The sequence below is a fragment of the Semicossyphus pulcher genome, unplaced genomic scaffold, assembly GCF_022749685.1.
Source record: "Semicossyphus pulcher isolate SPU_LCO1_2020_fin unplaced genomic scaffold, fSemPul1.0.p SCAF_10, whole genome shotgun sequence".
NCBI lineage: Eukaryota > Metazoa > Chordata > Actinopteri > Labriformes > Labridae > Semicossyphus > Semicossyphus pulcher.
Genome location: NW_027211604.1, coordinates 11,611,123 through 11,753,233, shown reverse-complemented (window position 1 = coordinate 11,753,233; position 142,111 = coordinate 11,611,123). Strand labels below are relative to the sequence as shown.

Sequence of the window (142,111 nt, the reverse complement as noted above, 5' to 3'; positions counted from 1 at the left end):
AACATTGTCTCTATTCTTGCTTTTATCATTTTAGCATCGATTTTAGTGAATTAAATAAACTACCGACACAACAAAGAGAAATCGTATGGCATAAAGTGATTATGTAACATGTTTTTAATGACCTGAATTTAATGTATTTCACAATTAAATTCATATGTCTGTATTCTGTCTTGCTGTTGTTGAGGCCTGGGACATCTGTGTGCGCACCTGTGCCTACACCAATCACACCGTCCTTCCCGAAGCTCTGGAGCGCTGGCCAGTCGACCTGTTTGCTCATCTGCTGCCTCGTCACCTGGAAATTGTCTATGAGATCAACCGCCGCCACCTGGAGGTCAGTGCTGCACACTGCAGCATTTTATTACCTCCATCATGTGCTGCTAATAACTGTACATATGGCCCCTCCTCACTATATAAATAGCACACTTGGTCACTGTTCTCAAAGGTTAAGAGTCAACATACTAAATGCCATAGATTAGCTCTCTTTACTTTTATGTGCCTGTTTGAACAAGTTAAGGATAAGATGCATGATAATGCATTCATTTAATGATCTTAGACAGGGATGTCATTTAAATAGGCATCCTTCACAGTAAATGAAATGAAATAAAAACAGTAAACGAGGACAGCGTTTGCCCCTACAGACACACTAACAGACACACAGTAGAATAAAGCCAACCTATTAACCAAAATACCAGAGCAATTATCTCAAAATCTGATGATCCTCCATTTGTTGCCACAAGGCTCCACAGATCACAGGCCACACACAGATCCATCAGTCAAAAATAAGTTACCGAAGTGAAATGAATAAAAACATTGAGTGATGTGACATGTGAGTATAGGAGACAGATCAGTCATGCCAGAAGTGTAGAAGATAAAACAAAGGGAAAAGGCTGAGGTGGAACCAGAAAGCCCAGCGTGAGAGACAGAGAGACTCCGTGAAAGGCCACTCCTGTACGCTTTTTAGAAGCCCAGCCCCGATGGGCAGGTACGAGCAGACCGCCCTTGTGGTGCCACCCACCAGCTCAAGTCCCAGTATCTGTAAAAGAGGCAGCAGGGACATTGAATGCTGTGATGTAAAAGTCAAACAACAAGATGGTATTCGTTTGCTTTTAAATGCAACTTCTGTCAGAATGAAGTTACGCTGGCCCCTGTTTAATGGGCTGCAGCTTGAGCAGACCTGCATATTAATACACTGAGTTTCATTTATCTATGCGTGTAGTGATTAAAACTGGGCTGCTGCTACTTTTATAATTTTGTTATGGAATTTCTGTGTAGACCAACATTAAAGACGGGGTGTGCTTTTCTAATCCCACACAACTTTTGTCAAATTCAGAGAATATATCCTCAGTAACATATACTCCAGATGTCTTTTCTCTCACTCTGTAAATGTGCGACAGATATGCTTGCAAAGACACGCTGTTGTTGTGAGATAGGAGAGCTTTAAATATCTGTCTGACACTGGTGTGCGGACTCTGGGAAGCCATCATGTTCTCTCTGCATGTCACTTTACAGCAGCAACTGTAGCCACAGCTAGCTCACCAACAACCTAGCTAATGTTAGTAGCTCTTCTTGCTGTGTTTTAGTTGGTTTTAGCTTTGCATAGTATTTGACCATACAACATTTGCAAAGTGTAGAATCATACATCTAAACTTCCACATGTATGATCATAGACATAAGAGAAGATACGATTGAAGAAGATCGATCCTGAAGGAAATTCTAGTGCCAGATTGCTCAAAAGTTACACTACAAAATACGAGTTATATAAAATAACAACTCAAATGTAAGTGAATTATAAAATAGAAAGTGCATAAGGGATAAGAGTCATATTTGCAGTGATAAAAGAGAGTAATAAAAATCTTATATTGCACAAGATGACTGTAAAGATAGCACAAGATATAAAATGGAAATGTAGCTGATAATTATGAAAAGCTATATCGCACAAGATAGTAAAAGTTAAAGTAAGTAACACATGGTTCTAATAAAGAGGGGCCGTATTGCACATGACAACGCACCCTGTAAGTATAAATATAGCGCCTAATATTAAAAACTGTTTTTGCACATGATATCAGAAGTTGTATTTGAGACATCTGTGCACCAGAAGGCAAAAGAAAAATACATATGTTCATGTTCTTTCTGCAGAGAGTTGCAGCTAAGTTTCCTGGTGATTATGACCGTATGCGCCGCATGTCTCTCATTGAGGAGGGCGGACAGAAGAGGATCAACATGGCTCATATGTGCATTGTGGGTTCTCATGCTGTCAACGGCGTGGCCCAGATCCACTCGGACATCCTCAAAGCCACCGTGTACGTCCTTAAACACCAATTAGCCTGTTAAAGTGTATAAATCACAGTTAACAATCCAAATATAGCGACTATAAAGTATGTGTAGCAGTGTCTGTTTCATAAATCAGATACATGTGATGTTTCTGTCTGCAGTTTCAAGGACTTCTACGAAATGGAGCCACATAAATTCCAAAACAAGACCAACGGTATCACTCCCCGCCGCTGGCTGGTTATGTGCAACCCTGGGCTGGCCGAGGTCATCGCCGAGGTCAGCAAACACACAAACACACTTCACACTTATTGAAAGCTGAAAATCCCTTTGACTTTTTTCTCATTTTCTATTAATAGAGAATCGGTGAGGACTTCATCCGTGACCTGGACCAGCTGCGCGGTCTCACCCGGTACGTGGACGACGAGGCTTTCATCCGCGATGTCGCCAAAGTGAAGCAGGTAAAGTCATTAATGATATATTTTATCTCAAATTTGCAGTTAATGTGTCAATTTGGAATGAACATTATCGTGATTACGATAAGACATACTTGTGAAAAGATACTCGAGCTTTACTATAGCTCTGTGCTGCTCGACAGCACAAAGCCCTGAGGAGAGGTGTCAGATATTTGTACAGCAGTCTGCACCCTTTTATGACACACTGTAAAGAGCTGCTGCCTGATTGTGTTCTCAGTATGTACCATTGAACATAAATCCAACATGCAGAGCTGTTTGTTCCTTTGTGATCAATGTTAAAACCTCCACTTACCGCTTTTCCTTCAGCCTCTGCACCTGCAGTCAGCAGCATGTAATCATGTCAAGGAGCCTGTTTCTTTGACACTTGGGACATGCTGTTTTTGTTCTTAATCCTGGGTCTCTTTCTGCTTTTGTAGAATTGTTGAACTTGCTTTATGTAATAACAGAAAATGTGTTGTTGATGTAGGAAAACAAGTTGAAGTTTGCTGTGCACTTGGAGGAGCACTACAAGGTAAAAATCAACCCCAACTCCATGTTTGACATTCAAGTCAAGAGAATCCACGAGTACAAGAGACAGCTGCTCAACTGTCTGCACATCATAACCTACTACAACCGTGAGTATGCCTTTCAAATCTTCTGCTCTAAGTTTTTTAAGGTGCTTTCAGGGCACGGATATAAACATCTCATTCCTTAATCTTCCCAAAGGCATCAAGAAGGAGCCGAACAAGCAGTGGACTCCAAGAACTGTCATGATTGGAGGAAAGGTTTGTAGTTTACCAACATGAAACTCGTCTTTAAAACTCGGTCTCAAAACGTAAAGTCTCTAAGTGCTCTTTTCTCACACAGGCTGCTCCTGGATACCACACCGCTAAGATGATTATCCGTATGATCACAGCTATTGGAGAGGTGGTCAACAATGATCCCGTGGTCGGCGACCGCCTCAAAGTCATCTTCTTGGAGAACTACAGAGTCACACTGGCAGAGAGAGGTAATTACCACACCATTGCCCTAAGCCTGGGCCTATAGTTTTACTCTGTTCTCATATCCTGTTCTTTCCCTCCTCTGCAGATGTCCCTAGTCAGGACTTTTTTATATGCAGCATAAAACACACACACAAAATGCTTATTAGAGTCATCAACCCTCTACTTGTGTCATCTTTCAGCCATCCCTGCAGCCGACCTGTCAGAGCAGATCTCCACAGCCGGCACTGAGGCCTCTGGCACCGGCAACATGAAGTTCATGCTTAACGGCGCTCTAACCATCGGTACCATGGACGGAGCCAATGTGGAGATGGCTGAGGAGGCCGGCGAGGACAACTTCTTCATCTTCGGCATGAGGGTGGATGACGTTGATGCAATGGACAAGAAAGGGTAAGAAAGAAAGAACCCCAATTCTTCTATGTATGTACTTGACAAGAAAGGGTAGGGAGGAATGGACCCCAATGCGTCTATGTGCTGACAAGAAAGGGTAGGGAGGAATGGACCCCAATTCTTCCCTGTACTTGGCAATAAAGGGTAAGGAAAATGAACCCCAATTACTTCTTGTACTTGACAAAAAATGTTAGGAAGAATGAACCCCAATTCATCCACACTTGAAAAAAAAGGGGTATGGAGGAATGAACCCCAATCGTCCCCGTACTTGACGACAAAGGGTAAAGAGGACTGAACCCCAATCGTCCACATATTTGACAACAAAGGGTAAAGAGGAATGAACCCCAGTCGTCCACGTACATAACAAGAAAGGGTAAAGAGGAATGAACCCCAATCGTCCCCGTACTTGACGACAAAGGGTAAAGAGGACTGAACCCCAGTCGTCCACGTACATAACAAGAAAGGGTAAAGAGGAATGAACCCCAATCGTCTCCGTACTTGACGACAAAGGGTAAAGAGGAATGAACCCCAGTCGTCCACTTACATAACAAGAAAGGGTAAAGAGGAGTGAACCCCAATTTGTTGTTTTACTTCACTAGAAAGGGTAAGGAGGAATGAAACCCAATTTGTCCATATACTCAAAAATAATGAGGAATGAACCTTACTTTGTCTGTTGACTTGACGACCAAGGGTTAGGAGGAATTCATCCCAATCAGTCAAAACATTGTATTGACAGCTTCACATTTTCTCCCCTGAACATATTTTGTTCTTTAGTCAATAAAGTTAATCTTTTGATGATTTCTCTTAACCAAATATTTTTCTATTTAAATAAGTTGATACACAACTTTAAGTCACAAAATATTTGTCAGCATGCTCACAAATAATTTGCCCTTGACATAATCACACTGAGGCCCTCCTCTTGGGTAATGTTCAAATCAAATTATGGACTTCCTGAATAATTTTGTAAAATAATACAATAGCTTTTCACTCTCACACAGAGGTTTTGGTAATGATCACATTCAGACCTTTGTGATTAGTCGTCCCATGCTGACGTGTTCCACACTTAAAAGGTGTGTCCTTGGGGAACAGGCTGCTACTTCTGAATAAGCACTGATTACTGCTCTTTCATTAATGGGTTGGTTCCTACAGCAACAGGCGTGTGCTTCTGTTTTTCCTGAATGTGTGTATTATTTATTTTGGGCCCTGCTTAGATACCACGCTGAAGAGTACTACAAACGCCTGCCTGAGCTGAAACAGGCTATTGACCAGATTGCCGGAGGCTTCTTTAGCCCAAAGCAGCCTGACCTGTTTAAAGAAATTGTCAACATGCTGATGCATCATGACAGGTAAAGACACATCTAACATTAGCAGCCTGAGGCGCACGCCTGCATACACACATACAAATAAGAACGTGTATAAACCTGAACTCTGGTGCCCAAGAAGAAAAGAAAAACAACTTACAGTGTTTTGCATGCTCAGGAACATACAGTACTCAACCCACATTAACATATATGTCTGTTGTAGGCGGCTTTTTCCTTGAGTTAATTGCTTTCTCTGATGCACAGATTTAAGGTCTTTGCCGACTTTGAAGACTATATTAAATGCCAAGAGAAAGTCAACGCTCTCTACAAGGTATGTTAATTAAAAGGAAAAGGTTCAATACACTTAAAAGTCTTTTAAGCATTGATCACCATTAATTAAAGTAGACTCAGCGCTAATAATAGTATTAATTTCTAATGTTTTTACTCGCTTGTCAATCATTTTCCAACCAGAACCCCAAGGAATGGACCAAGATGGTGATCTACAACATTGCCGGATGTGGAAAGTTCTCCAGTGATCGCACCATTTCCCAGTATGCTCGTGAGATCTGGGGCATGGAGCCCACACTCGAGAAACTCCCCGCCCCTGATGACAAGTAAAAAACTTTCGGTGAACACGCCAATTGTTCCTCATTTGTCACAACACAAACTCCTCAGGAGCATGGTAGATACTGCGTCCGGTAAAAGCCCCCACAAACCTGCGTCTATAGGGATTAGCTTTAGAAGCTCCCAGCGTGTTACACAAAGTCTTGGACTGCCTAAGTTGACACTTTTCATACCTGCATCTCCACAATATCCAGGTTACAGAGTATTGTAATAAAACTGTTGTTGTCATCAAGGACGCAAGAAAGAAAGGCTATTTACAGAAGCTGCTGTAAAGTCGACTAAAGAGCACTGTGGTGGGCTTTTTGAAGATATTTTTTTATTCACAATATAAACTCTTGTATTTCCACTCAGACCCATTCTGAATAAAATTTGTTTTAAAAAACAGCTCTTGTTTTCCTGATGTTTTGCTCAAAATCCAGTACAGTATTGGCAGTACAGAAATACAACTACCTACAAAGGACGGGAACGCACGATCGTTTTTAGTTCAGCTGCAAAACAAGAATTCAAAAACTATTAGAAAGAAATTCAGCAGAAACTTCAACTGAAAACTGAGATTCATAAATACTTAAACAATGCCGCATGAATAATACATCTTAAAGCACACTACACTTAATCTGCTTCTTTCTTAAATATTCACCAGCATTTTTTGCAAATCAATGTCACTTTTAATTCCCTAATTGCATAACAAACCTCCATTCATACCCATTCCACTGACTCACTAAGGCATGTTAATGAACAGCAGCTATATCTGCCCTAGAAAAGAAATGGGATGTAAGTGTATTTCTAAGGTGAGTCCTTAACCATATTTGGAAGGTCATTTTTGGCCAGTACCGGTTAATGATGATGTCATCAGCGGGGTGGAAAAGCCCAGATTGGGTAACAACATGTCAAAAGTTTAAACCGTAAAACACATTCTTGCACAAAGCCTTAAAGTGTGCTCTGTAATTTCAGGAAACATGACGTCAGGGCAGATACGAACATCTACATGTTTTGGTCCAATGTGTGGGTTGCAGTTCAGAGAAGGAAGGAAGAACTTTTGAGAGCACTTACTGTATTACAAACTAAAGCAAGCATCACTAAAAGCTGCTAAGAGAAGAAGCATTTACTGCTTTGGCAATCTCATTAACACTTACTCTGCTTTCAGATGATTGAGGTGTGTAAAAGTGACACACGATTCCTCTTTGGTGTTGATTTTGCACATTAGTATGCAACACAAGACTTTTCTTAATATCCTACAAGCAAATGAGTTGTGCAGTTTGTTAAAAGGGTTTTTTTTTGGTTGTATTTATGATCAAATTAAGGAAAATTTGTAGAATTTAATCTGCAATCAGACACGGAATAACTCAAGCCTACCTGAGGTGTAGTCTCATACATTTATTTCATGTGAGCTTCATGTACAGAACAATCTAATTGCAGGTTTCTATGAGCCTCAGGGAGAGACAAACTTATCTCTGTATGTCAGTTACAGATTCTGACATCATATCAGCTGAGAAATATTGAGTTAAAAATCCAGAAATATTTGTAAAGGATGACAAATTGTTTTTTAGGATCCAAGTGTGACGCTTTAAATAGAGTACGTAGAGCAGAGGTAAGTGGGGCAATGAAATCCAAAACAAACAAGAGGGATAAGAGTGCTGATAAGGCTGTGGCCCCGCAGCCCCCTGCATGACTACAAATAAAGAGAAGTCAGGAAGTGGGACACTTTACAATTCACTTCTTTGATGACAAAGGGCCTCCCCTAAAATACTGATTTTAAAAATAAAGATAAGTAGCTAGCTCATCCTTCCCTTTCTACAAACTGGATATTTAATAATTCAACAAAATAAAGAAATGTATTATTTCACCAAATACAGAGATATTTTATCTTAAATACACCAAAGATGTTGACTTTTATGTAGCTTTTCTGGAGACTCTAATAAACAAGCTATTAGAAACTCCAGTAAGATAAATAATAACAAATTTATTAGAGATTTAAAGAGGTAGTGCTGCATAAAAACTACAAACTAAAAACACATGTCACAGATATAGAACCATTGTATTATGTATGTTATACAATGTGATGGAGGCTCTGAGAGCATGAATAGAAATGATGTGTCTCTGTGGTGGAATCAAGCGGCATCCGCCAGTGTTAAAGAAAATGAAGCCAATGCGTTTAGTGCAACAAACTGCAGTTCCTCGAGTGTCCACTTGAGGCAGGCTCCAGAAGCCAAGAAATAACATTACGGCAGATGGGAGAATGGGGAAATGAACATGTTTACAGCCTGGTACAAAAAACAGTATCGTTATAAAAAGCTAATTTTGCTATTCAAGATATCTGTACAAGGGTTAATTTTTACATAACTCAGACGTTTTAATAATATCAAGCTTTAAATCATAGGGGGCGGGTCACTTGAGTGACAGGTGGACACTGTAGGCTGTCTGCTAGACGTGAACACAACCACACAGTCAGTGAACTTTACTTCGCTGTGTTTGTGTAGTTGGAGCCTTTGGGGGATTTTTTCATGCACAAATCGGACAAATACTCTACGGCTTACTTTGTGATTCATGGAACTATCTGTCCGTGCAAGAAGATGGTGCCATAGCTTGATTCGTGAGTTAAAGTCCAGTATTATTGTACTGATATATTTGCACTATAGAAATCACTTATATTTTATCAAATGAAACTTTTAGTTAAGTTAATGATTGCAAACACTGAAGAAACAACGGACTGGGAGTGGACTCTGTTGTGTATTTTAATTTCTTACAAGCATCCTAAAGTCTTTGCTCTCTTTGGAAAAAGATGCATCTCATGAGAATAATGTCTAACTTTTGGAAAAAATGAAAAACTGTTCTCGGTGCTGGACGTAAGGTGTCACGGTGTGAAATGTTCACCTGTGTTTGTAACTATTAACAGGACAAGATAACATAGCAAGAGGACTTGTGTAATGTGTAACTGTTGTCAGCGTTTAACTAAGGCTTTATTGTCGCAATAAAAATAAAGAAGATAACTCCGCGGGGTCTGCCTCCGAATTTAACATGTGTAAAGTTCAAACTCCCACCAAACATCCAACAGCTTCAGACAACAGCAAAAGAAACCACAACTCTTCATTGCTTAAATAGCACATTTCTACGCGGCAGAATCTTTGTGAGTCTTTAAATCTTTTGTAGTTTTGGGGACTTGTTTTTCACTTCATGGCTTTGGTGTCATGAAATCTGGTGCAGACAACATAATCAGGTTCAACACTTTGTTAGTTAACACTTCATCACCTTATTAGCAAATGTTAGATACTGAACATCCTGCTAAATCTCCCTGTTTGCATCAATAATATGAACATGTTAGCATGTTGATTTAGCTCCCAGTACCACAGCCTCCCACAACTAAGGCAAAAATACACATGTGGAAACAAGAGGCAATAATTTCTAAAACATAAAGAATTATCTTTTAATGCAGTTATCCTGAGATCAGTCAAATGTTTTATCTCCAGAAAAACGAGCGATGTTATCTCAAGAAGATGAGCAACAAGTTATCACGTATAATCTCTCAGAGATCAGCCAGCCTGCACAGATAGCATCTTTACAAGTACGGCATCTGATTGAAGCTTAAGATGTCAGATCAGGAAGTAACAATTATTGATCAATGCCCCCCCCATAGTCATGACGGGGATCTTGAAGGCTGAAATCTCGTGCGACAAATGAAACTGACATTTTTAATCATCCATAATCATCCTGTGATCTTGAGAACACAATTTATTTTTTATTTTGTCATTTTGAAAAGTCTACCTTTCCTTTCATCAGATAAAAACACAAATAAACATGTAATCACAAAAAAAATGAAAGCAAAATAATTAACATGCAAAGTAAGACGAGAGGATTTAAATTAAAATGCAAGCATGGCCGTTCTTGGCTTCTGTAAAATAGTATCTTAGCACCGGCTAAATATCTGGCCTTGGCTGACAAGCAGCTTCCTTCCTTTCTTTTCTTCTGCTGTCTTCTTCTTCTGCCATAAAGTTCAACCGGCACAATAAAACTGTTTAACAGGAGTTTCCTCTTAATCCATCTCTTACATAATATGAGTCGTGCACATTTCTCAGTACTCAGACTAATTACAAATAAGAGTCTGAATGACGGACACATAAGGATGCCACTTTTTTCAGACCAAGTACAAGTACTAGGGCCGTCCCAAATACATTTTTTTAGGCTTCGAATTCAGCTTCAGCAGCACTTATTCGATATGTATATAAGCTTCCATACGACAACGACAGGGGGAGGGGGGATCTGATTAAATATATTACAGCCTTAGGTCCTGTTAATATACAAGGAGCCTCATTTACCTTCATTAGGCTTTAAAAAAATATATAATAAAAAACTGTGATGCAGACTTGCAGCGCTGAGAGGGGGAGAGCTCGAGCACAGAGGGAGGGAGGGAGGGAGCGGGTGATCACGGACTGAAGCGATATAAAACTTGCTGTCTGATCATGAAGCCCGATGCTCCTCTACAGCTCTGTGTTCATCAGTGAAATATATGAACTACACAGCAGACTGGAGTCTGTTAACAGTGACAGACAGACAGACAGACAGACAGATCTGCGTGATTAAAACACAGATCCACGTTATTAAACGTCTGCGTGCTCCCCGCGCTGCATTATTATAATCTATGATGAACCCCTCCTCTTGACAGTTTCGCAGTGCACAGTTTGCAGTCCGCCCTCCTTTTGTCATCATCGTCTATTTTGAAATATCTCCAAACTGCTGACATGCTCCTACTCCGCCTACCTGCTCAACTAACGGGAGGCTAACACCGAGCCGTAAAGTGGTATCCGGTGCGGTTGTATCGCAAGCTTTATGAGTACGAGTACTTCTGTCGCTAATGCCCTACAAACAACGTGTATTTAATTTCAAGTAAGATTATTGTCGGAGTGTTAAAAGAAGTAAACTAAGAACTGAGGGAAATAATTCCAATGTTAGGGTGATAGCATCGAGTGTGGCTGAGAGGTTAGATATTCATTGATATTCAACAGGTCACTTGGCTTCAAATACTCTTGTTTAAAGAGGTGGGCAGTCTGAAGGGCAATACTGTGCATGACAGGCGGGTAAAAAGCGTGTGCTCATCCTGAATGAAACACTTGCAGTTACAGTTTAGGTTGGAGGCAGTTTAAAACATTAAAAGTTTACCAAAGTGCTTCACAGTGAATAAAAAGCAGGAATAAACACAGTAAAATATATAAAACATAAAAGCATATAAGAACACTTGTAAACTAAACAGACATATAAAACACATAAAAGCACAAGTTCTGTAAGTAGCCTATATTAGCTACTTTGTGTTTAAAGGTTATATGATAAAGAGATTTATGTTTCAGGAAAATTCTGTGTTTAATTGCTACTGAAACAAAGTGTTTACTTTTCTTCCTTCCTGTGCACGTTAATGCTAACATGTGTTTGTAAAATTAAATATGACAACAGATCTCGCTGAGGAAATATTACATTTACTCTTGTGATTATTTATCCACAATTTTAATGCAAGTGAAACAAAGTTATTTATTCGTCTCATTGGGAAATGCAGGTGTGGTGTAACAATTGTGCAGGGTTGGCTTAAGGCCCGATCAGACGGGACGCGTTTTAGCAGCTGGGGGCGGCTTTTTGGTCATTGTTTTCAATGAGAGGCTTTTTGCGCGCTGCTGTTGCTTTGCAGAGCGCCGCGCTTTTTTCCGCTCTGTGCACCTCGCGTTTTTGAGGAAACGCTCCGAGCGCCTCGAGTTGAAAAAACTTCAACTCAAAGCAGAAAAGCGCCCGACGTCATGGGCGTTTTTTCTCATTGTCCAATCGGATGAAAGGAGAGGCGAGCCTTCTGTCAGTTTACAATGTAACAGTTAGGTTAAAGACAGCTAATGAATCGATGGTTGCCTTAACAACAGTAGGGGAAAAAAGCCGCCCCCAGCTGCTAAAACGCGCTGTCTGATCGGGTGTTTACTTCCACAAAAAAGGCGGTGTGGTGCGCCTCGCGTTTTACAGCCTGCAAAGCGCATCCTGTCTGATCGGGCCCTTAGGCTGTGGTGATGGGGCCCAGAATTACTGGGTATTGGTGCATCCCTATTGACACACATCTAACCCCCCTGATTTCTGTGTCCGCTGGCTACTCATTCATAGCGAACTGCTTTAACACACCTATGATGACATCGCACTATTTATTTTGTGGGTACTCTCCGTTCTCTTGTCTCAGTTTACTCAAACCCAGAATGTACAACTATTAGAAATGTCCTTATCTCCTCCCACCTATGAAAACTACTCCTCAACATATTAGGCTGTTGTCTGCTTTGTGTTGCTCTCAGCCATTACCCTCCACTCTGCTGTCACAAAATCTGTGACCCCTGCAAGCGACTTTGACAGAATATATGAAGAAGTTTAGACAAACATATAATCAACAAACAGCTCCACTTTAAAAGGGCTCAAACTTCAAACTTGTACCCTGCACAACAAGCAATTTAAAAGGGACAAATCTTTCCGCAATCACAGCTCGCAGCTGAAAAAACTGAGTTTATTGTTGTGCTTTGGTGCACCTGCAGCTTCATCCACTCTGACATCTCATGCTGATCATTACCCAAGTGCACACATTCCTCACAACTAATCATCAGGACTCACACCAGGCAGAAATGTCTCAGACTTTAACTACATGTACTCTGTAGATGCAAAGCAATATTTTTACTGTTGTTTTTAACAGCATTACAAGAGATTCAGAACTTTTGCTTATCGTTCGGTCACTTATTGACTGCAGATTTAGTCTTAGAGCATGTCAAAGTGCATTCACAGAGTTGAATATTTATAAGCATGCTTTGCAATTTATGTCAAACAATTACTTGTTTCTTCTTTGGTTGCATTGGCTGCATATTTTTTCCATCTTTAATCCAGTTAAATAATCAATGCTGATTCATCAATCATACAGGGAATAATTACAGGAAACATTAAGCCGAACTGATACAGAAAAAGTCAGGTTTTTTTTTTAAATAAAGCCATATTAGTTTGGTTGACCTCACATGTGTACGCACAGGTTCACAAACTCATTCACAGACGAACACACGCAGGGGGGGGAGAAACACACACACACACACACACATGCACCCCATCACCCTGTGCTTCATAAAGGGAGGGAAAGAGCTGAGCTCAGTTGTGCTCTCGCTCTTGATGCTGGAGCTCGCTCACAGTGAAACACTTTAACATGACTTTGTTCCTGCACGGCGAGGACTCAGCATTCTACCTCCGTGTTAAGAGAACGAGCTGCTAATACCTCGAGAGGTTTCTTTGCACTTCTAATAATCCAAAGTTCAGACAAGCCGGAGGAATTTGAGAGCCGATTACTCACTCCGACACACTGCAGCAACAAGGAAACTTTTACTGCTTTTGATTTGTCTTTCTTGAGGACTCTTTGGGACACTTTGCTGGAATTCTACTAGAAGAAGGTGTCGTGTGTTTTTATAAATGTACTACACTTTGAGAATTGGAATTTGAAGATGTTTAATGTTATGAGAGAAGACTAATAGAGAAGGTAAGTCTATCAAATTTGGTATTATTGACATTAAAATGCATCAAACAAATTAGTTCACGCAGCTGATGTTTTGACTTTTTTTTGTTGTTGTTGGAAAATCTAAGTATTCCAAGGGAACATACCAACACCAGGATCTAGTGCACTTAACAGAAGTGACCTTGTGGAGTTCTACTAGCAGAAACTATGGCGTTTGGTGACCTCCTGGAGCAGGTGGGCAGCACAGGACGCTTCCAGATCCTGCACGTGACCCTCCTCAGCATACCCGTCCTGATGTTGGCCAGTCACAACCTGCTGCAGAACTTTGTGGCCGCCGTGCCCATTCACTACTGCAGCGCGCACACTAACCTCTCTCAGTCGCGGTTGAGCCCGGAGCAGACGCTGCTCATCACGGTGCCGCTGGACCCGACGGGGAGGCCGGAGAGGTGTCAGCGTTACATCACTCCACAATGGCACCTCATAGCGGAGAACGGGAGCTCCAGCTCGGGGGAGCAAGGGGACGCTCTGGATGACGGGGCGGGTGTTGACCTGCAGGAGTGCACAGACGGATGGTCCTATAACATGACTGAGAGGACCTCCACCATCATATCTGATGTAGGACTGCTTCTCTTTGTTTTGACATGCTTTTGTGTGTTGGCTCTTCATGTGTTTTAAACTGTATTATGTTCCTCAGTGGCATCTGGTGTGTGATATGCGCTCTTTGAAGCAAATGGGACAAACCGTCTACATGGGAGGTGTACTTGTGGGAGCTTTTGTCTTTGGGAGTCTGTCAGACAGGTAATCTCACACCTACTCGTTTCACATTATTGATTTGTTATCTGTTTCACATGTAGCTTTCCTGCTGCATCTTTTCGCTTATCCTTTAAAGATACAGTATCCTGCAGAAAACTTGCCTCCTCTTCATGCAGTATTGCTCCTTAATCCCGACTTTTTCACGCCAGATAAATTAATCATAGTCTGACCTCTCCGTTTACAAACCCACCTGGCTCCTAGATACGGTCGACGCATCCTCCTGCTCATTTCTAACATGCTGATGGCCGTGTCAGGAACATGCGCTGCTTTCTCCACCTCCTTCTCGCTCTTCTGCCTCTTCCGGTTCGGATGTGGCATGGCTCTGTCCGGCTTGGGGCTCAACACCTTCTCGCTCAGTAAGATATTTATCCGGATAGAGAAAAACAACTGAACTTGACGCAGCCGAGTCTATAAAATGTCTCCTCTTCTGTGATTATTTCATTCAAAGTTGTGGAGTGGATCCCCACTCGTGTGCGGACTGTGGTCGGGACATTAACGGGTTACTGTTACACGCTGGGACAGTTAACCTTTGCGCTCCTAGCTTACTTCATCCGGGACTGGAGGTGGTTAACTCTGGCCGTGTCTTTGCCCTTCTACGTGTTCTTCCTCTTCTCATGGTGAGACGTCTAGGTCAAGCATTCAAACCTAAAAATAAAGATAGGGTTGATTGATGTGGAAAAACATTAGTAGGTTATTGCACCATTAAGAAATCAACTGAACAAGTATTTCCAACAGGTGGTTCCACGAGTCTTCAAGATGGTTAGTCCTGAGTAATAACTCGGAGAAAGCCATCAAGAACCTTAAAAGTGTCGCCAGATTTAACGGACGGCATGAAGAAGGAGAAAAAATTGACATTAAAGTAAGGGAACGTTTATGTTTCTGCAGCATTGACTTCTGCTTCTAACTGTGTATAAAATAAATGGGACCTGACAGAAGTCTCTCTTTATGCATAGATGCTGCAGGAGTCCATGAAGAAAGAGATGTCCTGTTCGCAGGGCTCGTACACCGTCCTGGATTTGTTCCGCACACCCACAATGAGGAACATGACAATCTGCCTCAGTGCTGTCTGGTACACGTGCTGCTCTGCTCGTACAAAAACACAGCAACAGTTAACAGAAAATTAGAAATGTCAATGACAATATCATCTTTGTTTTTATAAACGTAGGTTATCAACCAGCTTTGCCTACTACGGTCTCGCTATGGATCTGCAAAAGTTTGGGGTGGACATCTACTTAATCCAAGTGATCTTCGGAGCGGTCGACATCCCGGCTAAAGTTGTCATAACTGTGTCTATGAGCTTTATCGGACGGCGTCTTTCACAATGCGGTGCTCTCATCGTCGCTGGAGTCACTATTTTGGCCAACCAGCTGGTAGCTTACGGTATGTTCGACATGCACATTGCACACACGTACAGGCTGAATATGACGCTACAGAAACAACAGAGAGATCTGATTCATGTTCCGCTCCTGTGCAGATATGCATACTGTGCGAACCTGCCTGGCTGTGGTGGGCAAAGGTTGCCTTGCTGCCTCCTTCAACTGCTGCTACCTTTACTCTGGAGAGCTGTACCCCACCATCATTCGGTGAGTCTGATTTTCAGCAAACATGCATGTGTTCATTTTGTAGTAGGACTTCATAAAGCAGTTTGATTTTACTTTGAAAATATCAACTTATTTTCTGGATAAAACAGATGTTTCAGCAAACTGCAACCAGCCGACTCACACACTCGTTATTGTCAGAATATGGAATAGAAATAACTGCAGCTTATGTTTAAATATATCCATACTTGGGTTGCTGTTTAAGCTACTTGAACTTAAAGAAATCACTTGTAACATTTGGTCAAATTGCAGTTCAAAAAGTAGGGCTGTGTGGTGGGAATGGTCCGCAGTTCATTGTGAAAAGACAGCAACTAAAGGTCAGAGAGGATTTAGGCAGTTACAGATTAACAGTGTCAAACAGAGTCACCTAGATGACTATGTCCATGAGGATCATCATTAAATGGTAACCACTAGGTTACATATTCTGGTTGTGTAACACAGAGATGTATTTTTGCCTTCAAAACATCACTTCAAACTAACAAGGTATTTGTTACACATGGAAGGATCTTGATTCATGTTAGTGGATTCATTTGGATTATCAGCAGCATCTTATCATAGTCTGACAGACCCTCCACAGCACCTCTGCCTTCACCTCTTATTTTCAAACTCACTTTAGGTTCTTTTAACTTATTTGCAAACACACCACATTCAAGCATCCATACCCATAAAACATTCAGTTAAATAGTAACCATAAGCCCTCTGACCCTTATTGTATGCTCTTCTGTGGACTTGCAGCAGCATGTGAAACAAGCATCTGGAGTCTGGATGTTGAGTATTACGTTTATGTTGTGACTTTCTGTTTAATTCAATGTCCATTTCCTCCATTATCTACCATGACTGTGATATACATACATACACACATACTCAGCAACAGGGTCAGAGGCAGAGCATTTGGGGCTTAGTCCAAATCTAGGGGGGTCATTATGGCAGCTATATACACTCTTTTTTACAAGCCAGTTTACACAGTACAATGCCTCAAGACCTGAATGTCATTTGGATAAAAAATACCCACTTTTTCCAAGGCATTGTCCTCGAACAGTCTCCATCTAAAACTAAAACTATGACACAACCCGTTGATGATTTGCTACTTATTTTTACCTCCGCCACCTAAAAGACCCCAAAACTGTCTGAACAACAACATATGTCATAACACACCAGACTACAGCTGATGTTAACAGTCTTCCACTCCCATGAGTACAAATTGCTTGCTGACACTAAGAAGGTGGCTGAATTATAACATTGGCTTTTTTCTGATTGTACTGTTTTGGTTACCATGTGTGGTTTTTTAAACCTTTAAATATGGCCTGTGGTCCCTCAGGATTATTACATCATTTGATGCCTTTTACTATAATTAAAAAGTCAAAATGAAGCCTCTAAAGCCATTTTTTAAGAGCACCACAGCTACTGATTTGAAGTGTGAGCGACATCTAATATCTGTGCTTTTCTCTCTCAGTCAGAATGGCATGGGCTGGGTGTCCATGATGGCTCGTATAGGAGCGATGGTAGCCCCTATGGTCCTTCTTATGGGGGACTACATGCCCTGGATACCAGGTGTGATATACGGAGGAGCGCCAATTATCAGTGGAGTGGCTGCAATATTTCTCCCAGAAACACTTGGGTCACCGCTTCCTGACACAATACAAGACGTGGAGGACAGGTAAGATAGGGCGTTTATAGGAAGTATGTTGCAGGTGCCAATAAGTTTTTGCCAATAATAACAAATATTATATCTACAGAAAAACGAGATTCAATCATTAAGTATAGGCGTAATTAAAATTCACGCCACTCAATGTCCGACGCAAGCACAACTAATTCCGTAACTTAGGCTACTTTAGTACCTAACAAATGGTTATACCTAGTAACAACAACAACAACAACAACAAACCTTTAAATTAATTAAAGCCAAAAGCTACCGTAACACTGGTAAGAGTTTAATACTTTATGGTAAAGCAGATTAACCTTACCTTGTATGGAAACAGCAATACACAACTCCTGCTAGCTTGCAGCTGCATGCTAGCTGTAGCAAGCGTTGACCCAGCCAAGTAGCTTACTTCTAGCCCAAGACGCTAGCTTACGTTATTTACGCAGCTCGTTCAGACCGTCCTCTTCTTCACCGCCGTCCTCATTATCTTCGAATTATGGCAAGAGAATTTCTCCATCACGTTAGCATTGTCATTGCTGAAATTAGCCGTGTGTGAATTAAGCCATGCGTCATCCGTTTTCCCTCGTTTCTAATCAATGAACACGGTCCATGTCCCGCTGATAAGCACGAATTTTTCGTTTTACTGAATAATTTTGACACTTTGTAACTTCGAGACTGGAAACTGTTGGAGTAATGAATGTTTATATTGTCCCACAAATGCAATGCAATGCAATTACTGGTGATGAAAATATGTTGTTATTTACAATGTGTGAATAAAGTTTTTTTAAATGTCGGACAAGTAGCCAAGGTCAACGATCATCCAAAATCTAAACATATTCATTTAAGCAGTACACAGGATGAATTTACAGAATACTCTTACACGTTTGGAAATGGTCTACCGTCTTGTTTTAAGCAACACCTTCATCCATATTTGCATTTCCTGTTTTAAACAGGGGATCTGGGAGAACCTCCAAAAAGGCAGCAAAGGAAGCAATAATCCTGCAAGACACCCAGTCGAATCTCCTAAAGCAGGCAGCCTGAGGGCATCTCTGCTCTGCTCCTGACGTTTTTACTGACATGTTAATGAAAGTAGAGTGGGTGCTGCTTTTTCACTGGCCTGCTTACTTGTTTGATTTCCGTTAAGAGTGTGTTATTTGTCATGACTGCTGGAAAATAGGAGTTTAAATGTTATGTGTGCACAGGTCAATACAGTGAAATGAATAGCTTTTGTACCGTAGCTGAAGTCTTTCTTTATGTTTTATATTTTTCAAATCTATGTTTTTAAAAAAATGTTTTTTCCTTAATGCCTTCTACAGGTAAAATGCTGTTGTTTTTATAACTTCTTATTACTTTATATACAACCCTGTATTTGTGAACAAAAAAGTATTCATGTATGTCTTTTTCTGCGGTCTGTTGAGCTTAAATAATGGTCATGATTTGTTAGTAAACTGTGCATTTAACTGGACTGATTTAATGTAAACAAGTGTGATTTAAAACCTGCTTTACCAGAGGAATCACGGATTTAAATTTAAATGCAGATAAAACAGCGCCACCCAATGGGAGACAGATGTACAACAGGGTCAGCTGAAAAGTTGGTCAGTCGGGTACTGCCCTGACCTGATCCTGTGCCTGTGCAATAAATCAATCAATGAGTAGGCCAAAATGATGTTCTATTTTTTCCCTTTGAAACATTTTAAAAAAACACAGAGCAAGGCACAAATTAGTTCCTGCTCCATTTAACTTAACTCTTTAGTTTAATGTTTGAATGACCTCTGGTTTTGTGTAGATGTGGTCATATTGACCGTAGGTGTTTAAATATTAAACTTCGACACACAAAGACGGTGTAACTTCTGTCGGGACTTTTAATGGACAAGCTGAATCATGGGTAGACAAATATTGCATTGTCACTGAATACATGTGGGTGAAGTTCAATGATGTTTCTTTGACCTCCGAGAGACAGAGTTTAATAGGAAGGAAAGAGTTTGGAGTAGAGGCTGAATCTGACTTACTTATTAGTGATGGTGTATAAAACCAAATAATAATGCCAAATAATTACACAAATATAGTTCATTTAAAATTTTTGACTTGTGTTTCAACTGATGTTTAATGATTTAACAGTTCTCTAGGGATGGTTACAATTTATTGTTGTCAACATCAAATAGAAGAAAAGCCGAACTGTGGTGGTCTGTCGACTGAACTAAATGTTAAAAAAAAATCCTCATTGTTAATCTTAATATTACTTATAATAAATCTGGAATGCTTCAATTTCAAAGTCAAGTATCACAAAAACGATGAACTTTAAACTAGATTTTGACACTTTTATTCCATATTTGGTACGATGGTGGACATCAGGTCCCATAAACATCACTGTTACTGTATTCCTATATTGTGTGTTTCGATTAAATGAGGAAACATTACCTGATAAAATACAAAACTATTTGCAAAGGATGAACCCCTCTGGTGTGTTAGTTATGAATCTTGCTGTTGTGACACCATCTAGTGGTGAATTCATGCTAATGCATACGCTAAACTCAATCATTGGAATATCCCTTTATGATAAAGATGAAACTTGAAATCATTTGTTCGTTATAAAGATTCCTGTTCTTAAAGTTTGAAGATAGATTAAAATATATGCAATAGGAGTAGTATTTACACCTTCACCAGCGTGCCTGTGTCTTTACAAAGCACAAGTAAAGAGCTCCATCAGCTCATAACACATCTGAATATCAAGATTTGTATTAATTTGAAAAAAATAAATCTTATGACAGTCAGGTTTAATTGTTTTGTAGCTATAGGATAGCCCCATACTATATTACTTTAAACTGTGATGTCATTTTATTCATGTTCGACTCTTACCCAGTGTGTATGTGTGTGTTTTTATGTGCTTGTGTGTCTGGCATTTGTACAAGCTCTCACTTCAGAGAGCAGAAGTACCATTTAAACCAGCTTTTTTTTATCATCTATAAACTCTGAATCACCTTATTAAACGTATATCATAACCAGATTTTATGTGTGCGCTCCTGAGACACACAGTGTATCGTGTGTTATGGCAGCAGAGTCCAACCTTCAGTCGAGATCAGACATATCAAAATGCACAAAGCAAAGCTTCATCCAGAAATAACTACATCGTAAAATGATATGAATAAAGATTTATTTTCTCATATGAACAGGTGGATTCATTTTTCATTTTATTTTACAATCTATGACAATCTCGCATTTTTTTCTTTTTTTCTAGCATATTTCAGGAATGACATGGGGAAAGGTTCTTTTTTATTGCTGAATGTTAAATGAAATACACTTTCACTGACTGGAAAAAGAATTGTCTGCTGCTTTTTTACCATGCACCCATCTAACCGTGACCACAAGGACATGCAGAAGAGAGGTGTTCGAACATTTCAAGCGAGGGTGGGGTCGGGTGTGGTGGTGGTGGTGGCGGTGGTCATAAAAATGAAACAAAAGGGAGTGGCAGGACGTGCCTGGTAGCATCTCAATAGTGTGAGAGGGCTGGCAAAGTGAAGGGAGAATTACATTTAAAGTAGAGAAGCTTCTTTTGCATTTTTTTAAACAGTAGACCCAGAGGCGAGAAACTCAATGAAATACCTGCAAGTGAGGTGTGACCAAAGACCTTTCTCTATAACACCACTGTGCATTTACCATGTAGCAGATATATAAGCAGATCAATCCTTTTTTAGGGGTTTAAAACTGATAATCGTCGGCTAATTCAGCATTCTTTTTAATAAACCAAGAGCGATGAAACATCACCGACTGCCTTCCAACACTTATTTTCTTACATTTTAAATGTTTTCTTTTCCTTCAGTGGAGATACAGGGGGGTAAATTATTTCCTTTCCTTTCAAAGTTATTATCATTTTACGATTTGAATTTGAAATGACGAGATCTGTCAACAAGACAAAGCAGTACACAGTACTATTGGAGGAGACACTATTTGACATAACTTGGAAGTGTACATGTAAAGTGGAGCGCTCTAAACCAAGTGATAACATAAGTCATGGACACAGTCATTCAATGGACGTGAATATGTGAACAAGAAAGGCTGACAGCTTGATAGACGGCTGCATAATGGCTTTAAAAACTAACTCATGTAAATATGCATTTATATCATGATAGTTCATTCTACACTATAGGCATCACATAGTTTTTTTTACACACAACACACTACAGTCACCTCTTAGAAAATGATGTAATCAAACAGCAAAATAGAAAGTTTGCATATTTTTGCATTGTATGATCCTCCGAAGATTCACAGCTATTTCATTTATATTGTTGAGTTTGTTCTGCGCTGCTTCCACTTGGCTTTCCGTCTCTCTGCATGGGAGTGTTCAGGGATCTGCTCTAATGGATGTTAACATGTAGGCCTTCATCGTCTGAGACCTTAAGTCAAGGAAGAGGGTGAACAGGGTTTAAGGGGAGGGGATGTGGGGGGGTGGGGTGGGCATGTGGAAATCCTGAGACGCTGTGTGGCCTTTTTACACCAGCCACAAAAACAGAATGGACACAGAAGGATGATGAGGCATGGGATTGGGGGCCGAGTTGAGTGGAAACAGATGCAATCTTTTTGTTTTGCCATCACCTCTGATGGCAGGGGTCACCCTGTGCCGAGCGGCTCAGTGTTTGTCGGCCTCATAACAGGCGAACATGAGGACAACCTGCTGGGAAATAAAAGGGACCTAATTGGGGCAGGCTGGGAAAAGGGGCAGAATAGCTGTAAACACATCAAGCAATGACCTGCATAACATAGAACCCTACAGCAGCCTTACCTGTGCACCTACACTGAGGCGCACTGTTCTGATAAAGCACTAATCTGTGGACCTCTGAGACGCTCTGTCAGCTCTGCTGAGACACCAGTAGACCCACATGTTTGATGTTACCACAACAAACAATGAAAATCATCTAACATCACAAATACATGCAAGCAAACTGACATGCGCGCACACACACACACACACACACACACACACACACACACACACACACACACACACACAGTCATTTGCACACACACACTCAACCAAACAGTCCGTCCTTCTGTCTCTCTCTCTCGGTAGACATTAGTCAGAGGGCAAAAAGGATCTACACTGTATTCATCAGGCGTTCTATCAGATCCCAAATCATAAACCCTACAGGCGAATCATATTAATGTAAACATACACTTTATGTTGAAGTGGTTTATATTGCGTGACATGGAAGGGGTTATGTTCCAGTGGGGCTAGACTCCTCAAAGAATGCAACTTGGAAAAAAAAGTCAAAACAGGAAACCAGAGAGGAAAAGAAAACAAACGTGTATAAAAAATGAGGCGTCCATATAAGAAAGGCTACAAAAACCTCCACTGGCCCTCTGGCATCGGCATACAGCAAAAGGCACCACAATATTACTCTATTTTTTACGTTGTGAAAAAACTGGCACATCTTTTATGCTGTAAATCAAAATGTACATATAAATAGAGTTTTCCCTATAAAAAAGTCTTTGCTGTTAACTAGTAGACAACTTTTGCTAAAATGAAAATAAATATTTCATTTGTTTAGAATATCTGTCAGTTATATAAAATAAAAATATTTCTTATAGATGCAGGTCTATACTATATTGATTTTTGTTGGTTCATTTTCACTCTTTAATGCGGTGTATTGTCCGGTTTGGAGCGTGAGTGTGTAAGTCTCGTGTGCATGTTTCCATGCCCACTGTGCCGCCCCGATGAGTGAGAAGTCCGACTGTCCGCCGGCCTGTAGATGGTGGAGGGCTCGGCATTCATGTTCTGCATACTGAGGAAGGGCGTGCTCTCACCGTCCTCCTCGGACTCACTATCTGTTAGGCAGCTTCGAGATCCGTATTCCCGAGATGCCTCGTACCCACGTGGGGCCACGTGGCCGTTCAGTCTGGATCTCCGCCAGCGCCGGCTCCCCGTTCCACCGGACCCACTTCTCTTTGGTTGCTCCCGAGAGGAGAGATACTCCTGGGTGGTCTCATAGTCTTCTTCCTCTGCCAGCCGGTAGGGGCTGGAGGGCAGGCTGCCCCTGCTGTCATTTAGATAGGTACGTCGCTGCTGCCGGTAGGGCTCCTGGCACTGGGCATCGTGTAGGGGCACCTGGTAGCGGCGCAGCAGAGGCTGGTCATCCTCCAGCGGGTAGGGGTTGTGGACAGCAGGAGGCAGAGACATGGCATGGCTGGCATTGGGAGATGTGATCTGGAAGGTAGGCACCTGCGATGGTAATGAGTAATGGAAATCCACCGGCGAGAGGCGGGCTGGTGTCGTCAGGGCTGACACATATCTGTAGTAAAGACAGAGAGTGGAAATAGTTTAGTCAAGAAGAGAAATAACCACAAGTGGGAAAGAGGAAGAGCGTTTGGATGTTTCATAGCTATTCTGTTAACTAGATGAACAATGCACCCTGAAATTATCTTTTATAAATAAATATAGCTTCATTTTAAGGTAGGTTGCACTGTAGACTTTTTAGAATCTTGCATCACTTTAATGTACTTGAGAAAAATCTATCTAGTTTAAGTTTGGTGTGTTTTAGTTCCATCAATCTCCTGTAGTGCAGGACTTAACATACTGTAGTTTGTCATTTTGCATTAGTATATTTGATGTCCTGATACTGCTCAAGTCTGATTCACTTCCTTTCATCAGAACTTAAATGGCTCTTAAAAGAAGTTCCTCTCCACTGGAAGCTGTGGTGTCCCACAGGGAACCATTCTGGATCAACTACTTTTCTTACGATCCTTGGGTGCAAGAACAGTTACACATAATGTGTTTGATTCTTAGTTGATTTTCAAGGGTGAATCATTATTGCTATTCCTAAAAATATTGGAGACATTTTAAAGTATCTTTCAACTCCGATTATGACTTGAACTACAATTTAAACCGACATGTTAAAAGAGTAGTTCACAGTTTTTACCAGTTCTTTGAGGATCACCTGGCTGTATCAGAGCTTCTCAAGCTCATTAAGCCAAACCTCAGCTGATAGTCATCAGGCAGGAGCGGGTTTTTTCCCACTGCCCTTCAGTCTATACTGAAGACTGTTGGTGACTAAACCTTCTTCCTCTGCACGCCCAGGCTCTGGACCAACGCGTCCAACAAGTTTGCCCAACCAACCCAGTGTCCTGCTTAATAACAAGTTTTAAAACAAACCCTTTGGCTTTACTTTAACTAAAATATACCCTTTACTTCAAAAGTCTTTATTAAATATTTATACTTTCTTATCTCTACACAGAGCAGTCAGTCATTGAGTAATGTTGTGGTGAGGTCTCCTGAATATTCACCACCCTGAACTGTGATCTACCTAATTCATATTTACTGTGGTTGTTATCTCAGGCAGCTTTGTAAAAACATGCTCCAGCACCATGTGGGTACCATGGCTGCATGTTGATGTCATTGCGGCTGCTAGACAATGACTGCTCTTCCAAAAAGCTTTGAACACATGTCTTTTGAAGTCAATATTAAACTTTAATGACAGGTACATTTTGGATTGTGTTTTATTGACTGACAGGAGTCTCCAACTTGACTACCACGGTTGCTTCTGTTCAATCCCTCTTCAAAATCTCCTTAACCCCCAGTAAGCCATCATCTAGTCCCAGTTTTAATACCATAATCATACACCAACTACACATGCATGTTAATACACTTCAAGAGCAACTTCGAACATACATTTCGCTGACGGTGAATCATTGTGCATCAGAGTTTGGATCGCCTGTGAATGCCTTGAGGAAACAACAGCAGGCGGTGTGAGACATAAGCCTGAGATATTCCCACAACTCTGCTGACTCAGCTGATGCAGACGCTCTCCCCATGATGGAAGAGGCGCCTGTTACCTGAAATGACTCGGAGGGGATGTTGGTTATGCAATCTGCGTCTGCATAACAGCTCAATGGCGACGATGCATTTATGCGTACATGCTTGTTGTATGCTGGCATTGACGATACCCGACAGTTAAAGCACGTTAAAGCCAAGACACATCTTGTTTGGTTAGATTTTGAAAGGTGCTGATCATTTGCTTAAGATGCTATTTATTCAGGTGACAATTTCCACCATTGCATAGCGTTGTCTCGTGATTTATATCATGTTTACGGTTTTGCAGCAGCCAGTGGCGAGTGCAAGAGAAATTTAGAATAATTCAAAATGATTCATGCAATAAAAACCTTAACTCCTTTTTTGGCTCTGATTTAAAACATGACTCAAGCTGGACATGGAGTGATTTGCATAATTAACACCTCAAGTATGCATTTTGCAGAAATAACAGGCCATGCATCACCAAACATGTCTTCTTTCTAGAATGAGTCGTTCTGTTAAAGATATTATCTGGTCCTACATGTACCTTTGGTAGGTCTGAACGTAATGTACCTCAGAACTGTACAGCTAATGGAGTATGTTTGAGCCAAAAGGCAGGCAGGCACCAGTTGGCTTACAAAGATAAATAAAGTATTGTGCCTTTTAACCGCATTTCTTCATGTGTACTTTTTGTTCGAGAAAGGGAAATTCCTGTGACCTTTCAAATAGTTTGACAAACCTGTGCGAGGGTTTAATTAGTTACAATTTTCCGCTCGTCTGAGAATGTGACCACAAATTTGTTTGTGAACAAGTAATCTCAATGAAAGATGTCTGCTTTGTTGCCACCTTTGCTTTGACTTATTATGTCATCCTGTCTTATCCACTGGCTCTATTGTGGTCTCACTGGGTACTTTTTTTCTTACAGCCTACCGCTCATTTTCTGTCAAGCTTGTATTGTACATTATCTTTTGTACCTGTGACCTGATTTGGATTGGCTCATGCCGAGTATAATGTTCCATGAAGGAAGACATTTAGGTTAAGATTCGGAAGACCATAAACTAAAGGGAACGAGGGCCTGCGTATACAGGAAGCTACATGAAAGGGCATTGCTTCATCATGTAATGCAACCTTTACCATGTTTTTTCAAACCATAAACATAGGGTCCTCAATTACAGGGTCAACAAAGACAGACATGTCCTACATAACTGGGCCATCATTCTCTTCCTCAACCAACTGCTTTTATAGGTGTTGATGCTTAAACATACAGCACATCATTTCAGCATATAGGGCCAAATTGTGCTCGCATATCCCACATTTCCTCCCAGCTTAACGCTATTATAGGCTTGTTGAGTGAGGGATACTTAGCTGGGGAAACGTATTGTAATTCAAAACATCAGCACGGAGCAGGGAGGACATTTTGGAATTTGAAGGTGTCACCACAACAAAATCTGGGAGTATTTCTCCGGCAGCTTTAAAAGGAAGTTCAAATCTAGGCCATGTGTGACACTGACTGATACAGGGAGCGTGCTGAAAACATTTTAAAGGAAATGTCCCACATTTTGAAAAGTATCCCGCTTTGCCATCTTGCCCAGAGTTACACAAGAAGATTGATATTTCCGTAACTTCGGTACAGAAATAGTAGCATTCTAAATATAAATCACTTTAGATGTTGAACGGTATCTTTCATCACTGCTGATAAAGAGATATTACTGCGTCTTCCTGCTTTTACTTTGTGCTAAGACAGGTTAAACCGATCCCTTCTATGAAAGTTTAAATATATCTTTTTATGTGTCAGAATGGAAAATAAGTGTTTTTCCCAAAATATCACATTGCTCCTTAAAGAAAGTTAAAGGGAACACTTAAGCCAATCAGAGTTGGCCAGGGAGTAATGTTACTGTACTGAGCTCCCATTGAAATAAGGCCTGTTTTTCACTCTTTCCAACCTTGGCTAATTTCCTCATCATGCCTGCTGTGTGTCAGTTTCCACTCAGTCTCTCAGAGTGCCCTGACCGGCCTCTAGAGCCTGACAGAGAACCAGCAAAAAGAGCAAACTTCTCTAAATGTTCGCCAGTGCCTCGTCAGCCACGCGGGCCTGTTTCCCACCTGTCGCTGTGCGGAGAGTCTCCCAGCGAGTCAAAGGAGTCTCCGTACTGCAGGCCCGGCCGATGGGGGTCAGAGTAACCACAGTGTGCAGCGCGGCGGGCCCGTGCCTCCATGCATGCAGGACTGCTGCATTTACTGGTCCCCACGGACGATGACATCATTCCCGGCGAGTCAGAGAGGATGCTGTCAGAATGTTCCAGGCTCCATGTTCGTTCCTCGTGTCTGACAAATGAAAACCGTGTTAACGCGTACACACCCCAGCACGTCAAGGGATTCAAGCTTTTTTTCTTCCAAAAGTAAAGTTCTGACGTACACATTTTAAAAAAGAAGCTTTTGAACTTCTGTACCTGTTTCCTGAGGCTGTGCATTTAATCAATCATTCGCTTTCTGTGAGTACTGTATTTATATGATATGATAGTGCTGAATGTAAGTACTTTTTGGTGCATGCTTACCTGTGAGTTGATGAATGGGCTCGTGTGGAAGAGTTATGAGATCTGGAAGAGGCATGGCTGGCAGGGAACGATCCCTCCGTCGCAGGCCGTATGACTCGTTCAGTTGCAGGGATGTTCTTTGATATGTACTGTGTTGGAAGACAAATGGATTTGGCAGATGGAACATTGTGAAAAAAAGACACGCTTTGATGATGTTACTAAGCATTAAAACATTTGCTGTAGCTCCATCTGCTAGCATACACTTTAATAATGTTAGGAATTCTTTCAGGAACTCACATCTACCATGGGGATTTCCTCTGGGCCTGGTCCTGGGTGATTGGGTCCATTAGCAAGGTTACGATTGGGATGTTCTGGACACATGTTTTGTCGCAGATGATTGTGCATCTTCTTTCTTTGTTTCCTGTCGAGAAATTATGTTTAGCAATAAGTTTACCTTTTACTTAAACTAGATAATAATTGTACATGTAAACACGGTAGATACAATGAAAAGACACTGTTAAGGCAGCAAATAGAGTAATCTAATATTTCCACCTATGCTACACATTACAGGCACTGATATGTATGTCAACAGCTTGATTATACATTAAACAATCTGAAAGGAAAGGCAACATGTTATGAAGATTTTATCAGCAGGACTTACTTGGTTTTACAGTAGGCAACCACACACACGATGCCCACCACCAACAGAGCCACACAAATACCCGTGATTGTCAGGACTCTTTTCTGGTAGAGTTCCTCTGCCTCTGTCAACATCACACCCACAAATACGCAGACGCACCCACACACACACCACATTCACACAGTGAGGGAAATAAAAAGGAAAAAAAAAAGATTAGTGTCTTGAAGGAGCAGGTTCCCACTTTTTCACTGTACATCTACATTTCTCTCAATTTTTTAATATTTTGGACTAAATCCTGAGCAGTATGAAGCTTCATCTTTCCGTCCCTGATGGCTGCCTTCACAGTCAAACCTCCTCTCACATAATCACATATACAACAGATGCTGTTGCTGCCTGTGCTGCAGTAAGGCAGCGTGGGTGGGTACAGAGGCTCAGCAATAGTTAGACTAATCTATTAAGCAACTGTACTCTCTAAAAATGTAATATATTCAAATTATATATGATGTTATGACAGTTTATGTCTATGATTGATGACCAGTAGAACCTTCAAAGTATGCAGTACAACAAAAGTGCACTTGTGATTTGGCAATGTGCAATGTTTTAAGTCTAAAGGTCCATTACACAGTTTTTATAAATTTTTTATGACCATATTCACACAGCAGCCATTTTCCTCCAACGTCACGCGCATGGTTTGAAACTCAAATGCTGTTAAAATGTCAAACTGCCATGTTTTAGGTTGTTGGTCTATTAAATTTAGGTTATCTGACAAAGTGGAGGGAAATCTGGCCATTTATCAAATTAAACAACACACTTAATAACCCATTAGCTACAAATAGATAACAGCTAATGTTAGCATTCAGCCACTTGCTAGCTTACATTGTTTTTAGTTAGTAAGTGGCTGAAAGCTAATACTACCGTTTGGTAGTGTTAGACAATACAGTAGGAAAGGCATTTTCTTAGCTAATGTAATGTTAGCTAAGAATTTACTTCCTAGCTAACATTACATTAGCTAGGAATTTACTTCCTAGCTAACACACAATGTTAGCTAGCATTAGCTGTTGTCTAACCTAAGCTAACAGGTTATCAAATATGTTGTTTTACCTTGAAATATGGCTAAGTAACACTCAAATTTTACATTTTCAATTATCTTTTCACTCGCGTTTTAATCCGAGGGCATTAAACTGGTAATAATTAAGAGATATCCTCAATTTATACAACCTACAACCTGGAACACAGCAGTGTAACAGCATTTGAGCTTCCCACCGTTAGCATGACATAGAGGAAAATGGCCACAATGTGAATATGATCAGTGATCAACAATCTCCCCTTCTTCATAGAAGTCTTCATCTGCTCAGGCATTTAGTAAGCAAAATTAAGGGATATTTTTTTTACAGTTATTATGAAACAAGTGAATATTGAAATGCAAAATCATTAAATATTAATCTGATGCTTTGTGCTTTTCCAGAGAGGAGCCTGTGTGAGGTTGAGGTAGGCTCTTTGTGTGCCTGATATAAAGGAAGGAGCAAAGAGGTAGTCTCTGATAAATAATGTAATAAAAATAAATCGAATGTGTACGACTCCCTCCATCTCAGCTTTCTTCCTTTCCTACACCAGCAGGCATTTTACATCAGCGTGTCAATTTGTGTCTAGTTTCTGACACAATTAATAAATCATACTCTTAAATGACATTAGCGTTGTATAACAACACAACGTCCAGTACATTAATTGTATGTAATGACATAATGTCTGCTTTTATTCTACACTCTCAACCCCTGCAGCACTTCTCTGGAAAAGAAAGCAGAAAACAAGAGCTAACAATGAAGGCGGATGGAAATAGCAGCAGATAGATGAAAAACATGACTGTAGGTTCTAAATATAGCATAGCATGCTCACATCACAGCATCTACTCCTTGAAGGAAAATTCAAACCAGTTGCACAGATATTATGTTTCAAACTTCAAAGTTACATTTCAGATATACTAAAGACAGGGTGATGCAAGAATCATGGACAAGATCACACATAAATGAAAGAGAAGAGAGGGCATATCAAAGAGAAAGACAGACTAAAGGCATGAGACTAAAAGGATTTAGGATAGATAAGGTCGGAGATTGAAGGAAAACATCTGGTAGCTACAAACATGATACATCATGCTTGTTATAGATGGAACAAAGAGCTAAAAAAAAATCAGTCCAAAAGGAAAATATGCTAACGTGAGTGAGATGGAAAACTCAATTCTACTTTTCCATTGGGGTGCAGGTGATGACATCCAGGTTAATGATGTTTGATGGAGGATCAGTTGCATTGATTGAGGGTTTGCCATCACAATGAGTTATGGTAGGATTGATCAGGCCATTGATTGGTTAATCGAGGGACAATATGATTTACAGTTCACAAAACAGACGGAACGGGAGCAAGTCAAAACGAAGGACATCTATTTAGTAGCTATGCTAGGACTGAGAGTCAAAGTGGATTGTTCCATACCCATAAATTCAATCCCAAGATGCTCTGCGTGTGGCAGAGGGGTGACAGGTGGAAGGAAAACAAAAAGGAACAAAAGAGCAGATTAAGATAAGAGAGTGGCACCTTCGTATATATAGTGGAGCAAACAAAAATAGATATTACAGTAACTGAGACGACACACACGTGTCAGTAATTGTCAGACTGAGACGAGACACCACAACACACGTACAGCATGCACCACACACGACACAAAACTACATTAATATATACCTACAGCTACTTTAATCTATAGTGTTTCTATTTTTTTAATGTTCTTCTAATGTGACAGTTTCGTTCTACCATATGTCTCAACACAATCCAATGTGATACTTGAAAGAGGTTTCAGGTTTGCTAAGTGCTGTTTCATTACATAACCAAGCTAAATCTCCTAATGGGAAAAAGACATATTAAGCGCAAAGCCTCTCATTACTGCTGCATGGGGAAAATATGCGTCATCTGCAGAGATTACCTTTGCTTTAAGTTTTTTTGCTTTCTAAAAATTGCTACACTGTCAGCTCCCCGAACACACCCATCACATGAACAGGCACGTTTTAAAAGGAGTGTGTCTGTACAGTATCGGACCGATCGTGCTGAATCAAAAGAATTATAGCACGACTGTACGTTATATGGCAGAGTGAGGCCGTAGGGAGGCTGCACCAACCAGCTGAGTCCATACCTCTGGCAGCTCGCTTGCTTTACTTGGGTTAAAGAAAGTCCCAGCTGTTCTTATGACAACATGTGATAGCTATAAGCCAAGCCCTTATGGCTGAGGAGCAGAAGCCATCCTCCTTCTCCTCAGTGTCTCCTGGGGATGGGAGGCGCCCCTCCAGGAGGCGGGTTTTTTATGGATGTGTGCGTGCACATGTGCCTGCTCCTTGAGACAAAATTTGATTTATTCTCCTTAATTGTGAGAGGAAAATGCGAAATATGTGAGAGGCCGTTAAAGCTCACTTTAAATCCTCTACATCGATCACGTCTGAATGTGGCTTTCATGAACCTTATTTTTAATGGGAATCTGCACTTTTGAACCTATGAAAGGTTAATAGCTATATGTATGGAGAGGATATTACATCGTATACTTATGCTGAGTGGAGGCTAAAGAAGATGTATGAGTGCATCTCAACATGGCTGTTATTCAGTCGTAATGTTTTAAATCTTATCTCCTTTGAAACCTCTGAAAAAGTCATTATCACATCACAACTTCTCGATTCATCATCTGCTGTACGATTTACGACACATTAGGATCAAAGCCACAACAACTAACGTTAGCACTATCAAACGGTAACAAAGCTAGAGAGTGGTATGCTAATGTTAGCGAAGAGTAGCTGTTCTTTTCATTATCCATTTTCTTATCCATCAGGAAGCTGTGAAATGACAATGATTTGTCAGAATTATGACATAACATCAGCGTTTGAGCCTCCCACCCTGAGCATAACATCAGAGCAACACGGCTGAATATGGCGAATGTATACGCATTTAAATCCGGTAATTAAAGCCTGATCTGCGTTCATGCGGCTGGACGAGAGCTGGAAATAACTGCCGCCCTTGAAGCAGTCGCACAGCTGCCCTGAAGTTAAACAGAAAGAGTCTGTGAGAATAGGAAAAAGAGCTCCCACACATCACGGCCTCCTCTGCCAAAAAAACAAGTAATTTCAGCGTCGTGGATTACGACTTAATGTGAGATGAAATTACTTGTACTTAAGAAGGGGGTTTTCGCATTGTACTCTGAGCCAACGTACAACAAACAGTATGTGGAAGTCAGACTAAAGGGATGAGACTCTGAAGGCAGCACCAGGCGTCTCCAAAAGCATATGCCGTTATTTTTCGAATTGTAATGCTACATTCAATTGCAACCACATGGGCCTGCAAAGACATGATGCTGACAAATATGCAGAAAGATAGCAGGGGATTCTTTGCTTTCATCTGACAGGGATAAAAGGCTTTGTACTTAATGCTATATTATTATTATAAACACTATCTTTAACCCTGTGTATGTTTTCATCAAAGGGCCAAGTCCTCCATGAAATCTCGCATGTTTATGTTTCATTAATGTCACGTCACTCACTCCTTTCAATATCGCTTGTCATTACAAGTAATCAACCGACAGGTATCGCTGAGGTGTCAAACAAAGCAGGCCGCAGCTGACGCACGATTTCAGACCACGTGTGCTGATTTCAAATCGACAAAAAACCTTAAGGGCAACATCTATCACGCCGTAAGCCCTCCACAAACCTTCATCTAATCTTTCTATAATTCTGCAGGTGATGGATGTGTTTTCTGATGTTGAGTGGAGCAGGGGTTGACTTCTCTTACCCCGGGCTAGCAAAGCTGTTTGACACGACACTCTGGTAACGGCGCGTGAACTCTACGCTGAGGACATCTCCTGCGAGAGCACCATTTTGTCGCTCCGTCTGAAGCAGTGTGTGTTTGCAACAATGCTGCGCGTTTGGACTTAACAATGTTTTGTGTTCACCAGAGAGCCGGCTGTAATTGAGGTCTCTGAAAGTGAAAAGGTAGCGCCTCTCTTTCAACACCTTGCCATCTCTCGCAGTAATTTGATGTTCAGCCTGTAAGTACATGTTTACTGTACATGAAGCAAGCACACTTTCATTTTAAATATTTCATGCCTGTGATTAGATCTTTGGCAAATCCCTAATTATCTTTAAATAATAAAGTCAATTATTCAATAATTAAGTAGAGCTAACTGGAATGTTGTCATGTTGGCTCATGTATGACCTAAATATTACACATCTATTAAAGGACGCCACAATTTCCTGCTTATATCTTTATAAAGACGCCCTACAAGTCATAACTTGTTCATGAAATGCATCATTAATGGCATATATTCAATACAAGGCTATAGCTGATTAGATTCATTTAAGTTACAGCCCTGAAGAAACATTACTTCATCAGTACAGCCAGTGCAATGCTAATGCTAATGCTAAAAGTTCCAGCTAAAATGTTGTGTTTTGCAGAGATTTAAGAAGTTGTTTAGCCATCAGACTGTGTTGTTACATGCATCTGACTCTGTGCAAATCGACTTCCACGAAGCATCTAAATCCAGCCGCCTACTTGCAGCTATCACACTTACTATCAGCTCGTATTCTGCGAGTGCACATGCAACACACTGCGAGTTAAAGGGCACACAACATCACATGCAGACAAACACAATAACAGACTCTCTGCTAAACTATGCCAGCTTGTGAATGAGTCATCAGAGGAGGCACAGACACAACTATTAGGTAATAACAGGAAACTAATGCAATCTCTCTCTCTCTCTACACCCAGCATGCACGCGTGACACGAGGACAAGTCTGACAGAGTGACAGAAGAGGAAATTGACATACGGTAGAAACTGGCCATAACGTAGGTTTGACAGCGATCACCAGTAAAGTCATTTGGACACCTGATGGAAAGAAACAAAGCCACAAAAAGAGAGGAGGGAGGAGGAGGGTGGTGGAGGAGTGAGGAAGAGAAAGAGAGAGAGGGCACAGGTGGAGTGAAAAGAGAGTATGCATAGAAGAAGGTGAAGGGGGAGAGAGGGAGGGAGGGAGGGAGGGAGGGAGAGAGACACAGGATTAGAACAACAGCACAACTACAGACAGCCGAAGCAGAGTGTTCCCATGGATGACACCACCGTGTGCAGGGTGAAGTGCACAGCTCATTGCGTGTTGACCTGAAGAGGAGAAAGAAAGAAGAAGAGGACCGGGGGAGGAGGAGGAGGAGGAGGAGGAGGAGGGGAGCAGCAGGAGTCCACAGAGGTAATCCAGGTACAACTGTGTCTCCTGTTCTCAGCTGCTCAAATCAAGCGGACATACTTTTGAAAGGATTGGGCATGTACAACCGCTGCGGCTCGGTCTTTAAGCATCGCTGGCCGGAGTATCCGTCCGGACATCTGGGAAGAAGCAGAGTTATGTTATGAAGAGGAAAAACACAGGAAGTGGGGTGCGCTGTAAATATTACGCTGACCTTTCACAATAAAATGTCAGAGTGGAGACAAAGTCAAAAATAGTGTTAATGAGTTCAATGACACACAAGAAGACATTAGTGATGTCTGTGGACACCTGTTCATAATCCCATTGAATCAGATAAATATAAATTTCTACATCTATTTAAAATAATACAATCCAAAATTATTGTTATTAATAAACACATTTAAATCATAGGGCCAAAAAGCCTCATTAATTCACTGGATCATCTAAATGATAGAAACAATAAAAACACTTTCTAAAAATGACCTACAGTTTACTTCAAGCATAATTAGATCGAATTAAAACTAAAATAATACATAATAATTCAAACAGGTTTAAATGATGATATATAATGGTAATATTTTCCATGAAAAAATACCAACTTACAAAAATAATACATCGATTAGTTTCACAAAAATGAATCAAAGCAGTTGGGTTAATCAAAAAAGAAGAAAATCACTTGTGTACAACACATTTAAGTATTTCTTATTGGTTAATAATTCTCTTTTTTTTGCAGTGGAGGCTTCAGCCCCTCCGACAGCAAAGGTCAGCCCTCTCTCTGACCTCAGTCTGTACTTTGCAGGAGCAGAGAAGCTTTGTAGGTGATCAATAAATCAATCCTAGCAAGCCTGTGCAGCAAAGCTGAAAATGGGCTAATGTGCTTTCCTCTCTCTGTGCCTGTTGGGAGCCTGGTAGCTGTGCTCAAAACCTGCAAATGTGACAGTTTTACAACTGATACCACGAGACAGCGAGGTAAAGTTGTCAAATCAAGAGGAAAAAAATCCAGCAGGTCTTAAAGAATCCCCGAAGATGAAACAACCTGACTGTCTTCACATAGTGTTCTGACATGTAGCTTAATATTTTTGTAACTGAAGACAGACTACTGTATCATCACCATCAAGTGTGCTGGCCCACGCCACATTTCCTCATTATAATCCCATTAGGAGGAGCAGTTGGTCTTTGAGGGGCACCGGCATTCCTCTCGCAGTCACAACTAGACCACCAATCCAACAGGGGTCATCGGTCGTAATTTACTGGTTTCACACAACGCCTCCCAGGAGCACCATAACATTCAGCATTAAATTACTCATCTTGAGTGATGGCGCTTAACTGGGGGATCGCACCACCTAGACCAAGGAGACTTTGCTGACAGATGAAAGAAATAAACTGTCGCTGCGTAATTTAAAAATCAGATGAGCGTGCAGAATATGCAGCGTGGTGCAGCTGCAAACTCCATTATCACGCGTTTATCTTCACTTTAAAACAGGGGGAATAAATCACTGTCATCATTCATTAAAATCGGATCAAAAATAAACATGGAAAAACAATATTACAAATGGGTTTTACAATATGTAATGAGTCATGAAACTAAATATTATAGTAGTCTACATGTAAACAGCAGACTTACATAACCCAGTCCTCCCACAGAGAGGAGGTGAGTGTGTAAAGGTTCATAGTGCTTCTTGCTGATAATTCTGCTTTTATTCTGTTTTACTTAAGAAATAATTCCTTTTAAATGATGACAGCATTAGTATTTCATAAATATGTTTATATGCTAAAATGTACAGTGGCCAACAAGGGCTCAACAAGGGTCTCAATAAACATGTTTAACCAAAATCCCAAGACAGTCTGGCTGCAGGCCTGCACTCTCAGGTACGTTCTGTTGCAGCCTCCACTGTCAGGCCTCCTCCACTGTCAGGCCCAGAAATCGACACCATAAATCGCCAAATAAAATCAAGAAAATACTTCCGGTTATAGCGGCATTTATATATTTCGACTGTTATACTATGATGCTGGTTAACAGCAGTATCTTATTTACACTCGTACTTCTTTAACTGTATTCTGTAAAAACAGGAGATAAGCTGGAGAGAATGATGTAAATTCATACATAAAATAATGCTTGTTTAGTCTGCAGTTGGAGCTTACGGCTCTCTTCCCTTTCTAAAAATAAAATAAAAATACACTTTTCATTCAGAAAAAAACCCAAAGTTCAGCGTTTTACTACAATCAGCTGAATTTAATATAAAAAACAGACCACTGTCAGTGTTTTGTAGGACACAAGAACCTAATATGTCTACTCGTACTGTAAACCTGAGGACCTTTAGAGGAAATAAAGGCCCATCATTATTTGAATTTACATTTTAATTTGAAATATATAAATGACTAAAACGCTAAAACCGAAAGTATCTACACAATTTTATTTTGTAAGTTATTAGGTGCATTTCTTGCCCGTTAAACCAGAAAGGTCTTCCCAATTTTATTTTTCTTGCGTCCATTTCCGGGCCTGACAGTGGAGGTTAGAGATGTTTCGGTCCTGAACGATTCGTTCAAAAAGAGTGAATCTTTTCAGTGAACGGAATGATCCGTTCACTTTCATGCATCAAAGTCGTTCCTTTCGTTCACTTGGCTCCGCTCGCGGCTCCCCACTTCTTGTTTTAGGAAACCAGACTGATTGATGTTAGCACGAGCCAATTGCGTTTCAGAGGAGGGCTGTTTGTATCACATCTAATGTATCAAATCACCATCATTGGTTAGGAGAACGACTGAACGTATCGCTTGACCGATCGTCTCTCTCTCTCTCTGTCTCTCCCTCGCTCTCGTTGACTGAACGAAGACCATTCTCGTTCACTGAACGAAGCGAGCGACCCGATTAGGTGCATCTGTGTATACAGGTCAATTCACAGATGTGTAAACCACTGACAGATGAACACAAACTAAACTATGTTTATTTATTTATTTAGAAATTATAATGTCAGAAGATTTTGTAATGGGCAAGTTGGGCCAAGTAGACCAGTAATGCAATGGGAGCCGTATTTTTCGTGAACGAGTGAGAGTGAGTGAGTTACGGGTAAACCAGAAATGTCACTGAACGACCTGGTGAACGAATGTAATGAACGAATCGTTCAGCTGAACGAGATCCGAAGATCCGGGTCACTGAAGTGAACGAGAGTTGACATCTCTAGTGGAGGTGGCCTGACAGTGGAACAATGGAATCAACCTGAGAGTGCAGGTCTGCAGCCAGACCCCTCTCCGAAATCCAGTTCCACTTAGCGCCCCCTACAGGCCTGGAGCCCTTCCACTGTAAAGACTTGCAGGCTTTTTCTGGTGCACTTGTTTTCTTGTGTTTGACTTTGCAGCAGGTTCCCCATTAATGCATTTTTTTTTTGCATTTTGCAGCATGGTTTTCTCCTTTTATTGTAGTTGTTTCCTACTATTGTACATATTTTATACTTTTCTTTGTTTCTGAATCTGAAGCCTGTTTCTACTTATTAAAATCTTTTAGCCGACTGCAGCATTCGCCCTCGTCAGTGGGTCAGACATTTGTTTCTAATTATTAATGTATTTAAAGTAAGTAATCAAAGATGTTTACGTCTGTGAGTTATTTTCTGTGGGTCATTTATAAACCTCTCCTCTCCCCTAAACAAAGTAGAGACCTCAAAGTGAAGGCGCGGGGCATTAAAGTAGGGCTAGCTGTCTGCAGGACTTGTTTAGCCGGTGAGTAATGTCCACTGAAGCCTGGCCTATATTGAATGAGATGGCTGAGGGGCAGCAAATCCCTGCAGGCCTTCACTGCATTATCCAACTTTTCTGGCCCCGTGCCCCAGCCGTGAGTGAATTAGCTGCAGCAATTGAGTTATTGCTGCCTCCAATTTGTACACAGCGTATTGAACGGCTGTTGCAGTCGTGTCCTCAGTGCTTGTCGAGCATTCTTCCTTCGGCCAACTGGGCACAGACGCCGCGCTAATGTCTCAGCTCTGAATCAAACTGGCCAGAGACTTCTGCTATGATGACATATGGTGGAGCAGAACACGCAACATAATATTAGACGACCATGACAGGAGAGCAATGTGCTGTGTTCTTAATGTACTATTAGATTAGACTGTAGGTTACACGTACTGTTACAGGCTCCTGCAGTGGTGCTATTCTGACTACAACATGATCAGTGCTGCAGCTAACAACTATTTTCATTGTGGACTAACTTGATGATTTGTTCGTGTTTTGGTCAATAAAATGTTCATCACAATTTCCAAAAGCAAACACGATCATATTTTAAGCAGATTGATGGTTTCAGACCAAAATAGATTCTGTTAAAGCTCCTGAGAGGAGTTTTTAGCTGGTTATGAAACGGACTGAAATTAATACTGATGCTTCTGTATGAGCTACAAAACACACATCAGCGACAAAATCGATGATATATTTATAACTGTTTTTAATGCCTGTAACCGCTGCAGGGGGGTAGGTGTCAGAGGAGGCGATTGACTTTGTGCTGCCAAATCAGGCAGGCATTCATTCTATATTTTCCATGTCAAAGATCCACAGCATGGGATATGTTTGAACGTTAAAAAACACTTCTTATACACATGCAGGACAAGATAGGAGGTACCACTTTCACCACGGGGGGCGCCAAAATCAACACACACCAAAAGTTCCTCAAAGGAGCTTTAAATACGATAGAAAACAAAGAAATATTACATTTGGATTTTTTTTACTTTAAAAATGTCTTTTATGAATATTGATTATTAAAAAATGTGTTGATTATTTGTCTGACAATTCATTAATAGTCTAATCTTTGCTTTTATACAAATAAAAATGCGTCCGTGTCGAGAAAAACAAGAAGGAAAACTGTTTATAAGATAAGATAACTCCTCCTTGATCCCTGTGCCAAACCCTGTGTCCTAACCTCGAGTCTTATCCAAACTAAAATGTAAATGTCAAAGCCAAAAAAAGCCAAAAAGGCGGTTGTTTCCCTGATAATGTCAACCTGTTTTCTTCCTGAAAAGCACAGATCCGCGGCTCCTCCGGTACACTTTACACTCAGGTCTTGATCCCCTCAGCCAAATGTAAGCAATGATTCTATTTACCTCACTGGGGGCCTCTGAGAGGCATAAATATTTGCTCTCCACTAAACCAGTGACTCATGACATTTTGAAAAAGGCTTTTAATGTGCAGCTCTCCTGTACACTAAACACGACTTAAAAGGATGAGCACAGCACTGCCTCGCTCCATTATTAGTGTTAAAATATACAACAGGTGGGTAGTTAGGGCGACTGGCAGCTTTTTCCTGTGATGTGAAGCTGCTGCTGCTGCTGAAAGAAAGAAGAGCGGACATCGAGCGCTATCAGGGAAGGAAAACTTGTTAGGATGTGCCTTAAAGGTTGACAACAAAAATACGTTTTTGAGGTGGAACTAAAAAAAAGAAGCGAGAACTCACTTGCAGGAGAGCTGATTTATACCATGTATGAAGTAACAGTCGCCGCCATTCACACAGTAAGCCTTCTCTGTGTCGTTGCATCTTCTGGCGTGGCCTGAGCCTGGAGATAGAGTTGTGGTTACTGTAAAACACAGAAGAATAAAAACACATGAATTAAGGTTAAGATGAATACAGCAGGTGTTCATGTTCTATGTGTCAGTCCTTTCAGGGCCCCGGCAGGATGAATAGATGATGATTTAAGTCTTATTAAAGAGGCCTCATCGCACACAGGGTCTTCATTACATGTGAACTTTGTTGTTATTGTTATCAGGGTGATAGTGTTGCTTCTCAACAGCTCTACTCATGTAATACACTTGTAACTCCAGTTTTCCATCCACAGAGGTAATTGTGTCTTTAAGCAGTGTTGACACTATCTGGAGAAGTTCTACGAGCTAAGATAAATATTTCCCTGACACGGCGTAGGAGTTGTTTACGGCCTGACTCGGGTCCTTGGAACGGCCCAAAATGTCATGTATCTGCACTTAATCCCCCCGACTGAATAGATGTAACATGTTTGGGATGAAGTCTGCTTATCAGGGCGAGCGCGGGGCCGTCTGAAGGAAGACAGGAGGCACGGCGGCAGGATGAGGCTTGAGTAGGGAGGAGCGCGCCCTGCATGTCAGATCCCGACACGTGATTGTAAGTGTGTACCTGCTGTCAGACGCTGTTAGCGCCTCCGCAGAGTGTGACAGTTTGTTGGTGGAGATACAGAAGTTTCCGTTTAAGAGACCTTTACGACCACACTACGTCAGCCTCGGCATCCCGATGCTCCTGTCATGCACAGTGTTGTGACACGAGATTGCTCCAGGATTTTTATCCAGCCGGGACGCTAACTCTGACATATAGTCGGCTGTTTGCCACCAGGACGGGATTTCACAACTCCCATTAGTAAGAGATGAAAAGGCGGCTCTCCTCGTGCTCTGTGTTGTACAGAAGCACACTTCTGGTTTAGCTAAAACAACAGAGCTGAATTCCCCCGCTAGTTAGCATAACAAAGCAAACAGCGGATGACATCAGTCCAAGCTTCACTTGCCAAAATTAGTCAGAACTGAAACTCCAAACACAATATCATAACTGGAACAAGAAGCAGCTGTATCATCACAGTCCTGAAACATTCAAGTGGGTTACTTTCATTTGTGTTCATTTATTTATTTCATTTTTGTCCTCTTTAAAATGTATTTTTGTTATTTATTACTTTTTTTAAATCGAACTTTATTGAACAATATTTCAATATACAAAGATTGCAGATGTGCTGAACGGATATAGAAGCGAACATAAAATGCATAAAACATCAAAAACAAACACATAAACACACAGGTTATTTCCCTTTAAAAAGCCCACAGAGGGTCCAATTTGGCTCAGCGGTTAAATCTCACAGCCCACATACAGAGGCTACAGTCCTCTATGAGGCGGCCCTGGGTTCAACTCCCACCCTCTGCCGCGTGACTTTCCCCGTTTCACACACCGTCCTCTCCCTCTCTCTCAATAAAGGCACACAAGGCCAAAACGCATTCTTAGAAAAAGCTCACTAAACAGTTCCACTGTTTTGTAACTGTGATTATATTTAATGTATCGTTTTAGGTATTCTTCATGTACGTCCTTTAGGGCTGTGACGGTACTGACGGCGGTGAAACACTAGCGCCGCCTTGCGGTTCGCCTCAGCCCGCTGCCGGCGGCCTGGTTGTTTGGTTGTTTTAACTGTTAACGGTTAAACATCACCGACGTGAGTGAACACAGCATGAGTGGTGGAAAAGTTTGTATCCTTACTTGGGGAAATGAAACCTGTTGTGACGGGCTAGTTGCTGTTGTAGCGGCTGAACAAGCATGTAGCAAGACTGCACACGGGCTCGTCGGCATCGATTAGACACGCACGGGGTTGAAACTGCGGTGCTCTGACAGCAAGGTTTCCTTTGCTGATTACTGTGATTTTTAAAATGAGTTTGTTGTTCATAATGTATCGTTGTGTGTGGGAAAGATGAGGAGATTTTAATGGACGCATACCTAGCAGAAGTGATGTCGGTCACCGGGTCCACAAGGTGGATAGTGTCACATAACCGCGGTGTTGCGGTCATTAGGTTACTGTTACAGCGCTAATGTCCTTTCCTTATTTGATCAGCAACACATCATGTTATCTGCCGCCTGTTATCATCACTTAAATGAATATAATGTTTATTTATTTCTCTTCTGAATGTCACTTTTTATTCCATAGTTGTTGGACATTTGAAAGGATGGCGAAATTCCCCTCCTGCCTAAACCAAATGTCTGCCTGCGTTTTGATCCTGAACATGCGACTGCACGTTACAACTGACGTCAAAAAAAAATAAACAGAAGTGGAAAAAAACAGTGGTGATAGGTTACCAGATATCTGACTCTTCCCATCATTGTAACTGTTAGACGGTATTCCTGTGGTTTTCACGCTCCGTCAGACATGAAGGTGTACTATCACGAAAACATCCATCCAAACAACAAACTGGGTCATAAATCTGTTTGATGCGATGAGACGTGCTGATATGAGCCCTGATTTATAACTGACCTTCATTAGTGCACTTTAAAAGGTTTCATATACGCGGGCTTAATCTGTCATGGTGGTTTTCCCTAGAAGTGATTTAACGTTTCCAGCATACCGCGGCGTCAATCTGCTGTCACTTCAAACCTTTTCCGAAACTATTTCCAGGTTTACCAGTTAATCAGAACTACCTCATCGACACACCTGACCTCTCGCTCACAGTGCTGGCGTGTAAAACACCTCGTAAAAAAAGATCAGACAAAGCTGTCAGGAAGAAGGGACCTCAAAACATTGTAAAAGAAACCTCCTACGCTCAAAATAGAAGCCTTGTGCAGTTTCAACCGTAAAAACATGCCAAACAAAAGGCGGCAAAACAGGCTCTATCTGGAGCAGCAGCCTATCCCAGAATGCACTGGTGGGAGGGAGGGAGAGGGAGGGAGGGGAAGGTCCTGGACAGATCATCAGTCCTCTGAATACATACACAGCCACACTCACACACACATAATCTGCAGTCCACCTGGCTTACATGTGGGCGGACTGTGGGTGGAAAACAAACGACCCGGAGAGGAGCCACACAGGGAGGTGGAGAACATGTAAACTTCACACAGAAAGGATCAAGGCGGGTATTTGAACCCTGAGCGTGTCCTGAAAGGTTTATTTGGCTACTGGTCATACCAGATCTGTTTCACTGTACTCACTTTACTCTCCTCATTTTCTTCTGTTATCTTGTACTTTTTATGAATGCGGCTCAGTTAAGAAGATTATTAGCTTATTGTAGATTCTCATGACCTGATGCTTACGCTCATTCAACTCCAAATGCATCCTGATTGATCATGACCTACTTCTGTCAGTTTTCAGGTCACAGGTTCCTCTTCGCACGGCGTTGATCTCCATGTTTACATTTCTCTTATTCATAAGATATCAAGCCTGCAACCGACTGCACTCACATTGCAAAATCTGCGTCAAATGATGTTTATAAGAAGCCAAGTGTTAATCATGTCCCTCTCTATTACTGTAAATAAGCCTTAAATCAATATAAAGCTTCCATGTTGGTCTGCGCAGTAACATAAGGGTAAATATCTACCCTCTAAGAGGAACCTCACAGCTACAGATCCAAACAGCTGCAGCAGAAGTCTTGTTTTGCCATCCAGCTGAACGCTTGCAGGTGGAGAACCCCGCTCACCTCCCCCCATCCCTCCGCCCTCCCACCCTGCAGACAAGGTTCATTTGCCTAAACGACAAACATCACCTGCCTGCACTCAAAAACTTTAAGGAGGAGCAGAAACACATTCCTGTGGATATTTTTTGTACCATCATGAACCGTCAATGCTGTGAAAAAAGGTTAAAATAGTGTCTCACACTCAGTTACTTCAACAAGGTATTGCATGTTGGTTTCAGATTCAGACTGGCCAGGAGCGAGCTAAAGAGTTACAAAACCTCCTCTTGTAACATGCTCTTGATTACATCCTCAGTCCAATGCCAGCTGCACATATCAGTCGGCTTAATCATCATATTAAGGTAGAACTTTAAGGTCACATAGATCAAAGGCGTCTCACAGACATGGAGGAAACCCACATCTTTCAAACGACAGGATCCTTCTCCCACAACTTAGCGACTTTTAACTCGCTGCTGCAACAAGCTTTCGGAAAAAACAATCCATTTGAGAACAATTATTGGCCCGCAGTCATAAACTGACATCCGATCTATGATACTGCACAGCAAGTGTCCCAATTTTAATCTCTTCTCCTCTTTTCCTCCCTCTTTTCCTTTGTGTCCTCCAGTTTCTCCCCCACAGAGAGGAGAGGTTCTGGTTTCTGTACGTCCGGTATAAACTTAGTGTCAGTCCCGAGCTTAAAAATACGTGTTCAACTACTCAGATTATCACGTCAGTTTTAAAGTGTGGCTGGTTCGATTCAAGCAGCTGGAGAACAAAACGAGGGATCTACAGCTAAACCAGTGCACTGAGGGTGTGTAAATCACACATGTGGACCCACTTCAGGTTTTATAATAAACTTGTAAAACCTGACAAAAGTCTGTAAAACCCTGCTGAGCAGCAGTAAAATATCAGGGCAGGACCCCGAGATGCCTCGGACATAATGTTTCTCATCTTCACCTGCACCTTCCACTCACCACTGTATCTGTCGTCGGGAGCGATCCAGATGTGATGCGAACTTTAGAGCATGTGTCAGCGGTAAATCTGACTGTGTTGTCATGAGATGTTACAGCAAGTGCTTACAGCGCTGCCAAATCCATCACACGACAACTTAGTTAATGTGCTTCTCTGTCTCTGAGAAATTATGTTTGTATGGTATAAATTTACATCAGCCAATAAGTTTCAAAAGAATCCAACGCAGACTGAAATAAATCTTATATAGAAATTATGTTTCCCCAAATGTCTGCAGGGGAACTTTGTATGTTCTCACAGAAAGAGCTTCAATGTGGTCTTTATAGCAGGTCATCAGGTACAGTAGGGGGGGGCAGGGAATTACTTAAAGGGAATCTAGGCACATTTTCAAACTTCAATCTGAGGGAAGTATTGTGTGAAATAAGCGTGCAGTTATTGTTGGTGTTCTTTGTGTGTCTGGGGCTCAGCTTGGTGAAGAAAATCTGTTGTTTTCTGCCACCAGCGATGGCGGGATTACCACGGGCTACTTCAGCTATGCTAAAAATGGCTAGTGAACATGGCTTCCCAAAATAAGACTGCAGAGGATGTTATGTATGAGGACACAGTTTTCAGTGTTTTTGCTGATATTTAGCTGCATGGCTAGAGAATTGAAGCGGAGCCAAGCTGAGGCTGAGGCTGCTCGCAGGCAAAGCATCCTGGGACATGTAGGCACTGTTGGCACGGCTTGGCAGGAGACCTCGGTCAGTGAAGCCCACACTGAGGAATGTATTGACTTATTTAACCATCCACACTAACTGACATCGAAATAAAATCCTTTAAAAACAATAAAAACTATTGACTGATACCAAAATTAGCGCGTTGATGTGGTTTTTTCAGACCAGGGAAGACCCGGTAATAGATGCTGATTATCTCTTCTCCCATTGCCAGTGAAGTATACTCCACTCAGTCTCTTTTCTGCCGCGTCACAGTCTGACGTCACAGACACGCCCCAAGACAGGGTTAGTAAACAGTGAAGATGTTACAGTGGTTAGGTCTTTATTGTCATCATTCAGTCTGTTTATCAAACTCGGCGCTGACAAATCTGGAGCAATGTTCGAGCGCTGCTCGCACGGAGACGGGCGGAGATTAGCGTGTCAACACGGGTTTGGTGTTCCCATCAATGCCGATCAGAGCTGAGGCGATGATTTCCCAGGTCTGAATGCTGATTGTAACCTTTCCCACTAAGAAAAAAAGCCGGGTGTTAGTGAGTTTCCTTTGGAGCTGAATGATGTGTTCCTGCAACAGGTACTGCTTTGCTAAACAAATGAACTACATTCTATTGCAAAATCCTTATTTAAAAACAGACTACGTGCGCAACAAGTTGGAAAGGTATTTACTGACTAAACATGTTGAACTAAAATCTTTAGTTGTGAAGAATTGCTTTTACATTCAGTAAACACAGATGCCGCTTCTCTCTTTCTTCCCTCTTGATGTTTCCACATAAAAAGTCTCACCAGCGTCACAACCTCACGAAAAGCCAACAGCAGGACTCGCACTGACCCGCAGAGCTGCCTCTGTCCCCTTAACTCGACTTGTACATGACAAAGCAGAACGCTGGTAGTCGTTATCTCACTTATTAGGAAACCCATACAAGGAGCGGAGCACACGGACCCCGTTGCAGAGATGAAACAGAACTTTGTTTTCTTTCTGAGGTGATCCGGTTCAGCCAACAAAGTGTTTACTCAGGCTGCGACGCGTGTTTACTGCAGATTAAAACTAACGATAAGGGCCGATAATTTATTGACATGGATGGAGATACACATACAAACATCAGAGGAGCATCTCATCACGAGGTGGATGAAGGGACTACAAAAATATATCTTCAAACTAATCTAATCGTGTGGTGCAACTGGTGTTTAATTGCATTCGCTTTAATCAGTCAACTGTTTTCTGAGGAGGATTCAGTGTTCAGAGAAGGAGGGCTATTTATGTTTTCCGTATCTGCGCTTTTGTAATACACTATTTTGTTCAGGCGAGTTCATGTATGTTAATATTGTTGAATCCAAATGTCTTATCTGAGCAGGACTCATTTGCAGCGGTCCACCGAGGCTGCTGCGAGCGCACCACAGCAGGTCTGTCGACAGTTGGTTTAATAACATGTGCAGTGAATGCTGAACGTGTTCATCATTGCCGTGTGGAGCAGCTGTACAGCAGAGGTTTGCATGTGTCTAATAAAAAAAAACATTAGGTTGCCGTGTGTCAGCAGGCTGTTCTCTTTTATCATTGTACCTTCAAAAAGTAATGCACTATAGTTATTATATAACCAGCATAATCAGGAGCTAATTTGGACCCATCCCAGCAATATTAGACAATCAGAGCAACTGAAGAGGGCAGCATGTTGGACGTCAGGTGACGTAGTAGAAAGGCTAATATATTCCAGTTTGGGTGATAGTCAAATCAAACGACGTAGAGACCAGGGTTCAAGTCCCGTGTGAAGCAAAGAGTCACATCATGATCTGATTCCTAAACTTATCCAAGCTTTGTGCCTAAACCCAACCAGACACACCTTAAAGAAGACGCTTAAGGGTTCTCAGAAATCGACGCTACCTTGAAACTGACGATACCTTGTGAGTCTGAATGAGACACGTTGATATTTAATGACCTTCAATGATACAACGTTGTACATTGGAAGGATAATGTAGAAAAAAAGGAGCCTTATAATTCAAACAATATGTTGTATAAAACCAACCGAGTCAAACCTTCTGTCACTTGAACGCTCCTCTGTTCCACCTGCTCCACTTAGTCCTGTCAACCGCAGGATTGTTGTGTTTGAAGTTATAATTAAGGGAAGGACAGCAGCGGGCGGCACTATTAACAAAAATAGCCTTGTCTTATTTTGAAATTTATACTTTTGTTCTTCCCTTTGTGTTCTTTGTCTTTTATTGCTCGTCATCGTCGTCCCGGAGACGGCACTTTTATCTGCATCTATCCCCAGGAGGCCGGGCGCTGATGTGGAGGCTAAAAATGGCCGATAAAAAAGAGAGAGACCTCAGTCTGATCACGGCGATCTGAACGTTTCCTCCTCGTCTTATGTTACAGTCTCTATGAAAAGATTCGGGTCATGGCCGGAATAACATCAAACTTAATTAATTAAGATCTTTACATGTAACGGAGAGAGCATAAACATCACGCAGCCTCGCAGAGGGGACCAGAGTTCAGGTGTATGCGTCAGGCTGACTCTGCCTCTCTGGCAAATTCCCTTAAGAACGCTCGCTCGCTCTGCTAAACAGAGCGGGTTTATCTGCACTTATGTGGCCGGGGTTTGGTTAAGTTTTTTAACCTCAAGTCTCAGCTTTCCTCCGTCCCCTAGCCCAGGGGCTGAATCTGAGTCTGAGTCGTCGAGAGGTTTCCTCTAGGTTAGCGAGGGCCACAGTGTTTAGCCATCAGCCCTCGCCGGTGACTTTGATTAATCCTTCATGGCCCGAGAACTGAAAAGAAAAGCTGGGGGTGCAAGCAGGACCATCTGGAAACCTTCATAAACATGCCTGTCTTTCCACGCTCTCCAAAGGATTCTAGGAAAATCGTAAAAATGAAAAGAGAGGTCCCTATTGCTGTGTTTTTTTTCCTCTTGAGGCACCCTGTGCGTCTGCAGCAAACAGAAAAAGCCCTCACACTGAATCCTTGCCCTGAACGCTCAACTCTGTAACGGAATACACTTTCAAGTGGCCCGTCTTTGCTGCGGAGTTCTACACATGTCCCGCTAATTTATGACAAATGTTGATCATTTACCGCAGCTTGCCTTAATCTCTTTCACTTCTGCGGCGCAAAGGCATCTCAAAACACACAAGACACAATGTGATTCTGTGTTTGGAGGAAGCCAAGGCTGTTATTCAACCGAGTGGTGGATCGCTTCCATCTGGACTCCGTTACAGCTTTGTGCGTTCACTCTTAAAAGCAGTGTTATCTGGATAAAAAAGTATAAATGATGCAGCTGATTTGGGGGGATGTCAGCGAGCGGGAACAGTGTGCAGACCAGGTCCATCTCTGACAGGACGTGTCTGCAGGAAGCAAGGAAGATTAAGGGACAGGAAGTGTAGATTGAACTCCTTTTAGTGGCGAATATGCTTCATAAAAATGTATAGTAAATAAAGCACTAGTGGACAGTGGGGGTCAACAGGTGGCACCACACTTAAATAGGAAGAAAAATCAAAGTAAAAGCCACAAAAGTCTGCGGGCAGGAAAAGTGATAAATGTCTTAAGTACAGACCCTTCAGCAGACACATAAAGAGGGTGGTTTCTCTAATAGCTCTGCCACCCAGACATACTTTTCCACAAGTCAGTTTTATGTACAAGAAAAAAGCCCCCCTCCTCTTCCCTCCCTCCTCCTCACAGGGAATGTCGGACACGTCTCCTGTTACAGCCGGGACCGTGCTCCATCTTTTATCTCGATACCGGGGGGCCAATTCATACTGCATGCATTCTTGCTACACTTGTGCGAAGTGCATTATGTTCCTCTCTGTGGTCGTGGAAAAGGGAGCGTCTAATCTGGATGGAATGAATAAATAAGATAAACAGATAAGGCAACAGTAGAAAGGACAAATTGGTGAGTGTGGTTTGGTACAATGGGAAGTTGTTGACAGCTGCAGGTCTGATGTGGTGAGGAGGATGTGCAGAGGGGGTTAGGATGATGCATGCATGAAAGGAAGAAGTGTGTGTTCTTTTTAAGCTTCTTCTATTGTAGGTATTGAATAGTGGTATTAGAGTATACAGAGAGTGGAGACAAATTACAGCAACAACAAAGAGAGATGGATGTTTGCACCTTGTTTGCAGACATATACAAAGAGGATCTGCTACATGTAAGAACTTTTCTTTCTATAAAAGATTTATACTCTGCCATAGGATTTTTTTTTATTAAACATAATACTTGCTTTCTTTTATCAGATTCAGGAGCACAAGTCCGGACAAATGCGGCAGCAGTGAAAGAAAGAAAGGAAAAAACAAACAAACGGCAGAAAGAGAGATGGATACAGGAGTAATGCAGGGAAGAGGAGGACGGAGAAAAGGAGGTTTGTCGACAGGATCTTAGGTTGGAAAATATTTCTGGTTGCCAAAATCAACAAAAAACAGGCACGCACCTACTTCAACACATGAGCATAGGCACACCCAAGCAATGGCAACATGCAGCATCTGTGCGTCTTCCAGTTCAACACGAGCAGAGAGATTTCATGTTAAATAACCCAAAGAGGAATTAAATTACTATTTACTGTAGGCAGGACGCCCCTAAGATCCCATTATGAATGAAGCTGCACTTAAGGCTTTTCTTCAATAGAAAATTATCCACAATTCAAACAGCTTCAGATTGAAACAGGAATGTTTAGAAATGAACAAAATGGAGCCTGCCAGGAGCATTAATCTACCACCCACTCTTCAGAAACACTGCCACCGCCACAACCAGTGAGTCTTCTTTTATATTCTTGTCTCCTATTACCATTTTTCAGTCACATAGCTGATATGCCTGGTCTTGCCTGCCTCAATCGTCTCAGCGCCGAGGAGAAATCAAAGAGCAGCCCAGTGTGCGATTGCACAACAGTTGCTCATGCGCTGCAGAGAGTCAAAGTGTGCTTAGGAAGGGCAGGGTACGGCACGGGTGCGGGCGCTGGCGGGCACCAGAATGTGTGCAGTTGGCAACAAAGTGACACATGGCGTGTGATTTCCAGGGCACGGTTCCAGACGGGACCGATCCCCGCTCCGTGTTTTCGGAGGCTCTGCGTGACGTTCCTGCTGCTGCTTCCTTGTTTTCAGCCGGAGGATGCCTGTTGCTTTCATTTTCACAACTTTTCGTTACTGCATCTATCTGTCCAAACTTGTGCGTATGACCAATGCAGTTAATGAGATCTGAAGAACACCGGTGCAGAAAGACTTTCAATGCGCCCGGCAATTTTCTCCTGCAGGGATTTATGCACGGGAATAAATCTCACTTGCTTGCCAAAGTTTCTAATCCCTTAATCATTCTGTTAAAAGAGAAAACCCCATATTCCGGGACATGTGCTAATCCACTTTCGAGCCACCCACCCTGATGGCATCTTTTGTCTGGAATCACCTGACAGACAGCAACACTGGTGGTAAAAGTCAGACAGGCAGATTTGTGACCTGAAGGTGACACATTTGAACCTGAGGGCCAGAGGGAATCATCTACAAATATACACGTCCTTGTTCCTCCAGCATCTGCTGCTGAAGCGCCGTTTAGCGAGACCTGTGCTTATTTAAAGTGAGCTAGAATGTGAGACGTCGCTAACTTCTATGTTTCAATCTGGATACAATTTAGGGTTGTTTTTTAAAAAAAAGCAGATTCCAAGGGTTTATAAAGTGTCTGAATGCTTACACTGACCACCACTGAGTTACACTGCGCACATTAGCACTGACAGTGAAAGCAGGGATGTTTGGGTTAATAACAGTCTGCAGTCGTCCCTCCGAGAGATGAGGGAAGTCTGTGTAAATGTGGAAGTTATGCAGTCTCAAAACCCTTGTCTTAAATTGGCTTTGACACAGAATTTGGGATGAAATAACATTAACATAATGCTTCTGTTTGACCTCTACAGTCTGGATGGGAGAGAGCTGTGAGAAAGCAGCTAATTAAACCCAGCAGGAATTAGCGAGCTAATGATTTAAATCATCAAACTCAAACATTTCTGGCAGTGTAATCAGAAGAGGAGTGAAATTTTATTAGAAATTAGTGCCATGATATTTTGCAAAAGTGGAATTTTGTTGAGGGAAAGTAGCGACAAGATAGCACAAAGTTTTAGTTTGAAGATTATGATTATTACTTACTACTATAGCATTTGATGATTTTAAACGTGTTCTGCAGGATCTCCTGAAACCCTTTGCATACATTATAGAGTTTAAAGAGGGGGTAGTCATATATATAATGTTACTATGTTGGATGTCCAGACTAAACGTGGGTGAAGATTCAAATCTGTAGGTGAAAGTATGTTGGAGTAATCCCCAGGCTTCTCAGCTCAGTCTGCAGGCTGCTGCGAACGCCAGGTTTCACACAGTTTTTTCTACACGCTGCACTTGGTGACATCAGCAGGTTTCGCAAAGCGGGTTTGTAGGGGCAGGGTTTCTTAAAGGGACAGAGCTGACTGAGTCGTTTCAGACAGAGGCTGTATGAGGGCCTGCACAGAGCACCAGTGTGAGTTTTTTGTAACTGTAACTTATGCTAAGCTACTGCACAGGTATCACAGAGTGCAGAAGCTTGAAATTAGCATAATACCCTCCCTTTAAAGTTGCTTTAAAGTATTGGCAGCTCGTCCACTTCTACCTACAACCCAGATTCGATTACCGGATTCAAAAGTTTGGAAGCAGCTGGTTTGGAAAAATAAAAGACTTTTTGGTCGGTTTAATGAGCAGTAAAAGCCACCAGGGCAGCAGAGACAAAGAACAGGCCAATTACAGGCACTCAAACTTAATAAATAACCGTGTATTGCTAAAATTTCAAACATATATTAGTTTCAAAAGTTATGTGAGACAGTGATCACTTTAAAAGGACAAAATGCGAGGCCTCCACGTCTCCCCGTTGCCCTTCATCTTCAGCAGCTGGCCCTCCTTCCTGATGAAGGGCAGACTCTGCAGCGAGTACCAGATACAGCGGACGTATACCACAGCTCCATATTTGGCTCTGGCGCTCTCAGCTACAGTAGTGGCCAGCTGCTCGGACTAAAAGGTTTCCCCCTCCGCTGTTCCCCGAAAGCCAGAAAGCACACAGCCTGCTTGTATGTGCGTGCTGCGGGCCTCCTTCACTCGTATACACACACACACACACCACCCACACACACTCGCTGTACGTCCTGAAACAGGCGAAGGAGCACACTGCTGTTTTGACTCTTTTTGTATACGAAAGGATGAGTTCACCGTGAGTGTATCAGTGATTAAAGCGAGGCCCTTTTCCATACACGCTTCACACCTACGCGCTCAGAAGGAAATGGCCACTGACGTTAACCCCACGAAAGGAGTTACTCACCCCGGCAGACATGTTGTGATGAATGCAGCTGCGACAAAAGGAAGCGGCGTGATGGAGTAATGGGAGGTTTAGCAGGAGAGACAGCTGTGGAGGCTAAACTATAGTATTGCGCGCCTGAGCTTTAAGCAAAGGAATGGTAAGTATATGTTCCTCAAAGAAACTTTACAAAGCGCGATGACACGGCGGACCAAATCTGGAAAATGTAAAGTAAAAAGGAGGAACGGGGACTTTTGTTTGATGTGAGTGAACAATAGTTTACTCAGACCTGTTTGCAGCAACTGCAAATTATTACTGACTCAGTGCGAATGAGCTTTCATGAAGCAATGATTCATTTTCAGACCGTAAATCCTCCTCTTTGAAAGTCTCACCAAACCCGTAGCGTTCGCTAATTTAAAACCACAATCCTGCACCGTCACCCAAAGTCGGGGTCACTGCCATTATCATCCGGGAAAGACCACCAGGACAGCTGAGGGAGTGGACGGGGGGGGGGGGAGGCGGCTGAAAGGGAATCTTTTATTATGCTATTAAATGAAGTCTAAGATACGTTTTTTTTTAAGGTCCGGGGAAGAGTTAACAAAGCCGTGCACACAGCAGGAGAAAAAAACCCTCATGTCACCTCCTGCTCACATCACTCAGCTCTTCAAGCGTAACAGCTGCTTCCGTCCACTCACACACATAGCGATATCCTCACTCATTCACACTGAGGGCTTAACTGTCCCGCAGAACGCAGCCAGATCACACAGGATATCCCAACAAGAGCGACGAGTTAGTTCCTTTTCTGCACATATTCGATCAAGGCTGCCGTTTCCACACCATAATGATGCTTTGAGTTTATACCTTTCCCATCTGACAACAATAGGATCCAACAGCTGCCTCCTCTCCTCTCTGACACATTAGCACATGCATGTCAAAGCCGATAACTCATGCCATGCATTTCCCCTGTCATAAAGGGATGAATTACCGACATATTAGGGAGCTGATTTATGTCGTATGTGTCAGCCACCCCGCATTACTTATCTTCCAAAGTGACTTGTTGGAGTTGAAGGACTGCTCGGCAAACTGTGCTCCCATTGTTGTGTGAGAAAGCACACATCTGAAAAATGATTGACTGTGAGATTGGAAAATAGGGTTTATGACAGTGCCTTCTGGGTTGCTCTAAGGTAAACTAACATATAAGTGCAAGCAGACGTAAATATAAGAGTCAAAACACGCGTGCCCAGACGTGGATGCTTACAAAAACATGTTCACCTACATGCCACGGAGGTGTGTCTTTTATTAAAGGTATCAGAAGTGTGCAGAAACTTCTGTATGATCAATATTAAAGCAGAGAGTTGCTTGATATTCATCATAGATTTCCTCCCCTCTGATCTTTTATTCCTTTAGAAGATATTCAAAGCGTATAAGGGTTCAAGTCCTCCTCCGTCCTGTTCTGTATGTATACGCTGAGTCCATCTGCAGCATCACATGATGCCGTGCCCCCTGATGCAGTGCATCCGCTCATCACTTAAACTCTACTTCCATTTACTCCAGAACTTCCCACTTTACCGGATACTGCCCACTAATACTGAAAGGGCTGTAAACAATAAACAAAAACAACACGCATGCAGGCAGGCAGCGTGGGTGAGGTGACGATTCTGTGAGTGAATCGGAAACTAAACATGGCCGTGGGTGAACTTCAAAACACCCTCGAAGCGCTGACGCGCTCCAGCTGTCATGAGGTAAGACGCGGTGATGTCGGGGAGAATAACAAACACTCGTTTAAGTGGAAACAATGTTCACAGGGACTGTGAAAATAATGAATGGAGTGGATTGAGAGGGAGTATTATGCTGTTTCACATTTTAAGACATGTTACAATGTTGGATGTCCAGACTAAACGTGGGTGATGTTTCAAATCTGTAGGTCAAAGTATGTTGGAGTAATCCTCAGGCTTCTCAGCTCAGTCTGCAGGCTGCTGTGAACGCCACAGTTTTTTCTACATGCTGCACTTTGTGACATCAGAAGAAAGCGGGCTTGGAGGGGCGGGGTTTCTTAAAGGGACAGAGCTGACTGAGTCGTTTCAGGCAGAGGCTGTGTGAAGCTACTCCACAGGTATCAGAGTGAAATATGAAGCGTGAAATCAGCATGATGCTCCCCCTTTAAACTGTTGGTTTTCTGCGCTCATTTGTTTTGATCTTAATATTCTTTTTTTTAAGCTAACTTCTGCTTTCTCATACATATACCCACCATATAGCTCAGTCATAACACTTCTTTGTGAATGTGCTAGCAGGCTATAATGTACACAACGCTGGACGAAGAGCCTTGAGATGAAGGAGGCGATCAGAACATGCCAATATCAGGATCAGGATCAGTTCCTAGCATCATTGATTATTTTAAAATGGCACCTAATCAGCAGCAGTCTGGTAATCCATGCTACCAGCCGTTTGTTTCATGCTATGCGAGTCTGTGAAATTTCAACATCCTATTTGCTCCACAGAGCCTAAACTAGATCCTGATTTTGTGCTCAAACCTGCCAACTGACACGACCTGAAAATGCTGGAGCAATCTTAGCGGCCACCTCGGAGGAACGCCTGCCCAGACCCCGGGACTGAGGAGAATGTGGAAAAAAAGTGGGCTTGACTAATAGCACAGCTCTTGATCCACAGAACCTGACAGGCAGCTCTCCTGTGGCCTGTAAATACAGAACGCCAGGCAGATGTGAAGGCCGGTTCCTCTCAGACATGGCCGCCGCTGCCGCTGCTGCTTACACACACACACCGATCAATAGAAGTGGCTGGCGTGCAGATGCTCCACATTCAGGGCCATAACTTACATCCTCTAGCGTCATCTGAGGCGAGCTGATGTTGCGTAGTGAGAGTGAGTAGGTTCTGTTTTTACTACATAGAGTCGTAGAAGGAGCGCAGGAAGTTGTTGTTTATCCGGTTCAAAGAAGCACTTACTGTAACGTTTCACTGACGTAGAAGAGAAATGATGGCTTACTGGAAGAACAGAGCAAAAGCAGTGGGAGTTTTAAGTCTGATGTGTGTGTGTTTGTGTAAGCTCATCTTCTCTGTAACATTAACTAAAAGGCCCGTAAAGGTTACTGAATCATTCTGTACAAACATGAGTCAAAGTGCATCATAACAGCTTTTGGCACTTTTTCTCCTGCGAGTCCCGAAGTATCTTCAGCGAGTGGAAAACACAGGACATGAAACATGATTTGCTCTCTCTGTAGATGTTACTGATAAGTGAATATTAGGCCTCTAAAACTTTATTCTCTACAAGACCTTCACTTAAAATACTGACTGTAAAAACAGACTGGTTTGAATTATCATAAAAATAAAGTAGTTTCTTTTTTACTCAAGATTTAGACACATGAGCTAAAGAACTGAGTTTCATTTGAAATAGTAAAACAGTTATGGACTCTTTGTGGCTCTTTCCTCTGAGGGCATGTACGGTTTGTGCAACACAACTTCAAGAAATGTTTGGTAATGACCAATAGATGTGTTTATCATTTCTTACAAGTGCATAATGTTCTGATTCTTTATCACTTTCAGATGTTTTTCTGTTGTCGGTCTGTTTTTCTGGCACGATTTATAAAGCATCACTGTGGTGCCAGATCACGACCAATCAGAGGCATCCTTTTAAGTATGCTTTGTTTGATGTAAGATGATTAATTAACACTTTTTTTGTTGTTGAATGATGTGTCGTGCATTGTCAGAAGTGGGATGCAACATAGCACCAATACTTCCTTACTGTGCTGAGCGTCCTGGTATCTGTTCTTTACAAGAGGTTCAGTTAGCTTAGCATCGACACAGCTGATGGAAATGTCCATCAGAGGGGCTACTTTAACTTTTATCCTGTGCGCACGTTTGCCAGCTCGGTGAATTGCACATGACGCAGTGACTTCAGCTTCCTGCAGAGGCCTCAGGTCTGTTTTAGCATACATGAGATGTGATGGATGAGACAGCTAGAAAAGTAACCCGTGACCAAGACCATCTCCACTCGAGCACATCACGGAGCTGCCAAGATGTTGTTCTGTCCACTCAGTTGTAAAAGTTATGGGGTCATTGTTAGTTATTTAAGCTGTAGTTTTGTGACAGTTCTGGGACTGTGTTTGACTTCAAGATGGGGAGAGAAAACATGTAAAGCTTTGTGCACATGTGCGCGCGTGTGTTTGTGTGTGTGTGTGGGCCTGCCTGCGTGCATGCATGCGCGAAATTGTTGCTGGTGGGCCCCAGCATGACTGCTGAGGTTGGAGCAATCATATGTTCAGCTGTGATTTCCATCAACACATTCCTGGACGCTCACACACTCTCTCAGCGGAGCTGCGCGCAGCACCCCCCGAGGATGTGACCTGCAGCCTGCAGACACATGGCTGCCTCGCCAGCGCTTATCACAACACAGCAGCCTGCAGGATAATGGGAGGCCTTAATCTGAAGCCACGTGGAGCCCAGCAAACTTTGACGAGTGTCGCTCCTTCACACTGGCCTTATAGAAAACAGTCGATGATATACTACACCGCTCTGCAGAAGGCCAGCAGGTCTTACCATGCCAGACTGATTACAGGGGAGAGGTCAGACCAAATGGACAACAAATGGTCCCTGCTCGTCTGCACTGGGGGGTTGGGCATCAGGCTGAAAACACCAGTTTGGAAAAGGCACCGATTGTTACAGAAACTGCAAAGAGGACATATGATATTCCAGACCACCAGCACACACACACACACACACATACTGTTTCCTGTTATCCATTCTGTCACAATGCCGGAGTTGGCAAAACACAAACAATAAAACACGCAGAAAAAGTCTTGTGGATTCAGGAAAGAAAATTTCTCCTCTGATTGATCGCAGGTTTCAAACCTCCGAACGCAGCCAGAGAGAGCAGGAGAGAGAATTAAATGAGTCTTAAGGCTGAAACATTGATAGCAAGCAACTTAAACATTCAACTCAGCAGAACCTCCGACCATCTGTGCTGAATAATTATACAGTAAACTGGCACTCGATCAGCTGACAGCGTGCGTTTCTCTTCCACTGGTCAAACAAAGAGACATGAGTAAAATCCCCCCACACACAGGGCCAATCCTTCACTGTTATTGGCAAACTGCAAGGCTGGCACCGAGCCACAGTGTACTGCGTGCTTTAAAATGCATGAGGGATTCACTTTGAGTTGAGTTTCACTGGTTATTTTTTACCGCCTGGGGCAACTTGCACACCGTGCTTCAGAGTTACAGGGGTGTCGCATTTGTCTTGCTACACAAATATTGATATGGGTCGACCGGGCTGAGTAATGACCAGCTGCTGTGTGCAGTATCAATAATAAAGGGGTATACTCTTTTTTTTGCTTTTAATGGCAAAAGGCAGCGCTTCCTCCCTTTTTCCAGACTCCTATATGTTAAATTAAGCTCTCACTTTTTATTTAAGGAGTCTTTAAGCAACACGTAAATCATCACACCTCAGGGCTACATGTCAGGCCCTCCTGTGTAATTGATGCTGCGCATATAAGCGCAAAGCACCTATGTTCAAACTCGTTGATAAAATGATCTGATGTGTTTGCTACAGGTGAAATTGCACAAGAGAACTAACGTTTAAAACATTGCAACAAGTACATCTCCCTTACTCTGCTATGTGGAAAGCTAAAACACCCTAAATTAAGGAAAATACACATAAAAATAATCTAAAAAAATAATATCAATCAAAAGCCATGTCCACCCTGCACCAGCATAAACAGAACAACGAGGGGGGGGGTGATCAGGGCCTGGTACAGTGCAGGAGAGTGTGTGAGCTGCCGAGCTTGTGGTGGCCTGTGTTCACCATGTGGTGGAGCTGAGTGATGGCTTCCCAGAGTCTGCCTCCACCACAGCAGGCAGCGGGCAGGCACAGCCATGTGCTACATCCTCTCTGTGTCGCTGTGAGGGGCTTATAACGATGCTCCTGCGCTTGACTTTATCATGCGGGATTGTTAGCTTTCGCTCTCCTGCCCGTACACGTCGCTATGATTGATGATGTTTCTAATGATTGCTGTAGAGGAAGCAGGTTCAAGCTGTGTTAGCATGCTAGCTGTCAGTGCTGCAACACAGGTGGGAGAAAGACGGGTTTAGCACCTGACTGTAGACATCGGATACAGTAGGAAGGACGAGGCTAGCAAGCACTAACTGCATCTAAAATGGGTGTGAAAGTCTCCTCTGCAACACAGCGGGCTCTTGTCTTCCTCCTCTTCATACTTTTCTCTCTCTCTCTCTTACTGTCTGCCTCTCTTTTCCTCAGCTGTACCCCCTTCTCGCTCTCTCTCTCTCCTAATGTCTTTGTCTGCTTCCTGTCATGCATTCCCTCATTTTGTATTTCCCCCCTCCTTTATTCACGCTCTCCTCCTCTTCTTCTTCTTCTTTTGCTCCCTCTGTCCATCTACATCTGCACCCCTCCTCTCGCTCTCCCTCCCGAGAAGACACACACACACATACACAGATAATACTGCGGCTACATGCTGCTTCGGCAACATACTGCAGCAGGCAGGCTTACTCCACTGCAGCCCTTTAACACAATAGAATTTCTCTTATGACCTTAGGATGAAAAGCAGCTCTTCGTCTAAATACACGACATATAATCAGGCACATTTGAAACAGACGCCTTTAAATGCAACCTGTTTCATAGACAGAAGAAGCAGTTATTGCTGCAAACAGTACGTGTCTCTTTCGCCGTTCACAAGCGCACAATCCTGACAGCACCGTGCTTTGTTTGCTAGCATTTCCTTTTATTGACGTATGTAGTTTTGAGTGAAGCCCTCCTCCTCCTCCTCCTCCTCCTCCTCCTCCTCCTCCTGTCTATGGACATACCACCTCCGATTCGCCCCGTCTTGCCTTCTCCCCTGAAGCATGACGGAACTAGGCGTGCTCTTGTAACACAATGGGACTTTTTTATTGAACGGTGAACAAACACACTCGCGCATACACAAAAACAAAAACACACGAGAGACAGACATCTGATGATCACGGCGCACGATACGACGCACAGTGATGCCATTGTTTGAGCATCCAGGAGTGAGTTAAGGAGATGTAAGTGCTGACAGACAGAAATGTGAGGAAGGCACCGGAAAAATGTGTAAGAAAGTGTGCAGAAATATACACATACAGGCACCATATTCTGCAGCAGATGTAGAGATATCATGTTTTCTTTAAGTGAAAGACTCTCTGCCAGATCGTTGCGCCGTCATGTTTTATCCACTGTGGCTACTACTGTTCATTGCTTTGTAATATTAGATTTCCTTTGATATTGTTGCATTAGAAGCTCTTTTGCCTGTTAAGATCATCATATAGAGTTTCATGGGCCACCAGTCACATGTTCCTAAGCCTTCATTAAACACAAACAGGTGCCACCACCAGGGATTCCCCGACCTTTGCGGGCTGCGGAGCATGATTCAACCCATTTTATATAATTGCCATTAACATGATCGTTACGCTGTAATTACTGTTTAACAGATTAATTTTTCATAAATGTTAGCGCCGTACGTCTGGGGGTCGGATTCTTGCATCGCAGACGCTTTAAATATTGCATGCTCATGAGTGAAAAGAAATATATCACTGCACGGGAATAAAGCCAAGTGTCATAACAAGCGTACAGTATAAGTCACACGATCCGGCTATAAAACTCCACTGAAGCTTTTTAGATGTCAGAGAATAGAAAAAGAGAGGCACTGTGCAGCCCCATTTAAATACAAGATGGATGACTTCTTTTCTGCACTATTGTTTCGCTGGAGATCAAACTTGCATGTTGGAACCGCTGAGAATCTCTGTGTTTCCAAACACAATGGGCCCCTTTCTTTATCTGAAAAGAGCTGCGAGTCTAATAATGCAGCTCAGCTTAAGTCTGATAACGGTAAACAATGGCGCTAAAAGGTGGCCTTGACAAATATAAAGAGAGAGAAGGGGGGAGTGAACATGGAGCCTGAAAGTGAGCGCAAGGACAGTGAGAGACGGCTAAACTCCAGTCCCTCAAATTTCCTTAGAAACTTCACCTCTCATGCCTGTGCGGGATGAGATGTTGTCAAGGTCAGAGTATCTCCTCTGTGGAGCACCACAAGGAACCCTCCTCGGCCCAATAATACTTTTAAATCACAGATTCTCCAAAAGCAGATTAAGTATAGTTAAAACAGGCTCTCCAACATCACAGTCCCTTGTCTGCACCGAATCAAAATCTCACGTCATTATTCAGCACTTTCCAGGTAGGACATCCAGGTGAACTCAGGAAACTTCACAGCTTCCTGACTCATGCCAGACAACCCGCCGTGTCGCTCTCTAACAGTGCACGACCAGATAACATCGAGCCCTTTTTGATCTACACAAAGCTACATGGATTCTATCTGCTTCATGGGCTCCTTATATTTTTCATACTGGCTCCATCCACTCAGACAGACAACAAGCTACCCGCAGCAGCCACACATTCACTACCCGCACCGCTTTTGGAACAAACACAAACTCACCACCCCAACAAATGGAAGCAGCTGCTATCAAAAGTCTTTCATCTGCTACAGTACTTTGCAAAACTCAGCGATGCTCGCACACTACTACTGAACAGGCCTGTTAGATTCTATCACACACTCTGAAGACGCTTTTTTTTCTGCCACTTTCATATTCTGAGGAGCTATGTTGTAGATTTTATGCTCTATAGTGACGGTCAAAGGCACCGTGCGGTGTACTTTTGTGGGATTTCTGCACTGCAAACAGGCTGCAAAGAATGGAAAACTGAGAGATCACACTGCACATTTAAATTCCATTCATCTTGGAGTTTAACATGCTGTTCTGCTGATTCATGGGCCACATGTATGTGCAGTTGTTCTTCATTTGTGCTACCTTTGTTACAAGACTGTTTGATCCCTCATTTGCCAAAAGAACAGTCCGAATAAGAACCACAGTGTGCATGCGTGTGCGACTTTTACTTGTTGCTCAGGGGTCGGTACTCACAGCTTTGGACGTTGACAGTGCCGGTGGAGTTGTCTCTTCCCAGCGGGTTCTCCACCACACATGTGTAATTCCCAGAATCCTCCAGTTTTGCTCTGCTGATCTGGACTCTGGAGTGTTTCCTGTGGGAGACAACACTTGCACAGCTGAGTCAGGGGAATGAGGGCCGGGCGGAAGTAGCATGGAAACGCAACAAGTGGAAACATGGGGGAACGGGGAGGCAGACAACAGGGCGAGGAGGAGCAGGAGCAGCAGCAGCATGGCAACAGCTCTGTGCTCTGATAGGGAAACATACTGTCTCATTATAGTCTTAATTTCAAAGCCCCATCTTGTGCCAACATCCTTACATCAGTAGGTTTTACTACTACAATGTCTACTATTCTCCTCAAATTACCCAACATTGTTCAAATCCTCTCTTGAGTCAGTCGCCTTAATTTCATCATTATAAGCCAACGAGAGAGTTCAAACAAGGTCAATTAAATTGAATTTTTAACATGCAAAACAGCTTAATTGTGTGTCTTTCCAATATGAAGTCTATTGGCTTGGAGCTCCATGTGTAGCATGCTGAATAACAGTTTCCTGAAAAGCTGCAGCTGCTGATAATATAAACACTGCCTCCACTCTGAAGTGCCTTCTTCTCTTTTCATGTTGCACTGCTTGTGTTACACGTTTACAGGACACGGGTGACTTGTACTCACTGGCTGTTCCTTATTTTGACTTTTTTGCTTTTCTTCAGCTCGTTGCCATCTTTGAACCACGTGTAGGTGGGGACAGGGTTCCCCGTGGCCTCGCACTTCACTATGAGCTTGCTCCCCTCGTCCACTCTTATTGGATTCTTCATCGGTTTTAACTTTGGAGCCGCAGCTGAAAAAGAGAGGGGGAGAGAAACTCAGTGTTATTAACCACTTTAGATACAAACTTTAATTATAACTTTGGTTTGGTTTATGAGTGTGCGTCTGTGTTTTGGGAGAAACAGAGAGACAAAGAAGGATGGAGAGACAGCAGAGGAGCCAATCATCATCCTCTCCACGGACCGAGCCAACAGCTCTCTCATGTGACCACCAGATGTTGTCACTAGAGACATCATCAGCTTTCATCAGACTAATAAACAGGCAGAAAATCACTCTGGTTTTGCTGCGATGAAAACACCTGAAGCAATATTTAGCAAACATCCAGCAGCTCATGAGGAGAATCTGCAACCGCAAACTCGCAATTAGAGCCAATCCATAAACAAGAGAAGCCGACATCATTTTGGCACGAGCAGGACTCGTTTGTTTTGATGACAATTAAAAATAAACTTTTTTATCGCACAAATGTAAACCTGATATCAGGCTTCCATATTGTGTTGAGCATGTTCATATGTTACACTGTTTATTGCATGTGATGTTTTATGATTATTTCAGAATTTCTTGAACATTTTCTTCCCCACATGAAAAAAAAAAACAGTATTGAAAAGTGAAAAATGATCTTGACGAAATGCGCGCACACATGCACGCACAACACACACTCGCACACACACTTGCCAGCTGACAGCTGCACACATGTTTAGGAGAGGACTCATCCAGGCCAGAGGGAGAGAGAGAAGGGGTGATCAAGGGTCAACCAGGGGCTGTCCACGATGCCCCCCCCTCACTCTCTCCTTCTCTCCATGTGTAACATTTATGATTTCATGCAAATGCTAAGCTAAGCAGTAGTTTCAATTACAGCTGTTTGCGATGCATCACCTCCAGCATGACAGCAGCATGAAGACAAACAAAGCATGACAAGCAAAGTGAAGCGCACATAACGACTTCAATTAAACGTTGAAATGGAGGTGCACCAGATTTATCCCCCCGTCGTCCTCTTTCTGTAGAGACACTGTCCTACTTCACTGACCTGCTAACGGCGACACGTCTGCACGGGCAGAAAAAAACCTTAATGATGCTGCACTTTTCATTTTCTTTGTGGATTTAATCGGACGATTAGGATGGATTCTGGGAAACAATTAGTTTGCGTGTAAAACAGTGTTTTAACACTTTCAATTTGCAGATGATGATGTGATGTGATTTACAATGTTAAAGACACAATTAACCTTTTTAAAACAGTTACAATTATGATTTTTTGCTTTTTTTTTTTAAGGAATCTATGCATGAATTCTGCAGAGGTGATTCACATACAAACAGCTGCCCATTTAAAGCTTTATAAGCCAGGCAGATGTGGATATTAAATAGCTCTGGCTACTGTAACCAAGTTCCTTGCGAGCGTGTACTGTTTGCTCGACCACTTTTGATTCCTTAGAGGAGCCAGAGGTCAAAGGTCTCCCATCCAGCTGTGGATATCTTTGGTACGAGGCAATGGCTGAATAAAAAGATGGACGACGCGTCTCCATCTGCCCTCATTGTAGAGAATTGAAGCCAAAATCCCCCCCCCGCGCGATGGGCGCCGCCATCATGTGCTGGTGACGTCATTTGAAGCCAGAGCTGACCAGTAGAGATTGGCGGGTTGAGCCGCCGTAGCCGCTTCCGCTAACCAAAACACACACTTAACTTACAGAAAAACACAGCAAAGATCCCGCACGTCGGCGTGTTTAACAGCAGAACAGCTTCTTGTGTTGGTCTGAAGCAGACGTTCACAGATGTGTAAACTTCAATGACTGTAGTGATTGTTTTAGTTACGTCTCCTCTCGCCGTTCCTCCTCTACTCTGCTAATCAGGAACAGATTGACTGCAGGAGCTGCATTTGTCAACAGAGCTGTCAATCATCCTTTTTACAGCATCAAGTAACTAATTAAAAGTAAACTTGTCAGAAAAATGAACACATGGACGTAAATCAGCATGATAAGAACTAACTATAATGACAGAAAGCATGTTTGAGAAACATTTATTTGGCGTGTATTTTGATTTTATAGTTTGACTCATGTCCCATCTGTTAACATGGAGGAGGCGGGCTTTATGACCTATACTGCAGCCAGTCAGCAGGGGGCGATAGAGATGATTTGGCTTCACTTTTAGTGAGCTGTCATGTCATCCATCTTTTTATACAGTTTATGTACTGGAGGCATTAAATTACTTCTCAGGTGATGTTCATGAAAATTGAGTAGATAAAGTAAAAGGGCCGAAGACCTGTGACTTTTTTTGTGCTCTTAAAGCAACTCTGAGGAGCTTTTATTTTGTGTCCGTTTTGGGGGCGCCTGTGGACAATCCAGCATGTCTTTTTGCTGATCCTGCCCTGTAATACTTACTGTTAAACTAAGTACTCCTACTAAGAAACTTTGCCGGGGAAAACGTGAACAAAAGCTCCTTCCGTCAATCTGCATAACACCTCATGGAATAAAGCTCTGGCAGCGGTGAAAGGAATTAAAAATAACTTTACAGAAATGTTTTCTTCAACTTCTTGTTGATGTTCTGGTTTATATTTGTGTATAAAGAGAAAAAAGTTCCTCCTTAAAGTGCATGTAAGTAAAGCTGTTTGTGCTTAGCTGCATGATGTTGCCCAATCTAAGAGGAACCAATGACGAGTTTCCAAATGAAAAGGCGAGTCAGACATCAAGCAGGCAGGATTATTTCCATCCACATATATTAATAGAGCGTTGTCAGTCTGACTTTGAGCTGGAATCACAAACAGTGAAATGTCAAATTTAAAATAGCTCACAAACAGCACAGATCAATGGAAAAGCGCAACTATTCTTAGTTCAATAGCAGCTATTTGTTGCTAAATTTATTCTGTCGCTGGAAAGACAGTGGGCTTTTATCTGTGAGCGGCTTCCTGTAGGAAAATGTGAGTGATGATATTCATGGCAGTCGGAAAATAAAGACAAAGATTCTAACACGAGGCAGATGTGTCTTTGTGCTGTGATGCTCGCTAACCCTAATGAGCTTATTCTCACGATGGGTTTTTGTGCTGCGATCGCTCAGGCAGTAAGTTGAAGATTTTTACCGTCCCAAAAGGGTTTGGGACAATAAAAGGCTCATTTATGCAGCGAGGAATAAATGTGGTTTTTCTGAGAGTCATAACATTATATAAGCTCAACATATACTGTGTGTATCGCTATTAAAAATCAGCTCTGAGAGCGGTGTGGGTTTATCGATCGCCTCCAGCGAGTCCACATCCTGAACATGAGACTGCCGATGCTCCAGATGTTCTTCATTAAGCATTGCTGTTATTTAGCAAACGTAATGGACTGTATGGGACTTGATGTTAAATAAAGATTAGACTGTACAATGCCTTATGGTTGACTGATCCCCCTAATTTTTAGATTACACTGGCTAATGGAGAATTAATGACAGTGTATCTGCTGTACTGCAGAGTTTTGGAACTTCATGGCACGATGATTAATCAAGTCACATCTGCACATGTGCCATAATTGATTCAAACATTATGCTGAGTTCTGAAGTGAAAAATGTCAATTGGTAAGAAAATTGGAGAAAAAATGTTTCTATTCTGCCGCTTCTAATGACTTACGAAACTCTAATTTCTGCATATGTGCATGATTTCCAAACACGCTGAGCTCTGCCCCATCAGCCCAGCGCAGCGCCTGAGGAAAGCGCTGTCAGTCAGAGTCAGAGCACTGCAGGACCGGGGTTGCAACATAAAGAAAAATGTCTCATACCTCGCCTGGACACAGGTTTGTCCTTGCCAAGCAAATTAAACAAACTGTGCCCTTGCCTGGAAAAGTTGCAGAAACACAGAGCTGCACTTCTCATCAGCTCAGTGAGCCAGATGTTTGCGGGTCTGCTCCGTCTACAGGATACAGTTCTGATGAAGACATAGTCCATCAGACACTCCAGCATCCAGATACACATGTTTAACATTACACCGCACAGATTAGTCTTCCCGTAAATATTAAGTCATGTGTGTGTTCCAGCTCATTATCTGTGCAGCACAAAATCATCTAACAGAACAAATCCATTAACTCTTTAAGAAATCTTTGTTTTAACCACCATCGCAATCAATGTTTTCCAACAGGAAAATAAAGAGTCATTATCAGTGGGGATAAAATAATTTCTTGGAGACAAATGGTTATCTCATTTTCCGTTCCAGCAGTGGAAAAAGTGTCCGGCAGCGATGATAAACCCTCGCCTCAACAACAGCCTGATTCTCTCCGTTTGAAGCGGAGGGGCAGCTGCAGACATGGACTATAAAAAACAAATTTGAGAATAGAAGCCTAACTGGCGTGTCAACAGCTCATGCCTTGGGTAACAGTTGGAGACCTCGGTCCGGAGAGAGGTTCAAAAACAAGTCGTGATGAATTAACAATGCTTTGCTCCTTTTATTGAGTTAACATTTTCTGTTTTACTTCCAGGAGCTTAGAAAAGGAATCCGAGGCATGCCTTTGTGTTTCCCCTTCTAGACAAAGTATCCCTGATTACTCCGGTGTTATGTCACTTCACTGCACGTTGTCAAAAGACAAATTACATGGTGAGACAGCCAGAGAAATGGGTTCTGCATGTGGGAATGGTCTGCACACTAGTCACTGTAACGCAACATCTGTTCAAAGGGATCATTTCAACAGCCTCCCACCACAACCAAAACACTTTCTCCCAATCATTATCTGCTCCATTGTTTATATATGAGTCAAAAAACCCCACTTCCCTCTCACTTAACACACAGACATGTTACTAATAGTCTGTCTAATAATAACTCATGATTTATGTTTCACTGCTACAGTGAAACATATTAAGAAGTCTCACACGGCACGTTAACCATTTCTACTTTTTGATGAGATGATTCTTTTATTAACGCCAATAAAAAGTGTTATAAAAGGTTTCATGAGCAGAGTTTCAATGCACAAAGTATGGTAACATAGAAGGATGAACACAGTGCATGAGCTTGACTCCATTTGTCTTCATGGATTTTGTTTGGATGCACAATGAATCGCACAAAATCATCAAACCTCCTTCACCATATCAATAGTTTAAAGTTAATGAAGGCAAGAAAGACAAACAAAAGTGATGTCATTTGCAATTTTTGTTCAACTTTTAGTGCTTGTACATAACTTTGTACAGTTGGTACATACATAACCTGTCAGCACAGAGTATATCATGTCTATATATCAGCTTTATATTTATAAAACCTGATCAACCAGTGTCAGACTCGATTAATGATTGCGCAGAAACATGTCCCGTGTACGTGAAATAGCCAGTCGATCCAGGAAGTTGTGATGTTGCACTCCTGCAAATTCAACCAATGGCTGCAACTTTTTCTCCACTTTGCTATCATTTACGTCAATGGTTCTCAACAGGTGGGTTGGGACCCAAAAGTGGGTCGCGGAGCTGTTTTCAGTGGGTGCTTGAAAACAAAACAATAAGTTGTGTTTGCTGCGCTTTTATTTTGAAAAACATGGGTTTCCTTTGAGGTGCGTTCAGTAGTAGTGAAGGTTACTCACACTCCATGTATCCACTGATTGGGTAATCCCAGCTACACTTACATTCTTGAAACCTGATGAGCCCGACAGTAGATGCACTTATGTTGCACTTTTTCAGTTTATTTCTGTTGAAAAAAGGCGGCTAATTAAATGAACTGTAGAGGGAATATGTTCTTCTTATGCACTGCCACCTGGTGGTCATTCTGGTTGACCCTTATGCTGCTGTATTTTGTGATGTTTAGTTCCATCTCAGGTCCAAACTGCACAGATTATAATTAAATAACTTTGACCCAAATAATAAAAAATTGGGTGGCCATTCATCATTAAGGAGGTGGTGGTTGAGAACCACTGATTTACGTCAGCAAACTTACTTCTTTGATATTCAAAATATTGATCCCCTGATGTCTGCAATGTACGTCAGAGGGCATCTTTTAATATTTCTCCTTTGCACACACAGATAGCATTGGAAATGGCTTTTTGACTTTAGAGTGTTTTAATTTTTACACATTTTATTTGGAGATCTGACAGAGAGATCAACCAGAAGCGATGAGCCAAAAGATGGCTTTATTGGAGCGCTTGTCCCAGTCGCTCACAGTGGATGTGTGCGTTGGAACTTTTTTTAAAAAGCTGTCGCAAAATCAGCCATTTTAGGCCAAAACAATCACAGAAAATCCACGCGAAATCCTGGAGGGACTGAAGAGCGGGTGGGTATAACATCTGGATAACAACAAGATAATGTAATTACAGTATAAACATCTTAGCTCACAGGCAGCTCTATGATCACCATGTCCTTTAGGGCTTAAAACAACCAACACATGAAGCTGAATCTAAGTCGTATAAATATAGTCACTTTGTCACAGACCTACGCACAAGGTACCTACAAGTGAGCAAAGTGACATAGTAGAAAGACCTTTAGGGAAGGTGGTCAGGGCGACTGATACACAGAACAATGCAGGACTCGGGAGACCAGAGTAATTTTTTGAGCACACTTAGCCGCTTCATGTTAGCATCTCATACCAACCTAAATGGGAGTCAGTTTTCTCTCTAACGTGTGGTTTAAGCTGTGATAGAGCGCTGGTATTTGGCAACCTGGGATGAGGACAAGTCATCACAGGTGACCAGGTGCTGAACTGAGATCTGCTTCAGTCACCTTTACACAATCTATCGTTTTACTGCAATATTCTTTCATCCCAACACTTACTGAAATAACACTAAAGCATCTCTCGGTCCAAGCTAGAATACTTCAGCGGTTTCTGTTACTTTTCTCTTTTACAATGATTGTGTTGATCAAATTATAAAAGGAAGTGCCTTTCAATCCTTCTATGTAAATGTTAAAACATCGTGCTCAGTTTCCCTGCTTGGAAACTGCTTTCTGTGTTTTCAATGAATGTCCCGACTGTGCTACAAAAAGCTGCATGCAAATACTGCATGAAAATGACTTCTTTCCTTGTAGTTCTCCTCTCAGCTGCAGCTACACGATGAACACATGACAATTTAATCCGAAAAGTTACACAAGTTATCAGGCCAATTGCAAGAACTCACTTACAACTAAGCTCTGAGCGTTTCTAAATGAACCATCAATGAAATGATTAGCTCTATTGTGAAAGGATTGGTAACACTAGCCTGTGTTGGTTTGGTCCTTCTGACGCCTCCATGTAACACTGTGAGCAGACGCCCCCAACACACCAACTCTCACACACTGGATGGTTTCTGGAGACAATGTGTAATACAGACAGGTGAACACTGCGCAGGCTGAAGAGATGTTGGTGGATCAGACCAGGAGTACTGTATCCCACCTCAACAGATGGACTCTAATGGGATGCCCATGTTACCCTGCTCAACATGTCTAAATCAGGAATGGGAAATAAACTCAACACTGCTGTTATTTATGTTAGCCAACTAATTTAGAAAAAAAAGGTGGAAAAACACCTATCCTGTCTTTCTTCCTTATAAGGTAATAGGTGTAATTTCTTGAAAAATATATCCCTTTATGTCTGATGGACTTGTAAAGTAACTAAATATGAGCGACGGCAACAGTGAACGCGGTTTCTTAAGTGCGTAACAAGCACTCACAACATTACAGTGAAGCACTTTGGCAAACCAGCAGCTTCAAGTTACATAATTTCCTTCGTCATAATTTGTCTGGAGACATTTACTTTAAGAACCACCCATGAAAACACTTCTGTTTGCTTACCAATTTGCGGTTTTGGCTAGCCTAGATTCAGACTATCACTGACAGTGAACTTTAAAAAAAAAAGTTTTTGGACAAATTAAAAGCAATTTTTTAGGCTCTTAAATGGTGTGCGAACAGGTCAAGCTAACCCTTTGATCAGCTTCCAGTTCCTCTGGTTGTTGTTTGTACCAGCACACCAAAAAGCAATTTTGAAAGAGCAATTACATGATGCAAGATCACACCTGAATTGGAAGTTTTTTTGAGGCTCCACCAGCTCCTCCTACGACTACTGGTCTCTATTTAGTGGCTGAATAACTTAAGCGGCTCTATTTCCATGATAAAGGCGCGGTAGGTGTTCGTACATGATAAAAAGCATCTGGCACAAAATGAAGGAGCCAAGTCTTCACTTCCGAGGCTTATGATTACCAAACTCACTACGCACGCAAACCCAGGCGCGCAGAGAGGAACTTGTTGTGTTTTGTCTTGACACATGATGGGATGGGAGGTGGAAGTTTATGAATGATAATGTCATCACCAGCAAAAACATATTTATGTAGGTCAGGGTGACTGTACAGGGATTTACAGGGAGATACATTCATGTTGCATTGATGACAGTTTTGATGAACTGCCTGTAGCCTTTTGCCTCCTTCCATTTTTAAGAAAGACAACAAAGTTGCACACTTTATCGCTCCCTCTGGTGTCTTTTCTTTCCAATACGTACCAATGTTTTGGCACAAATATCACAGGGTCTGCAAACATTTTTTCTTCCAAACTCTGCAAATCATGCAACAGTCATTTTCAGCTGCAATACATCTTAAAGGAAAGGAGGAGATCTTAAAGGAAAAACACCCGTGTAACGCTGCAGCAGCAGAAATCCCTAAATCAACACTTTCTGGTCCAAATTTATGAGACGTCATATCCAGTGAAAGGGCAATTATAACTGAGAAGTACCTGCTGCGAGGTAAGCACCATAAATAAAAGTGGAAGACGAAGTTCCCAGGAAACATGAGGCACACCAGACAATGCTGTCTTGTTCCTGTGATGGCGGTGATGCTTGACTGACAATCTGAACAACCTCAACAGAGCGCTTATGGGCTGGATTACATACAATTATAGTTTGTCACACCTCATCTACACGAGCACCTGCATTCACACACTGTTCATTGTATAATGTTTAAAGCACAGTGCAGCGTAGCATTGCATCAAAGAAAAACTTTCAACTAACATTTAAATAAATTCACAATTCAGCTCAGTGCAAATAGCAGCTGCAACTGCAGGTAAATGACAAGTCCTCTACACCTCACCAGGTGCACTGAAAACATCAGCAAACATCTTGCGATCTCAAATTCACACACTTTGTCCATACGCCTACCATTGCCTAATTCAGGCAGACTTTCCGTTCCACTACCTGCATGTTAACATGTAATAAATCCTCTTCACGATATGAAAGAACAACAATGTCCGAGATAGCACGGAAAGCTGAACATAAAAGGTTTTGACAAGATTAGGATTTTGTAACAAGGCAGCTGCTTGGCTCTTTTAGTGATTTGTTGTGATTTAGCCAATTCAGTGCCAAGGCTGACGTCAGCCTCTTCATGTTCCACCAAGACAATTTCTCTCTCAAAACGTTCTTGTTGGGGCACCGTCGCTTCATGCTAGGCTTAGGATCACCACAATCAGTCATTTCTTTGAAAAACAAAAAACCTGAACTGTATTTTTCTTGTACTGCAGGGTTATGATGTTTTAGCCAGACCTTTCTAAGAAGCTAGCACAGCGCTGGAGAAATGCTATGCAAGACTAGCTAACACAAATCTAATCAAAAACCCTTTATATGCATTTCTTTATGAAAAACATTAAAGTTTCTGTCCAAATTCTAGTTGATGGACACAACCTAAACGCTATTGTGCGCAAGCTAACATTTAGTAAATTTCACCCAATTTCTGCAACTGTGCGACCTGGGGCCGGATTCAACATATTCTTAAGATAAAAATTAGGAAGATACGTAAGAAAAAAAATGTTCTTAAGAATGTTCTTAAGTGCAATTCACTATTATTTTCTTAAGAACAGTCTGATTTCGTACGAACTTCTTTGTTTTCTTACTTATGAACTTCTTAGATGACATAAGCTATGTATGTAAATAAACCCTGCCATTATTGACGATAAAGGACCGAAATGTTATTTCAATTTAATAAATAAGCATGGGTGTCAACAATATATTACAAATTATGACAATAAAAATAATAATAATAACAATATTTATCTGTCTGTTGATTCATAGCAGAAAAAAAACACCTTGTATGAACTGTAGTTCATCGATTTAATTAAATAAGTACCTTCAAGTACAGGAAAATATCCAAACATTAGTTACTGACTTTGGTTAAAGGCCCTTTAAATGTTAACTGTCTCATTTGCTAGCTTTACTTTAGTAGATATGAGATACACCATAAACAATAGTGACATGCTAACATGCTACATAAATGTAACTAAATGCTAGCTATTGTGAGGGAACCTAATACAACTGAAATTCAGTGAATTGATTGTTGAAAATATGTTAAATGAATAAATCTAGAGGCTGACCTTTTCACGTCATCTTAGAGTTGTGAAGAAACTTAAGAAGAAATTTAAAAACTCTGCTTTCAAGAATCTCATGTATTCTTAAGTTTTTGCTTGTGAAGAAAAATAAGAAGAAAGTTCGGGAAATAAACATAAGAACTTTATTCAGGAATATTCATTTTTCTTAACTTTTTTCGAGTTACGAAGAAAATCGCGCTTAAGAAGATTTTTTTTCCTAAGCATGCTTTGTGAGTCCGGCCCCTGGTTAGCACACCAGCGAAGCAAGTAAGCTAGCTAAAATGTGTTTGATTCTCTTTTAAAACCAAACACAGACAACAAGCTAGGATAAATGAAGCTAGCATAGCGCTCTGTGGCTGTATATACTTCTCCAGATTTCATAAACATTCAATTAGAACATGGATCAGACATGACTGCACTGCTGGCTGTTCAGACTTGTTTCCACATTTGCTTCTTCTTGCCTCTTGTTTCTCACTTCTTTTGAACATGATTTAGTGATGAACCACATCCTCAATGATGATGTCAGACGCTGATAATTACAAGCCGGCATTAAATTTTTAAAGGGCAAGGTCGGAGAGAGCTAGTGAACAGAGCCTCCTTAGCTTGGCTCTTCTTTTTTTATCTTGGATGACTTTTTTTGACACCTTAAGCCCAGAACACACCTGAAGCAGCGTGTGAAGAAGCACTAGCAGACACAACAAGCATGTCTTCATTTCAGACAACTTTGAAAGCTCCATTTTTTTAATATGTTTTACACATTTTCCCACAGGTTGGCTATTGTGAAAAACATGAGAGATCTTATCTTAATAAGGAAAAGAGGCTACAGTCCACGATGCGGCGGCCATGGGTTCGACTCCCACCCTCGGCCCTCCGCCGCGTGTCATCTCCACTCTCTCTTCCCATGTTTCCAACACTATCCACTGTCCTTTCGCTCTCTCAATAAAGGCATATAGGGCATGGTTTGTCAAGTGCTAATTAATAAAATTCAGCTTAATTTAAAAGATGTATACAATAAATTTGTCATTATTTTAAAGGCAGAGAAAATACACCAAAAAATGTTCACCACGCAGTTCTCGTTCTTTACCAACGATGTCAAATGTCCAGCAGAGTTTAGATGGCTGTCTGTCTTACACGTTTACGGACCTTTAAATAAGGACTTTTAATATCATGTAATTCAACTTTTCATGAGGAGTAAGACGAGCTAATTAACCACAGATACCAAAAACAACCAAAGTAGCATGTGTAGGTAGAAAATAGCCACATCTGAATACCTAGAGGAGCTAAAAAAAAACATATATAAAAGAAATCTCGTAAATGCTAAACACAGTCTGGAGGGTTTATCTGTTGGAAGCTGACAGCAGTGACATCATCAGGTACAAAATGGCTACCCGCATCAAGAGATGCTGTCTGAGATACAGTATCTAATCAAACTTTGAAACACACACAGCAGCTATGTCAATAACCATGGTATTGTCCTTAAAGTATCACTGAATCGGGGGCTGGGTTTCCCCATGACCTGGGGTCAAACTACAGTGACATGCTGCAGCTTGTAGGATCCACCACTGAGCAAGCACATTGCTGCGTTTGAGACTCTGAAATACAAGCGGCTCTCGCACTATTACAATGTCAAAGGAGCACCGAGATAAAACTACAGACAGACTTTATGTTGGATGACTCACCACAGACTCAGAATTAAGATAAAAGCACTGAAGCAACTGTTGAGTTCATAACCCTGTCAGAAAAAAAAAGCGTAGTGTAACCTGACATACAAACATAACTTCTGTGATAAAACTGTAAAGACATTTTTCAAACCTGGGATATGTAACGGAGGATCAGACGAATTAATGTAACCTTAAATGTGCTGTTATTTCCAGTCGTCGGTTCAGTGAGCTCATGATACAACTGTACTTTGGCTCTGTGAGGTCCGGAGCTTGTTTAGCTAACACCAGAGTTTTACTTCAGTTGGTTTACAATCATCATTTGACTTCCCTACACAACTCCATAGTGCTGCCAAAACCAGATGTGCCTCTACACGCTGTCCACATTAGGAGACCAATCCATGTGACAAGCTAGCGGCAAGCTTTGACAAGCCAAGGGGATACTTAGTTTGCCCCACACTTCCGTAATACAGTAACACAAACTTAATCTCACTCTGTTTCTCCCCGAGTATTTCTCCCTCTCACACACACTCATACACAAGTATTCATGTACATACATGTAACACATTACATAGAAAACACCTTTCCTTTGCTTTTACCTTTAGTGGGATCGCCCTCTTTCTCCTTTTGTCCTTTCCTACCCCCCTTCTTTCTCCCTTTCCTATCTTTCTTCTTGGTTTCCGTCATGCTGTCAGCAGAAAGTAATCCTCTCAGGAGAAGACGCAGGAAAAAAAAATACACAGGTAGTCCTACTGGGAAACGTGTGGCAAGTGGACACCACCAGACTCTGAGCCCTGTTAGAGCGTCTCTCCTCCTATATAGACTCACACCAATCAAGTAGACCAAGGAACCACCTACTCACAGCAGGGCAGAGAGAGAGGGAGAGAGAGAGAGGGAGAGGGAGGGAGGGAGGGAGCAGGGTGGAAAATAGGGAGAGAAGAAAGGTAGAGAGAGGCACTGCTCACGACGCTATACTGAAGGAGGGAGGGAGAGTGTAGGGAAGGCATTTCCCATTGCTGTAAGGCAATCAACTTCTCCCTTACTGGATCTATCAGATAAGCAGTGGCTCTTCCAGGCCCTGCAGCCACAACTGAGGACGGAGAGAACCCGAGTCCACCCAAAAGCCTGAAGTTGGCCCATTCAGGCTCCATATTCCTACTTTGAGCCAACTCTTTTCCTTTTACCTCGGGAGCATCTTCTCCTCCGTAATGACCCGTGCAAAAGTGGAGCGAGACCACTTAAGTTGTCCCCTCTGCGCTGCTGACCCCACCCAGATAATTCAGAGACCTGCCCTTGCCAGGTTGGGTCCCCAAACGCTCGCACATCTGGTTCAGATTTTTAGCGAGCACAGATTCTGGGGATATGTGTGCGAAAGAGAGCGATGTGTGAGGTGCAGAATGTCAGATCACAATCTGTGACAGACTGCTTCCAGAGAAATTACACAAATTCATTGCTCGCTGGCTTCCCCTGGCTGCTCCCCTTCCTCACCTCTCCTGTCTGTCAGTCAGCTCAGCGCTACGGACGAGTTTCAGCACGTCTGTGGTTGTATCTCTCTCTCTTTCACTGTCGCTGGTTAGCCAGGTGTCATCAATGTCCACGTAGCAATACGGATTTACAACTATTATCTCTTGAAACCACAGCTTTGTGCGGATGATACCCAACCCAGGCCGTGTGCAAATAACAGAAATCTTTTTTTGATTTTATTTCTAAAAAGGTGAGTGGGCATCTCTGCTTTTCTCTAGTTTTTCAGAATAAAAGCAGAGGAAAATAGGCCAAGGGGAGACACATGAGATAAAGGTAGGTCAGGGCTGAGTTGAAGGCCAGCAGGACAACATGAGAGGCTCCAGAAGTGTCCGGACAAGGACAGAACTTTCTTTATATAACAACCTGCTCCAGACTTGAATACAACAAGAGGATGTTTTACTCAGGTTTGCGTGAAACAATATCTAAAGCAAACACGACTTCAACAACAACGCCGATCTGTTTATCTTTGTCAAACATAACCCAAAGTGTGACTCCAGGATCGCAGTATTATCTTAAGCTGCTATATCACAGTAAGGTTTTCTAATTTCATGCTGACTGAACTCCACTGCCCTGTTAAGCGGCAACAAAATAAAAAAGACGTTGACACAACACAAGAGCCACTCTCAGTGAAACTGAAAAAAAAAGGAGTCTGCAGATGAGTCATCTACGGGGCCCTCCCGGGGTTTGTCTCGGTCCAGCCCTTGGAGGATTCTTGACGTTTCTAGGGAGGAGGCGTCAGCAGCAGCAGCGGGGACTGGAAAGGAAAGGGGGCAGCAGAAGGGTCATGTCTTAACAGGTCAGCGCACTCAATAGCATTAGCCTCATCTGTGGGCAAGGAGGTCAAACTGAGGCCAAGGTTTGACACGCCAATCAGGTCTAATGTAGAGCTTTTCCTTCTCCGGCTCTCTCCTCTCCTCCCTGCGGTTGTTCTCGATGATCTAATCTGTCAGCAGAGGTAACTGAGGACTGGCAGAGGGCTACGTTGTGTCAGAGAGCTGCCCCTATCTCCCCACAACCTCAACACTCACTTCCTTCTCTTCTACCCGACAAGATGAGACTCGTTTCTCGGGCCTGCGTGTCTGTGGGTGGGCATGCTGTTGTGTATGTGTCAGAAAAGTGAGGATTTGTGACGTCAGGACAAAAGAAAGTGACTTACAGGATGATGTCGATTAAGAGCACGCTTTGGGCCTTTCATAACATTTCCCAACCTGCCATTCAAATCCCACAATTGTCTTCAAGCAGGGCCCAAATGAGTGAAATGTAACATCAGCTAACAAACTTTTTGCAAAGTTGCTGAATTGCAGCTGAACTGAGCCGAGCAGTATGGATGCGAAAATGTTTTATGAGTTTTACGACCACTACGTGCCACGAGAGTGTCCCTCTAGGCAGAGTTACATAAAACATGGCTACGCAATAAGTGCACATACATACACAAGAAAAGAGGGAAAGAGAGGGAGTCACGGTACACTACACACTGTAAGAAAATTAGGTTAGATTTTTTTAGTCCACAAAGTTGTGTGATGAGTTTTAAACAAGTTTTTATGAGCTTGGGAAGTACAACTAGATTGTGTAATGAACCCGATTTTTCACACCCAGACACAAATATGGTCATGGACATGTGCATCTAAATCTCTTTTCCTTTTTTTCTAGTCAACTCGAAAGCATCTGCTGTTTTTCAACAGCCGTGGGCCGTCCTTGGATCGGGGTCTGGAGGTGGAGGGGGCACAGTGGGCCAGTGTGGGAGGAGCATGACTTGAAGAGCACATCCAGAAAAAAAAAAGAGGAAAAAAAAAAAAAACGGAGCCAACCCCTAAAAGTTCTGACATGGATCCTTTGTATGCCCCTGCTCATAAATGCTTCACAGGCCCCATCTCTGCCTGCCTCCTAATCCCTCCTCGCTGCCCCCAGAAAAGGAGAGACAGCTCTCTTGTATGATGGAGCTGAGCAGCAGCATACCTGCACATCATCACAGTGATACCGCTCAACAGCTCTCCTGCCCTTTCACAGGCACCAGAGTTTATCTTTTTGGACATAATGGCTTTAAACAGCCATTAGGTTATGTTGTTTACATCGGCCTGCTTTTTTGCCAACAAAGTGCATGCAGGAGTGGGGGGGCTGAGAGTAGCGCATAGTGCCTGCTTTTAACACACTCTTGACTCTCAGAGGTGAGGTGAGGGCAGCGGTGGGGAGGACACAACCTCTTACAGAAACAAGAAAGGAGTAGGGAGGAAAAGAAAGGAGGAAAGCAGGGAAGGTGAGAATACAGAATGATACAATGCCATACCATACCAACGATACAATACCATACCATACCAACGATACAATACCATACCAACGATACAATACCATGCCAACGATACAATACCATACCATACCAAACCAACAATACAATACGATACAATGCCATGCCAACGATACAATACGATACCACACCAACGACACAATACGATATCATACCAACGACACAATACGATACCACACCAACGATACAATACGATACCACACCAACGACACAATACGATACCACACCAACGACACAATATGATACCACACCAACGACACAATGCCATGCCAACAGTACAATACGATACCATACCAACGATACAATACGATATAATGCCATGCCAACGATACAATGCCATACCATACCAAACCAACAATACAATACGATACAATGCCATGCCAACGATACAATACGATACCACACCAACGACACAATACGATATCATACCAACGACACAATACGATACCACATCAACGATATAATACGATACCACACCAACGACACAATGCCATGCCAACAGTACAATACGATACCATACCAACGATACAATACGATATAATGCCATGCCAACGATACAATGCCATACCATACCAAACCAACAATACAATACGATACAATGCCATGCCAACGATACAATACGATACCACACCAACGACACAATACGATACCACACCAACGACACAATACGATACCACACCAACGACACAATACGATATCATACCAACGACACAATACGATACCACATCAACGATATAATACGATACCACACCAACGATACAATACGATACCACACCAACGATACAATACGATACCACATCAACGATACAATACGATACCACACCAACGATACAATACGATACCACACCAACGACACAATACGATACCACATCAACGACACAATGCCATGCCAACAGTACAATACGATACCATACCAACGATACAATACGATATAATGCCATGCCAACGATACAATGCCATGCCAACGATACAATACCATACCATACCAATGATACAATACGATACCACACCAACGACACAATGCCATGCCAACGGTACAATACGATACCATACCAACGATACAATACGATATAATGCCATGCCAACGATACAATACGACACTATACCAACGACACAATGCCATGCCAACGGTACAATACGATACCATTCCAACGATACAATACGATACAATGCCATACCAGTGATACAATACGATACCACACCAACGATACAATACGAATATGATACTATACCAACGATAGAATATGATACTATACCAACGATACAATGCCATACCAATGATAGAATACGATACTATACCAATGATATAATATGATACAATGCCATACCAACGATACAATACCATACCGTATCAACAATACGATATCAAAGATACGACAAAGTAGCAACAAAATCAACCTTGCTGTCCGTTTCGGAAACTTTGAAAAACTGCCATACCGCAGACATCTTGTTTCTTCTCACCTTCTCACGTTTGACGGAAGAGGTGTGGCGCAGGCAGTGCGCACGCACACTCGTGCCAAGTTAATGTCGCAGCATTATGTCAAACATTTTAGGGAGTCATCAAGCATTTAGACATGATTAAAATGTTGTTTTATCAGCGAAAAATATCGGCAGAAAAACATATCTGCCGATGCCGATATGTCATTTAAAAGCCATAACAATAAAATATCATGCATCCCTAAAAAACATAAAATACACTTTACAAGACCAGAAGTTAAAAAGTGCAAGAGAAAGATTTGGGGGTGAAAATAGTGTCCTTTTCATCTGCTGACAGAAAGCAGCCCCACCTGCTGATATTCACCTTTTAACAAGGCATCTGCTCCCTCAGCTGACCATACACCGAGGTGTTGGAGCAACACAGGCAGGCTGCCCGCTTACTCAAAGGAAAACCTGCTCATATCTGTTGTAAGTACAGACCAAGGAGACTGCGTAAAGCACACACTTGTTAGCTGGAATATAAGCTGCTTGAGGCTTCCTTACTGAAATGAATGTGTGTTTATATGCGTGTGTGCAGGTGGCTCTCTGTATGAATTACAGGGAAAGATAGACAGCATGTGATGAGACACTGAATCCCCCTTTAAGGGAGACACGACACAGATCAGCGTCAGTGACATCTGGAGGCCTGAGGAAGGGGCTGTTTTCTCAAGGTCAGACGTGCCAAGGTCAACCCAAATTCCAAATCTGAGTGTTACTAATGCCTCTGCACAGCAACAGCTGAGCTCAGGACGCAGGACGAGGCCAGAAATCACCTTCACTGCCTCGTTTAAACACGGAAAATGAAATAGATTAATTCAAATCAAGCATGGTTGTGTGTTATTCGCAAGATATCAAAGAGAAACATGGAGAAAGACTTTAAGTGTTAAACAAGGAAGTGATCCTGGGTGAATTCAGCCTCTTTGACGTTTCCGCAGCACATAGCTGTCACCATGGCAACCACAGTCTTAAGGGTAGCAACTAGAGTATGTGAGAGAGACGGAGAGAGAGAAAGAGAGAGAGAGAGAGAGAGATGTGGAAGGGCGGAGTGAGGAGGATGAGAGACGGGAGGGAGAGAGAAACAAGAAAGGATGCAAGCGAGAAAAAGTAGGAGGTAATGTGTAAGGAACACAATGGAAGAGCGGGCGAGCGAGGGAGAGAGAGAGAGAGAGAGGCAGGAATAAAAGAAAAGGTAAGACAGGAGAGCAACAGAGCCAAACTGAGAAACAAACACACACACACACACACACACACACACACAGGAGGAGGTATCCAGTGAGCAGCTGCAGCCTGGCCACTGTATCGCTACAGAAGAGAGATGTCCATGAGTAAGCCTGTGCCAAAGCCTGCTGGGAAACACTGCAGCAGCATCTCAGAGAGGCAGAGACGACAAACAGCCGCACTGAGCATGCTCCGATCTCAAGGCCGCTGAGAGAATGAGATTTCAGCTCTTTAGCCTCCCAGTTTGTACAGTTTCTGCAGCTCCATCCCAGCCTCCATCTGTCACCATCATCCCACCACCAGAACATCTCTCTCGGCTTCAGATGCGACTCCACACTTGATCACATGTGTCTGATATCTCCCACTTTACAGCCACGGTGACTCTTATTGTGACAGGTTTGATCGGGGGGTGAGAGGAACAAGAGATGAGCATAGCAACTCATCAGCCAATGGGGCATGATACTGCAATAACAGGCCGGCACACACACTCAAAAACGCACACACACACACGCACAGACGTAGCCCTGTTGCCAGATGTGATCCCTGCGCCTCCAAACTCTTCCTGATCTTCTTCCTTATCTGGACGCCTGCCAGAGCCGCGCTGCAAATGACAGCCATATATTTGTGTCAGACCTACAATTAAGCCGAGGTTGATTTATATTACTTTTGATTCTCTCGCTCAGACAGACAGACACACCCACGCCGAGACTCAATCGTGCGCTTTTTTTTCCGTTTCATGACGAAAAATTGATGCCTCTTCTTGGCACCAGTCATGGTGGGGTGATGAAGTGTGCTATAACGTGTGTGTCTGTGTGTGTGGGGAGAGGGGGAAATGTTTGTGAGGACGTATTGTAGTTAAAAAAGAAGCTGAAGAGGATGTCAAATGCCTCTCAACTTCCACTGAAGTGACAAAATTATTTTCTGCTCTCTGATAACTTTGCTGATATAACTGTATCAAAGCTGACATGCAACATCTTCACTGTCTTCTATCTTTCTTCACAATAACAAAGAGCCTCTCAATAGGACAATAATAATAGCTTATTGCTGTGATACAGAAATAGCACAAATATTTCTAATGACAGATGCTGTCTGAGCATGACTCTGATGATCCTCTTAGACAAAAATCCGCTCTATCTTCTTAAGTCTGCCTGATTGAATCTCTCTGTATTTTTCCTCTTTTTAAACGTATTTATATTTCTGCCTCTCTGTCTGCCTGTCTCTCTCTCCCTGCCTGTCTCCCTCCCTCCCTCCCTCCCCTCCCGTCTCGGGGCGAGATAAAGAGGTTTGTGAGACTGTGAGCAGATTGACTTGAAGATAGAGGCTGGAAGCAGATCTCTTCCACCTCCTCACTCTGCTCTCTCTCACCCAGATGAATAGACAAACAGTCTCCCACATGCTCTCACAGTTTATCAAACACACACCCACATAGAACCAGGTCTTCATGCAAACACATATGTGCGCTCTCACCACGGAGAACAACACACACTCAATCTAAGTGTCCTCGGGCCGACAAAGTATACACTGTCACACTCAAGTACTAACAGACCCCCTCAAACACGCACATACAAACACACAGGTGCATCCACATGTAAATACGAGAAGCACATGGGTCAGTGATGCGCTGTTTTCCACTCAGTGTTTCTAATACAAACCGTCCCCCTGTTTAAAAGCGTACTTTATTTACCAAATGGACTTTTAAGACCTCACATCTGAATCACATCTTAACAGTTGCGTGGTTTCTTCCATTACGCACATGTTTTTCTCTGTAAAAGCAAATGAGTAAACTTTTTTTAGTCATCTGCATGGTGTCATCGCAGATCACTTTGAATGTGAGCAACAAAAGTACATTAAACAAATGGGAACTTTAAAGGTTATCCTTTTTAATGTCTGTACACGCGGAATCAATCACACTGAATCTTTGAGAATCAGCAGACTAACTTTTTTTCCCGCAAAGCATGACTGCAGCTGTAGATAAAAAAAAGAAACAGTGGATTTAAGTAAATCTATGATAATCTCACTTTATTTTAAATTAATCTATGAATTAAATTTTCCAAACTCCAAGCTGCGGAAATGTAAATTCACATGAGAGAAAGCAGGGGACGGTTGTGCTCTTATCAGCAGCGGCCCCCCTTCAAAAACATGCGTGCATCCGCTCTCTGCTTTGCATTCTTCGCATCAAATCAAATTCCTCTTGCGCTCTGCACTTGTCCTTTATCTCCAGAATGTGCTTTTAGAGCAGCACAAACATGTCACAATGAGGACACGGCGAGGAGTTTCACACAGAGTGAAACCAGCCTTCTTGGTCAAATCATTTGCATTTCTTGCTTTTTTCCCTCTCATGGCTGAGCTCGGGCTTATCAGGGGCCTGTCTTATCTCTTTTGTTTGTTTTTCACCAATGTAGGCTTTTCCTGGAAAACAGGCCACTACGCATGTGTGAGCTTAGATCATGCTTTGGCGGCATAAGCTCAGATCAAGGCGGTTTCAAATTGAGTGGTGCTTGATAAGTGGGCGAGAGAGCGGCCTCACACTGAGCTCTGGCAGGGGCAGACGCGGCTGACAGGAAGCCAGGTCTGCGGACGGGTCATCTCGGAGCGACAGGACGACTGCACAGGCCCACAAACCCCTCTGTAACCCGGCAAATCCAACGCCAAGTGCAACAGCGACTGACAGGCCCAGAACTAAGAAGGAGGTTAAGACTAGCTGAAGCTGTAACAGGTCTAAATAGGCAAGCCACTGTTTTATGAGCAGCTTAGCGCTGACGGAGCAGCACCAGAGCTTTAAACTCAAATCTAATAGTTGAGTTTAGGCCAACAGAGAATTAATTGTTGCTAAAAAGAACATGTAGATTTAATATAATGCTAAAACACAGATTTTCTAAGACAGGGCTGCACATTAGGCTTTAAATCAGAAGGGCATTACAGAGTTTTGACAGGGCAAATCTCAGGCTTTGTATTATTTTCATGGTACATTTCGTGTTGTTTTGTAAAGCTGGCTTGCCAACAGTGGTTTTCTGGCTCCTGGCCACTCGCAGTATGATAACTGCCGGCTTGCAAGCCTCATGTCATAGAGACAACAAGGGAATGAAAAGAAACATGCCTAGACAATGCGTAGCAAAAGTACACATCCCAACAGATGTGATGGGGGACAAAGCGGAAACGGGGCCTTACAGGGCTCACACTGCGGGGACTTTCTGTAACGCCGATCTTACCGGCTTTAACAAGTACAACAGATCTCCGAGAGGAATGTTGCTTTCTCATTTAAGGGTAAAACACCCCCGGAGTTAAAGGGGTATCAATATCACAAGGGAGATATATTCGTCTTTTGTCTGTGTTTGCTGCAGTGAGGTGATGGTTAGCGTGCTGGTCTGTGGGCCAGCTGGGACACATCTCGGTTCACCCGTGCACACACACGCATTAATGCACGCACATACTGAAGGCTTGCTTTTTACGCTGCTCGCTATCTTTCAACAACAAGCCGAGCAGGGACCAGACGGAAAGAGGTCCTATTTGTGCAGGAAGATAAATACACTTCTGCACCCAGTCCTGTCCCCTCCAGATTAGAGCAACACAATAATGAGCAGCAGCGCCGGTGGAAGGTCAGAAGAAAGCGAGGGTAAAGGATAGAGTAACAGGCGACTACCAAAACACACCCCCGCATACATACATGCAGGCAGGAGGAACCACACACGGACATGCTAGCTGTTAGCTTTAATTAAGAGGACTTCATGAGTTAGCAATTCTTTGTCCCTTGTTCAGTGTTTTTTGTGTAAACGTAACCACAGGTGTGATATTTGAGATGACCCTGAATATATGAAACATTGAGGGGATTTCTTCACTCTGGGAAAGCTCCACACTTTGCAACTTTGTGGCGTCATGTTTGTGAAAAACATGGAAGCGTCACTGCGGAGGTGTGTGTGCGTCGAGTAGCAGGTCATCTAACGGTGTGACGAAGCCACATTGAAGTGTGTATATATCCAGATACATACAGTAAATACTCAGGAATGTATTTGTGGAGTTGTTTACAAGTTATTCTCCTTTGAGTCAGCTGTGTCATAATCTTTTATCAGCTCCTCCTCTGAGTTACGTGCAGGATGCTAACACTCAATGACGGACCACAGAATTAGGCAATCGCATGTTTTCTCTCATTCCGCTGAAACATAAAACCTGAAGCCTGAAAAGCAGGAGACCCCTTCACTGTTGAGGAAAACATGATTTTTTCCTCTTAGTCCACTTCCAAACACTGCTAACAAGCCATTCCATTCTGTTTAAAGTCTTTTCATGTTAAGACACACATCAATCCCCACCTACAACATACCTGAGGAAACAAACCTTCTCTCAGGATAGGTGCTGTGTGTGTGGGGCGAACATGGCCGGACACGTCCCTTAAACACACCGGGAGGCGCCCAGCGGGAGTGCCGGCAGCCCCTCTTTTCAACACGTCGGCACGCTGCACACAAACACAGTTGCCCTTCCCATGGTCCTTTTGTTCCTGTCGTTTTGTGGGAGTTCCTGTCATGGACACTGTCAGCTCTCTCTGGACATTTATAACCACACTATACTTACTTCAATGTGTGCTACTCTGTCAGGTCTGCGTGGCACTACTCGCGCTTGAAGAGCTGCTCGCATGCAGACAAGCTTCAGACACTAGCCATCTCACATCTGACGCAGGGAAACATGCATATGCTTGCCGACACTGAATTATAGCAAATGTACTTTACAGAAATTCAGACAATTACCCGAAGAATAACACACCCAAGCACTGGCAAGCATCTACACAGACCTGGGAACAAATTTGCTTAAATTGCTTGCATTCCTTATGAAACTCTCCGAGGCAAAACCCAGGCAACTTGATGACTCTATTTTAGGTTTATGTATGTTTTTAAAAAGGTTGCAGGTACTACTTTGAGTGTATGTGGGTAAACATAGTTTTGTAACCGAAGTAGCACGGCAGTCTCAGTTTGCTGTGTGGGAACAACAAACTTTATTACCATAACATGGCCTGAGAAAAAACAAAAAAACGGCCAAACGTCTGTTGCCTCTGCCATCAAAGCATGACGTAACATAACATGCTCGCATCGCCAGATAAAAACCAGAAGAGGGTGAGAAAACTGGTGCATGTAGGAGAGAAGCAGCGGCCCGGGGCTCTGTAAAGTAAATGAATGCCAGAGATTGAGTCTGCAGTGAAAGGTTATCTCCTGCACTGTCCTTCAGTGTCACGCTGCTTCCTGTGAATCTACCTGACACGTCGGTGAGGAGACGCCGCAATGAAAGAAACAACCGGAGCTACAAATGAATAACTGAGGAGCAGGTTTTGTGCACAAATGCTGCAATAAATCACTTCTTCGAGCTGCTTATTCCAATGGCGGTTGCACACGTAGACATGTAGCAAACAGTAAAATACTGCTAAATACAAGCTTACTACTACGACCCCATGCCGATGGAGTGTTAATTAGCTGTTCTATTTCTGCCAGCATCATTGGCACCCTTTGTTGGCACTTTAAAATTAATAAGACATTTTTCTTCCACCTTCCAGTGTGAACTTGCGACATTCATTTGGAAGATCATAAATTCATGATTTCCCAAGCCAAGTGATAGCATTGCTTTTGTGCTGTGACTTAAAACCAAGACATTGTATTTTACCTAATCTGCTCAACTTTTAACCCATGTCCTCCACTGACACTGGCAACAAAACAATGCACCTTTTTCCTTAGATTTTAGGTGACGTTGCACTATAAATAACCCGAAGCTGAGAGGCTGACACTGAAGACCTTAAGCTGTTTACACAAACCTTTGATACCCTGCGATTGAGGATCTCTCTTGTCATCTCCAAACCAGTTTATGGAATTTTATGGAATGTGTTTTCTGCGCTGCTACGCCCACAGCTACAAAGATCTGCAAGTGAAAGAACATGGAAATTTGTGCCCGGCAGCCTCATCCTCCCTCTTTGGACTGAGCAATAGCAGGTTTCTTCTGCAACATGCCAAAACAATGTCGATCTCAGCCGTAATTTGTGTGATCTCGGCGCTCCTGACAACAAGCCTGGTGTTACAGACAATTATACTGTTCATAAAAACTATCCGTCAGCTGTGTATCTAACCCTGGTCGAGTTTGCAGAGGCGCCGAGCTCAAGAAGTGTTAGATAAATATTTTTGCATGACAGAGTTACATGTTTGACATTGAAGGGGGCCAATCAGCTTTATGGGGCTGTTAAAAAATGAGCTTACCTCCGTTTTTTCAGAGTTATGCCTTTTACATGCATTGATCCAGAGTGGGATTACAGGACTAAACAGGGTTAATAATGGAGCTGTCGATAGATGTTAACAAAGCCAAGTGAACTCGAAATGAGGTTAACAGCCCTGAAACTAATTATTGGCAGCCTTTTCCAGCAAAGTAATAGTCAATCTGATGAACACATACAGTAAATGTAGGACACATTTAGGGCTCTATACTACACAATTATTTTTTATTAACAGTGCTAAATGATTGATTTCTGTTTGTGTCTTGTTTTGGTTGCAAAATGACAAACGCAGGGTGAAATACAGTCCAAGCAACAGTGACGTCTTCCTGTACACCTGCAGTGTTTGTAAAGCACAGAACAGCGGCCTCTTATTTCTCGTTTAATGCTGATACCATTTATGACTTTAAAGGGTTAAATTTGTCGACGATCTTTCATGCTGTGTACAGAAAAAAACCTTTTAAATAATTAATTACATGCACCGGCTGCAGCCTGTGAAGGAAGAGTATTGCAGCCCAAGATAGCTGCAAATTACTGAATGATTCAAAAGGCAGGGTAAAGTTAAACTGCCTTCACAAAGCACAAATCGTAAAGAGAAGGCCGATATAAAACTAATTAAACAGTGGTATCATGTGGGAGAAATTAAGAGGCTGAATAATAAAAGTATATGTTGAGTTTTTGTTCTTGTAATTTTGCTTTAAATTTTCTTGTTTTTCCAGGATTTGGCTAAAATGCTACTTTTAAGTTACCATGTGCTAACATCGTTCAATGCTATTGTGATTAAATATATAAAACTATAGAGGCCACCATGTTGGATGAGGTTTCAATCTGTCCGCTGTATTTAAAAGTAACTTATTCTATGTTTTCACTGGTGGCAGCCGCTGATGTTTTCCACAACTGCTCAGAGTTATTACCGTTCATCTTCTTGACCTCAGTCCAACACTGTACGTGATTTCTGCTCCCTGAGGGACACCATTACAGTAAGTTTAGTCAAAGAACACAACCGCTTTCAGCTGACAGCAGTGTTAACAACGCCAGAAAGACGGCCTCCTGTCGGGAAACAAAGTGAAATCCAAATGGCAGTGACTTTCACAGTTGTTGTCCTGTACATAACTCCAGGACTGAGCAGTGACTGTGGGCTTTTCACTGGTTTTTGACACAGCTCCAGCCGCAAGGGCAGGGAGTCGAACAACTGCTGTGACATTCCCAACGGACTCATCCCTTTCAACTTTTCGGTGTTCCTCCTGCTTCCCGATCCTGATCATATACTGCCTCATTGTGGTGAAGGCAACATTGTTCACTGGGTTGAAAAAGTCAGAGTCCTGGTTGTTGGAAAAGCAGAAAAGAAGGGTGTAAACTATGATCGGAGAGGATAAATAAATAATGTTTTTCATGTTTAGATTAAATTATTCTTACTAATCTCAGATTACAGTTAGAATATAGAAGTTTGCTTGTTACAGAATAAAGAGCTGTGTGCTGCTGGGCTGTAACAGTACTCTGTAATAACACGAATGGACACAGTCATTAAAGTTTGATGAAAGAAATTCGAATAATCTATCAACAACTTTGATTATATAGAAAATTTGTAACTTGTGACATCACTGATAATGACATATAGCTACTGGCTTCTTTCCAATTACGGGCCTACTAATCATTACTTATGGCATGTTCTTCATTCAGGCCACACAAATGTAATTGTGGAATCAAATGCAAAGATTTTTATGTCCTTTTAAAACTCTGGTTTCTATGTCACCAGGTGGACATTTAAAACGCAGTGTCAAGTCATCCCCTTAAATCATGCATGCCCATTGCTGCTTTGTGTACCCAGCAGCGACTGAAACAAGTACAACAATGGCGGACAACCACTTCATTTAGTTAGCACTGCTCGGTCTTATTACAATATGTAAAATAACATTAAATACATGAATAATTAAGCCACTATTTAAGTGTTTTTAAGTTACAACAAAAGAAAAAACCTCACTGCGTTTGCAGAGAGTGTTCTTCTCTGGTGAAGTAGACTCTATCGCCTCCTACTGGCCCAACACGTATGTTTGACTGAATGTAATTGTTTTGGCCTTCTCGTGTGGACGCACATATTTTGTTACACAAAGGTCATGTGAACCCTTTTTTTTAATCTGGGGGGAATTATATCCTTATCTGACAACATTAAATTCTGTTCTAAATAGCTTTGCTGTTCACACAAGCAGCTTTCATCACATGTATGATTCAAATCAGAGATTAATGGAGATTATTGGTTGGGACATTATGCATGACTCCAAACCGTAAAACTAATCTGCGTTCACACCACCAGCAGCTGACCCAATCCTGCTTCTCTGTCAGATGGTTGATATCAGACAGCTGCTTACGAGCTGCAGTGTGGCAGCAGTACTGGAGGTAATACAGTACCAGTTTAGATGTGACGTATGTGAAATACATCAATGCATGAAGCCTCAGTTTAAAGATAAAAGTTACAAGCTAAGCAGAGCTAAAAGGTGAAGCAATAAAATATCTACTCATTAATGATGCTAAATATTCATAAAAGCATTTTTCTCTCTTTGCTATCATTATTTTACTTTTGAAAAAATGGTTAAAAAAACCCTTTATCCTGTCTTTGTCTTAGATTTTGCCTGGTTAGATTTTATCAAACAAAATTAAACATGCGAACAATCTGTCCTTTTCTTTACCTAATCTGCTGACTTGCAAATTTTTGCTCGTGACCTCGCCGCTCCTCTAATCCAACGAATTCATCGAAAATGTTACTGAAGCAGTTACATGGAGCATATGATTAACTTGATATCGAATTACAGGCCGAAAAACTGCATGCCACTGCAGACTTGTTTCATAGTCCTTTTGGAGCTGAACTTATAAGCCCATTATTCTCCATGAGCCCGGCAGTAATTCTGTATTACCGCATGGAAATTCATAATCATTCAAAGCATTGCTCTGGTGTGTGTGAAATCAAAGGGCATGCTGAACACACTCAAAACTGTGGAAAATATCTGTCACAGTAGAGTCGTTGAAGCACTCATGTAGAACTAAAGTCATGTTTAAGAACTCATAATGGCTGATTTACTTTAGGCCTGTGGTGCAGCCACATTACAGCAGAATAAAGACATGACAATTACGTAGATTTATCGGCCTAGTGGCTCATCAAACCGAGGCCTTTTTCACCTTGGGTGGATATTTTTGTGACTTTAAAAGGTACATACAGCACAATCCAAGATTAGTGGATTACTGTCAAAATGCAACTTTGTTTGCACCTTCTCATTTTTGTAATTCTTTAAGGAGTGTAATCCTTAAAATCTCCGTGCTCAGAGCTCCCGTTCTTGGAATTCCTTTAGCCCAAAATGAACTTTGGAAAGGAAAAAAAATTCCAGTCAGGTTCAAGGACCTGAAAAGATTTTAATCCTGCTTTAACTTTTTGCTTGATTTAAAAAAATATATATTTAAACAGCATGCTTCTCATTGATCCTTGTCACCCTCCTGTGAACGTGATCTAATTGGTGACCTTATCTGATCCTGAAAACATTTGCCAGACGCCTTCTAGTGTAAGGTACCAAACAAGCTCCTTAGACCTCTCTCGAGCCAGACATTTTGTAAAACTAATTACCTTAATGATGGATGCATTCCATTTAGGTGAGCAAGTGCCCAGATATTGCACATGCCAACTTGCAGCTTACTTGAGCATAAGCTACTGTTACTTGTTACAACAGTGCTTGTCTGTATTAAATATACACATTCAGAAAAGTAATGTCTCTGAGAAAAATCAAGGTGAACATATTACATCAGGTAATGTGGGATGCCAGTGAGCCCTAATTACAAGGCATATTTTAAGCTGTACGTGGACGTAAAAAGCAGGCATCCAACGAGTTAGCAAGTTCTCTGTTTGAGAACTAAATTCCTCTATAATTATCAATCATCCTAACCATTGTAAACACAACAAGACAGAGGTCTGATGACTTGGCTAACAGTCTTTGAGCTGAGTTTCTGATGCAACATTTACACTACTGGTTCACCAGTAGCATCAAGCAGCTGTTCTTTATACAGTATAAAAGGTTCAGTAAAGTAATTGTAACACCACCTGCCCAACACCAAACAGCAGTCAAAGTTAGCAACTAGCTAGCTATGAAAAAAATCACCTAGCAAGCTAATACCCAAATCATTTATTCTTTTAGCTCTTGGTAGAAACCCAAACAAACATACAAGGGGAATGAATATTGACCTACATTTACATGGTGGGCAGAAACACAACTCGAATGCAGTCTGCTGCTCTGCGTTTTAGGCTATGTGTGGTTCTGTGGTTGTATCAGACAAAGGTTTGCTCAAGCAAATCTTAAAGTGAAGAACCAAAAGCAACTGACTTTTCTTTAAATTCTTGAGGGGTTTTTTACCATCAAAAATGCCTTACTACCGAGTGACCCAGATTTAGAACATGTAAGCTATAACAATTCTGTGAGCAAATAATAAGAAAGTTTGTCACATATACTGTAAAAAAAATAATTGACGTAGCCACCATGACATCACCCAGTGTTTTGTAGACCGCTTTTCTTGAAGCCTCAAGTCTTTTGTCGGTCCAAATGTTGGTTTGAGTAAGTGATCATACCTGTTCTGCAGGGTGGCATTGGAGAGGAGTGAGATGTTCGCAAAAGCCAGGTTATCAAAGCTTAACCAGTCTGTGCCACTGACTTATTTATTAGTCGTTGGTTAGACTAAAGAAGCTAGGAGACTGTTTGGATGAAGAAGAGTCATCGCTTGCTTTCAACGGGTAAAGGACATGTTTCTGGGAACTGAAAATACCTGGTCTCCTCATCACTTTAGCCCTCTGTCTCTGCAAGGAAATAACAATCCTGAATCCTAGGTACAAGCCACCACCCATAAACCATAGTAGGACAATAATAAACATAATAAAAATAATAAAACCTACCCACCCTTCAATCAAAGCCATTGCGGCCCTACTTATGCAAAACTATAAGGCTGAATATAACTTACGCATTTAGATTATGTAAAAAAAAAAATCAATGTTTCATTCTGTTGTAAAGTTAAACATTTTAATAAGGGCTGTAATATGGATTAAGTTTCTTTTTAAGCCAACCATTAAGCGGCCACTTGAGGAACTGCAGCACTGTGTTGGCTTAATTTCTAAGCTGCTGCAAAGTGAAGTAGAACCACAGCCTTATCTCCCCAAGCATTAAATAACTATTGTCCCATTATTTATTTAACCATTGGGAACACACCAATACAGATAATGCTACATTGGCTGTCATAAAGAGGGATTGTCAGCCCTTGTTAGGTATTTTACTAATCGCTAACATTTGTTGAACCACAGAGGCTCGGATCAAAATTCACATCACCGGTCCACAACTAGCATCAGGCAGCTGTTACCGAAAACGTAAGTAACGTACGTATGTAAAAAGCACCCAGCAAGCTAACAACTATTTTTAATTGTTATATATCTTTGTAGCTCTTAGTTGTGACCAAAACAAACATACATAAAGAATGAACATTAGACTCATATTCATAAGGTGGCCCAAAACGTAACTCAAATGAATGCTAATGTTGCTCTGCGTCGCACGCTATATATGGCTCTGTATATGTATGGAGGCAATTGTTTGCTAGCATAGACACGTACTTGGTAACGTAGAGTGTTTCTTAACTATGGCCCGCCACCTTCTCGACGGCGAAAGCTAACAACACTCCTGACTCTTCGGTAAAGGCCACTTCACACAAAACAATGTAGGTCGCTGAACGAGCTAGCAAGGCAGGTGCGGTGAGCGCAGACATCGATGCCTGCTAATTAGTGCTAACATAACAAAGGAATAATACTGGAAATTCACTCACCAAAGAAACTGAAGCACGGACTTCTTGAACGTTGGCATTAATGAATCCCCAAAAGGCACCAACAGCAGGAAAACACGGCCAAGAGGTAAAGTTCAGGTGATACTAGCAGACTAGCTAGCGTCACCTACCTGTCAATCAAAGCGTTGGATTTACGCTAGCATAGTCACTCTCAATTAGCCTGTAACTGAGGACACACGTTTGCCTCTGTCAAAGCCCTTTACTACTACTACTACTACTACTACTACTAAGCCATCTGAATTTTAAAACAACTCAAGTAATAGTTTGCTTCTACTGAGACTTTTATATGCCAAAGATGTCACAAGATTATGTCAAACCACATAGCCAAGCTGTGTTTTACAAAATAATATTTCAGTATAGGCCTAAGGACTACACTGAGCTGTAACAGGTTAGTGTGTTATGACATGTGGAGGACAGCTTAAGCTCTGCGGCAGACAGATCCTCTTAACAATAGACACCATGTCTTTACCCTGATTATTGCAGGCATGTATTAACTATACACCAGTAGTAAAAGCTGCAGATAGCTTAACTAATGGACTGTATAGCATCTGCACAGGTCTAAGACTTGTTTACGTGCAAAAAAAAGAAGGACGTCATGAACAAGAAACATCACTTATGCTATCATTTCAAAATTATCACTTAGCAAAATAAGATGCAGATTGTGAATGAAGTCTAGACTGACGCAGCTACAGAGGAGTGCTGAATGTAAAGATAAAAGTAAACACTGAGAAGACTAAAGTTGAAGCGGAACAGGAATTCCTAACCTCTGTGTTAGTCATCTAACCTCAACAGACATGCTTTACAGTGTTTTATAGATTTAATGAATCAACTGACGCTGTGGTGAACTAGATAAAACACTGGCCTACACAATACTACCACAAAACAAACACAGCTGACTATTGAAATCCTTTGGCAAGTTTCAAACACTGAACTTAAGCTGAACCTGTTTTTTCACAGGTGTAGCACCATGTTGTAGCTAATTCTGGACAGAAACAAAGGAAATTTGTATATAAAAAGACTGCAAATACACCTTCATCACATATCTTGTTTGCAGCACCTTTGCTCTGTACACAGGTTAACCATGACCTGAATCACTAAACCCCAACTCTACCGTCACTTCACTGCAGAAATGTGGCTCTTGTAGACAGAGACCCATTTCACTCACTCTGTCATAATGATAGCTTGTACAATGATGTCTTTAGAAATGTGGAGTACAGATCTGAATGATTGTTAGAGAGCGCCTAATGGGAGAGGAAAATGAGGGTCAAATTACCGAAAGTGGCCATGCCCTTTTTCAGAAATCTTATAAATATACATCAAGCTATCTTGTCAGAGTCGAGAGGCCGAGCTTAGATCCTGCAGGGCAGAAAGTCTCCATAAATGACCCAGTGAACATATGAAAACAAGCCACCACAAACAGACACTATAACCTCAGTGGAAACAAATCTATATGCTTCCAACCTGTATAGGTTCTTGTTGATTCATACAGACAAACTCCTGGACAAAGAGCAGAACCCAGTGCGTTTCAACAGCTGTCATTCATGTTCTATGTCGAGCTCTTCTAAGGAACTCGAACAATTCACAGAAAGATGCTCAGGGCAAAATTTCTGCCCGTCTACCACCTCAATGCAGCAGCTGTGACCTGCATACAGTGACAGGTTAGTGATAGAGTGTGCATTCACAACAACATTGTTCCATTAATTCATTTCAGAGGAATAAATGGGGCTTAATGAGCGATAATTAAATGCTCTCAGGAGGGAGAATGATTTGCACGCCTGTCAATAACAAGTATGAAGGCGGTTTTAGCACGATGTGTTACTCCCAGACTCAGATGACCTTTTTTCGTGCGCAAGTGTTGCACCAATTTGTACTGTACTTTTACTGACACAATGCTCCCGACAGTCTGCATACACCCACACACATGCAGAGACAAAATGCAGTTATGTCAGGCTCTTCTGTGACTATAGATAAAAAGCTAAAGGCCTCGACTACTACATTTGTTTCCTTAAACAGGCCTTGATTCAGACTGAGACACAAAACAAAAACAATAGTGTTTTGCTAAATATTAAGAGGTAATAGAGATTTGAAATCGCAGCTCCAAGTCGAGCAATGCAAGACCCTCATTCTAATTGCAAACATATCCGCTCCCATTAAGTCAGATGTAATTTTCTTTTCTGTCACCAAACCTCATACCTTCCATCTCATAGCCTACAGACACATACTCAGCTAGCTAAAAGAGGAGTCAAAACTAGGTCTGTAAAAATGATGTTAAATATGCACATGCCTGGGAAAATATTATGCTAACTCCCCCTAAACCAATGGTGTTTTGTCATTATCAGTGTCATGACTCAAAGCAGCACTTGGCTTCCAGGAAGTACTTGCTGCCATGTTTTAATGCTAAGTAAAGTATCAAAAATGTTGACGTGCCAAATCAGATAGCTTAACACAAGCCTGTGTTTACATGTGTTGGTTGTAATCTGTATCAGAAGAACAGTAATTCTTAGTGTTTTCTTTCTCCTTTGGCAGGAACCCAGCGCTCCCAGCTGACTGAGTCCTGAGTAAAGGGTGCAGGTGGTGAGCGCTGTAGGTAGCCTGTTTATCAGGCAGCCCTTAGGAACCAGAAGACAACAACTGCATCACTTTGAGATCTGTACAGTGTGTACGATCAGTCCCCTGGTTCACACACTGGGGAGCTTGTGTGCCTCTGCACTGGAGGGATTGAAGGCAAGTTTTGGATGTGAGCTAAGTGGCCCTGGATTCAATGTGAGAGCTGAGACAAAGCTAAAGCAGTTTAAAGTCCAAGGCCCAGACATAATAGCCCATAATGTAGATGCACTGATGCGCTGTTATGGCACTTAAAATGAGGGAAAGAGGCAGTCAACAGAACATTTTGGATCTTGAGTCCCACATGAACGAAGAGGGGAGTACAAAGGCACGAGAGGTTGTCAAGAGACTGACTGTTTATCTGTCTGTGTGATGCTGAAAATGGAGCGATAGGGGAGGAGGCAAAGTCACAAAAGAAACAATGAAGAGATTAAACACTCTGAGTAAGAAGCTCTTTGATTACAATGGCCCACATGAGCAACAACATCAGCCATGTTGTGGGTACTTTGAACTACATAAAAGAGATCAACAGAGGCCCGATGAGCGGGCGTGGCAACTCTCTCAGGTAACGGCCGTGCCAGTCTGATCGCGTCACCGACCGGCTTTGCTAAGTGGCGGAAGAATCTACGGGGGGATGTTTTGGCTGTTCGAGGTACTCAAGAGGTAATAAGGTCCATTTTGTGTCACCTCTCTAATGGGATGATGAGTTTAAAAGCCAGAGTGAGAGTGGCAAAATCAAGAGCAGAGGGGAGCATTTGTGTCCCATGAGTAGAGGCTAAGAGGATTTAAGACGGCGGCAGTACAGGGCACACTTCATGTTCTAGGCCACAACACTTGAGTGGGAGCAGAAATGTGTGCAGCATGTGATAGTAGTAAAGAGATTTTTTTATTACATGTGTTGCATTTGCTGTAATCGGATCAAAACATGCAAAGAATGAAAAAGAAGAAGAGCTGTGTTGCAGGCTGACCAGCATGGGACTTCAGTTGCAGACAAAAGTAAAGCGCTGAGGTGTTTAAGATCCAGTTACAGACACCGACACTGCTGTATAATTAAAGTAGAGACTCGTTTTACCCTGTTGAAGAGCAAGGAAGACACTCACTGTGACATTTGAACTCACACAGATCTGGTGACAGAACGCCCCATGAATTGTGTCACTGAACAATGTGCAGTTTTTAAACTAAAAGGTGTGTCTGCACACATTCATGAATGGGATTTGTGCAGCTTACTGCATTAAAACCAGTGCAACTGTAGGCTGTATTGTTCTTTATAGATCACTTTTAAAGCCTAAACATATTGATTTTGATATGAGATGTTCTGACAACAAGCTATGTGGGCCTTTGTCCGCTGAAACAATATAAACACACTTAAATATCAGAGGTAATAATTGAAAAATGACTAAATAAAGCCTTTAAAAATCTTCCTCATGTGTTCCTTTAATCCCTTACTATGGGCAACATCTGCTGGGCAAAGTCTAATCCTGAACTATTTGTGCATGAATCTTAACAAACAGTCTATTCCATGTTTCCACTTCAGCTCACAGAGCTAGCTCTCTGCCTGCACTAAAGATGCATTTGTGCAGGACTAGTAATACAATAGGCTGTGCCACAATGTGAGGTATTAAAGCATTAAAGCAGGACGTGAGCCTAAGTAGAGCCGAGGAGCCAATTTGCTTAGGGCAGCGTGATTTCCCCCACGTGATCCCGCTGATACAGGCCGCTGTCCCTGGTCCTGAAACTGAACCGGCTCCATGAAATACATGTGCTTGATTATCATAAAGGAAGCCACGACACATTTTGGCCAACAGACACTTGCATACGAAGCTAAGGAAGTAAAAGATGCATTAATAAGGTGTCTAAAAGTGTAATGCGGGTTTGCAGGATGCAGATAGTTGGATTCACACAAACTGCAATTCCTCATAAGCAACAGTGCGAGGCGCATGTCTGATGCAGTTGAGGGGAAAGAGAATGGGAGAGAGAAAGAGAGTTTGATTGATCATGTGGGCTATGGGAGCCTGCGAGAGTTGTCGAAAATTGCTGCATAGACGCCCCTCAGGCACCTATCTGGTTACCCAGTGACTCCAAACATTGCTGTGGCCAGAATAACCACAAATCAGCAGAGTACCTGTTACCGAAAAGCGCTAAAGCAGCTGGGCAGCTAACACACCGTTCATTCTTCCGGGTTGCACTTCACCGGTAATCCACAATACATTCACTTACCGCAGTCCTCACACAAGATCTTCCCAACATCCTTTTTAAGGTTCTTTACACTCGTGTCCAGAGGCGCAAACGATGCCTTGAAAACCAAGGGCTCGTCAGTGGGGTCCATGAAAAAAATGTACTTGTGGTTCTTCTTCACTTTGGTGCACGGAGCCTCGGATCCAAATTCCCCCACGGTGACGAGCTGTTCTCGCTCCAGACCCCCGCTGTTCTGGGGCCAAACATCCAGCACTTTGACATTCACACGGTACGGCTCCGCGGAGACGTTCACAGGCGTAGACTGCACCTTGCCCTCGATCACCACGGCGGATTTGAAAACCTGGTCCTGCAGGGAATTCAAATTCGGGGAGTAGCAGGCGAATGAGACCCCGATGACCAGCATGGATAAATGCACTGAATCAAGCCTCATGCCGCCTGCTTTGGCTCGGTGGTCGCTGGTCGCGTTGCGGCAGGGCTCTCTCGGCTGCGGGGCGATGGCGATGGAGCTGGGTTGAATGAAGAGACAGCGAGTAGGCTCCAGTAGCACGGCAGCGCGGCAGACCTTGCATAAGTGTCCATGCCATCGGGATCCGCTGCTTTTTCGAGTGATTTCCAACGGGTAAACAGCTGGGTTTCCAATCCAGTCACTGCTTTCCGCTAGTAATAAGGCATTGGAGACAGGCTAAGCAAGGAATTAGCGGATTCTCCCTCCAGAAGATGCCCCCCTAAGCTGCCATAGTGTAGCCTTAACTGCAAGACGACGCCACTCTTATCTTTGCCCAAAAATTGCAGTGGTGGGGCACCGCTATGATGCTTTTCTGTATCATCTGCAGCGGAGGGAAAAGACGCAAAATGCTGCAGTGAAGCACAAGTTTGGTAGTCCGCTCGCAAAAACATAAGCCACGTTTCATTCCCCAAAATAAAGCATTATTTGTGGTCAGCAGCTATAACGCTAATACGGCGCCTTCCTCCGCGGCTCTCTCTCCGCCTCCCCCACTAGCCACAGACGGAGAGGAAATAACGCCGATTGCCAAGGGGCTCCGTCAACAAAAAACGCAGGATTGGAGCAATAAGATACAGGCAACCGATGGACCAAAGGGTCGATCTCCTCGCTCCCAAAACCCAGTTACTGTACGTCAATCACTCCATGGTGTTTCAGCAGCGGTGATCTCACGTTATAATGAAACAAACCAAATCCTAAATCCATGACTGTCCCCTCCTTAGAAACGCATCTTACTGTAGCCAAGGCATCACTCCAACAAATGAAATGTGATCACATTAAAAAATGCAGCCGCATATAGTCCGGTGGGCCTGTAAAAATCATATGGCTGCGATGACTAAGGCTGCGAAAGCATCACAGATTCTTCAACAGACTGTTTTGAATGAGTTTTGCGTCTCATCCCATTAAGTCATGCCCTGCATTCAGGTCACATTCGCTGCTCTGCCTCTGAAAAAACTGATGTTAAAGCACCGCATTAAATCCATACTGATAAATCAGCTGCAATATCTGGGTACAAAGCAGATCAAACTATTTTAATCACTTTAAAAGCAGAAAAAACATTTAAAGTATGCATCTATGATTTTAGAGCTAGAATTGTACGTGTAAATGTTTTCTAAAAGATTGCTCTTTGACAGAATTATTCCAAACTAGCAACCATAGTTCAAAGGGAATATTAAAACTGCTGGTTGCCTTCACTGGCAGTGTTTTAGATCAAGTTATTATGGTTATTTGGTTTGGTTTAGCCTCAACGCCAAATAGAATGCGGTTACAGGATGTTATAGGCTTTAACAGTATTCACAAAGAGCGACATCTGCTGACCACAGTGTGTCTATGAACAATTTGACACACATTTGCTGTACATGCTGCTGTAAATCAAATAGCAAGTATGTTTTTATATTAAAATCCGGTCAGAAATTAAATATGGTGTGGGCTAAAATAATCGCTTTTTGTCAGTGGGCTGTACAGTTTATGGCACTACTTTTTCCATAGAATTACGCCAAGACAAGGAGTCAAAGAGTCTCAGAGAAAACACAAATGTGTACTGAAAGTGTAGACAGCAATACGCCTACACATTCCCTTATGTTTCCATTTGTGCGCATGCTCTAGAGACCTGAAATGGACCTCGCTGCTCTCCGTGGTGCTGAAACTTTACGAGGCCTATAAATTAGGACTATAGAGTGCTGGCGTAACACACAGGCAACAAATTATGTATCACTGTGTGACCTGAAGCCCCCTTTCCTGTAACAAAGACGGCCACTCATGCATTTTAAACAACACTTTCATAGGCTCACGGGTTGTGTAGATAGGTGAGTACTAATTCCGCTAAAGATTTAACCCTGTAAAGTAGGTCAAAGGTCACATTTGCCCTACAATTCTCTAAACTTGTTACCAGGTGTCGATAGCAGCAAAGCTCACTCACCTCTTTACACACTGTCCTCCATTACAGGTGCAATAGATGTTGCCCTACCTGTTACCACCAGAAGGCAGAGCTGCAATTCCTCATTACCACCGAGAGGAGGCGCGCTTCCACTCCAGCTCCCACCGTGCGTGTTGACATCAGAGGTGAGGCGTGCGGCGTTGAACTAGTGCGTGCATGTGTCGCTCTCCGTGCCACGACTCGCCGTTTCTTGTCCATCTTGTGAAGCGAGCAGGATCAGTCCTCCGCGCTGTCATACAGGCCTTAAAACGTTTATTCACATGTGTCTTTTGGTTTGTCTCGTCCTCTCCTGCCCTCCGTCGAGGCTGTAAGGCGCCGCGCGTGCAGACGGAGCGCTGTTAAGGTAGGTTGTGAGATCTCGCTTGGCGGAATGACGCTTTATTTACATGTCATCCGGATGGTTGCTCGCTCTCCTGCAGCGTTTGAGTGTCCTAACGTGCAGCCAAACATATGTCATTGCTTCGCAGAGTTTACAGAAGCATAACATGACGGTATAAGGTCATGCGTCGCATCTGAAATTATAATGGAGCTGCGTTTTTGAGCAGCGTCACAGCAATCCGGGTGTCGGGATGTAGGGCAAAACTTTGTGAGGCTGCCTTTTACAAACTGCGACGACACCTCTACGGGGGCTGAAATCTGCGTTGGACGTGGCCTCGGCTTCTAAAAATCTGCCTGATTCATTCATTCATGAATAAAAACTAGTCTAAAATTAAGTCATAAGAGTATGGCTTCTTATTGACAGTTTCATTAAACTGACAGGTTGTTTTATTATCTGCACGAGCAGCTCACTAACTAGGCACGAATACAGGGCCAATAAAGCCTGTTAGGTCAGAAAATTAGGCAAAAATGCAAGATGACTCAGGGGAAGATTCTGGATTCAAAAGTCGGTTCAAATTTTTATGGGGCTTTATTTTAGGGAGGCAGACAGAGCATCAAAAGGAAAGGAAATATTGTAACAAAATGTATATTTTTTATGTATTGCATCTTGTTTCTATACATTAAAAATATAAATACAGGTATATATTAAAAATACTCAACTGCATTTCAATAAAGTTGAAATGAGCCTACTTACCTTTTGCATGAAGGGAAATTGTATCACAGCAGATCCAACTGTTTGAGGAAATCATAAAGGAATATATTTCACAGAAAGATTTGAATAGAAAACACAATAAAATCATGGAACAACAAAGTGAAGATGAACCATCCACAGGGCGGTTTAAACAGGATGTAGGGCCTGCAGCATACTGCACCAATGCAGGTTCTAAAAATGGCCGGGTTCTTTCATTGTTTATTCATCAAGTATGTGAATGTTCTTTTTTTATTTTCAGTTTTAATTTAACGTTTTGTTTTAACGTTTTAATTTAACGTCCAAAAATATGTCTGGATTTGTGTGACGAACGCTCTGGAGCTGATCAGGAGGCCTGACGACCTCTGAGGCAAAAAGAGAGCAGCAGGATTCATTTACAGAAGTTTATATGACAAATCTAAATGTATATTAATGTTAATAAGAGAGTAAAAATAAAGACAAAATATGAACTTTAACTTAACTCACGTGGAAATAGAGAGCAGCTACATTTTTTAAAAAAGCAAAGCAGGTTTTGTTTTTTGGCTCAAACGTTATTTTGTACAAATTAAACATTATTTATAGTGTTTTAAGACTTTTTTGGTCATATTACTAATAATTAAATAAATATATTTTTTCTTATCTTATACAATAATTTTCATTTTCTTTCTTTTATTATGGCATTACAACTCTTAGCATGAAATTGGAATTACAGGTTTAACTTTGCCTTTCTTCTGCGTTCTGACTCAATATCACAATAGGCTATGTATCCCATTCTATTTTATTTAGTCTTAAATATTCATTAACTTTAAACTGCTTATTTTTCTTCTTTTAGTTGAAAGCATAATGCTTTATTATTAAGAAAATTATCATCAAAGCAACATTTATTTAATTTTGTTTTAAATAAAAAGTATTTCTTAATATTATACGATGTGACATTTATTTAGTCATACAGGTATGCTTTAATTAAAATGCTTCTATAAATGTGAGGAGTTTTTAAGTGTTTAACTTCTGGGTTAGCCCACCTTGTTTTTTGTTTCACTGGTCTCAGGCCTTCAGTCAGCCTGCACGGACGCTAACTCTGCAGAGCAACCATGTTTAAAGTACAGTTAATATATTTATTCTAAAATAAGAGTGAAAGTGATACATGTATTTATTTTTTTATTTTAATAAAGAATCTACATGTTATAGCAAAAAACAAAACAACTTAAGCTGAAAAAAAGGTTAAAGTAGGCCCGTTTATCACAACCAGCACGTCGGGTTATTTAAAGCTTAATGTTTATAAATATCAAAGCTTACTGCGCTTTACGCACAGAAGTCTTCACATTATATCGACGTTAAAGGAAACAGGCTTGAGTGGTTTAAAAATGAGCTTCAGCATCAATGTAGGCCTCCAGGAAAGTCATACAGATATGTCCAGTACCTTAGCTGTTTCTCAAGGCTAATAAATATATGTGAAAATCTTATAAATTAATGTCGACATGTTTTGGCATTGTAAAAACTTGACTCGACTTTATTAACTTAAAATTATTTCCCCATAGGCTAATAAAGGCCAAGCTGATTTTAAAAAAAGTTATTTTTCTATATACAAACACATTTCTTGTAGTGGGTTATAAAGCTTTTAAATTAAAAATGTATTATTTCCAGGATTTTCAAAATAAAAACAGCCCATTTATCACTTTCTCATAGCACTCGTTTGAGAGGAAATGTGAAAACGCTCATTTTAATTGATGTGAGAATTCGGGAGTTACAGATTAAAAGCAAATTGCACAAACAAATTTAAGAAAAAGAATAAATCTATAAAAGGCCTTAGCCTCTTTTATAACTAAACATTCATATTTACGGTCCAGTCCATCAAATATGTTTTCAGGTGGAAGAGAAGGAAGATAATAACTGTGGCGAAAGCATCGCCATCAAGCGAACAGTATTTTCACAAGAGACCAATATCAGGTAGCCTAACTGTTGTCTGTAGCTTCAATTTCTCAACATTTTCAGACTAGAAATCTTTATCCGGCTTTTTTTTTTTTTTAGCTTAGTATCGCCACAATTACGTCACATAACCGTCGATGAAATGGTCCAACCAGCTTTAATAGGCCTACCTTTAAACAGGAGCAAGCCACGGTCGTTTTCATACAGCGTCAGTCTATGCTACAGCCTCCTTATGTCTACCTTTACAAAATAAGAGCACGGCAAATTATGGGTTTCAATTGCAGGCCCATCCAACACTGTACCCAGATTGGGATAGGCTTAATTTGCTGCTATAGGAAAGAGGCAATTCTAACACAACTAACATCACTTCTCTTTTAATAGACAATGTAAGGCCTAACACTGAAGAGGTAACTTGAAGAGGCTGCTCGAGGCCTGTGAACAGCTAAGCCTCTCAACGCCTTAACACTGCGTTCAGCGACAACTAGACACCTGGGTGAGGACTAAGGGCACAATGGCAATAGCATAGTGGCTATTAAGTGATGATTCATGTCACAGATATTCATATTAAATATTACTTTTAATGTGTCAAGTCAGAAATAACTTAACTTTATAGACGAGTGAAGGACAAAGATGAAAATATTCCTATTAATCCATTTGTGTCTCTCCTGAGCACGCCCGAGGTAAGCCAGTAGCTAACATGTTACCTGCTATAATTTCATGCCCATGCCTGATCGACTGAAGGTCTACTGAGCATGCGAGTTAAGTTGTTTGAAAGGTATTATGGACGTTTCTAAAGATTTATCTTCAGTGCAAATTATAAATATCAATCTAACAATCAAGCTGGCCTCGGTCTCAGTTCATTGAAGGACGAAAGCTTCTTTTAAATTTCCCATGGTGAGTGGGCCTAAAAGATTGATATTTGCATAGATTTAGATCCAACCAGACGTGCATGGCAACGAATAGCGGACACAATCAGGTAAAATACCCAGCTAACCATCGCATCCCTAGATGTTGTTACTAAAAGCATTTAAACAGTTTAAAAGGTGTCTCTCTCTCTCTCTCTCTCTTTCTCATTACCGACATGCTTTTGCAATAATGCACTTCGTTATTATCTAAGGAAAACAAAAATGAGTTAAATGTAGGCCTAACGTGGTGAAACTGACTTAAGAAGTATACCGTTTTGTAATAAATAAATTAAATAAAATAAAAATTATAAGGCTTTGTCATTAAAGTAAAGGTAGTTACTGCCCTATAGTTGATTAAATATAAGGCGGACTAGTTAAATCGGGATTTATCCTGTGCCAGTGGCTGCACAGTAGCAGTCGGTAAATATGCGGAATTATTCACTGTTGGTAAGGCTATTAGTCTTTATATTAATATAATTGTATTGCGAGTAGCTTACTAATACAAAGACGCTAAATATCAAATATTTTATTTGGTGATGAGGCCCATTGACTTGCCCAGGACACGAAATACAAAGTATAGAATTAGACGTGAGAGACTTAAATGCCATAATAGGATATTCCTAAGATTTAGGATAAAACTGGGATTCTTAAGGAAAAAAGTGAGTGTCGTCCGGTTTTGGTTTCAGACCAAACTCTTCCTGAAAACAATCACTATTTTTTCTGTGAGGTAACCAGCACTAATTAATCGTTTGTAAAATCTTCAGCCCATCAAAAGTAAAAAGAGAAACGTATGATCCAAAGTTAAGCGTTGCCACTTTGGTAAGTATTTCTGCTCTTTAACAGAGGGTAAGCTCGGGTCTTTTCAGGTCACCAACACACCACCATTTTCAGAATCTGTATCTTTGAATGGAAACTAACTACATTTCGGGCAAATCATTTCTTCTGAACATCCAACCTTAGGTTTCGTTTTCAATATTTGACAACTCATGACATTACACCTTGCGCGAGATATAAAACAGCGTCCTCGCTCTGCATTAACGTCTCCCCACCCCTTCGCCTTTTTATACCTCTCTGTATAGATCTCGCGAGAGCTCCGGCGTTCGCTGTGGCTGGCCGTGGCTTTGCAGCAGACAGAGGGAGAAGGCAGGCAGGCAGCATCATGGCGGACAGAGACAGTGGAAGTGAGCAGGGAGGAGCAGCCACGGGCCCAGGCTTCGGTTCCATGCACTTAGCGACAGGAGGGGCGGGCTCGGCTTCCGGGCTCCAGCACGAGACACAGGAGCTGGCGTCGAAGCGGGTTGACATCCAAAACAAACGCTTCTATTTGGACGTTAAGCAGAACGCGAAAGGCCGCTTCTTAAAGATAGCAGAAGTCGGGGCCGGTGGAAACAAGAGCCGCCTCACTCTCTCCATGTCCGTGGCGGTCGAGTTCCGTGACTACTTGGGGGACTTCATCGAACATTATGCCCAGCTGGGTCCGAGCAATCCGGGACTGGTACAAGACGAGCCCAGGCGAGCACTCAAAAGCGAGTTCTTGGTCCGAGAGAATCGGAAATACTACATGGATCTGAAAGAGAACCAGAGAGGACGGTTTCTGAGGATCCGACAGACCGTTAACCGGGGGCCCGGTTTGGGATCCACGCAAGGCCAGACGATTGCTTTGCCTGCCCAGGGACTTATTGAGTTTCGTGACGCTTTGGCTAAACTTATTGACGATTACGGTGTAGAGGACGAACCTGCAGAGTTGCCTGAAGGGTCATCATTGACTGTGGACAACAAACGTTTCTTCTTCGACGTCGGATCCAATAAGTATGGTGTGTTCATGAGGGTAAGCGAGGTGAAGCCAACGTACCGCAACTCGATTACGGTGCCCTACAAAGTGTGGTCCAAATTTGGGAATACATTCAGTAAATATGCCGAGGAGATGAAGAAGATCCAGGAGAAGCAGCGGGAGAAAAGGGCATGCGAGCTGCAGCAACAAGAGGAGATGCAGGCGGACGATGGAGATGAGGATTGATAAAGAGAGCAAAAAAAGATGCAAGAGTAAAGAAAATAACAAGAGAAATATAATTAAAAACTCTACTGTATAAAGAAAGAAATCTAAAGATTTAACTGTAATGGTTTAACTCCAAGGGAGCATCACCCACAATATAAGAAACCTCCACAACCTGACAGTTATGACATGTTGTCACTCATCGCTGGATGTTACCCCACTTATCCACCATTAATACAGTAACAGGCTGCTAAACAAAGTAATAACATTATATTTGAACATTGTTTCCTACTTGACAAACGATATTGAACTGAGTGTTTATTTCCCTTATTAACAGAAAACTTTTGTACCAGTTAAAGCTATTGTAAAAAGTGTTTGCAATGTTCAAATGGAATTATTGCCGAGTTCCGAGGAAAAAAGCGTTTCCTTTTCATGTGAGCTAATGACTTCAGCACAAATCAGATATTTTAATTTTTAAACCAAAATTCAAAAACTTTGTAAAAGCTTGTCACATGTACTACTTGCCATCCTATTTACCTTTACCTGTGAGTAGAGATGTGTTTACACATGAATCATATGAGGGCTAGGCCTGCTTCGGAAACTGGTTACATGTCATGCAGTATAAAAGGAACATATAGGCATTTTCATGAAATGAAATAAGTGCTCTATTTGTTGTGCAATATGCATTGCATATAAATCAAATATATTGAACTGGTCAATGGATCTTGACATGATGATATTTGCCAGAGGCATTCAAAGAAATATTAATATTGTAATTTTGTTTCAGTTGAAATTGTTGCCATGCAGATGGATATATATTATAGACTACCTTTGTGTCTCGTTGTTGATGCAATGTGTTCATTTTAAAGGTACTAAATGTGTATTTGATAGAGGAAATGCAGTGACAACATGTAGCAAATGGCCTGAATTGCAGATAACTTAACAAGACAAACCCTACACATACTGTGCTGATTGGCTTAGTGGTCTGAAAAAAAATGGTGGCACAAATCAGCAGAGCATTATTGGTTAGCACATCCGAAACAAACATTTTGTGATCTTGTTCAGTCATCAAAGTCCAAATGGTGCCAAGGAGTGCTGTTGCTGCATGTTTATCTGCACAAAGATAGATTTTGTTGGTCTCCCAAAATATTGGCTCAAGGACCCTTCCATATGTATCTTTATCTGCCTATAGTGTACGAATCTCAAGTTCGAGTACCAAGTGATTTCCATCCGAAGGCTCGGTGTAGTTGTAGTGGAAGTTGTTGCAAAGTGTGATTGTAAAAGGAGCGACCTTGCGAACTGTAATCAAAATATCACCTTCACACTATGAGGAGGGCGCTGAGGAGGACGCCTGAATAAGCCAAGGAGAAGAGGGCTCAGTTCACCTCTATGGACGTGCCCATCCCTACAGGTTTAAAGATGTGAAGGTGTTAAGTTCTATGGGGCAACTTTGGATACATACTCATAGCTCTACTTTAGATTTGTAAGCCCAAATATCTACCTGGGGGGAGGGGGAGGGGGAGGGGGAGGGGGGGGGGGGGGGGGTGAGATTCTGTTTTGGTCTAATTGTAAATATTTGGGCTGCCACACGGAAAAAACAACTGGTTCTAATCCAGTTCAGTCGCATCTCATAGATGTGTGATAGCAGTTTTATAAACTCTGTCAGTAAACTCCAGAGAAACTGGCAACAATCAGATAATGTCAGATTTACCTCAGCATTGAATTAAATGATTGCTCCCATGTTTAGATTGACTGGAAACCAGCAAACTAGACTGTCCTTGACCACCTATTTTTGGAGCCTCTGGTATAGCCTAAACGATACCTGATTGGGAGCATCCTCTTCAGCATATAAACAACCTGGTGCCTTACACACTCCGCATGCTTACACGCTGGCCTGGTGCTTTGGATCGCAGTTTGGCTTCTTTTTCTCACTGTTTCCTCTTTCTTTCTTCCATTCTTGTGTCTCAGCCCCCTTGTGTGCTAGCGCACGACTCGTGGTGCTAAAAGGGTTTGTTTCAAACTCTTAAAAAAAAAACATTGCAGCAGAATTCTTAACTTTTTTCTGCTACTTCCTTCTTCCCTAACTTCATTGCCATCCCCATTCCCCAGCCATCCAGGTATCGGCCTACATGTAAACATGGAAAGGGGTGGTCACCTAGATGCAAGATGATGCAGAAGAGTTGGCTCTTCACTAGCCAAGCGCATTAGCAGGAAGAGCAGGGGCTGATGGAAACACCGGTACTGGCCTGAAATGATATAAATTTTTGTTGAAAAGCCCCCTTTGAAATGCTCGTTCTATGGCTTGGGTAGTTATGTGTAAGATGTAAGTCGCTCAATTAATGGGGAGCAGCAAGCATGTCTTGTTTTGTTTTATTTTTGTTTTACGTAGTTTTACCTTTTCAGCGTTATTCCACATTATTTGTAATTTTGGAATGTTTTCGCCCACAAAAAATATATCTATTTTTTCTGTGCAACATTTCATCACTGTGTGCAATATCGTATGTGCCAATTGTGGCAATATATGTATATCAATTAAATATATGATTACTATTTGAAAGCATGTGGCTGAATTCCATGTTTATTTCTCATGAAGGAGTTGTATGCCTTTATTTGCACTCAAAGCTCCATCCTAGAGGAAAATATAGTAAACCGAGGTCTTAGCAGCCTGTTGGGTCGAGCAGTTCACAGAAGTACTTTAACTTGAAACAGAACAATGTCACTGCAAGTACGCCTCTCTTTAGGAAACTTGGCTTATGGGTTGTTGAAGGAAGACCATAAACACAGGAGTTTTTGTGAAAAGGAAACTTAAAAAAAAAAAACAGTGAGATCTCCATTTTAGCTTTAAGCTAAGAAAAGGTGCTTCAGTCCAATCTTCATTAAGGTGTATGGTGAACTGTCTTCAGTGGTTGTTGTGTGTAGCACTTTGCTTTCCCAGGTTAATGAAATGCCTGACCAATACTTGTTTAAATAATCTCAACAAAGAATGTCGTTCTCTCTTCTGTTTCTTTTTTTTTTTTTTAAAGAGGGTATTTGATTTGCTCATTTGGTTTTGATGCATTAAATATAATTTATGTACATTTGACAAATTTTAAAAAATAAATTTAATTTACCCATGAGGGAAAATCTACAGTCTAAATGTATGTGTTTTTTATGTTTCATTTCTTGTCGGGGGGGAAAAAACAAATCTCCAAATGTCTCAATTCACTGACGAAAAGTGTTTAATTTTGATGTAGTGTTGTCCACAATGTCTGACTCTACATTTGCAATGATACTAATTACTCAAGCTTAATTTTACAGCCTCTTAAAATGCTAACTTTGCAATGACAAGTACCTGATGACTTCTTAGAGATTTCTACATAAGTACTGTATGTGTAATACCAGGCTGTAAAATAAAGCATTACTTTGTTCTCTAATCATCCTGACTATGCACTTTGTGATCATCTGTATGCAATGGCTGCTCTTGCTCAATGAAAACAAAAGAAATGCAAACTTAATGATCACAACCCAACAGAACATATGTCTTATAAGTTATAATTTCCGGTTTGCTGTATGTCCGTGAAATAGTTTGATGAAGAATATGTAGATGATTGTAAATATAGAACAAATTCATTCACAAGATACTCTGCCTCAACATGGCCAAGATGCTACGATAAAAGGACTTGTTGCCAAAGCCATTAAAGTGGATTTTTATTCCTTTTCACCGGCCTGTCATAAGCCCACCTACCAAAGAAACTACGTTTAAAAATCTCACTATAAGCACGGCTTTTTTGTATCTCACCACAGCAAACACTCTCCTTGGAGAGGTCAGAGTTCAGGGTCTGGACCTGCTCAAAGGCCTCTCTGCACTCATGTATGCATGTTTTGTTGTATGTTTTTGTTGCTGTGAAGTTGATGGTCTCTCGGCCTCTCTCAGACCCCCTGCTGGCCAGGGGGAAGGCTGAAAAAACTGAAGGGGATGTGCTAAATTAAGATGGACTCCAGCCCAGATGCCAACTCAGACTCTGAGTTTGCTTTTCATCCAAGAACCCACGTAGATGATCGGTTGAGGTCATCGCAGCGTTGGAAGCACAAGTGCCACGCATCAGAACAGGTGATAAATTATATCAGTCGTACTTAAGACTGTGTTTGTGAAAGCACAATGTATTCTACTGATGTAAGGCTTTAGAAATTCTTTTATTTATGATCATAGTTTGTCAGTCATACTTGGAGGCACAATGGGCAATAAAAGCTCACAGGAATGCTGCTCGGGAAGATTAATACAAAAGGTCCAGCTGCCACACTGCTGGCTGAGAGAACTACCTGTTCAAATTCATATTTTATTGCTGCTGCAACATGCGCACCAATACCTGAGCACTCCCTGACAGCACTGCTTAGCATGAATGGCCTGTTAAAATGTTCACTTCCTGTGAATTTAACCTGTAGGAGCTGCAGCATGTGTGTTTATCAGTGGTTTGATGTTACTGAGCTTAATATTAAGTGTTTAGAAATGATGTCCTAGCTTTCAGGGTTTCCTTTGTTTTAATTCAACTAGTATTTTTGTATTATAGTGTATTCTGAGGCAGTTGAGCATTAGCTTTGGTGGTGACGTAATTCTTAGCTGGCGTCTCTGGCTTTGGCCACTAGAGGGCGCTCTTTACCTATAAATGATACGGAGGCAGAGGGGCGAGAAGAAGAGAGGAGAGCTCTGCCTTTGGCTTTAGTAATATGGTAGAACAACAACAGACAGCAGCTAGTTAAAAAAAAATACGACGAGGCACACGGGCAATTTAACAGAGCTTTCCGAGGTACATACAATTTAATTTTTTTAATATCCAACCAAATTCGTGTTTTATTGTTTATACTTTTGCTTGGAAGTTCTTAAAAAACCTGAAACTATGCTAATGATTTAATGCTACAGTACCTAGCATTACGACAAGGATGCTGTCCTTCAAATGCCTTTAGTAAAAAGCCAGCGTTTTAAGGAGGAACACACTAGTTTGCACTGTTTGCACAGTGTGTGTAATAATGTGCCACATATCAACTGTCCAATGATAAGGTAATCAGGGATACATGTTTAATAGCATTTTTCATGTCTTACTTTGTTCTCTTTGTCACTTAATTTAAGTACTGAACGTGTTTTGTTTGTACCACGTTTTCTTTTCTTTTTGTACATTTACTGACCATGTAGAAAATGTATTTAATGTATTTACTTGTTTGGAGAGCAGCAGTGGAAAAGCAAAGGGAGCTTTAAAGGTTTTCTATTTCTATTTTTTTAAACAGCTTTTTTAATATGTGAGCTCAACTTCCTGAATCTCTCTCTTCCTCTTTTTCTTTTTCAAATAAAGTGTGTGTGATTGATTGTGTGTATGCCAGAGTGCGAGCGAGAGAGAAAGGGAGGGAGAGAGCTTATGGAATGCTGTGATGTCATCAGGCGAGTCATACACACACACAAAGACGAGGAGGACCCACAGGCGCTCTGACTCTCCCAGCTTAGTTAGCATACTCTGCTGTGGAGCCGCTGTCTACATCCCACTGTGAGTACTTGAGCAAATTCTACCCTTCTCTTACAACTCCCTCTGCTTTTCTTCCACTTTTTCTCTGCTCACTTCCCCCCCTTTTTCCCTGGGTGTCCGTCTCTGCACCCAACAACGTGTTTACACCCATCTGTATTCCAGCAGTGTGATAGTTCTCAGTCTGAGACAAGCTTTCTTTCCCTCCAAGTGCTGCTTTTGTTGGTAGCCTTTGTTTAACTCCCCACTGTGATTGGTGGAGTCCATTTCAATCTGCTTGTTAGAGAAACCGGCTCATGCTGTCCTTGTCTGTGACCCAAGTGTGTGTTTTTCTAGAGCGAGAAATGTTAGAAATGGAGCCGCTATCTCGTGGGAGTTTTTTGGGGGAGAAACGAACATGGGTTTGGGAAGGGATGTGTGGTGGTGAGGAGGGGGAAGGAGGGAGGAGGGAAGTGGGCCACTGATGACAGAAACAGCCCCATTCCTTTAGAAATCTCCTCCCATTCTGGGCAGCTGCCTTTCTGTCAGTGTGGAAACAGGGTTTGGGCTCTTCCGTGTTCATGGAGGGAGGGACAAGACAGCCGACTGAAGCAGTCAGTCCAAAGGAATGACGAGAAGCAGGAAAGTTTGTGAATCTCACAATGGTAGGATCAGGAAATATATGGGACACTGCAACTTCAAGAACATGTAGAATCTTTAGGGCACAAGACAACTTTGCAAATGTTTGTTTTAAATCGTCTTTGTTTATTTCTCTTGTAGATTGTCCCAATGATGACCTCCAAAGACAAGGGAAACTGACATCTCAGCAGGGTGGGGAAACTGTCAGCACAGCACAGACAGGAAACAGGATTCTGTGCGTGTGTGTGTGTGAATGAGTGAGTGTGTGAGATTGTACAGTATGTACAAAAGTGTGTGCGAGAAGATAAGCTTGTGCTTTGAGTGATGAAGACGACTGAATAAGAAATATATATTTTAAAAAATAAGCTGTAAAAAGTTGTCTTCTGACGACATGAGACTATAAACAAACACTGCCCACTCCAAGAAGCTGCTGGCCAAAGGACAGCGCCTCCTTCCTCCCACTGCTTGTCCTACCCAGAAGTCAACATGCTGCAGCAGATTTTAAAGGACATGTACATCGACCCCGATGTGCTGAACGCTCTCAACGAGGACCAGAAGAAGACTCTGTTCCTGAAAATGCGCCAGGAGCAGGTGCGGCGCTGGAAAGAGCGGGAGGAGAAGCTGGAGAGAGACGGAGGAGACGCTGAGTGCAAGAGAGCAAAGCCAAAAAAAGGTAAACAAACATCCCATCACCACCAACACCAGCTCACCTTTATAAACTTTTCTTCCTCCTGTTCTGCTCGTGCAGCAGGGTGCAGCTTCTAGTTTCTAAAGCATAGTGACCATTGGACTTTTAAACAAAGCTTTTGAGGGTTACATTTTGAATCTTGTAGGTTAAGAAGTTTGCGTAGTTTGCTTTGAATTAGGTAGAGAGTAATGTCTATTTACAGATTCTGCATAAAAATGCAGAATCTGTAGGCGCAGGACTGGATTTTAGTTGCGAAAGTGTTCTGGTTTCAGTTTGTAGTACGTTTGTAGTCCGAGTAGTATTGACCAATCACGTGTCAGCAGGCTCTGTTTGCATGCTGGACTAACAGTCCATGTGGAGAGCAAAACGGGCTGAACGCAAACCTCCCATTGCCGGCCATCTGACAACAGCTTAGCTTTTTTTGTCTTGACCAGAAATCCTTTATAGCTAAACGTTGGCTACACCGGAAGCCCAGGAAAATTGGCTGGGGGGGTCCGAAGTTGGATCACCGAGAGAGCAACAAAGCTTGCGTAGTGCCCAGCGGAAGTTTGTGTACATTGGTTGTGACATCCTGTCACTGCTGTAGCTCATGCCCCCCCCTCCCCCTTATCTCAGCAGCTGTTGGTCAAAGCAGCGTTTTCCTGAAATCCACTATAAAAGTTTCCTGAAATCCAAAGTCAGCTTAACAAACTCCAGCTGCTCCACATAACTGTGTCTGTAATGTTGTGAAATCTGAGGCTTAAAAGTGGAGAATGCTGACGTTCAGCTTGATTTACAGCTAGAAGAACATTTCTACTCCACTAACATGGACTTCTATTTATATCTGAAGTCCTAAACAATTACAGCTGATTGATGATGTTAGGGGACGAATGTTGACATCACACTCACAGATGATGTTAACATTTACACAAGCAGAGTCAAGTACATGTCATGCTACAATAATAGGCGTATGATTGTAGGGTTCAGGAAGTTTTATAAGGATAAAAGGGATTTAATAGTGAATGTGTCGGTGTGTTTCAGGCTCTCTCGTAGATCATTTTGTCCCAGCACTGTGAGCCTCACCGTTTACTGGGTCAGAGATGTCACTCACGTCTGGAACGCGTGTGTGGATGGCAGGTAGAAACATCGGCATGATAGACAGAGATGACGTTGGGGGGGGAAATGGCCGCGAGGGAGGATTGCTGAGGGAATGTGGACTTTACCGGGTTTGTCGAGATGTGTGTTTTCTCTGAAAGGGCGACAGTTGTGGTGATCGGTTGAACAAGCAGCGATCAAACAAAAGACAACAACCAGAAACTCAGGAGGCAGCTCGTGTGTGCTCAAACTGGTTTTACACCTACTACAGAATCTCGTCCGTCTGCATTTTCTCTCCGCTGGTATGAGAAGTGATGTTTTACGACTGTGACATAAGAAGCAATATACTGTACTTTTATATAATCTAAAGGAGGCGTCCTGTGATGAGGTTTGAGTAAACAGCACTTGTTTTGAACACACTCAAATATGACTAATTAACAGCACAGTGCAGTTAGTGCATTGACTGTGATTGACATAGTAATGTGATCCGTCTCGTCTTGGCCTCCGACAAAGCACTTGCTCTATACACTGTGGTGCGGAGTGAGAGAACAGAGCTCTTTCTATCTCTTAATGACCGTTGCAGCTGTCCTAAGGAGGCTGGATGGAGACTGCAGGCTGAGATCACATGGCCGCTACTCTTCCTCACACAGGCTCCCAGTCTGTCGTGCGCAGGAAATGGTGGATAGTTCGTGTTTTTGTGTGAAAAAAATAGGAAGTGAGTCAAGAGCCCGATCCTTACGAACAATTAGCGCGGGGTTGAAACAGGAAGTGTGCAGGAAACGTATGTGTTTGGGAAAACAAAGAGAGAGTGGGATTTTTATCTTGGAGGCCTTGTGGGAGAGCTAACATGCTAAGTTTGTTTTTGTGCATGAAATGTGGCAGACGTTTCTTGCTCGGCTGCTGTTAGCAGAGAGGTTTCAGCCTGTCCTGGTCATGGGACTTCTCTGTGGTTTGGCTCTGACTATATGCTGGTGTGTTTGTGTGCATGCTTTTATTTTGCAGGCAGACTCCTGACACTCACATGAGGCTGACGGCAAACTTTTTTCTACATTCATAACCTTGATTTTGTTCCTCAGATAAATAAAACTCTCATTATTAGATTATTATTCTGCTGGTTTTGACTTTGGGAGCTACTTTTTGAAGTTTACGTAACAGCGTCTTTTACAGTACAACCTTGGACACAAGCCAACAGATAAATGGCCCGTCTTCTAAATGTTCCAGCTCTCAGCTGACGGATTAATCTCACCTGGACCTGACAATGGTGTTGTGGTTTGTAGCTGTCTGTTTGCTCTGTTAGCTTTGTTTGCCCAGGTATGTTCTGACTGCTGCGTTTAACGTAATCATCCTGGTATGCCCGGGCTACAATGACATCCACAGGGTAAGCTGGCAGAACCAGTTCAGAGTGACAGTATGTCCTCCTGTTTTGAACCCCGGCAACCTCTCACACGTTGCGCCTACGTCAGCCAGCTTCATTGAGTTACTTCTGTAACTTCGCAAGCAGAGTCACGAGGCAAGGGAAGAATGCCGTGTGTGCCTCGTCGTGCTTGTTCGTTTGTGAGATATGCAGATTCACAGATTAGGAAAGTAAGAGTGTTACACCTGATTTAATTTGTTGGTATTTTAAGGTGAGAAATCTGGACTGATGAGATAGAAATGTTTAAAATTCTAGTGCCAGATTATTCCATAATTACAGTAACAAAAAACAACTCTAATATAAGAAATATATAAAGTGTATATGGGTTAAATGCAAACGGAGGCTGTAATTAAGAATGACATCATATCAGGGAATTAAAGCGGTCAACAGTTTCAGTAAGTCTCAAAGTGTGTTTATAGAAGACAAGAACAGGGTTTTTCCCCCGGTCAGCTCTGTTTATATCTTCTACATGAAGCTGCTGTCTCATGTTTGTGGTCGGCTGTTTGGGCCGTGCCAGCTGTTGCCCCTGTTGTTTCTAGATACACTGGTGATATGTTCACCAGTGTTTTATTTCTGAATGACCGAATATAAAACAGATTTTTGAAAATGATTTTCAGTTCATTTTATTTGTGAGAATAAAATCTACTTTATGAGGGACACTCAAGACTGCACAGAACATCAACAAAGCAGATACTTATTTTTATTTTTTTAAGATTACTTTTTTGGCCTTTCATGCCTTTAGTGAGAGGACAGTGGATAGAGTTGGAAACAGGGGAAGAGAGCTGGGATGACACGCGGCAAAGGGCAGAGGGCAGGAGTTGAACCCGGGGCCGCCGCATCGAGGACTGTAGCCTCTGTATATGGCCGCCGATTTAACCACTGAGCTAAACCGGCACAAAGCAGATATTTATTGATTATCCTGTTTAAGAATATTTGATTCAGTATTTCAGAATATGACTTTATATATTCTGACTGCAGGTTAAAAACGCTGTAAAAGCCAAAAGTAGTGTTCGGAAAGTTTACATAAATGTCACCACTCGTTGGCCATTGAATGCAAAGCTCACATATTACATATTATTATACATATTACACAAATCTTTCCATCATTAAGTGTGATTTTGATCCCTTTCCGGTAAAATGATATCCACCTTTATCTCTTGTGCTCCAAACATGTGGAATCATTTACAACAGACGGACAAGATCGACAATCTAATTTCTCTTGGACAAATTAAGACGATAATCTCAAACCGCTTCACGTCAGTATGTTATTGTTTTCACTGAGAATTGTCCTTTTTTGTTTGATTTAATTGTGCTTCATGTTTCTCCAATAAAAGTTTGAATTTAATTGAATTAGATTCTGTTTTCACATTTTACTTTTTTAACCTTTTTATAAGCAGAGTGTCTGCATAGTTTACATTTATAGAACATTCAGGCATTTATCTATGTGTTTGAACGCAAATAAGATGTGTGTGTGTGTGTGTGTGTGTGTGTGTGTGTGTGTGTGTGTGTGTGTGTGTGTGTGTGTGTGTGTGTGTGTGTGTGTGTGTGTGTGTGTGTGTGTGTGTGTGTGTGTGTGTGTGTGTGTGTGTGTGTTTCCTCCAGCCAACAGTAAGAATGTGAGCTGGCTGCTGGGCCGTGATGGAGATGTGGCGGTCCTCGTGATCGGGGAGGTGGACGAGCTGAGCTCCAAATTCATCTGCTCGGGGCTCGGAGAGAAGAAGGCGCCGAGTCTTCAGAACAATACATAGTAATGCATAAAAAATATATAGTTTTATTAATGTAAAGGTGTTGCTTACAGATTGCAATTCGATTCTTCACCAGGGCTTTCTGTTGTAAGGTTACTGTTGTTATGATATAGAAAGTATGTGCACCGTAAATGTGAAGAGATCTGACTTGCTGTGATTCTGTTCTGCAGCCACCAAACTATCTTGAAGAGCAGAAAAACAACAGAACCCGCCAGAACGGAGAGAGAGAACCTCCCTCCGAAAACACAACCTGGGATCTCCTTGAATCTGAAGGTGTGTAGCTGTTTGTCTGCGGTCATAAGAGATTAAAGCATGCTGTCCGTCACACTGATCCTCAAGCTCACAGAGACGAATTAGAGGACGGATATTTTCTTATTTTTGTCTGTTATTATTTGGTTAAACTATTAAGACTTTAATCTGAAAAATTAATCTGCCATCACTTCATTTTCACTTCTCTTATCTGCAGTATCATTTTGCTCGAACAATCAGGCTGTGCTTATCAGATGCTATGTTGAAAATCATCCTCTCCATCTGAAACACAGCCTCTTAATTCAAGCCTCTATTATGTGTCAGAATCATCACTCACCGTGGATCGTTTCCAGGGTGGTGATATTTTGGGCGTGGGTGCATTTGGTGCTGAGGGGGCACTGCTTCCTTCACGCTATCTTTAAAAAGAGATTTCCCGGTGTTGTCATGGCAACATGCACACACTGAGCCAGAGCGAGCCGTTGCTGGACGGTCTCATCTGGCCTGACCACGATCGCTTCTCTGAGCTAAAGCTGCACGCTGCTCACTCAGTGGAAACACGAGCGTCTCGGCCTGATTTTTCTGACTCACATGAACACACCCGCTGTGCAGACATGTTTATACACTTATCACTTTCAATATAATATCATAATTATCCACCTTTAACTCTTGATTAACCGTTAAACCGTCCCAAGTGCTGAACCGACTCCCACAGTTTTAGGATGAGGATGACGTGTCGCCTCTCAGTATCGTCTAACATGGCTCTGTTTTCTCTGTGAACAGGGGAAATGTGAGGAGACGAGCACTTTACTCCCTCTGCCGGTGAGTCTGAGCCGCTGCCTGCTGTGATTGTTGAGCTCTGTGCTCTCGGGTTGCATCATTGCTTGTAACACTGGTGTAATGTCTTTGTTAAACCCACAGGTGTCAGTGAGCGAGCATCCATCACCTCCAGCAGCAGAAAAGGTATTTGTGAATCAAACTTATTGTAGGTTTTTCTTTGCAGTTGCTGCAATTTTAGCTTCTGGATGAATTCTAGATGTTTTATTGAGAAAGAAACAGTTTATTTTCTCGTTTTATCGGCTCTTAAAAACACGTTTTAAAACCTCACGTATCCCACAAAGGTTTGATAAAAGCAGAAACAGTCTGTAGCTCCTTTAGATGTGGCTTTAGACTGTCTACGTGTCGTTTCATGGCAGTCCCTCCCTCGGTGAGTAACAGGAAATCGTGGTTAGGCCAGCTGTCCCCTCACTCCCAGCCTCTCTGCAGATCATCTTTCCCCCAGCATTTCTTCCTCTCCGGGCTCCCTCTCGTCTGAGCCGCCGCACCCCTCGCGGTTCTCTCCGGGGAACAGCTGAACTCGACTGTCCCCTCCCGCTGGCTCCATCAGCGCTCCAGCCTTGAGTTGTCTGGGGAGTGTGCTCTCCCTTTCTTCCTCTCTCTTGCTTATGTGCACGCAAATGTGTGTGTGTGTGTGTGTGTGTGTGTGTGTGTGTAGGTAACGCGCCGCCAGAGCAGCTGAAACGCAGAGGCAAGGCAGGATTTCTGGACTGCCCCAGAACAGATGGTTGATGAACTTGATCAGGGAATTAAAACGCCAGAGATAGAGAATGCGTCAGTCGCAGATGGATGGGATTGTGGGAGAGTCTCCTGAGGTTTGGGCGCGTGAGCTCGCCTCTGTTCTCTGTTTTTCGCTCCTCTTTGCCACAGAAGGAAACGTCTCTCCCTCACTTCTTATGTATAAACCAGACTCTCTATATAACAGGCCCCAACGCATCTCCGGCCAGCCCATGCGGATGTGGCAATGAGCATCCACATCTTAGGAGTGGAGATGTTTCATTACCTCTTTTTCCTACCTGATATTAATTCTGATACATAAACATAAGTATTGGCTGATACTGATACCCCTCCGATACCATAGCGATTAAAAAATATCCATCTTATTAATGGAAAACCTGTTTGCTGACATTTTATTACCTTTGACTAGAATTACACTGTCTGCCTGCACTGCAGTGTTGTTCTTTGTTATGGTCTCATGATGTTTAACTCAAACCAGATGATATTTTGCTGTGATAATAAACAATGGTACAGGATTTGTGCATTGATTGGCACACTCATCCATCCATTTCCTATACTGCTTATCGAGAGGCGGGGTCCACCCTGGACTGATTGCCAGGCAATCAAAGGCGACACATAGAGACAGACAACCTTTCACACTCACACCTACGGGCAATTTAGAGTCACCAGTGAACCTAACGAGCATGTCTTTGCACTGTGGGAGGAAGCCGGAGTACCCGGAGGGAACCCACGCACGCACGCACGGGGAGAACATGCAAACTCCACACAGAAACCGGGACTCGAACTAGAAAACTTCTAGCTGTGAGGGGACAGCGCTAACCACTGCACCGCTGTGCAGCCCAGGCAGATGCAATATTGATATTGATAACGGAATTAGCAAATCCAATACGATACTGATATCGGTATCGGAACTAGCGATACCGATAGTAGTATCATATTGGTATTGCTAGAGCGAGTCGCACCGCACTGCCTTTTCTGTTGATGCCTACGGTTAAAAAAAGAGCAGCTTTCAGCGCCTTTTTAAAACATTGTTTTTACTGTTGTTAAGGCAACCACCGTATCATTAGCTGTCATCAACCTAACCGTTATTTTGTAAACTGACAGATCTGCATGAAAACATGGACAGGCTGAGGGGGCTCTGGCGTTGATGGAGGGTGAGAGGCTGTTCCCAAATACATTAAACACAGGGAAACAGAGATCCGCGGGGTGATGATGTCGTCACCCCCACAGAAGGCCCGCCTCTCCATTCATCTGATTGGACAATGAGAAAAAACGTCGGGCGCTTTTCTGCTTTGAGTTGAAGTTCAACTCGAGGCGCTCGGAGCGTTTCCCCAAAAATGCGAGGCGCACAGAGCGGAAAAAAGCGAGGCGCTCAGCAACGCAAAAGAAGCGCGCAAAAAGCATCCCTCTCATTGGAAACAACTGCAAAAAAGCCGCCCCCAGCTGCTAAAACGCATTCTGTCTGATCGGGCTGAGAGTCCAGAAAAAGCTACCTAAACATCGTCAGAGATTTCAGTGTTTTGTTTGCAGATAGGTCGTCACTGTAGACAGGGAGGAGCTGGTTTGGTGCTGCAGATGTAGCCGTGGCTGTTGCTAGCGCTGCTGCAGGTTTTCTCTGCTTGATTTACAGAGGGAAGGAGTCAGCCTGAGAGAGGAGAGAGTGAGATTGTTGATTAAGAAGGCGTGAGATCAGGAAGAGAGATTAGCGAGGCAGCTTGATTTCCAAGTCACCTTATAATTTTCCCTCCACACATGCTTAAAGTCCTAATCAGTGGTCATAGCTCTGTGTGTTTCATTATATCAGCAGTGTTGTCGTTCAGAACTGTAATTTGCTGAATCATTTATCCAATGATTTAATCAAACATGACAGTAATTCCACTGTATGTGAATTAGCTGTCAACACTCATCGCACTCTTCTGTCCTCTTTCGTCGCTCTTTTCCTCAGTCGAAGTCGGCCAGCGCGTCCGTGGAGAAGTCAGTCCCCCAGCCCACCACCACCGCCGCCATCTGCTCCAGGCCTCCCATGAGAGCGAGCCCTGTCAACGTGAGACCGGCTTCTGCAAATGCAGCGCTGGGCTCTGTCAACACAGGAGCCGCCGTCGCAGGACTGAGGCCGGCCTCGGCTGCACCGTCCCCGTCTCCTTCCCCCAGCAGCACCGTCAAAGTCCAGTCTGGAGCGATGTCACTAACAGAAGCCCTCCAGCGATCACAGGAAGCCAAGAAGCCGCAGGAAACACAGAGCGGGAAAGGTGAGTCCCTGCAGCCCTTCACTTTCACTTTGCTAATTTAGATAAATACACAAACAACAAATATGTGCACAGATACCTATCATACAGTACATTACAGCTTTGTTAAATTTGGCTAATTATAAAAGACAAAAATGGTTGTTGTTAAGTTAATTTTATAGCCGAAATTCCCGTCAGTCTTCTGTTATGTTTTCTTAAGTTAGGTGTTAAATATCGGGGAAATACTTGACACAGATGTTGGTTAAAAATTGACTCTCTACTAAATTAATTCTGCTACTAGCTTACATGGCAATCACCACAAGCCACTGAGCCAACCAGAGCAATCCTTCTCCTCTGCTTCCTCTCCGAGAGCAGTCACGACTGTGCAGAGCTGAGCAGAACCAGTCTGAACAAAGTTCATGCTCGGTGGTTTCTCAGCCCTTTAGTAAGGAAGAAGGATTTATTTCTCCTAACCTAACGTGCCTCAGCCAAACTGTGCCTCAGCCTGCTGGAATCTTTATGGTGTGGCAGCGCAGAAAGAGGCCAGCGAGGAGGGGAGCAAAACTTATGTGACTGCGGTTTGTGTCGTGGCACCACATCGCCCAAACACACCTGATGTCTGGTAGCTGTCTCTGTTGTTTAACTGTCAGGTGCATGCGAGATGTGCAATTGTCAATTAAGTCTCGAGATTGGTTGAGGTGCTTGAGAACTTTTTGTTTAGTAAATGTGGGCTGAAACGAGCAACAGGAAATGCTCAAAACACTTATTTCAATAAAAATCTACCATTTTCTAGATGTCAGTGAAACCACAGTTTTAAAGAACCCAGCTTTAACTTTACAATAAATTATTGACCATCAGGTAATTTTACAGAAATTAAATATACTTGTAACAGAACCTCTTATTTTAGCATTTTATATTTTTCCTAATAGAAAATTATTCATAAATCTCAGATTGAAAAATGTGTTTATTGCACTCATTATGGCGCATGTGAAATGAGGCTCATGAGAGTTTAACCATTTGATTTACATGACACATTTTGTCCCTTCGCACAGTGTTGTCGTGTTATTCAGCAGCATTTGCGATCATTAAATTAGTAAGAACCGGTACCTAACCGGCGCTGCTTACAAACCTTACATTAGGACTTGGTTTCACATTTTAATCCGCCTATGACCAGCGGGATGCTCGACCTGTCTGCTTGTGTCTGTACTTCCTGTTCCTTGACTTTTTCTGAAGACATCTTGAGCCTTGACATCTATATTATTATCACTGGTCTCACATTATGTTGTGCAGATTACTTCTTTTTATTAAATCTTGTTCGAACTATCAGTGAGATTCCTGGACTTCCTGTCTGAACGCAGCATCCAATTTCATGAATTGACCGAATCCTCATTCACTCCACAGTGACCCAGTTATGCAGAAAAATGACTGTTGACAGGGTGAAGTTAGCACCATCCAGTGGAAAACAATGATACTGTATGAACAAAAAAAGTCCAGTTGGATAGACAGGCTCATCTCTATAGGGTCCCTCTGCTGGAAAACTGTTCATCCTACAGCACATGCACACTGCAAACGCACAGCAACAGCTTCCTGAAGTTAGCGAGAAGTTTGATGCCTTTCAGCTCTCGCAGTGCAGTCAGTTTGAGAGTCAAACTGTCGTCTCTTTGTGGCTCAGAAAATACAAAAGAAAACATTTTACACACATTTGAAACATACAGAGAACAAGCAGGAAAACTGAAATTATTTTTTATTGAGCAGAGATAGGGAGAGGTTGGCAGGGCCAATGCCATTCTTAACTTGTGTTGTATGACATCAATGCAGAAGTATATAAATCGTCAGCTTAACAATAATAACAGTCATTGTAGATCATTTCATGTGGAAAAACACACCAATACAGCGATATCACACCACACAAAATCCCTCAAGGTTAAGTGTTCCTTATTCTCCTTCCTGCATTTTCTCTAGCACTTCTTAAAGACGTCTGAATAGGAAGAAAAATCAATCCTACAAATATTTCTAGTTCCAGTTCACTCCTTAGTGTCGGCTTCTTTACGAAACATTCCTGGCACTTCATTGTAGATTTTGGAGGCCGGGCAAATCCCTGCAAAAGCCAGAAACAAGCGCGTAAAAATGTCATCAAGCGGCACAAAGTCCTGGAAATATTTGTGAAATCATGTTTGCAGATTATGATTAAACAGGACTGGACAAAGAGTATAATAATCAGATTCTCTGTTTGTGGGAGAATCTTTGATGTGGTTTATCGATTGGATCCGAAACAGCTTCACAGATCACAAAAATCTGGACAGAATGAAAAAAACACAAATGACACATTTCCCTTAAATGCCGATAGCACAGGCGTGTTTGTGTGTTTGCTTTAGCATTAGCAGCTAAATATGAGCTCGGTGAGCGATGCCAGGGCAGCAGATAACGGTGAATGAAGGGAAAAGGAGAAGAAAGGGAAAGGAACAGCTGTTTTGGTGTGAGCGGAGGTGGGCTGAACACGGTGCTGAATAAATGTGTCTCGACTCAAAACAAAAAATCCTGACAGAGTTTTGCTCCTCGACAAAGGCAGGAAGCTCGTTCCTCGGGGAGGAGGAGGAGGAGGCCGGCTTTAGGATAAGGCTCATGCCTCAGCTGTTTTCTTTTGAATGTTGGTGATGACGAGGATGCCTGCTTCCTGTAATACAGACTGTGGACCACACGACACTTAGGCGATGAACTAAATAATCTGCTTTAGTGACACTCACGTGTTTTTAAAAGTGCTCACTGGAGCTGCACTGAATTAAAACACTGAATATCAGATTTGATGCCATGACAACCAACTTTTGATGCTCTTGTCAAACTGGCGACGACAGGAAGTAACTCCATAATTGAAAGTGTAATTTTTTTGGATGTTGAAGAGAAGCAGCAGCAGCAGTAAAAAATATTTTTACATTTAAGTATAAGCTTTTTTTTTTTTTTTTTTTTAAAGTGATTACGTTAAAGAAATTTCAAAGGTATCTTTGTTGTTTTTTGGAATACAGATTTATGTCTTTACTTTAGAAATTACAAGGTTTCCTTCTTAATTTTTTTTAGACTAAATAAGTTTTGAAAAACAAGTTGTTTAATTATTTACATATTGAGCCCCTTTCCTCTTTAATGTCTATATTGCTGCAAGTATTTTCAGTGTTTGTCGTGAATGAACTTTGCAAACTGCAATGATCAGCGTCCTTTATCAACAGGAAACACAACTGTTAGGCAGTTTAAACCGATAATTCTGATAAGAAAAAAAAATATATTCAATGAAAATGTGTAAAATATTAAAGCTGCCGTGAGGAACTTTCGGTTAGTGTTGATTCTGGCGCCCCCTGTGGACAAAGCTGTACCTCTTATCTCTTTGCTGATTTTGTCCTGTACATGCTGAAGTGGTGGTTTTCAACAACAAATCTCATCCTGCTTTCTTTAACAGTCATATGTGTCACTCACTTTAAATTTTTGAGCTGCAAAATGTAAACAAAGGCAGCGTGCAGTTAATCGCTTCGTCTGACACCTACCCCCCCGCCAGCAGTGTCAGGCATTAAAAATAATTATATAGAAATATCAATCTTGTCGCTGATGGTCTGGTTTGCTTTTATAGCTCATATAGAGTCATCAGAATTAATTTGTTTGTTTCATAACCAGAGAAAAACTCCTCACAGGCGCTTTAAAAACTTAAAAACTTAAAACTTGCTGCTGTGTCAAAGTTCGGTGTCATCTGCATAAAAACTAAAGTCGGGGTCGTATCGTTCGTTATATTTCAGAAACGAGGCCGACAACGAGGGTGAATCTGAACCGAGAGCTGCAGAAGTATGCGTCGTGTTCGCGTGTGTACTGTGTCACATGATTTAAGCACATGTGAGCGTGAAAGTGTATCAATCTCCAGCAGCTGGCGGTGTGTTCATATATGTGTGTGTGTGTGTGTGTGTGTGTGTTCTTGTTTATAAATCCTTCCCTGTCTGTCGGTCGGCTTTTCCTCTCCTCTCTCTTCACCTTCAGAGGGAAGGACACACATTCCTGCGCTGCTTCCCGACTCTAGCCCTGGGCGACGCTCAGCCAGAGCTGATAAGTGACAGGGGCCCCAGCCCCCCACACAGGAGGGCCCCCCCCCTCCACCCCAACACACACACACACACACACACACACACACACACACACTTCTCCTCTCCTCCTGCCCTTCAGTCCACAGACATGCTGCTCGGGAATTCTGCCCTCTGCCCCACTTCTGCCCCCCTCCTCACGCCTCCACCCCTTCCTCGGCTCTTTCTGCGGAGACGTGGAGGTCTTTAAAGAGATAGATTGCTCTTTAATTTTTGTGCTAGCCTGGTCACTGACACGGCTTCCCGCCCCCTTCCTCTTTGTCCTGCCTGTACGTTTTACGAGCTGGACGGAGATGTGAGGAGTGGCGTAGGAAAAGCTCAAACGGGAGATTAATCAATCTTGACGAGTGATTTAATGCGGAGATTCTCTTTCTCTTTAATAGGTGTTTTCACAGGTAGCTGTAATGACTGTTTCTGCTGACGGAGCTCAGAGTGCAGCTGCCGAGGAGAGTTTCAGGCAGAAAGGCGTGGGGTCTGAGCATTTTTCTAGGGTGTGTTAGGACAGGTTAGTCAGGTTACCTGTGGGAAGGTACTCTCACATTATATTTCTGTATGTATATTTGATTTATGTCTTAACAATCCAACGCCACAACGCCAATCGTCCTCCTGCTCCTTCTATCTCTCCGTCTCTCTATTAAGCATTCCTCTCAGACCTGCACCGAGGCTCCGAGCTCAGAAAACTCTCTGACCACGAGTGTGTGCGTGCCTCTGTCTGTGTTTGTGTGTGTGTGCGCTCGGTGCGTGCCTGAATGTGTGTCAGCCTCAATTGCTGGAGCCTATCCAAGGTTTCCGTGGTGACCGCACAACACAACGAGACAATCAGAGGCGAGCCCACGCAGCGCGGCGAGAGGACATTAACACAGGAACCGCGGGTCAGGGGGCAGAGGAAGGCAGGGCAAGACAGGGGGAGAGGAAGAGATGAAGAGGAGGGCGGAGGGAGGTGTTAGAGCCACAGGGAGAGAAGAAGGAGAGTAAACAACAATAAACAATAACACAGCCTTAAAGGCTACTTTAGGCCGCTCCTTTTCATGCCTGCAAGACATCAAGAGGCTTTAAAGGTTCCCCGGCCCCAGGAGTGCCTGTGCGGTTTTGGCTGTACCCCACCTCTGTGTGTGTGTGCAGGATTGTGTGTGAGTCTCTGCTTGTGTGAGGGAGAGATGGGTGAATGCGTGACTGAGTCCATGTGCAGGAGGGGTGTGCAAAGGTGCGTGTGTGTGCGAGCATGCACGGACTTGAATGTAACACGAGAAAGCGCGCGTGCCTTTTGAAATTCAACTGTTAGAAACCGTGTGTACGCCTGTGCATGTTTTACTTTATTTTGTGTGTCTGTGTGTTCCCGTGCGAGCTTGTGTGCGTCTGCAGCCGTGCACGCGGGCGCTCTCACATATCTCTGTCCCCCGGGGATGACGCTAAAAATATGTGGCTCCTCAAGCCTTCTGGTGTCTGAGCAGCGTCTGTCTGCTCTCCATTGCCGTCCCTGTGGCCCTCCCTCCCTCCCCTCCGTTACTCCGGTTCCCTCCATTCCTCCCTCAATTACACCCTCTTCCAAACACAGTACCTCAGCAAGCGCACACACACTACACCCAGCTGTGTCCCTACTTCACTTCCACTGAGGATGACCTCTGCTCAAGCAGAGAGGGATAAAGGGAGGCGAGTGAAAAGGAGGGAAAAAGGTAGAAATGTGCGGAGGAAAATGTGGGGGCAGTTTTTGGAGAGGGGAAACGATCGAGGAGTTTTGGGCGACAGGATTCCAGCTTTTTCAACAAGAGCAAACGTGTTAAATGTTTGTGTTTACAGGTTTTCAATACATCAGTTCGAAGTTGTCTTTCCTGCTGCGAGGAAACACTGACCGCTGCAGTTTACTGTAAACAAGGTCCCATTGTGACAGAGCCCAGAAAACTGTCCGATAATGCACAGTGAAGAGATAAAATGAAGCGTGATTATGTGCTAAAATCTGAAACTATTTAAGGTCTGAAGAACAAAACTAAAATCAAAGCTCTTATTGAAGCTCTTCTGACCCTCTGCTTCTTCTCTCTTTCAGACACCGGTTCATCAGAAGCGCTTCGGCGCGCTCCCTCCGAGGACGCCGCATCATCAGGGAGCGCTCCGACTCCGACCTGCGCAGGGCGCGGCCGGGTGGCTCAGCTGATGAAAAACTTCAGCGTCGAAGGCGCCGCATCCCCCGCACAGACCCCCCCCCCTCGCGGCATCAAGCCTCCTCTCCCCACCAAGCCCAGCCACCTGCGTCTGACCACCACACCCACTGTCAGGTAATTGTCCCGCACCGACGCGCAGACGCCCGCTCAGCTTCACCCCAAACACAGCCACACTGGACAATATGGGACGCCTCACGTGGAGCCTCTGCAGGGTGGGCCGATGGGACGGAGAACTCCAAAGGGTGCCAAATGTTGCGATCGTTCCCAAAGCACAGCGATGGAAATGCTTGAATGTAATGTTTTCTTTTATCTGTGGATACTGTAAACACTCTGCGTGGGAAGGAAAATCCAAAACTGCGTTGTAAATGAATCTGCAGGGTTTTGATGACGCATGTTTTCACCTGTTTTTTAACGCTTTCACTTTAACATGGACGATTTTTACACATTGTTAGTTTTAATTATAAAACCTGCACACACAATATTGTTTACTTTCCAGTATCATTATTTTCATCGCTCATTTTGAGGCTCATTTGAGGTTCAGGACAAAAGAACGGCCCTGGGACGGCGTTACAGGGTGATGAAAACGCACAGTAGGGTCCTCCTTCATCGTGCCGTCTCCTCCCTGGGACCGGTGCGCGGGGTTGTTTATTTGTCACAATGCGATGTATGTCTCCCTGTGCCACCTGGCAGGAGCCTCGCTCGACCTGTTGTGGACCGATGACAGTGCCAAATGCCTCGTCTGTCTCTCCCCGTGGATCAAATCAGACAGCCGCTGCCAAACAATCCAGCTCCGTGACGCTCTTCTGCTTTTTTTTCTCTGTGCTATACAAGTGATGTATGGTCGTATTTTATGTTCTTTTTTTTAATATTTTCTATAGGGAGGAAGATGTTTTGTAAGGGGATATTTAACGTTGCTACAATGCTCACTTGTAAAATGAGACACGTTTTTATCTTTAATGTTAAGCTGGTGCAATCAAAGAGACAATAAAATTGTGTAACTTTTACAACTTGAATCTGGAAAGTCTTCTTTTTTAAACCTTAAATCTTATTTTGAATCACTGAAATAAAACCTCTTGTGCAAAAAACTGACTGAACAGTATAATCAGTCTTTCAGTAGTAATACTACACAGACATGTCGCACAGTTAACAGCTACTTCACTGAGAAATGTCATTTTTAAACGTCCAGCCTCAGCAAATAGTCCCTCCTGCTTCACCAGAGCTAGTGTATAAATTTGACTTTAAATTCCAGCAGGTCTACACATCATCATCATCCTCCCCCACGCTTGATATTACTGAGCTCAGAAATTTCCTGTTTAATTTCCAGTAATGCTCGCCAAGCTTGCAAATGAAATTGAAATGTTTGCCGATGCTAAGAGTGTGAGGCATATTCTCACATTTGGATCTGTGATTTCCATTGCAGATCGCGGTTACCTCGGCTAATGTTTGGCAGCTGCCTGATCGCTTTAAAAAAACATCTCCACGGTAACAAATCAGCACTGTGGTGTGAAGCAAAGCAACACGGTAACATTATATAAGTTGATGAACACCTAAGAGGAAAAATGACCCGCTGCTGTACATGAACGTTTCCTAACCGTAACAGACTTTATAAAGGAAACACTGACACACACATGCATGCACACATGTACGTGGATAAAAAGACAGCTGTTTCATTGAACTACATAGATCAGTAAAGCTCCCAGAGACTACAGTAGGATACAGCAGTTGTCCTCTCGGGTACACTATGTAAGAGTGTGTGTTTACGCCAGTCAATTGTGTAGTCATTCTAGAGGACAGTGATTCATCAGGACTCTTTCTCCTCCTGACAGGCTGCATTCACAAACACAAGCACACTCTGTGTTTTCTGTAAGCACACTTTTACAAGTCATATTAGTGGATATTGTTTCAGTTGAGCTGAACGGGTAAATGTTCCGTCTACATCTGGGACAAGATGTGCCTCCACTCGACCCTCAGATCAGACCTTAAAAGAGAATCCTCTTTGGCTCCTGATGGTTTCAGGAAGACTTTAAAAACACCTCTTAGAGACAATCTGCTGCACTGAAGAATGTTTGCACCAGCATGTTTGTTACTTTTAAAACCCTCGAGAACATGGCGATAAGAGAGGATGAATGAAAACTAGTTTAATTCATTTATTTTATTTCATCTATTTAGGCACAACAATGACAAAGGAAAGAGAGTAGGCAGGGACGTGGATTTCCGGGACGGCAAGTGTTCTGGTTTCAGTTTGTTCTACGCTTGTAGTCCGAGTAATATTGACCAATCACGTATCAGCAGGCGCCATAATGACATCCCGGCTCCCATCTCACCATTTAGCTTCTTGTTAATCTCTATGAACAGACGTCTGCATGCTAACAGCTAACAATCCGTTCTAGATCAAAAATGTAACTTGAGATGAATTCCCTTGACACTGTGTCACGAAAGCCGCTCAGCGTTCAGATTTCCTGACTTTCTCGAATGCATCAGAAATGATCGATTCGCCCTGTGTTCAACAAACGAGCATTTTCAAAGTTTTCTTCTCCTCTTGAGGACAGGAAAATTGTTTCCTTTTCAGTAACAATGCAGCACGCGGAAAAGGAAGTCATTTATCGCTAACTGCCAGCTACATGCCCCGTCATGTTCACACATGCCCCCAGAGGCTATATCGTCGTCAGACTATAGCCGTGATTGTGATTAGTTTTACGCTGCAGTCATGAAAATGGCATGGCCCATTCTTCCTATGTTCAAATTGGTATATCCATCCATCCATTATCTATACCACTTATCCTGTTCAGGGTCGCAGGGGGCTGGAGCCTATCCCAGCTGTCATTGGGCGAGAGGCGGGGTTACACCGGGCAATCACAGGGCTCACATTGGCGTATGATGGACAATTTTATAGTCTTAGTAAGTTGGGGAAGTCTATTGTGAAATGTGAGTTTAAAAACTTGTTGAGTTAGGCTTTTTTATAGACATTAAAGTGATACCTAATTATTTTGAAAATACAGTTTAGAGTCACCGGTTTCGCTCAGGTGGTAGTGTCCAGTCTTCGCCGCATCAAGCCCAGGTTCAACTCCGGTCCTCAGCCTTTTGATGCATGTCATCTCCTGTCTGTCGTCCCAATGTTTCCTGTCTATCTTCACAGCCTCATCCAATAAGGAAAAAGGCCAAAAAAAAATCATCTTTTGATAGTAGTAGTTTTTTCACCACTCCAGTAAACATTTCCCAGCATGCATGCTGTCAAAGGCTCTTTCGATAGAGTTAAAAAAGTTCAGCCAAAGTGATAAGACTCTGGCTGCAGAGCATGCACTGCACATAATGCACTGCTGTGCAAACACACACATGTTCAAATACTTTATCTGTGCAGGCCCACAGAGAGGAACACACCAGGGCCGCGATTACAAACACCTGTAAACATCCTGCTTTGACCAGCAGAACATCAGTAAACATATATATGTTCTGTTTAAGATCCAATGTACAGCAAACTTCTCCTCTAGAAGATTTACAACCAAACACATCATGAAACATTAAAGGCTCACTCCACACACACACACACACACACTGTAGGTGTTTGTGCTTCACGCTGCAAAATGCTGAAGCACGCAACTGTGCGCCGCCGCCTCTGTTTCCCAATGAGCCCAACAATGGCTGTGGCTGTTCTCTGATGCGCAGAGACATCGTCGAGCAGTTTCCAGGAGATATCTGTGGCCAGTCCCCTTGGTATGCCCCCCCCCCCCTCCCTTCCTCCCTTCTTCCTCCCCTCTTCCACACACACACACACACACTTCTCCTCTTCATCCACAGAGCCTGGCCACTGCTGTCGTCAGGGCCCTCCGACGGGAGATAAAAAAGAGGCTGTTGTTGTCTCCTCGCAGGAGAGATGGACGCCTGTTTCTCCCTCACTCTCTTTTTTCTTCTTTAGCTGCCTCACTCGCTTCACACCCACAGAAGGGGAAGTGAAGGGAGGAGAGAGAGAGAGAGAGAGAGAGAGAGAGGAGAGAGAAAACAAGAGTGTGGAGGAAAGAAAGAAAGCTGTACTGCGTGCTGTGGCGTTCCACCACACGACCAATAACACCCCTCCTCCTCCTCTTACTCTACCACCACCAGCACCCCCAGTAGAGAGAGAGAGCGAGAGAAAGAGAGAGAGAGAGGAGAGGGGGGCCAGGGCCATGTGATACGGAGAGCATGCGGGCACAGCTTCACCCCCAGGCAGAATGAACGGGGGCCTGCTGTGTCTCTCCTGCATGATTAATCTGGCTGAGGGGCAGGAGGACTGCCACAGCCCTGCCTGCATTAACTCCCTACTCTCCAGGTCTGCAGGAACACACACACACACACTCACTGACTCACACACCAGTAGAATAGTAAAGCCATGGTCATTGCACAGGTTCATATACACATAGTAATGTGTACTGGCGCTGAATGGGATGGATATAAAACTAGCAAGCCCTCTCAGCACGTTAAGGACCTATATTTTTAATCAGGCTTTTATTTTGAAGTAATGATTCAACCTGAGTTTGTATCATTGTTTTCACTGTTCGTCTTGCAAAATTGCAGTTCTTTTTTGTGTCTCTTTGAAGCACTTTTGGCTGCATGTTTGTATGCAAAATGCTGTATGAATAAAGTTGGATTCCTGTTGAGGTATCACATTCAGGCCTCATGAAGTTAAACTCTAAACTTGTCTCTTGCCCGGCGCTGACACCACGCTAATCCTCCTGTTAAGAGCACCAAAGTGTGCGGCCGCTCAGTCGTGCTGGTTTCTCGGTAGTTTTTGGTTTCTGTGACTCATCCTCTCATGTGACCTCTTGTCTCCCAGGCAACATTGGATGTTTGCCGGTGCCCGTCTCGTGTTTTGTGAATTTCATACGAGGAACATGGTGGAAATGTGGAAATATTCTCCCAAACAAAGAGAGTTTGGCATGTGATGGTCAAATTTTCTAATCAGCGTGACAGCCTGTGAGGACGCACAGCAGGCCCGTCATATTTTCTGCTAATGTAGACACGATGCAAGGGAAATACTGTGAACGGGCTTGGCTGATTTCTTCCACAGACTTCCTGTAATGTTCGAACGCTGTAAAGCAGGAAGTGTTGTTTTGTGCAGGAGTGGAGCCGCGGCATCAGAAGGCAGGCAGAGGGTTAACATCCCGCAGTCCGCTCCACATTAACTGGAAAGGAATGAAGTGTCAAGCATGTTTTCACCACAGCGAGACGGTCAAAACCCCCGACTCCCTCCTCCTCCTCCTCCCACCAACCAGTCACCCCTCAAACCCTTCTCTCCTCCACATCACCCACTCGCCTCCCACTCCCAACAACCTCCCACGGCCATGACCAAATTATTTTCCAGCCTCCTGAGATTTGCCTCGCCAGACAAAAATCTGCAGCGCCGTCCTGATTCGGTGCGTGAGCACAGTCAGACTCCCTCGTGCCTCTCTGCCGCCACCAAGAAAATAGGTCCTCTTTTTATAAACTTTGCCTCTGTTCAGAGGCTGTTTATACGTTTACTTCACAGATTTAGATGCTGCAAGCTGAAAAGTTGCTTGTTTTTACTTTCTTCATTTGAGCACGGCTTGTTTTGGAGGACTTGTAAATACAGGTAATGTGCTCATGCAGGTGTTCTGGTTTGAAGGGGTTGAATGAAAGTACTGAATGAGCAACAAGGAGAAGGAGGAAGCACAAGGCTGAGGAAGAGGACGGACACTTACTGATTGAGAGAATAAGTGAAAAGGGGGGGAGTAGAACGAGCGTGAGGAGAGACAGAGGGAAAATAAGCCCCACCAGTGAGCAGGCCACACAGCTCTGCCAAACTGCGTGAAAAAAAGCCCCCTCTGTTTTATTTATAGTGCGCTGTATCCATGGCAACCGGAGAGGTCAGGCGAGCTGGGCCCGCGCTTCACCTCGCTCTGGGGATTAGGATTTCACAGAGGTTTCTCAGATGTGAGGAAGGTGGGCTAAAGCGAGCTCGCTGCTCGCCAACGCAGCCCTCCTGCCTCTCGGTGAAGTCTGGGCCTGCTGAGGGAGGAGAGAGAGGGGGGAGCAGCAAAGAGTCATGGGAGTTCTGTGGGAGCGCTGGTTTGTGGTGGTGGAGCGGAGAGGAAAGGGACCAGCACGCACACGCATGTTAGCAGGGGAATCACACACGCACATACACACGTTAGCAGTAGCATGCAGAGGCTGTTTAGATTAGGAACCTCCTGTCATTAGAGTTTATTCTTTTTGGTTTGGTGCTTTTATTTTGAAAGAATTTTAAAAAAGGTCATGCAAGGTCATGGGAAACTTTCTTTTTTGGCAATCTACTTTATAACTGTTAGATGCATTAAATTTGTTTCTTATAATATAAGATATATATCGAAAAGTTAATAAAACTGAGAAATATGCCAAAAAATTTATAGCGGAAATTCACAAAGGATGTGAAAAAAATTTGGATCCTTGCTTTCGCTATATTCTTTTCCTTCTTCTCACTCATACTTTCACTTTGCCAAGCAGCTTTTTTCTTTTTTTTTGCAGAGCAGTTTCTAATAAATGAGACTAATTTACTTCCCCCCCTCTTTTAAATTTTGTGGTTCTTCTTTTTTTCGTCCCAAGAATAAGACTCCTTCCAAAACAGTTAAGCCAGCTGGAATGAGTCTCGGGATGAGAGAAGCAAAGAGAGAGAGAGAGGGAGGTAGAGTTAGAGAAGAGATGAGGGAGAGAGCTGATTGCCCTGCAGGAAACGCTCGGTGTGACTACAGCAGAGACCTCCAGATTCCTCCTGGGGCGGAGGACGTGCGATGCTAGGAGATGGTTGTTGGTTGCCTGCCATGCTCCGATGTGCAGGAGGACAAGGATTCTGTGCTCGTTCAGGGAGCATGTGTGAAAGGACCCTTAAGAGTTATGGGAAAAAAACCACAAAAAACCTCTGGGCCATCATCATTATCATCAGGGAGTAGTAATGACTCCCCCGGTCTCTAGGGGGCACCCTCAGCACCTGAGTCACAGGAACAACAGAGCCAGCTTTTTCTCATTGCAACTGTGACCAATTGGACATTTGTGGTTGCCAGGAATTGATCTCAGAGGCACATGAGCATTGTAGCTGCTCGGGGTTGGTCAGGTCTTCCTCTTTAGAGATGTGTTTAATTTATGACAGGGATGAAGGTTAAAGTATGGCGGTGCAAAGGCAGCAACAGCTAGCTATTGGCATGGCTGCTATAGAGTGGAAGACAGAAAAGCTAGCCAGGTTGGTGCAACACCAGTGATCAGTAGCAATTGACCATTTTCCTCTGACATCATGCTCAGGTAGGAAGCTCAAACTATGTTATGTCATACTGGTATTCCTGCTTTGTGTCTCTGTTCAGCTGCATGAAAAACATGTTCGCCATTCATTTTCAATTCGTAAGCCTCAAAACTATTAGATGCTACGTGGGCATGTTGGGTAGCCATATTCACACAGCGGCCATATCCCGTTCAGGGTGGGAAGATTAACTGCTGGTGTGCTACAGGTTGAAAGCTGCGTAAATGCAGGGTATCTGACAAATCATTATGATTTCACTGTTTCTCCATTGATCATCAGGTGAAAACACAATTAACAGTGAAACTCTAAAAAATGAAAATCTGGCTTCATCGCAAGTTAGGACAACATACTTGATAACCCTTTAGCTGTTTGACAACAGCTAAAATTAGCATTCAGTCACTAACTAGCTAAAATTACGGTTAGCTAGGAGGTGGTGAAAAGCTAATATTGCTGTTTGGTAACACGATAAAGTGGCATACCATCCTAGCTAACGAATCACTAGCTAGGAATTTACTTCCTAGCTAGCAATATGTTAGCCGTATCAGCAACAATTCACCATATTCACATGTAATCATTTTATTCTGACGACATGCTCAGGGTAGGAAGCTCAAATTATGTTGATGTCATACTTGGCTGGTATTCCTACTTTGTGTCTTTGTTGAGCTGCATGAAATACATGGTTGGCATTCTTTTGCAATTCTTAAGCCTCAAAACTACAATAAATTATTGTACTTGGGTATGTTGGGTAACTGTTTATCATACAAACCATTATTATATTCACATGGCGGCCATTTTCCTCTGTCGTCATACTCAGGGTGGGAAGCTCAAGTTATGTTGATGATGTCATACTGCTGTGTTCCAGGCTGGAAGTCATAGAAATTTTGGGTATCTGACAAATCATTATCATTTCATTGCTTCTCCATTGATCAGCAACTGTAAAGACAATGAACAGTGAAACTAGGAAAATCTGGCTTTATTTTAATTTAAAACAACACACTTGATAACCCCTTAGCTACAGTTTGACAACAGCTAAAATTAGCATTCAGCCACTAACTAGCTGAAATTACAGTTAGCTAGGAGGTGGCTAAAAGCTAATATTGCTGTTTGTTAATGCTAAACAATAAAGTGGGAAGGGTATATAATCCTAGCTAATGTATGACTTTATGACTAGCTAGGCATTTACTTCCATAACTGATTTAATGAGCCATTCGCAGTTTCACTGTACGAGCCATGTGTACTTAGACTTGCATGGCTTAATCTTTCACACTTTCACACAGTGATTATGTTGATGATGTCATACTGCTGTGTTGGTATCTGACAAATTATTATATTCACCGCTTCTCCATAACTGAGATCACAATGAGCTGTGAAACTCAAGTTAAAACAACATATTTGATAACCTCTAGCTACGGTCTGAAGACAGCTAACTTTAGCATTCGGCGGCTTACTACCTAAAATTAAAGTTACACTTGAGTTCATTGATGCTACGCATTACAGTAGAAAAAGCATAAAATCTGGGCGTAGGTATTAGTCTGCGAACGTATTGCTAGCTAGGAATTTACTTCCTGCTAGCAATATGTTACCTAGGAATTAGGGTTGAATTCTAGCTTAGCTCTTGTATTGCTAATAGGTTATCAAATGTGTATTTTTACCCATTAATGCCCCTATGTCCCTCTATATTTTCACTATCAATTTTCATTTCAATTACTTATTCATTGAGAGGTGGTGAAATGACAACAATTGTCTGATATCCTACATTTATGACTTTCAGCCTGTCAGCATTACACCAACATTTCAGTTTCCCATCCTGAATAGGACATCAGAAGATAATGGCCACTGTGTGAATATGGCTCAAGGATTTGTTTGATTAGTACAATAACTTATGAAGTTTTGAGGCTTAAGAATTTAAAATCAATACCAACCATGTTTTTTTCAGCAACTTAACAGAGACACAAAGCAGCAATACCTGCTCTGAGTTCAGAGATCAGGGAACAATGATTGTACTTACCTAGATTACAAAAAAATGTTCCCACACATACCGATGCTTAAATGTCCACACAGACTGGGAGATAACCCAGAGAGGCGGATAAAAGGGTTGTATATTCAATAAAATACCCATTCAGGTTAGCAGAGACCTTGACATGTGAATCTGATCCGCTTTAAATTTGAAGAATTAAAAATAATGAAAAGAATTTAAATAATGTGTATTAAATGTCTTACTTTTGAAACTTATAACACATTTATTATAAATATATGCATTGTGAACTTTGACTTGTTCAACACACATCAAGAAAAATACACTCCAAGTCACCATTTAATTACATTTTATACAGCTCATCGCAATACTATAACTTAAATTAAGATGAAGGATGAATCTTTTCTCTCTTCAACCACATCAGACTGTTTGCAATCTGATGTCTGAATTTTATCTTGATTTGTACTTTATTTGTATGTATAAAAACTTTAACAATAAGGGGAAAGGTGGGTTCTATTATCCCCTATTTGTGTTTGCACCTAACCAGTGGTGTCGGACTCAATATAAAATAATATTGAGGTGTACCAACAGAATAACCACAGCAGTATTTTGACACAGGCTTTTATAAGGAGGTTATGTTCATTGTATTTCTACAGCATGGCAGTAAACAAATGTGTCTCGCCAAGAAGATTACATGCTATAAATTGTAATAAAAGTTACACTCAGGTCCACGAGATCTGAATTATATCACACAGTACTGCAAATTGGTTTTCAGGAGACTCTGTGTTAGCGTTGAGACAAGTCCTTCGAACTTAGCAACAAGGTTCAAGCCCCTCTATTGACTCCCAGCTTGTCCGCCCCAGGCTGATGATATGCAGCTGAACCTGCAGTCTGACCTCTGTGTGGAAGATAATTTTACCCTGAATAACCTGTACGCTCATTTATTTAACATGGAAATGTAAAAATGAAGTTGCAGCATATTCCGTGGAAATGATACCACTTTCATTTGCTTTACAAGTGAGAGTAATACTCAGCTCAAAGATGTTTAAATGCACAAATAAAGGTCTTCAACAAACATATTTTAGGGTTCTTGAACAAGTACAAGTGAAATCTTGTCATTTAAAGTTGTAATCTCGAATATCTCAGTTTCGTTCTCTTTGGCGGCACCTATGGCGATAAACGGTAATTGCGTTTGCACACTTCCCAGATATCCAGACAGTGTTGCATGTGTGACGTCAACGGTTGGCTCTGATTGTTTTCCTCGCTGACGGTCGCTTTCCTTTTCAGACTGTTTGCCTTCATCTGAGCGTTGAATTTGTTTCTTCTTCTTTGGATTTTCACTTATTGTTGAAGTTGTATCTGTAGTCATCGATCTTTTCTTTGTTTGTTCAGCCATAGTAGATTACTGTTTACTCGCAACACTTTCAGAGACCGGAAAAGCAGCTGCTTAGCTCCGCCTACCCTCTCTGGCAGACCAACCACTGCTGGGTGATGGAAAACGCGTCACTAACTGGGCACCGCTTGTGATTTTTTCTGTGAAAGTCGCCACAGACACCCAGTCTGTAATTCTGGAAATGCAGCTGCTTTCATCAGCGGGCCACAGGCTCAATCACCATTGTGTTAACTCATTCGGCGATAGATAGTAACTTAGCAGACATTTATTTACATGAAAATCGTCGAGGTTTTTACTTTAAGTTCTATAAATTTGTTGATTTTGGGTTAGAATTGGGCGTCGTTACGCTTTGTGTTTTAATTTAGAAAATTATGCAATTAATTCCAATATAGGAACAGTCACATGCCAGCTGTCCAGCGTTAGCTTCCTCTTTGGGTTAAGTATTAATGGCCGCGGGGGGTGAGTATAAACTGCTGTTGTCTATTTTAGGCTAGGGGAGTTTAGTTCAGGCCTTTAATTATCTATTTTTCCAGTAGCATGTGTTGCGAGTCGTTGGACGGAGTTTAGCTACGTAATAATATAGCACTAGCTAACGCTACAGTGCTATCATTTAGCATTGCAAACATAGCTTTGAGAATCTCAGCTAATGTAGCATACGTAGGCTAACGTACAACCCATGGATAGCAAAAGCATGTTGTCACTCCCCATTCAGCAACCAGTTGACATGAATAATTCTCATATGGCAGCTGCTCGGGCTTCTGCTTCCTCCTCTGATTTGGACTCAAACGACTCAAACATACTGTTACTCCGATTGTCACATGTGCTGTAGTTGGTTGTGGAGCCAGGGAGACGTCAAAGAGTGTTTTGATGGACAGTCTTAAGAAATGCTCTAAATAAAGAAATTAGTTGTTTCTGAACTTTTTTCTCATAGTTATGTACGTTTATCTTCACTTTAATTTAGTGTATGCTTTACTGTTATATGTGCATTTGCACTACTTTAAGCCACACGTCCAGACGCTTGAACAGTTGTTCCTTGTTGCTGTTGTGAACAACTGTTAGAGGGTTTGCAGTATATGGATGTTTATTCCTGGGAACAATCCTCTCACGTGGACGGGAACTGATACTTTACCAGAAGCAACGGCAGCAGTGTGTTTGAAATCAATACAAGGGAAGCAGCAGTTAGCACGAGCGCTCACAGCCTTGTGAACAAATGTAAAGACCTGCTATCTGCAGAAACTTACATTCATCGACAAAGAGCGCTCAGACATTCTTTAAAAAAAAAATCCATTCAGCTGCGAGAACCTTGAAACCTCAATCGCGGAGGTCCAAACTTTGACTGAGTGCTTCCTCCTTGTGCTCTCGTTGTGAATATTAACAATAAAGGCTCAGGAAGATTGTGAGACAGAGAGGGGGCGTTTATGTGCGAATGCTCAGAAGCACGAGGGGAGGAGGAAGTTTTGGTTTAGGGGCAACAAGGTGATGGAGATCCTATTACTGAAATACACACAAGGTCTTTGGTGCACAAAGGCTCTGTGATAAGTGGAGCTCCTCATATCTACTCTGATACAGATACTTCTAACATCGATGGACAGCTATAACCTTAGAGTTTACTACACTTTTATTCTACATTAAGATATTTTTATATGTATTTATATTCAGTCGATTACTTTGCACCACAACTTTCCATCTGGTTGTGCTGCTAAGACAAAAAACAATATGCTCTGGTTTTATTCAGAACAGCTGTAAACACAGGCCGTGCTGCTTTTTGCCAATTCATTTGTTGATGTAATAATATAGGGAAATGTGTTGGTATGTCTTTAGCTCATTAGTTTCCTTCTTTGTTCGCTTGGGCACATTTTTTCCCTCCTAAAATAAGACATCCTGTATCAGCACGACTTTAGAGTGACATGTTTCTTTTTGCTGCCGTAGTTTTGGCCACACTCCTCCTTGTTTTTCCTTCTGTCCGTCTCTCTCTCGTTGGTATTGTCCAACCATTCTGTTGATGTCTCTTTCTGTTTTTCCCTCCTTCCTCTCCCAGCACTGGGTGATCGGGGGACTTGTGTTGGTCTGCGGAGGGAGGCTGTGTAGCCAGAGCTGCTGCGAGGGGGCTCAACTTGGTTCTGCTCTGGTTCTGGTGCTGGCTGACCAGAAGGCCCCCGCGGCTCAGGCCCGGCTCCAGGACGGGCAGTAGTGGAACGGACAAAGGACTTCATTCTCTATGGGGGGGAGGAGGAGGAGGAGGAGGAGGAGGGGAGGATGAGGAGGGGTGTTAGGAGATGAGGAAAACGAGAGAGAGAGAGAGCGAGAGGGAGGGAGAGAGGGGGGCTGGCGAGCCAAGTGCAAGGGGTCTTATCCTCCCGGCTCAAACACATGCCACCAGCTGCTGCCCCCTTCCTGTGCTTTCATTAAAAAGCCTCCCCGTGCTCCGCTGGGTAATCCACATGCTTTCCTGAAAAAGTGTGAGGTAAATACAGTGTGTCTGTCCGTTTCTCTGCTCTGTTTTCCCTCCTCTGCTCCCTCTTTCTCTCTCTCTATGATGTGCTCTGCTGGGCAGTGGAGAGCAGGCCATTCTCTGCATGGCTGTGTGTGTGTGTGTGTGTGTGTTTTTGTGTTGTGTGTGTACCTGTACGTGCGCCCATGGAGTCTGTCAGACTCTCAGCGTTTTCCAGCACTCAGCCCAGAGCCAAGGCAAGCACTGCCAGAGGGAGTGCCTGCAATGTAGGGCGCCCAGCGAGCCGGACGCAGGCAGAATATCAACGCCACACGGCAGACACTCCTCCCAGCAGCCCACCTGCTGACTTACGTGATCCAAATGTGAGGAGGAGGAGGGGGGAAAGGAGGTAGTAGGGGGGAGGACAGGCTGCAGGAAATTGCCAGGTAGTTTCCAGACCCACTTCCCTGTGTTGCGCCCAATTAATCAGGGCTACATCTGTGTTGGATGGACCTCTACCCCGAGGGGAGGGGGTGGAGCGGAGACGTTTGTGTTTTTGTCTGTGCATGCACACACGTTTTGTGTTCCCGTGCATGTGAGCACAAGTGTGTGTGTGTGCATTCTACCTGTGAGAGTGTACGTTAGATAGGAAGGGAGGGAGAAAAAGGGGGTTGTGTGTGTTTGTGAGCATTTGCCGGCAAAATCTGGAGGAGGTTTTTGGTGCTGGGTTTATTCCAGCCTTGCAGTCAGAACTACAACCTTCTGTGCTCCACCGTCCTCCTACTTATCCGTATTTTTCTTCTGGTTTCAGTGTCAGCCACCCCACCGACCCTCTATCCCCCTAACACACGCACACATACACACACCACCCCCTCTTTGCTTTGCTGGGCCGCGCTGGAAAGCGGATCATTTTTCAGCACCTGTGCAGCTCGGTGCCTGTATGTTTACTTCCTGAAGCTTCTGGCACACCTGGACCTGAGCTACCCCTCCTTCTTTCATCTCTGCTCTCCACTTTTTTTCCCTTTCTTCCCTGTTTGGCTGTTATGTCTCCAGTCTCTTCCCTGGACTTTTCATATGAACAACAAATGAAATTGAATAATATGAGGCCAGGCAGTGTGCGAGCTTCCACAGAGGGAACAGCAGCTTCGCCTTCGACACACATTCCTTTAAAAACGTTGTTTTTATTTTCAGTTAAACTTTGGTTTTTAATTGTCCCGGTTTTAAGACAGTGTCACTTAAAAGGATGCAATTATTTTGCTGTAAACTAAAAATACATAACATCAGTAGAAGCTCTTAATTTGAAAACGTGACTTCAGTCTCATGTAAGACAGCGTCCACAGTTCAGGCAATTCAGTGCTCTAAATCAATTGATTAAATCTGGCTTTTCAGTTGGAGAAAATCTTTCGTCT

General features: G+C 42.5%; 5 protein-coding genes across 7 annotated transcripts in view; 4 read left to right on the top strand and 1 right to left on the bottom strand.

Annotated features, from left to right (window-relative positions):
- pygma (phosphorylase, glycogen, muscle A) overlaps positions 1-6,123 on the top strand; it is an 11,970-nt gene extending 5,847 nt beyond the window's left edge. The window contains exons 10-20 of the mRNA XM_069668814.1: positions 185-331; positions 2,137-2,300; positions 2,433-2,547; positions 2,628-2,729; positions 3,211-3,358; positions 3,450-3,508; positions 3,591-3,732; positions 3,907-4,114; positions 5,326-5,460; positions 5,680-5,746; positions 5,887-6,123. Coding sequence (XP_069524915.1) covers positions 185-331; positions 2,137-2,300; positions 2,433-2,547; positions 2,628-2,729; positions 3,211-3,358; positions 3,450-3,508; positions 3,591-3,732; positions 3,907-4,114; positions 5,326-5,460; positions 5,680-5,746; positions 5,887-6,033 — 1,434 coding nt within the window. The 3' untranslated portion in view covers positions 6,034-6,123. The remainder of the gene's footprint in view (positions 1-184; positions 332-2,136; positions 2,301-2,432; positions 2,548-2,627; positions 2,730-3,210; positions 3,359-3,449; positions 3,509-3,590; positions 3,733-3,906; positions 4,115-5,325; positions 5,461-5,679; positions 5,747-5,886) is intronic.
- Positions 6,124-13,738: 7,615 nt separating this feature from the next.
- slc22a6l (solute carrier family 22 member 6, like) lies at positions 13,739-18,625 on the top strand. The gene is made up of 10 exons (XM_069675494.1): positions 13,739-14,146; positions 14,226-14,329; positions 14,546-14,700; positions 14,793-14,961; positions 15,080-15,203; positions 15,298-15,413; positions 15,510-15,724; positions 15,819-15,927; positions 17,396-17,599; positions 18,538-18,625. Exons 1-10 carry the CDS (start codon positions 13,739-13,741, stop codon positions 18,623-18,625), a joined length of 1,692 nt encoding a protein of 563 aa, XP_069531595.1.
- A 2,093-nt stretch (positions 18,626-20,718) lies between these two features.
- Positions 20,719-98,405, bottom strand: nrg2a (neuregulin 2a). Its single transcript, XM_069673655.1, has 11 exons — positions 97,997-98,405; positions 62,518-62,683; positions 61,823-61,941; positions 40,221-40,341; positions 34,385-34,443; positions 31,020-31,043; positions 28,560-28,662; positions 28,196-28,319; positions 27,920-28,047; positions 27,468-27,689; positions 20,719-23,868 (listed from the first exon to the last, which is right to left on the bottom strand). The coding sequence occupies exons 1-11, from the start codon at positions 98,403-98,405 to the stop codon at positions 23,214-23,216; spliced, it is 2,130 nt and encodes a 709-aa protein (XP_069529756.1). The 3' UTR covers positions 20,719-23,213.
- Positions 98,406-105,414: 7,009 nt separating this feature from the next.
- puraa (purine-rich element binding protein Aa) lies at positions 105,415-107,804 on the top strand. Its single transcript, XM_069677449.1, has one exon. It carries the CDS (start codon positions 105,470-105,472, stop codon positions 106,325-106,327), a length of 858 nt encoding a protein of 285 aa, XP_069533550.1. The 5' UTR covers positions 105,415-105,469; the 3' UTR covers positions 106,328-107,804.
- Positions 107,805-110,344: 2,540 nt separating this feature from the next.
- LOC138601945 (uncharacterized) lies at positions 110,345-128,647 on the top strand. 3 transcript variants are annotated; one of them, XM_069673288.1, is made up of 9 exons: positions 110,345-110,393; positions 111,628-111,816; positions 112,552-113,083; positions 117,189-117,333; positions 117,502-117,604; positions 118,361-118,399; positions 118,499-118,540; positions 121,098-121,401; positions 127,531-128,647. In XM_069673288.1, exons 3-9 carry the CDS (start codon positions 112,897-112,899, stop codon positions 127,761-127,763), a joined length of 1,053 nt encoding a protein of 350 aa, XP_069529389.1. In that variant the 5' UTR covers positions 110,345-110,393; positions 111,628-111,816; positions 112,552-112,896; the 3' UTR covers positions 127,764-128,647. The 3 variants fall into 3 exon arrangements, with proteins under 3 accessions (XP_069529389.1, XP_069529379.1, XP_069529398.1); XM_069673278.1 differs by lacking the exon at positions 110,345-110,393 and adding an exon at positions 111,010-111,087; XM_069673297.1 differs by lacking the exons at positions 110,345-110,393; positions 111,628-111,816 and adding an exon at positions 112,351-112,436.
- The last annotated feature ends 13,464 nt before the right edge of the window (positions 128,648-142,111 follow it).

Bases quoted from the DNA above. Each gene is read 5' to 3' on its own strand.
- slc22a6l (XM_069675494.1), top strand. From the start codon at position 13,739: ATGGCGTTTGGTGACCTCCTGGAGCAGGTGGGCAGCACAGGACGCTTC. The intron at 15,414-15,509 runs GTACACGTGCTG...TTATAAACGTAG, and splicing joins ATCTGCCTCAGTGCTGTCTG to GTTATCAACCAGCTTTGCCT. The intron at 15,725-15,818 runs GTATGTTCGACA...GCTCCTGTGCAG, and splicing joins CAACCAGCTGGTAGCTTACG to ATATGCATACTGTGCGAACC.
- nrg2a (XM_069673655.1), bottom strand. From the start codon at position 98,405: ATGAGGCTTGATTCAGTGCATTTATCCATGCTGGTCATCGGGGTCTCA. The intron at 62,684-97,996 runs GTAAGTGAATGT...TCTCTTTTTCAG, and splicing joins GATCTTGTGTGAGGACTGCG to CTGCGGCTCCAAAGTTAAAA. The intron at 23,869-27,467 runs GTGGGAAACAGG...TCTTTACTACAG, and splicing joins GACTCTCCGCACAGCGACAG to ATATGTGTCAGCCCTGACGA.
- puraa (XM_069677449.1), top strand. From the start codon at position 105,470: ATGGCGGACAGAGACAGTGGAAGTGAGCAGGGAGGAGCAGCCACGGGC.
- LOC138601945 (XM_069673288.1), top strand. From the start codon at position 112,897: ATGCTGCAGCAGATTTTAAAGGACATGTACATCGACCCCGATGTGCTG. The intron at 117,334-117,501 runs GTAATGCATAAA...TCTGTTCTGCAG, and splicing joins AGTCTTCAGAACAATACATA to CCACCAAACTATCTTGAAGA. The intron at 117,605-118,360 runs GTGTGTAGCTGT...CTCTGTGAACAG, and splicing joins GGATCTCCTTGAATCTGAAG to GGGAAATGTGAGGAGACGAG.